Source organism: Humulus lupulus, chromosome 4 (assembly GCF_963169125.1).
Source record: "Humulus lupulus chromosome 4, drHumLupu1.1, whole genome shotgun sequence".
NCBI lineage: Eukaryota > Viridiplantae > Streptophyta > Magnoliopsida > Rosales > Cannabaceae > Humulus > Humulus lupulus.
This window is the reverse complement of record NC_084796.1, coordinates 5,062,724-5,206,902: the sequence shown is the minus strand read 5'-3', so window position 1 is coordinate 5,206,902 and position 144,179 is coordinate 5,062,724. Positions and strand designations below refer to the sequence as shown.

The 144,179-nt window shown below is 34.6% G+C and overlaps 12 protein-coding genes, 1 non-coding gene and 1 pseudogene across 17 annotated transcripts; 4 read left to right on the top strand and 10 right to left on the bottom strand.

The window, feature by feature from the left end:
* Nucleotides 1-1,872: 1,872 nt before the first annotated feature.
* On the bottom strand, nucleotides 1,873-5,509 carry LOC133829773 (protein PNS1). The gene is made up of 5 exons (XM_062259568.1): nucleotides 5,018-5,509; nucleotides 4,621-4,920; nucleotides 3,368-4,276; nucleotides 2,698-2,931; nucleotides 1,873-2,556 (listed from the first exon to the last, which is right to left on the bottom strand). The coding sequence occupies exons 1-5, from the start codon at nucleotides 5,033-5,035 to the stop codon at nucleotides 2,374-2,376; spliced, it is 1,644 nt and encodes a 547-aa protein (XP_062115552.1). The 5' UTR covers nucleotides 5,036-5,509; the 3' UTR covers nucleotides 1,873-2,373.
* Nucleotides 5,510-36,451: 30,942 nt separating this feature from the next.
* Nucleotides 36,452-39,553, bottom strand: LOC133829772 (seipin-2). Its single transcript, XM_062259567.1, has one exon. It carries the CDS (start codon nucleotides 39,457-39,459, stop codon nucleotides 37,762-37,764), a length of 1,698 nt encoding a protein of 565 aa, XP_062115551.1. The 5' UTR covers nucleotides 39,460-39,553; the 3' UTR covers nucleotides 36,452-37,761.
* Nucleotides 39,554-42,703: 3,150 nt separating this feature from the next.
* LOC133829771 (uncharacterized) lies at nucleotides 42,704-44,458 on the bottom strand. Its single transcript, XM_062259566.1, has 3 exons — nucleotides 44,303-44,458; nucleotides 44,151-44,203; nucleotides 42,704-43,038 (listed from the first exon to the last, which is right to left on the bottom strand). Exons 1-3 carry the CDS (start codon nucleotides 44,391-44,393, stop codon nucleotides 42,916-42,918), a joined length of 267 nt encoding a protein of 88 aa, XP_062115550.1. The 5' UTR covers nucleotides 44,394-44,458; the 3' UTR covers nucleotides 42,704-42,915.
* A 3,682-nt stretch (nucleotides 44,459-48,140) lies between these two features.
* On the bottom strand, nucleotides 48,141-54,348 carry LOC133829768 (putative disease resistance RPP13-like protein 1). 3 transcript variants are annotated; one of them, XM_062259560.1, is made up of 7 exons: nucleotides 54,206-54,348; nucleotides 50,596-53,718; nucleotides 50,141-50,335; nucleotides 49,715-49,841; nucleotides 49,328-49,407; nucleotides 49,045-49,184; nucleotides 48,141-48,951 (listed from the first exon to the last, which is right to left on the bottom strand). In XM_062259560.1, exons 1-2 carry the CDS (start codon nucleotides 54,346-54,348, stop codon nucleotides 50,625-50,627), a joined length of 3,237 nt encoding a protein of 1,078 aa, XP_062115544.1. In that variant the 3' UTR covers nucleotides 48,141-48,951; nucleotides 49,045-49,184; nucleotides 49,328-49,407; nucleotides 49,715-49,841; nucleotides 50,141-50,335; nucleotides 50,596-50,624. The 3 variants fall into 3 exon arrangements, with proteins under 3 accessions (XP_062115544.1, XP_062115546.1, XP_062115545.1); XM_062259562.1 differs by having other exon boundaries at nucleotides 49,737-49,841; XM_062259561.1 differs by lacking the exon at nucleotides 50,141-50,335.
* LOC133829770 (putative pentatricopeptide repeat-containing protein At1g26500) lies at nucleotides 54,295-56,391 on the bottom strand. 2 transcript variants are annotated; one of them, XM_062259563.1, is made up of 2 exons: nucleotides 56,116-56,391; nucleotides 54,295-56,029 (listed from the first exon to the last, which is right to left on the bottom strand). In XM_062259563.1, exon 2 carries the CDS (start codon nucleotides 55,928-55,930, stop codon nucleotides 54,419-54,421), a length of 1,512 nt encoding a protein of 503 aa, XP_062115547.1. In that variant the 5' UTR covers nucleotides 55,931-56,029; nucleotides 56,116-56,391; the 3' UTR covers nucleotides 54,295-54,418. The 2 variants fall into 2 exon arrangements, with proteins under 2 accessions (XP_062115547.1, XP_062115548.1); XM_062259564.1 differs by having other exon boundaries at nucleotides 54,295-55,964.
* A 1,861-nt stretch (nucleotides 56,392-58,252) lies between these two features.
* On the bottom strand, nucleotides 58,253-61,670 carry LOC133829767 (protein RETICULATA-RELATED 4, chloroplastic-like). Its single transcript, XM_062259559.1, has 8 exons — nucleotides 61,037-61,670; nucleotides 60,886-60,954; nucleotides 59,924-60,055; nucleotides 59,760-59,813; nucleotides 59,597-59,641; nucleotides 58,840-58,979; nucleotides 58,621-58,746; nucleotides 58,253-58,530 (listed from the first exon to the last, which is right to left on the bottom strand). The coding sequence occupies exons 1-8, from the start codon at nucleotides 61,568-61,570 to the stop codon at nucleotides 58,482-58,484; spliced, it is 1,149 nt and encodes a 382-aa protein (XP_062115543.1). The 5' UTR covers nucleotides 61,571-61,670; the 3' UTR covers nucleotides 58,253-58,481.
* A 4,126-nt stretch (nucleotides 61,671-65,796) lies between these two features.
* Nucleotides 65,797-69,532, top strand: LOC133829766 (large ribosomal subunit protein uL1c). The gene is made up of 7 exons (XM_062259558.1): nucleotides 65,797-66,326; nucleotides 66,917-67,096; nucleotides 67,207-67,261; nucleotides 68,185-68,312; nucleotides 68,470-68,553; nucleotides 68,838-68,963; nucleotides 69,054-69,532. Exons 1-7 carry the CDS (start codon nucleotides 65,946-65,948, stop codon nucleotides 69,189-69,191), a joined length of 1,092 nt encoding a protein of 363 aa, XP_062115542.1. The 5' UTR covers nucleotides 65,797-65,945; the 3' UTR covers nucleotides 69,192-69,532.
* Nucleotides 69,533-69,756: 224 nt separating this feature from the next.
* On the bottom strand, nucleotides 69,757-82,355 carry LOC133829765 (structural maintenance of chromosomes protein 5). 2 transcript variants are annotated; one of them, XM_062259556.1, is made up of 30 exons: nucleotides 82,161-82,355; nucleotides 81,532-81,709; nucleotides 81,298-81,451; nucleotides 80,886-80,959; nucleotides 79,991-80,140; nucleotides 79,800-79,904; nucleotides 79,571-79,716; nucleotides 79,021-79,132; nucleotides 78,703-78,858; nucleotides 78,318-78,439; nucleotides 78,072-78,216; nucleotides 77,915-77,980; nucleotides 77,054-77,182; nucleotides 76,866-76,967; nucleotides 76,436-76,601; nucleotides 76,174-76,319; nucleotides 75,935-75,998; nucleotides 75,724-75,848; nucleotides 75,494-75,571; nucleotides 74,369-74,441; nucleotides 73,421-73,524; nucleotides 72,241-72,357; nucleotides 72,088-72,165; nucleotides 71,620-71,719; nucleotides 71,478-71,532; nucleotides 71,184-71,232; nucleotides 71,013-71,100; nucleotides 70,854-70,926; nucleotides 70,194-70,297; nucleotides 69,757-70,096 (listed from the first exon to the last, which is right to left on the bottom strand). In XM_062259556.1, the coding sequence occupies exons 1-30, from the start codon at nucleotides 82,196-82,198 to the stop codon at nucleotides 70,047-70,049; spliced, it is 3,147 nt and encodes a 1,048-aa protein (XP_062115540.1). In that variant the 5' UTR covers nucleotides 82,199-82,355; the 3' UTR covers nucleotides 69,757-70,046. The 2 variants fall into 2 exon arrangements, with proteins under 2 accessions (XP_062115540.1, XP_062115541.1); XM_062259557.1 differs by having other exon boundaries at nucleotides 76,866-76,964.
* A 1,719-nt stretch (nucleotides 82,356-84,074) lies between these two features.
* Nucleotides 84,075-86,521, top strand: LOC133829763 (RNA polymerase sigma factor sigD, chloroplastic). The gene is made up of 5 exons (XM_062259554.1): nucleotides 84,075-84,548; nucleotides 84,659-84,889; nucleotides 84,968-85,108; nucleotides 85,838-86,038; nucleotides 86,132-86,521. The coding sequence occupies exons 1-5, from the start codon at nucleotides 84,138-84,140 to the stop codon at nucleotides 86,414-86,416; spliced, it is 1,269 nt and encodes a 422-aa protein (XP_062115538.1). The 5' UTR covers nucleotides 84,075-84,137; the 3' UTR covers nucleotides 86,417-86,521.
* Nucleotides 86,522-87,038: 517 nt separating this feature from the next.
* On the top strand, nucleotides 87,039-87,110 carry TRNAG-UCC (transfer RNA glycine (anticodon UCC)). Its single transcript has one exon. It is a non-coding gene; the product is annotated as a tRNA-Gly (tRNA).
* An 82-nt stretch (nucleotides 87,111-87,192) lies between these two features.
* Nucleotides 87,193-89,366, bottom strand: LOC133829764 (uncharacterized). Its single transcript, XM_062259555.1, has 5 exons — nucleotides 89,003-89,366; nucleotides 88,658-88,735; nucleotides 88,424-88,523; nucleotides 87,870-88,012; nucleotides 87,193-87,554 (listed from the first exon to the last, which is right to left on the bottom strand). Exons 1-5 carry the CDS (start codon nucleotides 89,330-89,332, stop codon nucleotides 87,339-87,341), a joined length of 867 nt encoding a protein of 288 aa, XP_062115539.1. The 5' UTR covers nucleotides 89,333-89,366; the 3' UTR covers nucleotides 87,193-87,338.
* A 25,161-nt stretch (nucleotides 89,367-114,527) lies between these two features.
* On the top strand, nucleotides 114,528-116,105 carry LOC133831794 (uncharacterized; annotated as a pseudogene).
* Nucleotides 116,106-119,922: 3,817 nt separating this feature from the next.
* On the bottom strand, nucleotides 119,923-121,231 carry LOC133828788 (disease resistance protein RLM3-like). Its single transcript, XM_062258889.1, has 2 exons — nucleotides 120,685-121,231; nucleotides 119,923-120,176 (listed from the first exon to the last, which is right to left on the bottom strand). Exons 1-2 carry the CDS (start codon nucleotides 121,200-121,202, stop codon nucleotides 119,927-119,929), a joined length of 768 nt encoding a protein of 255 aa, XP_062114873.1. The 5' UTR covers nucleotides 121,203-121,231; the 3' UTR covers nucleotides 119,923-119,926.
* A 4,714-nt stretch (nucleotides 121,232-125,945) lies between these two features.
* LOC133831792 (disease resistance protein RPV1-like) lies at nucleotides 125,946-126,752 on the bottom strand. Its single transcript, XM_062262207.1, has 2 exons — nucleotides 126,746-126,752; nucleotides 125,946-126,608 (listed from the first exon to the last, which is right to left on the bottom strand). Exons 1-2 carry the CDS (start codon nucleotides 126,750-126,752, stop codon nucleotides 126,007-126,009), a joined length of 609 nt encoding a protein of 202 aa, XP_062118191.1. The 3' UTR covers nucleotides 125,946-126,006.
* Nucleotides 126,753-144,179: the final 17,427 nt, after the last annotated feature.

The following is a 144,179-nucleotide window of genomic DNA, read 5'->3' as shown; positions in this document are numbered from 1 at the left end:
AAATTAATAACTCAATAACTATCTTTGGAATAATTAATAATTTGAAAGAAAAAAAAAACACACACATTTTTTTAAATACTAAGTGGGTGGCTGTCATAATCAACCTCATGGCTTATTCCCACTTTTGACATTGCAATCAATTGCAAGCATTGCAAGCAAAGCTTTTTTGTTCTCTTTAATCTATTATTGTTTTGATGTGAAAACTATCAATAAAGTTGTTCAAATTTTTTTTTCTTGTGAATTAACAATTGAAATGATAAAATAATTTAAGGATTAGACCCCAACAAGCAAACAAAAGCTCAACAACAAGTGAATCCTATGAAAGTGGATTTCAACCTTGAATTGGATAATCTATTACTAATTTGTAAAGTAGTGCACTCAGAAATTTCTTTGGGGTTTGTATTGGAATAAATTAGAGTTGGATTATCATATAAGTAACACTTGTAAAGTTATTATGAGGAGACTTTTGTTCCACATTGGGTAACCTTGAACATATCTTTGTGAAAAGTGCAGCAATAGCTTTTATTTATTTATTTATTATTAAATAAATAGATAACAAAAATCTATGTTTATTTTGGATAAATCAAACAATCAATTTTAAGTTTTTTAAAATTATTATTGAAATGATTCTTCATATGTTAATTTATAACAACTCTCCCTAAGTCAATATATTGTCAAAATTTATGTCTTGATTTTTTTACCATGCTTTGCATCAATCTACAAAGAAAAGATTGTTTTTTATTTTATTTTATTTTAAAAATTAATATTAGAAAGTGCAAGAAACAAAGAGAAGTTTTTTTTTTTTCAAAAGGCAAAGAGAAGATTTTTAAGTTGTCTTTATTTTTTTTTTTTTTTTTTTATTATTATATGATGGATTTTACAGGGCTCAGTGGAGTCATGTGGTGGCCATGAAACATCACCATCTTTGAAGGGTTGTCCAATTCAATTCAATTATTTTTTGGCTGCCTTAAAATTTGAAATAGACATGACTTGGAATAAAATGGGTCTTTCTTGAAACAAAGAAAAAGTTGGGTTTTTAAAAAAAATAGAAAGCAGGTTTTAAATGAACAAAACACATTGAAGATTTGTCTTATAATAGGATTGGTTAATCTTAAGAAGTACATAAAACTTACCCATAGATTAAAACATAATTACTTGTTGATCTTTCCATATGCTTCCAGAGAAATACCCTTCAACTACATCTCTCCAAATTTATAATTTTCATCCTAATTGTCAACATATAATAATGTATACTTAAAAAGCATAAAACTCACCAATATATTATATGTGCACTCAAACATCATACACAGTGACATGTCAATTTAGTCTGGCCAATCACATTTATTAAAACTAGATCCCACTGTTTTTCACTGTGTGTAATATTTGAGTAATATTTTAGATGCACATATCATTACACTGTATTAAAACATAATTACTTGTTGATCTTTCCATATGCTTCTAGAGGAATATTCTTCAACTACATCACTCCAAATTTAAATTTACATCAAAGTTGTCAACATATAATAATGTATACTTAGTCACCACAAAGTATAAATACCCAAGTTGAAATCTCTCCATCAAAGTGGATCTTTTATTTATTGAGGTTAAGAATATTGTAATTGTTATTGTTATTATTATTTTCACTTCCACCATGTCCAGGGAAAGAGAGTAATTTATATAATACTTTAGTTCAACAAATCAATGGTATCAGTACATTAAATAATTATTAACACCTAACCTCATATAGTAGTTTATTTAATTATTAATCATTTTTTTATTTCCACCAAACCTAACACAACTATGTTATGTGCATTATTTAACTCGAGGCATATACAATTATTTAAATATTTATAAAAATGAACAAAGAAAGTCTCAAACAAAACTGGTGGAGATTCTTACAAGATCACATAGAATTGAATAATTAAAGGTACATCAAAAATATTTGGTGAGGTGTTAATTTATTGAGCTAGAGAAACTAATAAATAGTTAAATTATTCAGGGACTTTTCTGCATGGAATATGCTAAAAATATGTGCAATTACAATAATGTACTAATGGGGTCATTAGTGCTAAGATACCCTTTTGTTTTTTGTTATTTGTTTTTCTTTTTCATAGCTTTGTCTAGTGGTATAACACTAGGCTTTCCATTCCCTTCTTATATTGGCTCTACTTTTTTTTTCACTTCAAAATTGCCATTGTCACCACCAACAAAGCTTCAAGCTTGGTCAATCCCAGGACCCCAATTGAGACTACTAGCCAAGATATGGAACAAGACATGATCTAAACAACCTAATGTATTTACAATCACAAGGACAAAAAAAAAAACAAGATCTTTCACTCTCTTGCTCATTACTTGGCTCTTACTTGTGTGTTCTTAAGTTGGATTATTATACCGGCGTGGATTTCGAGGTGTAGGCACGACCACATCGCGGCCCGTTTGAATCATTTGGAGACGATCCTTGATTGTTTTGTCGAATATCCTGTTGTCTGGATTCTCAGCATAGCAAACATAGTAACAGCCCACACAGGCATGAGGCACTGCCATGGCAATTCTGGTCTGAATATGGCATTAGAAAAAAGAATAATGCTGACTCAGTAATGATGTACTATGCAAGTTGAGCACGTGATTTGAGTGCAAAAAAGAGAGAAAAATAATGATAACTTTGTTAAAGACTGGTCCAAAGTGGGGGTTACCAACCATAAGGTATCCAATGAAGAAGACTAGAAGTGAAATGGTTGCTGTGAAACTTTGGTGAACTCTGGCTGTCCAAGCAGCTGCCACGATGACACAAATGGAGCCGCTGCATACTCCGGTGAGGAAGCAGATCGAGCTGGTCATGTCGGCGTCAACTACAGGCACGATCTCTTGCCTTTCGAAGAGTCCCCATGTGTCTTGAGATGCCCTCACAAAACCTTTTCCATATGCAGCTATCTGATGGTTAGGTTATGGTTCACAAGGGAAAAATTAGTTTGTTTAATGTCTTTTGGTGAAGATTAGGTAACACTAAAATGGAAATTAGACAAAAAGATTGCAATGCCAGTTGTGTAAAGTGAATGATAAGGACAGAAAGACATTAAAAAAATTTAAGAGAGAGACCAGATATACCTACCAACATAGTGGATTTGAATGGGAAAATAGTCAAATAGTATATGGTTAGTGACACATTCCAGAAACTTGACATCGTATTTTAGAATGACATGAATTTCACTCTTGAGACCATATGTAAAAAAAATAAGAAAAACTCCTGATAAGGAAGCTGCACCTAATACTACTTTTTAAAAAGAAACCTTTTTGACAAGAAGAAAACTTGTTTAGGTAAAAACCCTTTTCTTATTAGCAATGACTTTTATTTATCCAGATTGGGTACCTGTACATATGCCCAGCTATTGCCATATCTGAAGATGGATTGCATGACATTTAGGCAGCAATGAGCACAAGAGAACATGAATTCATCTTCGCCCTCGAGCAAATTTAGCGCCCGGGCAACTACTCTCAGTGCTTCGATTGTAGGCACAAAGAGAGATCCAAGACAAGCACTTCCAAGATTCTTGGTCAAGGCTCTTTGGAAGCAAAACTGAGTATTTGATTGCATTCCTCTGAGATAGTACAGAGCAATCACCCTACTTACTGTTATATTAGCCACATTCCTCATTACTTCCGCAGTCCAACACAAGCTTAGTACTAATAGAATTATAATCAATGGAGGAAAGTAGAAATTAAGAGCTCCAATCACTGCTAAAATCCACAAAGACATCCAAATAAACCCAGCTCCAAGCATCAAATAAATGGGATGGTTGATATCAGGGAATTTCGATACAGGCTCGAGCGCTTTGATCAAAACTCTGCTGCAAAATCCCATTCTCTGGGTTACCCAGCAAGCATATAAGCCATTGCCTATTGCAAAGGCAATGAAGCAGACTCCAATTCCATCAGTGGGAGGTTTTTGGAAGCAAATTAGGAGAATTCCAGCAGATATTGACAGCACAAATGAGCTCCACAATATGAAAGGAACCATGATTTTAGGCCATTCTCTTAATGCCTTTTGCCAAGCAAATGCAAGTGTAATGCTTAAAAATGATGCTGCTTCAACTTGTGGTAGGTAAAACTTAAGAACTTTCATCTCTTTTCTTTTCACATCTGATGCTTGTAAAATCCCTTGAACTCCCTTAAATATAAGAAACCCAACTAGCCCAATAGCAATAATCATATGCACAAGGAACAGAAACAAAGATATTTTGTTGGTGTATGATCTTGAGTTAAGTGTTGTTATAGATGGCTGGCACCCAAAAAAAGAAAAAAAATCATCAAATTGTTAAACTTTAACCATAAAATTCAGAAGAAATTTTGTACTACTCAAAACAGCAATTAATACAAACTAATTCCAAAATAAAAAATAAACCCCTTAGAAAGCATATTGAGGAAAGAAATTGTCCACCAAATGCCCAGAAAATAATTTTTTTTTCTTTTTCTGGGTACCCTCTGAAACACTTCAGCTCAGATTAATTTTTTTCCAGAAATAACTTTTGGGCAAGGAAAGATAAAAAAATTTACTTTTAAATTCACTCAGAAGAGGTTTGTTTAGCTAGCTCAGCTTCTGAGAATCAAAACAAAAAAACTTACTTGTGGGGTTGGAGTAAAACGAGGCTGAGTTGAATGCTGAGAAAACTGAGAAGGAGAAGGAGTAGTAACTCTGGTACTATTTTGAACCAAAACCCTTAAAGGGTTAGTTGGATTTAGCCTCTGCATCATTGACAACTGAAACTCTTCTCCATTATTTATATTGTCACGAACTACTTTTTCTTCCAAACCCACCTCACCTTTCTCCAAGTCCTTCACTCTCACCTCCTCTGCTTCTTCCTCCTCTTCCTCTCTCCTCTCATTTCTCTCTCTCACTTCTTCTTCTTCCTCTCTCTCCGCCACCTGAAACAACACCAAAGTTTCAAACTTTCACACTTGCAACACAACCCCACAAAAGAAAAAAAACCATAAAAATCAAAACTTTATAAACGTATATTACAGGCTCAGCTGCACCCATTCTGAGACAGTAAGTTGGCCGGAACTTTCTCCGGCGCCGGCGGTTTTTGTAACGTTATTAAAGGGTCTAAAAGAACGTTATATAAGAAAAGGTGGAGAAGGAGAAGAAGAAGATGATGATGTAAAGTTGCTAACGCTATATATCTTTTTGCACCTCCTCAGCTCGGAACTGTGCTAGAATATGCACGGGGCCCAGTTGAGAAAATCCACAGTCTGACAGGGAGAGTGGATGACACGTACCAATGGGAAGAGATCCCAGTTTATCGTTGTCAGACATGAGATAACGCACGTGGACAGAGAAGGAGAAGGAGTAGTGGTGGGTGGGTATGTGTTTGATTTTTCTGTCTCAAAATAAAAAATTGTGTTTTTAGTAAATAAATCACAACGGTTCTGTGTTTGAGGGGATTTTATTGAAGAAAATATTGGGGAGATTAGAGAAAGGGATTATTAAATATGGGAATGTGGTTATTGATCTCGTTTTGTCTAATCATGTTTGAAAAAGACAAGAGTACATGTGTAAAAACGAATCATCATAATCTAAAGACGATGCTAAAGATCTTGAGAAATTACAAGTGTTAATGATGTACTTTGTAGATTTCTTTACTATGCATACTTATAAATAAGGAAAAATACTAAATGGCATATGTGATGATGATAAATAATTTTATAGTGTGAGATTTGTAAGTGTTTTTACTCATAATAGAAGATCTAAACATGGATAGTTCTTCAAAATTTAGAGAAAGAAAAGAGATTTAAAAGGGTTTATACTTTTTTGGACCTTGTATCTTTTCTCATAATTTGTTTGGACCTTGTGTTTTGACAAATTATTTTTTGGACCCTATATTTTGTAAAATGGTTAAAATAGAACCCTGAACCTGATTTTAGTCAATATTTTTTCAACTAAAATCACAAATAATTTACTAAACTAACAATTCAGAACAAAAATAAAATCATTCTACTTAAAAACTATGTTGTTATATTCAATTTTTTCTTCATCAAAATTGAGTTTAGGGTTCTATTTTAACTATTTTATAAAACATAGCGTCCAAAAAGTAATTTGTCAAAACACAGGATCCAAACAAATAATGAGAAAAAATACAGGTTCAAAAAGGTATAAACTCGATTTAAAAATGTTCTTTAATAGATGCTCTATTTTCTAATTTTTTTTGTTTACCTCATGTGCTAGAATTTTCTATAATTTTAAAGATTATTTTTCATTATTGAAATGTTTTTTTTTAATTATATCTCTTCTTTCTTTTTCTATTTTCTCGTCTCTTGTTACTTTGAATAAATTTGTTCGTCTTGCTTGAACGACCCTCACAATTCATGAGCAATTGCATGCTGCCGACTAATTTGGCAATCTCAAATTGATTATGAGGCGACTTGTCCTCGTAATGAGCTGAATTATTTTATTATTTTATATTTAAAATAAATAAAAATTATTATTTAAATAATATAAAAATATATTAAAGCAAAGTGTAATGTAAAAATTATAATTAAAATAGAAAAAATAGTGTTTTAAGAATGTATTTCTAGAAATAAAATATAGAGAGAAAGAAAGTTTTTTAGCACTCTTTATTTATTTTGAATCTATATAAAAATTACATTTGTTAGGAATAATATTATTTTTAATGTGTAATGAGATTGATTTATGAAAAGACTTCATCCTATCTTAGTAAAACAATGAATGATATTTTTAGGAGATTGGTTTATTTGGTTGTTTAAAGAACATATTTTATTGATCAATTATGATATATATTTATGCAATGCATATTTTTTTTTTTTATTTATAGAATTTATTAATCATTTTTATTAAATTTATATTAATGTTATATAAATTTTAAATGAATATTCTATTTTAATTAAATAATTTATTTATTTTTATTTAAGTTTATGTTTGTTCCAATTTTTAAATTTGAAGGTGATGATAAGAGATTGTATATTATATATTTAATATAATATTAAATATTATACGTAGATTTTAAATTTAAGTTTCTTGCTAGTTTTTTTAAAAGTAATTTGTTGTTAATTGATAGTAGGTTACATTATATGTTTAATATAATATTATTCTAATAAGTGAGTTTAAGTTTAGTTAAATTTTGATTTAAGTTATAAAACGTATGATATTATTATTGTTAAATAATTATCATCGTAAAATATCTAAAAAAATAAAAATTGATTTGGGATATGCTCTGCTAGGGTTCGGGGACTCAGTTTTCACTGACGCCATGGCAGGTCGCGGAAGACCTCGCAAGGGGATATCTTGAAGCTCCGGTGATACAATTGCTCGATCGGCAATGAAAGGGAAGCGCAAGACGATTGTTCGCAAGAAGAAAGGACCAATGGCATCAGATGCAGTTGTCAAAACTAAGTCTATGGCAGAGGTCGTAGGGGTGGATGCTCTCTCTGTTTCAGAGGAAGGAAATGAGGACGATGAGTTGCCTTTACCTGGTGATTTGGATGTGCGAATTGAGGATACTGCTAAGGATCATTCTCTGCATTCATCACGTCTGAGAGATGGTGAAACGGACACACGAGCGGACTTCAGGACCTTCCTGGAGGCCTGTGCAACTCACGTGAAGGCTGGTAAGGACTCTGTTCCTCCAATTTTACACCCATCGCCAGCCTTAATTCAAAATTTGAATGGGCAATTCAAAGATTCAGTCAAGGGGTCGGTGGTCAAATTGGAAATGGAGGATATAGAAGAAGAGGTGTTGTATTGGAAGGCAGCGATGGTGTGCTATGTCCTTGGAGCAAACCCACCTTTGGGTATTTTTGAAGGCTTTGCTCGTAGGTTGTGGAAGGATAAGGGGATTGATAAGGTAGGAGTGCTGAAACCAGATGTTTTCATTGTGAGATTTCAAGCAATCAACACCAGAGATGAAATACTAGGTGGAGGGTACCTATTTTTTGACAAAAAACCTGTAATCATGAAGCCTTGGGATCCATATACTGATTTCCAAAAGGAAGATGTTTGCTCGGTACCGACATGGATACAGTTACATGGTTTGGAATTGAAATTCTGGGGAGAACGATCTCTTTTCAAAATAGTTGGGCAACTAGGTACTCCATTACAGGTGGATGCTATTACGAAGAACAAAGAGAGGCTAAATTTTCCAAGAATTTTAGTGGAAGTGCATATGTCACAAGAATTTCCAGAAACTATTTCTTTCACTGATGAGATTGATCATGTTCATAGTTTAGAAGTGAAATATGAATGGTTGCCGTTAGTTTGCTGTAATTGCAAAGGGATGTAAAAAGTGAAACAAGGAAAGTTTGGGTTCCTAAAGCTAAGGAGAAGAATCAGATAGAAGAGAAGCTAGAGAAGCATAAAGGCAAATCTATAGACCTTGATCATGAAGGTTTTCAGAAGGTGTCCAAAAGGGGTAGAGTGGCTAAAACAGTAGCTTCCTCGATGTCTGTGATTACCTCTAATAGTTTTCATATTTTGGATGGACCAGGGGACAGTTTGGAAAGTTTGACAGAAGATGTAGTTGAACAGCAAGACATTAACAGTGGAGGGGGAGGTCCTCCAATGCCCCATGGATAGAATTTTAAGCTGGAATGTTAGGGGCCTAAATAACCGAAGTAAACAAGTAGAAATCAAGCAGTTGATTTCTAAATTCAAGGTTGGGTTAGTTGGGCTCCTTGAGACAAGAGTGAAGGCGAAAAATATGGGGGAGGTCTATGTCCATATGTTTAGTGGCTGGTGTTTTTCAAATAACATACCTTGGCATAAAGGTGGAAGAATTTCAATAAGCTGGAATCCGGCAATGTTTACGATTAGTATATTACAATGCTCAAGCCAATTCATGCATCTACAAGTTTGGCCATCGGGGCACAGTGCTTCCTTTATGGTCACATTTGTTTATGCGTTCAATGATGAGGAAGGAAGGAAAATGCTTTGGCAGGAGTTAACAGATCTTGCTAAAGGAATTAGTGACCCCTGGCTGTTACTAGGTGACTTTAATGATATTCTAAAGCTGGAAGAAAGAGTAGGGAAATCAGTGAAAGTCCAGAACTCCACAGCTTTTCAAGAATGTGTAGAAGCTTGTCAAGTAGAGGATGTGAAGTTTTCTGGATCTTTTTACACATGGAACAATAAACAGGGGCCGGAGACTAGAATCCATTCCAAGATTGATAGAGTATTAGCAAACCAGAAATGGATTGAGAAATTTGAGCAAGCAGAAGTAGTGTTTCTCCCTGAAGGTCAATTTGATCATTGTCCAACCATCTTGACTGTATATCCGGATTTCAAGGCAGGGAAGAGGCCGTTTAAATATTTCCGAATGTGGCAACAATTTGAAGGATACAGTGACATAGTTCAGAAAGGATGGCGGAGGCAATTTACAGAGACACCGATGTATAGGTTGGTCTTGAAGCTAAAGGCGTTAAAGGAAGATTTTCGAAGCCTGAACAAAGACAAAGTGGGGGATATAAGAGCAGCTGAAATGCAAGCTTATAATGCAATGCTAGCATGTCAAGCTGACTTACAACAAAGACCACTGGATGTAGACAGATGCCAAAGGGAACAGGAGGCTCGGAAAACATATTCAAATATCCATAAAGCTTATCTCTCTTTTTTACACCAAAAAGCTAAGATTGCTTGGTTAAAAGAGGGAGATGAGAATACTTCTTTGTTCCATGCTAGTATTCGCCAAAGGAGAGCAAACAATAGAATTTATTCTATTAAAGATGAGGATGGAATCTGGGTAGATGATCCGAATAAAGTCAGAAATATCTTCCTTAAATATTATTCTGGTTTATTGGGTTCGAAATTACCACACAGGAAGTCAGTTAATAAAAAAATAATGAATCTTGGGCCGATTTTATCTGAGTCTAAGAGGGAGCTGTTATTGCAAGCTTACACTGAGGCGGAAGTGAAAGGTGCTCTTTTTGATATCTTAGGTAGTAAATCCCCTGGGCCGGATGGATACAGCAGCTACTTCTTTTAGGATAATTGGGAGTTGGTCAAAGCAGATGTTTGTACAACAGTGCTATCTTTTTTACATTCAGGTAACTTACTCAAGGAACTTAACTCAACTATACTTACTCTTATTCCCAAGAATAAGTGTCCTAATGGTGTGAGTGATTTTAGGCCTATTGCTTGCTACAATGTGATTTATAAGGTTGCAACTAAAATGATTTGCTCTAGGCTTAGACAGATTTTACCTGATTTGATAGCACAAAACCAAAGTGGCTTTATTCAAGGTAGGTTCATTGCCTATAACATTATGGTAGTACAAGACTTGGTGAGACATTATGGACGGAAAGGAACAAGACCAAATTGTATGATCAAGTTAGATCTTCGGAAAGCATATGACACATTAGAATGGGACTTCATTGAAGAAATGCTTTCGGCACTGTATTTTCCAGCAAGTTTTATCCGCCTAGTAATGGTATGTATCAAAACTCCTCGCTTTAGTCTATCTCTTAATGGTTCCATTCATGGTTTCTTTGAAGCAAAAAGGGGTTTGCGTCAAGGAGATCCCATGTCTCCTCTGATTTTTGTGCTCTGTATGGATTATCTTTCTAGAATTCTCTCTAAGGTGGGACAAAAGGAGGACTTTAAATACCATGATAGATGTTTGGGTTTGAAACTGAACCATCTCTGCTTTGCAGATGATGTTTTATTATTTTGTCATGGGGACTTTAAGTCCATTTATTATTTGCTTCAAGGGCTGAAACTATTTTCGATGACTTCTGGCTTGCAACCAAATGATTCTAAAACAGGGTTTTACTGTTGCGGTATGGCTGATACTGAGATTACGAGAGTACTGGAAGCCTCGGGGTTTTCTCGAAGTGAGTTGCCATTTAAATATTTGGGACTCCCAATATGTGCTAGAAGACTTTCAGCATCAGAATGTGAAGTATTGGTGGATAAAATGATCCAAAGAATTCGAATTTGGAGATCTCGGCATATCTCTTTTGCTGGTCAGGTTACCTTAATTAATTCTGTGCTCATATCCATTCACTCTTACTGGGCACAAATTATGGTACTACCAAAGAGAGTGCTCAACAAGATTAATGCCATCTGCAGGTCTTTTTTATGGCGAGGTAGTGCTGAATCCTACACTCCAGGGTATGTAGCTTGGGAGCAACTATGTAGATCCAAATCTGAAGGGGGTTTGGGGATTCGAAACTCACTGCTTTGGAACACTGCTGCAATTTCTAAATATGTTTGGGCTATAGCCTCAAAGCAAGACAATTTATGGGTGAGATGGATACATAGTATTTATCTGAAGGATGAGACTTGGTGGGACTATATTTCTCCTATTAATGGCAGTTGGTACTGGAAACAGATAGTAAGAGTCAAAGAAAAATTCAAACTTCTTCCTAATTGCCAGGCTATGATGATAGGGAAGTATAGTGTCAATATGGGTTACAAGATGCTTTGTGAGAAGCAAGAGAAGGTGACTTGGCATCGAGAGGTATGGAATCGATATAATGTTCCTAAACACAGCTTTATTACTTGGCTAGCAATTCAGAATCGTTTACAGACCAAAGACAGGTTGTTTTCTTTCCATATCAGCCAAGATTCAACTTGTCTTTTCTGTGGTGAAAATGCTGAGACAGTGACACATCTGTTCTTTGAGTGTGAATTCAGTGCTAGATGTTTTGTAGAGATCAAGAAGTGGTTAGATTGGAAAGTGAGGAATAGGCCTCTGTTAGAACTGTTGCGCTGTATCTCAAGGGCGAAATTTCATCGCTTCAAGAAGAAGGTGATATGGGCAGCGATTGCTAGTATGGTTTATCAAATTTGGATAAACAGGAATGATTGTTTATGGAACCAGAAAATGCAAACAGTTACAGCTTGTGTACAGGTGATTAAGTATAATGTAAAGCATAGAATTACTAGCATTAGAACAAAAAAATTTACACGGGAAGAGAAAGGTTGGTTTGATACATTATAAGCTCTAAATGTTGTATATAGTATATGCACAGGCCATTTATGGTGCTGAATAGGTGTAATGAAGGTTTGAAGCAATATAATTGATCTGATTCATCAAAAAAAAAAAAAAATTCTAAAAAAAATTCTATTTTAATTTGTTTAATTATTTATTTATTATTTTTAAATAATTATCATTGTAAAAAATATCATATTTTAATTTTTTTTAATTATTTAGTTTAAGAGTGATGTTTACAATCTACCGTCAAATATAAAAATATTCCGTTAAAGTTAATATTACAAAAATAAAAAACCGTTAAAACCAATAATTTTCATTATCTACACACTTTTTATATAGAAGAGATATTAGATTACGGTAATAGATTAACAAACCGACCCATTAATTTTAATGAAAATATTCTATTGTTTTTATTTATATATTGTTATATTGTAACCTTTTATTTATACATTATTATATTATAATTCTTTTTATTTAAAAGATAACTTATTTTATATTATTGGTTAGAATAAACTTCAAATAAAGTTTGGTTATGTGATTATTTACTTAACTATAACTATAAATATGTTTCAATCTACAATATATTGTAGTGGTATGCCTGAATCTGAGATTGACAGAGTGGTGGCTATCTCTGGTTTCACTCGCTGTTCACTGCCATTCAGGTACCTTGGCATCCCTATATGTTCTAAACGCATATCTACTGCTGAGTTTGGGGTCATTCTTGAAAAAATGGTAGCTAGGATTAAACAGTGGAGTTCTAGAAACTTATCATACATAGCTAGAGCCACATTGATTAATTTTGTTTTACTGTCAATCCACTCTTACTGGTCTCAAATAATGGTGCTGCCAAAACAGCTATTGAAGGATATAGAGGCCATTTACAGAGCATTTCTTTGGAAGGGAGTGGCAGAGTCTCAGGGTTCAGGCTTAGTTGCTTGGAGCTCTGTTTGCACTCCAAAAGCTGCGGGAGGTTTAGGTTTCAGGAAAATTTCAGAATAGAATGTTGCTGCATTAGGGAAATATGTATGGGCAATAGATTCCAAAAATGATAATTTGTGGGTCAGATGGATACATAGCATTTACTTGAAAAAGATGGACTGGTGGGCATACACAGTGCAACAAAATTGCAGCTGGTATTGGAAGAAATTTGTTGAAATTAAAGATCTCTTTAGAGCCAAATTAGATAAGTCAGTGTTTATGGCAGTGCAATATAGTATTCAATCCGGTTATGATATACTATATGACCAACATATCAAGGTACAATGGAGTAAATTTGTATGGGAGAGAAGTAGCATTCCGAAACACAGATTTATCCTTTGGTTAGTACTGCATCAAAAGTTGAGCACCAAAGATCATATTAGCAGGTACTTACATGGGATGGACACAATATGCCTACTGTGTGGTGATCACAAGGAAGATATTCCTCATCTATTTTTCCAATGTACTTACAATAAAATCTGTCTTTTGAGGATGAATGATTGGATTGGCTGCCAAGCACAAACAGAGCATTATCAAGCATTATTGAAATGGATATCCAAAGCAAAACACCTCAGTAAACTCAGGAAATGATTCTTTATAGCTGTGGTTACTGCACTAGTATACTATATATGGAGGGCCCGAAATGATGTTTTGTGGTCATCTAAACTTTGGCATGTAAATCATATTGTAGAGGTCATCAAAAAAGAACTAAAATTGAGATTTACTGTATCAATGTACAAGGGAAAAAGAAATAGGGATAAAGAATAGATTCAAAAATTGTAAATTTAGATACATGAATTGTAAGTAAAAAATAGAGGTAGAAGAAGACATGTAAGTGTACATGACTTGGTTTTGAGCAATACAATTATTCTTATTTACAAAAAAAAAAAATTAAAATATACAACTTTCAATTAAATATTAATTCAACTAATAAGATACTACAAAAATACAAAATTATGAAAATCTAAACCGACCAAATCGTCAAAAGGCGGTTTATTTTATTTGGTTTATAAATAAATTTTATTCCAAAGAAATAGAATATTACTGTAAGACATATAGTGTCAAATCAGTTTAGTTGTCATATTATAATTATAATTGGCTGGATTTAAAATTGAGTTCCATGTATTATAATTTTAAATATTATAACCATTCAATTTTACTACTCATAATATAATATTCAAGTGGTGTAACATATGATGCATATTCAAAGAAATAAAATTTACCTAATAAATGTAAATTGATGAAGCTCCCCAAAAAGTGTTAGAAACATCAATATTGCATACTTTATAACCTAATAAATGAAGGAAAAAATTAGAATTTTATCTTCCAAAGCAATAATTTAGATTATAAAAATTCATTAAAAATACTAAATTATTTCTATATTATGTTTGGCAAGAGAAAATCAAGACATTTTTAGAAGGATTGAGAGGGTATAAGATGGAGAAGGATGAGAATAGAATAAAAGTTTAATTTATTTATGAGAAAGAGAGATGAGAACTCTCTCTTAAAATCTTTCGAATTAAATATTTTTAATGATAGAATGAAGAAATATGAAGACAACAAAATTTAAGGGTAATTATCTATTTGGAACTCTGTACTTTATTAAAATACAAAATTAATATCTCGTGTTTTCAATAATGTTTATTTTGTGTCTTACCCTAGATCTAAATTTAAATAATAAAATTTTATCAATATAATCAAATAAACTTAATTATATGGATATCAAAATTAAATTTGATTACTTAATTACATATAATAAATGGTAGTTTGGTCATATTTAGTGTCGGAAGAATATTATTAAAAATATAAGATACCAAATCTGTATTCGAATATATCATAACCCAAATTTAAATAAATAATATAATTTTTTTGCAATCAAACTTTGTATGATTGACTCCTACTAATTTTTATACCAAACCAGTATAAAGTTATTATCCATTCCATTCATTGATTTAATTCTTTTTTTATATTCCTACCAAACAGAGCCTTAATCAAGTTTGACGGCTGAGATGGTTGTTTTAAAGGAGAAGCAAAGTTTTGACTTTGTATTATATAAAAATAAATATACATAGTTTTTAATAGCATAAAGAATGTGACAACATTTATTGAAGAAAAAAGTGACATCATAAGCCACCTTTGCCTTATCTTCTTTGAAATTTAGTATAGGCATATTATTATTATTATTTGGGTTTTCAGGTCTTGTGAGGAACTACAAAACTTGTCACATACGTACCAATTTCATTATTATATATTGTTATGTTACTCTACATTATATAACTGAAATAATAATAATAATAATAATGAAATCGTTATACAGGTTGCTTTGTAACCTTAAATTTGTTATAAGATTTTAGGGAAATTCTTAGTTATGGGTATTATTTTTGCCCATACCGTAAGGACGTTTTCTATTTTTAGTACTTGGAGAAATTATAATCCAAGTTTTTTTATACGATGACGTACAACATCAGACATCCCGCCAATTTTCAATAAATTCTAAATAATTTACGGTGCCGAAATCAGAGTTCAAACAGTTAATTATACGCGTGGAAAACAGGTTGTTTGAACTCTGATTTCTTCATTGTAAATTATTCAGTATTTTATAAAAAATTAGCAGAATGCCTACTATAATTATTATATATACTGTCATACAAAAAAAAAGTTATAATTTCTCAAAGTACCAAAAATAAAAAACACTCTTATACAAATGGATGTCTCTACCAAAGAAGCTCCCTAAGTTTTTATCCATGTTTCAATGAAAACCCATAATTAAAGGGATAAATTTATATAAATAAAAACATTTGGTTGGCAAGAAAGTTAGTTTACATGATAAAAAAAACTTGTACAAATTAAGAAAAACACTTTTTCCCTTTCTTTCCAAGTGAAAGTCCTTTTATTAGGAATGTGACTAAGATATGAGTGATATAGAGTGATTTGTTAATATATGAATTATTGTGACACTAACCCTTTGTTTGTTAAGGAAGAAAAGTGAGAGGATGGAAAGATTTTGAGGGAAAAGTGGGGAGAAGTAAAAAAATAGAGTAGTTTGGTAAGAGAGAATATAGAGTGGAAAGAAAAAAATGAGTGCGGCCATACCAGATTCGAAAGAAATGTGAAGAGAAAACGTGTTGTTTTTGTAGTTGATGATAATATGACTAAATTAACCTTCAAAAATTAAGTAATGTAAGGATAAAATTGTCAAAATGTATTTTTTCTTTTCTGAATTTCAGTTAAAATAATAACCAATTAAATAAATTAGTTTTTTCTGTTTTCTTTTCTCTTCTTTTACCAAACATAGGAAAGAAAATACATTTATTTTATTTCATTTAACTTTTATCCACTTTATCAAACATATGCTAAGTTACAAAAGTAGGTTAATAACACCCATACAAAATCCATATTCATTCATAGTTATTTTATAATGTATTTTAAAATGACTAAGAGTTACAATCATCCACCTCAATATATTTCATTATAAAATATTTTTTTATACTAATATTTGGAAAAACTCTTTTTATTTATTTTGTAAAACTAATAAGTTGTTGAATTATTTAGAATACATTGAAAAGACTATGAAATTAGTTTATATAACTAATTAATAAAAGACATTAAGTTGGCAAATTGATGTGGGACTATATATATATATTAAGCCTTTGAGATGGGTTAATATAATAATATGTCATCAGTCATATTTCAATAGTGACATGAATTTAAATATAGATCAACATTTTGATTCTACAATATTTAATTTAGTTTGATATAATATGAATTTTAAATAATCCCAAATATAAAATAAGCATATATAAATTTTGATTTAAAAAATGAGTGCAAATATTTTTCACTTAAATATTTTAACTTTCAAGTAATAGATATTAATGTATGCACGGGACATTTAGCTATTTATTGAGGTAGGGCTCATGCTCATATGAATCTACTCATCTCAATAAATGAAATTAAATACATTTCTCATTTTTTGGAAAAGAAAATTTTCAATTATTGACTCAATGAAATTGATAAAATTAATGTTCATTTTAACATTGACTGATTTTTTTTCTTCAATTGAGCATTAAAATATACAAATCATTTAAAAGAGATTTTTACATCTAGCATGGGTTTCGACATTTTATAACAATTAAAGTTTAATTACAAAAATATTAAATAACATAATATCCAATTTTAATATATTTATATTACATGAGCAACTTTTTTCTTCTTCATTTTTTTGTTTATTTTCGTAGTGTTTTTTGTCGCTCTTTCTTCTTTCTTTGTCTTCACGAACAACCACGATAATGCACAACCACCAACCACCGCATGCGCGCATTGGTCGACATGGAAGCCCACTACCTTATGAACTCATTGCCAAACAACATGTTGATTGCCTGCACACGCCAATCAACACATGATGCCATCGTGGGGTTTAAGCCTAATTTCTAGAGCTCCGATGATCTCAAGGCTGAAGGGTGGTACTATTGGAACGAACTCTCCAAGAGAAACAAAACTCGATTATCCATTTTACCTAAGCTGTCATTGTTCTTCGACAAGTTTGTGAGAATATATGCCATTTTAGAAGTATTTTTTGGCGACATCGATGATTGTGTGGACTTAAGGTATTACAAACGCAACTTATTCAACGAGAATTTCAAAGCTCTAAAATTTCTCTCCTTTTGCTTGCTGACTTCGCAGTGTTCATCTTTTGGAGAATTCATCCCACAAAATTAATTTCATTATAGGTATTGTAATTTTTTTAGTTTTTCCATTTTGGTTATTGAATATTCATTACTTTTCTAATTATTTTCGACACTATCATTTTTGTAATTATTTTATGAAAACTATACTGTTATATATATATATAAAAGAAAAACCTCCTTAAAAAATTCAAATCTATATTACTTTATTCTTTTTTTTTAATTAAAAAATATTCTTAAGATATTTTAGTTTTTTTCAATATGACTTTGGATATTTATTGAATGATGGAGTTTTGATGTCTAGTTTTCTCTAGAAGTATCATCAACTCATGTTAAATGTCATGCCATTTTGAATGGACGAAAAGCTTGTTTGCTTGATATAAATTTTCTTTTTTTATCCTTGAAGTAATACATTGTGATTTATTTCAATGATTTTTAATTTCACTGGCGAAAAAAAAAATGTCAGGTTAAAATTTAAAGGATGTGATTAATAATGTTCCCTCCTAAAATCAAACATTTTGTTTGAGGAGCCTGCCCTACCTTGTTACCAACCATTATCTTATGCATAGGAAAATCTTGAGCTCACCAATGTTTTTCTAGTTGGATTACCTAATCTGATTGTAAAATTGTAATTGTTAAAATAGTTTATATTTTTTTGGATCTTGCGTTTTATCTCATTATCTGTTTGAACTCTGTGTTTTTACAAATTATTTTTTGGACTCTATGTTTTGTAAAATAGTTCGAATTAAGTTTAGGAGTCTATTTGAACCATTTTACAAAATATAAGGTTCAAAAATAAATTTTTAAAACACAGAGTTCAAACAGATAATCTGAAAAAATACATGGTCTAAAAAAGTATAAACCATTGATAAATCGGTTTAAAAGACTAATGATATTTTCCTCTTAGGTGATGTTGTCAGAAGTGTTTGTAGTTTGCTGTCTTCTTTTCATAACCTTGTTATTAAGTAAATTGCCACTCAGCCTTTTGCTTTAACTGCGGATTGAGGAGCATACTTGATTTCTTACCAAATGGACGACCAACAGCCTCATAAATAGAATATTCCCGATTTGGTTGGGATTCAACGCGATCGTCATTCCTCTCAGGTCGATTGAATCGAGTCTCAACCCCCCGCAGGTATATTAAGCAAAAGGTTAAAGCCTCGTTCACCACGTAAGCTTCTGCGATTGAACCTTCCGGACGTGCACGATTTCTTACATACTGTTTATAAACTGCTATCGAACGTTCAATGGGATACATCCACCTAAAGTGCACGGGACCGCCAAGAATTGCCTCTTTCGGAATATGCAAAACCAAATACACCATAATGTCAAAAAATACTGGAGGAAATATCATTTCCAACTTGCATAAAATGGTGATAATGTCTGTCTCCATCTTCTCAAGGTCTTTCACATTCAAAGTCCGTGCACAAAGTTTTTTGAAAAACCCGCACAACTCAATAATTGGCTTCCGAACTTCAGGAACCAAAAACGACTTAATTGCGGCGGGCAACAACTGCTGAAACAACACGTGGCAATCGTATGATTTCAGCCCAGTTATCTTGCCATCATTGACATTGACATTCTTCGAAAGGTTTGCAGCAAAACCGTCCGGGAATTCAACTGACTTAAAAAATTCACAGAAAACTCGACGCTCCGAGACACTGAGGGTGTAACTGGCGTGCGGTTTCTTCCACTTGTTTCCCTCTTTGCGAAGGTGGAGTTTTTCCATAATTTTCATCTCTGCTAGATCAAGTCTTGCCTTGTCAGTGTCTTTAGATTTTCCCTCTAAGTTCAACAAAGTTCCCAAGACACTGTCGCAAACATTATTCTCAATGTGCATTACGTCCAAATTATGCCTCAACAATAACTCCTTCCAATAATCAAGCTCGAAAAATATGCTCTTCTTCGACCAATTAAGTTCAATCGGAGCCCTTTTGCGTTTCACACCACCAAATTCTTTGTGTTTCCCAGGATGTCTAATCAGCAAATTCTCTAATTGCTTCAACACATCATCACCGGAGTAATCTTTCGGTGGTGGCCTGAGTTCCTTGTTACCGTCGAATAGTGCTCATTTGCTCCTCCATTCATGATCCATATCAAGAAACCTCCTATGGCCAATGTATGCAATTTTACTTCTAATCCCTACAGAGGGAGTTTCTTCATTGCATGTGGGACACGCCTTGTACCATTTTGTGCTCCACCCAGACATCATAGCATAAGCTGGGTAGTCGTTAATGGTCTACAAGATTGCTGCACGCATATTGAACAAGGTACTATTGTATGCATCTTGTGTCTCGACACCATTCACCCATAACTCCTTCAACTCGTCAACCAAAGGTCTCATATAGACATCGATATCTTTTCTAGGTGAAGAAGGACCTGGAATTAGAATAGACAACATTAATGACTGTGGTTTCATGCACTTCCACGGCGGCAAGTTGTATGGGACAAGTATCACTGGCCACATGCTGTAAGAGTTGCTCATGTTCCCAAAAGGATTGAAACCATCTGTAGCCAACCCAAGCCTAACATTTCGAGGTTCGGCTGCGAAAGATGGGTACAACTCATCAAGGTGCTTCCACGCCTTATTGTCAGTGGGGTGCCTCATCACACCATCTTCCCTTGGCCTTTTAGAATAGTGCCATCTCATATCCTCTGCAGTATATCTGGAACTGTACAGGCTTTTCAATCTCGGCGTCAACGGAAAGTACCGCATAACCTTATGGGCCACTTTCTTCCCGTTCCCACGATTATCTTGCCTGCGACACTCACCACAAATCGGACAGAATTCCAAATTCGCATTCTCCTTCCAAAACAGTGCACAGTCATGCTTGCAAGCATCGATGGACTCATATCCCAATCCAATACTCCGCAACTTTGCCTTCGCCTCATAGTTAGACTTAGGTCAAATTGTTCCATCAGGCATAGCGTCGACTAACAATTCCAGCAAACCATCAAAGTAATGATTGCTGCACTTGTTAATAACTTTGAGATGCATCCGCTTCACCAAGAAGTTCAACGCGGAATACTTTCGGCAACCCGGGTACAGTTCACTTGACATCTCCTTAAATAAATTGTCATACTTGTCGCGATGTTGAGGATCATCTTGGGGAGGATCATTATAGTTTCCAGCGGGAACGTCATCTTCAGCGTAAACATCCTCCAGGATATCCGCTATCTCATCTCTATCATGATCTCGTACCGCAGCTGGTGGCGACGACAGCGCCTCTCCATGGTAATGCCACACTTTGTAGGAATGTACGATGCCATTGTTGAATAAATGCATCGAAATTGCTTTTATAGGCTGGAACTTAACATTCCCACATTTCTTGCACGGACAGCGAACCAAACCCCGATTGTTCAACTGATTTTTGGCGATATCGAAGAACTCCTTAACACCATTTCTATACTCCAGAGACCAATGATTCCTCGCACTCATCCAGCTCCTGTCGCTCGCCATCTTTAAGCGAAATAATTAAGAAAATATTAATAATTGTCTTAAAATGAGAGAAATGATAGTCAAAGTATTTCATGACTGTTTGTCTCCCTAATTATCACTAACTGATAATAATATCCTATCCCTGGCAAAAATAATTATTTATAGAGATATTTGCGGCTAAATTACTCAAACTTACAACTTACTAACACTTAAATGACACGTGGCACCACATGATTGGCACACATTATTATTATTATTTTAAATAATTTTTCATAAAAAAAATCATTTTATATTTTTTTTAAAAAATCCAATTTATTGTTTTCCAATTTAAAGGTAACAAAAAATAATTTTTTTTCTTCATTTTTTACAAAAAAAAAAATCAAATTTGTTGCTTTTAATCAATTATTTAGGATTAAGTAAAAAAAATATTTAATCTTAAATTATTGCTTAGATTTTAAACAAATTTACTTAATCTTTAATTGAAAAAAAAGTAGACAAAATGATAAATAGGAGGATTTTAATAATAATAATAATAAATTAAAAAATTTGAGGATATTACCAATATAAAATTAAATTTTAAAAAAAAAATGTATTTTTCATACTTAATCTTAAGTTGAAAAAATTTTTGAATTTTTTTTTTAAAAATGTAAATTTTATTTTTTGTTAAATTAAAAAATAAATTAAAAATTATTTTAAGAATAATAACAATATAGACCAATCATGTAGTGTCACGTGTCCATTGACTAGTCTACTTTAACATTTATTTATTTATTACTTTTAATTTAAAATTAATTTAATTATACATTAATTTCATTTTGTAATTTTTTATTAAATTCTTCAATTTGTATTGGATTATTTACTTAAACAATAACAATTTTATTATATTTATATTTTATTAAATCATTTATATTTTTAACTTTTTCAATTACAAAACATCTAATATTTATGTTAAAACTAATTATTAATTATTATGATTGGTAATTTTATTTTATTTAAATTATAGTTAAAAATTATTTTTTGATGAATTTTTAATTATACTTAAATTTTTATTTAATTAATTATTAAATTTTTATTAATTTTACTAACTCCAATAAAATTTGGACAGCATAACGACTATATTTCAAACTATCCCAAAAATTGAAAAACTTACAAATTAAACACATATATAACCAGAATATTCCCAGAGCAATATACAGGACATTCTCATAACATGCACAACATAAACCAAGATTAATAACATATATAAAATCTTTTTATATCATTTTATACCAGTAACATCAAAACAATTTATTTAGTAAATATTTATAAACAAATAATATTTAATATAAAAAATATAATATTTTTTTTTTTAATATACATAATCTAATCTATTTTTTAATATACATATTAAGCATTAAAATTAAAAAATATACATACTCAAATCAAATTTTTTTTAATAAATACTAAAATCATATTTTCTTTTTCATTATTAATCTCATTTTTCTAAAACTACACATATTTATTTATTTTTTTAACAGAAAAATATAATTATAATACCAAATATCACATACATACATTTATATTAATCAATTTTCTAAAATAATTTAACATTAAATAAACATATATACACACACATTTACACATATACATAAACATATATCCATAACCAAACATATATACATATATATAAAAGAAAAGACAAATTTAAATATGCATATATATATTCAGATATATAAATATATACATATATATAAACTGATATATATAAATATATATATATATATAAACTGATAAGTATAAATTAATATATATATATAATCAGATATATATAAATATATATAAACCGAAATATATATATAAACATATATAAATATATATATATATATATAAACTAACCTTTTTGGACTTGTTTCACCGAGAGGAGCTACAACACACCTGGGAGAGAATAACAAAAAAAATACAATTACAAAACAAAATATAGAGAAAAAAATCCAAAAATGTTAAAAAATTTCTCATTTTGATTTACTAACCTTGAGAGAGAAGCTTCACTAAATGAGTTGAGCCACTGTGAAATTATGGCTCACGGTGGTCGGAGCGATTATCACATAGGAGAGAGAGAGAAGCTTTATGTTTTCTGAGAAATATAACTGAAATGGGGAAGAAGGAGGCTCGCGGCTGAATAATATCGTTATGACTTTTGCCGGCGCGTTTCGTTGCGCCGGCAAAAGTCTAAAAATGCGCCGGCAAAAGTATTTAGTAAACCTTACTACAAAACGGTGTAGTTTTACTTATTACGACTTTTGCCGGCGCAACGAAACGCGCCGGCAAAAGTATATCCACCTACCTTATTTGAAACGTGTGAAAATTTAAAAAATACGTTGACTTTTGCCGGCGCGTTAGGTGAAATGCGCCGCCAAAAGTTTGTGGGTATTATTTTGAAAATCTTATATGACTTTTGCTGGCGCAATTCGGGGTTGCGCTGACAAAAGTGCTGCCATTTTTTAAAACCAATACCTTTACCGGCGCAACCCCTAACATTTGCCGGTGCAAGTGTCGGATGAATATTATTGAAAATATAAGATACCAAATCTGTATTCGAATATAACATAACCCAAATTTAAATAAATAATATAATTTTTTTGCAATCAAACTTTGTATGATTGACTCCTACTAATTTTTATACCAAACCAGTATAAAATTATTATCCATTCCATTCATTGATTTAATTATTTTTTCATATTCCTACCAAACAGAGCCTTAATCAAGTTTGACGGCTGAGATGGTTGTTTTAAAGGAGAAGCAAAGTTTTGACTTTGTATTATATAAAAATAAATATACATAGTTTTTAATAGCATAAAGAATGTGACAACATTTATTGAAGAAAAAAGTGACATCATAAGCCACCTTTGCCTTATCTTCTTTGAAACTTAGTATAGACATATTATTATTATTATTTGGGTTTTCAGGTCTTGTGAGGAACTACAAAACTTGTCACATACGTACCAATTTCATTATTATATATTGTTATGTTACTACATTATATAACTGAATAATAATAATAATAATAATGAAATCGTTATATAGGTTGCTTTGTAACCTGAAATTTGTTATAAGTTTTTAGGTTAATTATATCTCAATTTTTTTATATCATCGTGTCAAATATAGTTATATTAGACATCCCATCAATTTTTGAGAAATTCTAAATAATTTACGGTGTTGAAATAAGAGTTCAAACAATTAGTTGCACGTATGTCTAATTTTTTATATGAGTGGAGAACAAATTGTTTTAACTCTTATTTTAGCACTATAAATTATTTAGAATTTTTTAAAAAGTGGCTGGATGCCTACTATAACTATTATATACATTGTCATACAAAAAAAAATTATAATTTTTCTAAGTACCAAAAATAAAAAAACGCTCTTGCAGTAAAGACAAAATGGATGTCTCTACCGAAGAAGCTCCCTGAGTTTTTATCCATGTATTGCTCTTGTCCTTGAAAACCCATAATAAAGGGATAAATTTATATAAATAAAAACACTTGGTTGGCAAGAAAGTTAGTTTACATGATAAAAAAAAAAACTTGTACAAATTAAGAAAAACACTTTTTCCCTTTCTTTCCAAGTGAAAGTCCTTTTATTAGGAATGCGACTAAGATATGAGTGATATAGAGTGATTTGTTAATATATGAATTATTGTGACACTAACCCTTTGTTTGTTAAGGAAGAAAAGTTGGAGGGTGGAAAGATTTTGAGGGAAAAGTGAGCAGAAGTAAAAAAAATAGAGTAGTTTGGTAAGAGAGAATATAGAGTGGAAAGGAAAATTGGAAAGAAAAAAATGATTGCGGCCATACCAAATTGAAGAGAAATGTGAGGAGAAAACGTGTTGCTTTTGTAGTTGATGATAATATGACTAAATTAACCTTCAAAAGTTGAATGATGTAAGGGTAAAAATGTCAAAATATATATTTTTTTTTCTAAATTTCGATTAAAATAATAACTAATTAAATAAATTAGTTTTTTCTGTTTTCTTTTCTCTTCTTTATTTTATTTAATTTTTTTTCCACTTTATCAAACATAGGCTAAGTTACAAAAGTAGGTTAATAACACCCATACAAAATCCATATTCATTCATAGTTAATTTTTAATGTATTTAAAATGACTAAGAGTTACAATCATCTACCTCTATATATTTCATTATAAAATATTTTTTTATAGTAATATTTGGAAAAATTCTTTTTATTTATTTTGCAAAACTAATAAGTTGTTGAATTATTTAGAATACATTGAAAAGACTATGAAATTAGTTTATATAACTAATTAATAAAAGGCATTAAGTTGACAAATTGATGTGGGACTATATATTAAGCCTTTGAGATGGGTTAATATAATAATATGTCATCAGTCATATTTCAATAGTGACATGAATTTAAATATAGATCAACATTTTGATTCTACAATATTTAATTTAGTTTGATATAAGATGAATTTTAAATAATCCCAAATATAAAATAAGCATATATAAATTTTGATTTAAAAAATGAGTGCAAATATTTTTCACTTAAATATTTTAACTTTCAAGTAATAGATATTAATGTATGCACGGGACATTTAGCTATTTATTGAGGTAGGGCTCATGCTCATATGAATCTACTCATCTCAATAAATGAAATTAAATACATTTCTCATTTTTTGAAAAAGAAAATTTTCAATTATTGACTCAATGAAATTTATAAAATCAATGCTCATTTTAACAATGACTGATTTTTTTTCTTCAATTGAGCATTAAAATATTCAAATCATTTAAAAGATAAATTTTTAAATCTAGCATGGCTTTCGACATTTTATAACGATTAAAGTTTAATTACAAAAATATTGAATAACATAATATCCAATTTTGAAATTATTTATATTACATGAGCAACTTTTTTTCTTCAATTTTTCGTTTCTTTTCATAGTGTTCTCTATCGCTCTTTCTTCTTTCTCTGTCTTCTCGAACAACCACGATAATGCACAACCATCAACCACCGCATGCGCGCGTTGGTCGACACGGATGCCATCGTGGGATTTAAGCCTAATTTCTAGAACTCCGACTATCTCAAGACTGAAGGGTGATATCATTGGAACGAACTCTTCAAGAGGAACAAAACCCGATCATAAAAATTAAAGGATGTGATTAATAATGTTCATATTTTATTTTTGGACAAAAAATATTCACATGGTTTGATATAATTAATTTATTACTTAGACCATCTCCAATGCAATATGTAAATTTTGTGTTAAATTTGTCACAAAAAATGAGTTAATAACATATTTGACTCAATATTTGCAATTGTGCTTCAATACACGAGATGCAAATTAACTTAAAATAGTTAACAATTAATTTAATTTATATTGATAATATACAAAAATTAATCTTTTTTTCATTTAATATTGTAAAAAAGATGAATAAAAAAAGTAATATATAGTTAGTCATTAATTGTTAATTAATAAATTAGTGATAATATGGTAAATAAAAAATAGACATTTATTGTTATGTTAAATTTGACTCAAATTATATCTTATCCTAAATTTGGTATACTTTCTAAAATATCATTGAAGTGATAATTTTACTAAAATATACTAAATATAACAATGCACTACTTTTAAGACATTCCATTAAAAATACTCATAGACGAAAATAAAATAAGTATCTAAGTTGTTTTTTGAAATAGCATAACTTAATAATTTAAAAACAAAAGGGTAAACAGATTATAATTCATGGATAACTAATAAAATTAATATTTTAATGATTTATCGATTTATACTTCTTATATTAGATATCAGTAACGTGGCTTTATATTTAAAATATATAATAATTAACTTTTGCCTTAATCCCCACATGTTAGCCTTTGAATAGAAATTTAAATCTTATTTATCTAGTGTCTCAGTTGTATTATATTTATCATATTTTATTGTCCAATTATTAATAGTTTAATAATAATGTGAATTTACTTATTTGGTACTTTATGTTTTTGCAAAGTATTATTTTGGTACCATCTGTTTTCAATAATGCTCATATGATACCTTGTATTTTAAAATTTATACATATTTGACACTCTAGACTCAGATTTGATAGATAAAATTTTGTCAATATGATCAAGCTGTCATCAGTTATATGTAATTAAGTAATTAAATTTAAATTTGGAACTTACATAATTGATAGCAGTTTAATTAAATTGGTAAAATTTTATTAATTAAATTTGAGTTTAGGATACCAAATATGTACGATTTTAAAATACATGATACCATATGAGCATTATTGAAAACAGATGGTACCAAAATGATACTTTGCAAAAACACAGGGTACCAAATGATTACCTATCCAATAATAATAGATATTGAACCGTTTATGTCTCTTCTAAATTTCAATCGAGGAGATGATCATCCTTATGTTATTCTAAGTTTTTTTTTTAGATTAGGATTTTGTTTTCTAGTTCACTCTAATAACTAAGCTATATGCTTGCTAAGAGCATCTCTAATTGAGTATCAAATTTGTAATGCATTGTTAAAATATAACTAATTTTATAAAAAATTGCTCTAATTGTGTGTCAAAAGTTGTGTTAAATTTGACATATACTAAAAATTTGGCTAAATTTGACACGAAATATAACATAGAACATATTTTGTATCACCATAAATTCTATAATTTTTTATTTACTTTTATGTCTTTTTTTTTTATTCAATTCATATCAAATCATTTGCCCTTAGATATAAATTTTATTTTTTTCATCCTTAAAGTAATACATTGTGATTTATTTCAATGATTTTTTTTTTCACTATGGTGAAAAAAAAATGTCAGGTTAAAAATTAAAGGATGTGAATAATAATGTTCCCTCCTAAAATCAACCATTTTGTTTGAGGAGCCTGCCCTACCTTGTTACCAACCATTATCTCATGCATAGGAAAATCTTGAGCTCACCAATGTTTTTCTAGTGGGATTGCCCAATCTGATTGTAAAATTGTAATCAATAGAAGTATTTATGTTTTTTTGGACTTTGTATTTTATCTCATATCTGTTTGGATCCTGTATTTTGATAAATTATTTTTTGGACTTTATATTTATAAAATAATTTAATTTGAGTTTACGGGTCTATATGAATAATTTTACAAAATATAGAGTTCAAAAATAAAATTTTAAAAATACAAGGTCCAAACATAGATAATAAAAAAAAATACAGAGTCCAAAAAAATATTGTTAACCGAGATTTTCGGCAACTATATTAATGAATGATATGTATTAGTAATGATAATGAAAATGGAAGATCGACACGAGGTTTTTACGTGGTTGGGGCGTTAACTAGTCTTAGTCCACGAGTCCTTGTATTAGAGCTAGAAGAAGCTTTTACAATGGAGTTTTCTAACTATATCTGAACAGAGTTTCTGCCTTCTTTTTTTTTCTCTCCCCCCCTTTTCATGTTGTTCTACAGCTTATATTTATAAGCTGAGGGGAACATCGGGTCTGGGCCGGATCCGACCCAGGCCCATCAGAGGAATGTCTACAGGGGCCTTTCTAGTGGAGGCCCAATACAAAAAGATATACAATGCACAAAATTCAAACCAGCTAAGGCCCAATTAGTTGACCTGAGACACAAGCCTTCGCCCGACAAAACGGCACTTTGGCTTTGATCACTTCGAGTCACGAGGCTGATTCAGGAGACAAGACCGGTCAGGATGCTTGGCTGCGCAGTCCTGACACATCAGTGGACAATCCCAATGCGGCCTTTTCTGCAGGCGAAAAGTGGGGGAACAATGCCCACGCGAACTGAGGCAGTTTCAGGATCCTGGGCGCCTGGCCCTTCAACTGGGGAGGAGGCGATCCAAGTCCGTTTACCTATGGCTAGCTACATTCACCTCGGGCCCGGACCATTCCAGGCTCCGAGACATGGACGCGTAGGCCACGACGTTCCGGGCGCCCCGGATATCGCCAGGACAGTCCAAGCTGAAGATGAACCCGGAGGGACGTCCCGGATCCTTCCAAACGGGCCCGATCTGGAGTTCCTGGGCCAGGCCCAAATGCCGAGTCGGTCCCCTGACCGTGGGCCAGGGCGAAGGCCCAAAGCCCCTCCAGGAAATGGGGATAACAAATATAAACCCTAGATAAAACTGATTAAAGGACTAATGATCTTTTCCTCTTATAGCTGATGTTGTCAGAAGTGTTTGTAGTTTGCTATCTTCTTTTCATAACCTTGTTATTAAGTAAATTTCCAAAGTCTAAGGGTGTGATTGGTAAATGATTTAGATTTGATTTTATGTTTTCAAAAACTCAAAATGAGTGGACCCACTAAAATATATGATTGGTATGGTGTTTTTGAAAACTGTATCCTAATCAAAATTTTAATATTGTGTTATAATTTAGAAAACGAGAAAAACTTGTTTTCTCAGTTTTGTAAAATTATTTTCCAAAATCTCACATATTTTAGTTTCTGTTATATTTTTAAATTTAATACCAATCACAGATTTAATTTTTTAAAACTCAAAAACAGTTTACTGACATTGAACCAATCACATTTTCAAAAACATGTTTTTAGTCACTAAATTCAGATTTTCATTTCAGAATCCACTTTTCAAAAATACAGTATTCCAATCGCGAACCAATCAGACCCTAACTGATTGGCTCATACTTTAGCTAACCATACTTTAAGGCTTGAAAGTGAATTAGTATGGAATAGTAAGATTCCACTATCTCTAAATATGTAACTTCTTGTACTCATCCTCTTTTTCTAATGGAAGTTGTTATTTAAAAAATATATATTATAATAATGTATTTTTATTTTAAGTTTTTAATTAATTAAAATTGTTAAAATATTTTTCATTCATAAACCATATACATTTTAAATATAGTATATCTTTACAACTTTGTAAATTAACTGTGGTTCATATATCACATTTATACACCTTATACCAATTCCTTTTGTCCTATTTAATAAGATTTTGTGTTGAATTAAAACCCATTTAATAATTATTTTTATAAAATTGATAAATAAAACAAGTTAAGTTGCAAATTGATGTGGGACTATTGCGTTTATGATGTGTTAATTCATGATGTGTTAATTCATGAAGGTTTTGCATAAATATGACTTTTATGATATTGTTGTGAAAAAAAATACTAGGATTATATTTTTTTAATTTGTGTGGAAAAATATATTAAAGAAAAAACAAAGTACGAAAAATACAATTGCTAACTAACTAAATATGATAAATTTGATTAAAAGTAAAATTATGACATAAACTAATTTTTATACAAAATATAAGAAACTAAACTCGTAAAAGTGAAAATTCTTGAAAAAAATCATAGAATAAATTTTATTTTTTATTTTTTAAAAGTCATATTTTTGTAAACTTTATTAAAGAATCTATATAACATGTAATTTCCTCTTAATTCATGCCATGCCCACACAAAAGTAAAGAATTACATATAATCTTATTTATTTATTAATAGTGACATAAATAATTAATTTGGTTCAACATCTTGATTATTCTGCATAATTATTCTTATTGCTTATAAGATGAATTATAAATAATCCCAAATATAAATATTAAATATTGTCGGAAGCACTAGTAAATGGAGGAGCGGATCACAATAGTAGTAGACATTAAATGAGTGCAAAATTTCACTTTCATTTAGCCATTTATTGAGGTAGGGTTCATTCTCATAAAAATGATCTATTCATCTCAATAAATAAAATTAAATATGTCTTTAGTTTTTTGAACTTATTGAAATTGAGTTTTCATGAACATTATTAACTCAGGGATTGTTTGGTATCCATGAATTTGGAGACGAGAATGAGAATCTAAATACATTCTTATGTTTGGTACTGAGTTTGAATTTTTCTAACCTGGGAAATTATACTTTAGAGGTTTTAACTTTTCCTGATTTTGGGTTCAAGTGAAACTCATCCGACATGTGGTTTTAAGATACACAAGAATGTGAAACACATCAAAATTATTATTATTTTTTTTTAAAAAAAATCTTAAACCAATAATTTTTTAGTTAATGACTTATTTTATTTTTGAATCTTATAATATAAAAAATAAATAATCATATATCAAAATATAAAAATGATAAATAATATTTGTTTATTTAAATAAATTGATATGTAAAGTCTTTATATCATTACTTTAGTTTAAAATAACAAATGAAATATTATTAAAAATAAAATAAGGGTATTTTTGTTTTTTTAAAAATTATACTTGATTCTAGCATTTAATAACTATATTTTTTAATTATGATAAAAAAATATAACATGAGTAAAATTGTTTGTAAATTATTATGTAACGAAAAATTTGGTAATTTTTTAAAATGTCATTTGTTATTTATAATTATATTATTTTGATGAAATATATTATTATATGAAAATTTTCAGATTTTTATGCACAACTAAACAGAGAAAATGATATTTTGAGGAATCATAGATAAGATTTTAGTACATAACCAAATATAGTGATGTAAGTTTCCGGACTATCAGATTACCCTCTTCAACTTTCACAGTAATATGAAAACTGTAAATTCCTCATACTAAACGATCTCATAATCTCAACTTTTTTAATAATGGCAAAAAACAAAATCTCCAAAAATGTTCAATTTCACCCTAGGAAAAAAAGAAAAGAAAAGAGGGTACATAATTATTAACTTGGGTGTTTTAGCTTTAGACCACTAACTACTGGTTTGTTTGGCTACCAAATTTTGTAACTAATAAATAGAAAAGTGCTTATATATAAATGATAAACATTGATCTCTGAAGTTAATAAGAATTATTTCTCTATGTATGATTTCTTTGAATCCTAACATTTATTAATTTAATTTGTGTTTCAAAAATAAGTTCAAATGGAGCTAAATTAGATCAAACAGCATGACACGAAGATGGTAAGTGTTGAAGAAAGTTAGAAAGTTTTGGTAAGCTGTTTTGCAAAGCAATTTAGGCATTTATATATATATTCTCTCCACACGCCTTAAAACACACAGATTTTTAAAATTCTTTCACACACATTCTAAAAAAAATAATTTAGCATAATATTGTCATTTAATAAATGAATTAATTTTTATATATTCCACTTTTACAATTTACTTTCCAAAACTAAAAGATCTTTGTATTCTTAATAAAAAATAATAATCTTGTTAAAATTTAATCATAAATTAAATAATTTAAAATAATAAAAAAATGTCTCATTTGAATCAAACATCTTAATATTCAATTTTCATGTAAAAAAAGTTAAATAAATAATTGTATTTTAAAAAAATAAACTAATTAATAATAGGTGATATGTTAAATATTTTAGAAGTGTGTTTATGTAACGCCCTACTAATCCAGGACTGTTACACTATGTATTTTAAATAGTGTTTAACTCATTAAATGAGTAGTTAGGACTTAAACCGTATAATTAAAACTAACACAAGGATTAGGTATTAAAAAATTTGGTCAATAATAACCATTTCATTAAAAGGTTATTAGGTTCGTACACGGGATCCCAAAAGATTTTATAAACTGACACCTAAACAACATAAACACAAAAGCTAGCCTAGGTGGAAAAAATCAATGTTTAACCCTAGTACCAGCAATTAAAATCGACTGTGACAGTCAAGCAGGTTGCATATGTATACTCTGCCCCTGAAGCTCTCTAACTCAGAGATGGTCCAGCTATTCTTTGCTCTTACCTGCACCATAAAGCACCCGTAAGCCGAGACCCAACAAGAAAACCTCACAGGCATAACAATATCTAAATATTCAAAAGCAATAAACACATGCTTCACCATTATCCAATATATTTATTCCAACCATATAAATTTGTAAACATGTTCTACAGTTTACAAAGATGTTCGTTTTAATCATATAATAAACTACATGGCCTAGGAAAATAGTATTGCTGACTGGCCCAACTGAGCGAGATGCGTACTCAGGCACTCAACTTGCAGTTCTTACAGGGCAAGTAGGGACTGCACCCTCCAAACTAAACTCACCTTCTCGGCCTGCGTTCCACCTGCTTTGCTGATCAGCCCCACACTCAATGCGATGGTCGTCCGACCCCACGTTTAACACGTTGGCCGAATATCAGTTATATCATATATTCACCGATAGTTCAAGGCTAATAAGCATACTAATTCGATCTAAATAAGCGGCCATAAAGCCACACTAGGGCCCCTTGCCCTATTCCCTTTTTAACTAGCCTTAGAGCTAGCCAGGCGTACGCACGCTTTATATTTCAAGCGGCCACGGGACCGCATAAGCGTATATCACGCTTATGGGTTGGCCTAGCCACATCGACCTGCGTTCAGCACGCTATTTCCGCCCTCGACTTATAAGCCGAGCTTTTTCAATCAAATCTGGGTTGGCCTAGCCACATTGACCCGTGTTCAACACGCTATTGCTGCCCTCGACTTATAAGCTGAGATTTTCAATCAGATATGGATTGGCCTAGCCACATCGACCTGCATTTAGCATGCTATTGCCGCCCTCGACTTATAAGCCGAGCTTTTCAATCAAATATAACAGGTGAGCATACCTCACTTAACACAATTATGCACAACGCAATCAAACATGTTTAATAAAAATACTTTAAGCATGATTATACCCATGTTCGATAAATGGGGCTCAAGCCCCAACCATAGTTTAGGTGTAGTTTTCTTACCTCAGGTCCCGAGTGAATAGCATATGACGACTCGGAGTACGATCCTTTCCTCCCGAGCCTAACGGTTCACCCTTGTCACAACTATAACAAGGAATAATTATCAAGAAACGAACTAATAACAACTTTCAAACCGAGTCCCAGCCTCCGAGACCTTGAATTATGCTAACCTGGGTAGTAAAACCATTCCCGATCCCTTAGGTTTGGGTTCCCATAACCCAAAAGCCTAATTTTTAATTTTTCCTCAATTTGAGCTGCGACACTCAACTTGGCAGAGAGCCCCACACCTAAAATCCTTGCACATGCGTTGGGGCGCGGCCCGCCAAGTCGGTTCAAGGCACCTCCTACCTCGCTGAGTTCATGTGGGCCGCGACGCCCCAAGAACAACATCATGGTGCGACCCTGCGAACTCAAAATACTTGCAAAAATTGCAAGCCTTTAAAATCCATCCCAAACTCGATTTTTATCCCATTCCAACCACCATAATACACACCAGCACAACAGAAACACAATAACCTACATCCCCAAACCTCTAAAACACACTGAAACACCAAACCACAAAAAGTTAAAGACTTTAAGGTTGGAATTGACCTCTGAGAATCTGATTCCCTACTGGTTTTCCCCAAGCTTGACAGCCTCTAGACTCCAATAGCAAGTTCCAATCCCCATCAAGCTTGCTTCCTACTTAAGGTTCAAGAATTTTCTTCAAAAGCCAAGAGAGTTTCAACACAAGATAGAGGGAGAGAGAGAGAAAGTAACGAGGGAAAGAGAGAGAGTGAGTTTCTTTCCTTTTTCTGAGTTGATCACCTTAGCTTGGGCTTTCTAACCAAGGATCCAAAGACCAAAATGCCCCCACTTCTCAACTTTCCTCTCAAAGCCCCTAAGGGCAAAATGGTCATTAGACATTCTAATCCCACATTACATTTATAATTCTCAATTAATTCCGCTAGTCCTGGAATATCACTATTTTCCCGAAATACGACTCATACTCTAATGAGTCCTGGTAACTCACCGAATTATCAAATACCCATTGGCTCACCCCAAGCCGGGTATTAATCTCCGTTGTAACTAGACCGCTATCTTGCTCAAAAGGACCGACTCCTGCCGAATATCTCAAATATCCCCACATAACCATGCGGTCTCAACACATATAACAAATATAATTGCAAATATACTCACAACGGGTTAAAATTACAAAAATATCATTTTTAACAGAAACGAGTTTTTACGCACATTTAATGCACTTAAAAATGCATAATTAGTTATATTCGCCTTATGAGGGACCTTATTACGGGCTTCTTAGTTGCTTTGCTTATGCCAGCTAGCTTTTGTAGGCTTGGTTTAATATAACTCATGTAATTCACATACACATTCAATAATGTCACATATAATTCGACTTATATTTAGCTAACATCCTAATTAAGATCTTAAGTCTTTTTATGAATTTTGAAATATTACGGTGTACATATAGATTCTTATTTTTATTTTTTAATGTTTGATGAGTATAAATATATTAATTTATTAAAATAATATAATTCATAATAATTGATTAATTAAAAAAGAAAAAAAGAGACATTTCAAAAATAAAATAAAATTAAATACTCACCTTGTAAATAAAATAATATTTCGTTCTCACGTGCCTTGTACATATCTGCCTAATCGAATTTATTGTCCTCTTCCACAACACATGACAGGACCTGTCAACATGAGGTGGGCCTGGGCCGTCTGATTTGATGACTTGGATCCAACTCTACTTTCTCTCACACATCAATCTCATGGGCCATTCCTGATTTATCTTGTTCCTCTCACTCTTTTCCTTTTATGTTTTTTAGCTTTTGTTTTTTGTTTTTCTTCATTAAAAGCTTTTAAATAAAAGTTTTTTTTATTACAAATGCTCTTTGTTCTATTTACCTTTTTCATTATGGATTTGAAGACAAAAAAAAAAAAAAAAAAGGTAAACTTAAAAAAAAAAGAGTAATGAAGAGTTTCATAAACGAACGAACTATTCAAGTATATATCACATCATCAATCACCAAAACTTCACTTGTTCAAAACTACATACAAGATAATGTAGGGTACAATAGGTAATCATTTGGTAACTGTGTTTAGAAATAATGCTTATGTGGTATTCTGTATTTTAAAATTATACCTATTTAGTACCTGTATTTTTAAATTGTACATATTTGGTATCCCAAACTCAAATTTAATTAATAAAATTTTACCAATTTAATCAAATTACTCTCAATCATACGAGCTACAAATTATATATAACTGCTGACAGTTTGATCACATTGACAAAATTTTATCAATTTAGATACCAAATATCTATGTTTTTGAAATATGAAATACCATATGAACATTATTGAAAATAAAAAGTACCAGAATAATACTTTACAAAAACAAATGGTACCAAATGAGTAAATTCCCTACAATCAAACAGAAAAAGCTAAGCAAAATATGGTTAATTTTTCTTGAATGAGAGAAGTATTAACAACTTTTGATCAGATTTCTCTATCTCCATATGTTGATATATATGGTTGTTGTCCCCAACTATTTATGAACTTTGTCAACTCTTGATTCCATCAAGTCAAAGTTAAGAAAATGTACATTTATAAGCTTATTTTTCATGGTTTTGTAATGCTTATACCATTAAGCTGAAATAAGAAAAGAGAGATTATGAGTTACTGAATGATAACAGCTCAACAACATGTATGTCCCTTTAGTTGTATTGATAGTAAAAGGCCTAGCTAAAAAAAATAAAAAATAAGAAATAAAAAACTCCCCTTCCCTGCACTAATCTAAGAAAATGGTGGTACAAAACAATGGTGTCACTGTCAGCCTCTTCTACAAAGTTCTCACTTCCCTGTACAATGAAACCCCAGAGCTCACAACACTCTAGTATTCACACACCACACTCAAAGTTTTCTTGGAGCTTTTCATGCTCTTGATTACAATAATCATCGGTAAGTAATTAAATTAAGAGATGTGACACTTTTTTATACACAAGTTAAAAAGACTAAGTAACAGAAATAACAGATAAAACTGTTTATTTGGTAACTGACTTCCACAGCCCTCAAGTTGTAAGTGAATTTTCCAAAGTAAGCTTGTGACAGAGAAACTGAAACCTTGCAAATCAAAGAGGTAGGGTTTAGACCTTCTTGATTATCACACCAGAGAGTTGGTGAAGTTTGATGTACTTTGATTCTAAATTCTGTCAACAAGGAATGTGTAACCGTACTAATTCAGTACAAATTGAGGCAAGTGCTCGATATCCCGACTGTGCACACGATCAAACTAATGCTTCTTGCCTTCTTGAACACCAATTAGTCAGATTTCCACCAAGAAACATACAAATACCACTAGATGATTTTCTATCATCCAACTTTGTAGCCCAGTCTGCATCTGAGAACGTTTCCAAGGTTAATAAAGAAGCCGGTCTGAAATGCAAACTAAGTGCAGGAGTGCCTTTGACAGATCTGAGAAATCTTTTACAAGCATTTCAATGATTAATGGTTGGAGTCTGCAAGAGCAGAGTAAGCATGTTTACATATCTGACAAACCATATTCATTCACTTTGAAGCTATTTGAAAGGCCTTAAGAAGTAGAGATCAACCTTCAGATCAAATGGTGAAAGTAAGCATAGGGTATGCAGTGTGTCCTGCTATGGACACCACCTTTCTTGCTGCACTTATCTTCTGTTTTCAGCTCAGAAAATTCCTTAATGCTCAAAATAAGAACCAGAGCAGTACAGAGTACACGTTCACTATTGATGTAGATATTCCACTGCTAGTCAACTCGGTCAAACTTTTTTTGTTTTTAGAAACAGCTCGTTAAAATGTCTTTAATTCCCATAATTTAACTTTCAACAAAAGACAACTAGATTTTTTCAAATATTTACAGTCAAACGTGTCATTTTCAAATATTATTCCCATGATTTTTTCACTCCTGAAGTTCTTCAACGAAACAATACAAACCAAGAAAGCCAGCATAAGTGGGTGACAGCAGGAGGAGAATCACTTTCTTTCCAACTTATCATTTATCATAATATTTTCGTAGGTATGTACATAATAACTGAACAAGATTATACGAGTGTTGGAAATGTAAATAAAAGAAAAGAAAGAGTTGGGATGACATGCCTATATTGATCTGTTGCGGCATCAACAGCATCCAATGGTGCAGATCTGTACAACCCGCCACGGCCACTTCTTGTAGAAGGGTTGTTTTGAGTAGCACCGCTGCTAATAGAACTATCCCTTGGTCTCGGTCCTGGTCTAGGCATAATGATACGATTACAACAGACTAGAGCACACAACAACTCCATAAAAAACAATGTCATAGTGATCCATATGAATATGGATATCTTCCAACGCCACAATAATCTTTTCAACAGGGGAAGTTCAGACTCAAGGACAAGGGAAGCATCATAAATTTCAGGAATACCAGCACCAGCCCGGTATTCTGCTCGTTGTTCAATTGTCACCCTTAAGCATCCAGTAGGAACATTTCCTTCGGTAAAACCTTTATACTTAACATTAAGAGTTTGAGATTCTGATACATAACCAGCAACTAGAGGGACAGCCTTGAGGAACGTCCATAAAAAGCGAATAGGTTCGCTTTTGAATTGTAACATGCAAGGATGGCTGGAACTTGAAAGAGTTTCACCTTTGACAGAGAGGAACTCTAGCCTCACCTGAAAGATGCCAAGATTTCTGTTGTACTCTGACTCGGGCAATGTCATTGAAACACTAGCCTGCAATTTGTGACCAACGGGGATAACCCGAAAACCCATTTTCTTCCGAGCTTCGATCTGTTCTTCACAGTCCATACCACAACCGGCATTGACACAAGATACAATGGGCATGAAAGCAACCGGACGATGCTTAGTGAAATCAAAGTTCAAGACTTCCTTCATATGAACGGGTTTCTCAACGAAATACCTCATTATCAACCCACTGAACAAACTTGACAAAAACAGAAGACAGCATAGAATGAAACAAACATAAATTGCCCAAAGAGAACCCCAAAACCAACGCGATGCCACCTTCTCAATCGACTTGTTATCTTTCAACCAATCCAATACATATGGACTTGCGAACCCAAGTACCAAGTCCCACAATTTCACCACTTTTCCAATAAAATACTCTCTACCACGCCTCATTGTGTAAAAGGGGTCAATAACAAACATGTAAGCGGTATACAAAACGCAAATGGGAAAACTTACAAATTTAATAAATAAATGAAATTGAAATCCAATAGCCTTAATCACAAACCCAGCTACAAAAATAAGCAAGTTAGAGGAAGAACCATCGAGTTCTGCATCCGAATTGATCGAATCAACAACCGGGAATTCACTCGCCGCGGATACAGTCGAAAGCCCGTTACTTTGATCACTCAACAAGCTGAAAGGTTCCTTATTCAAATCCAACTTTTCGCCATTCTCCTTCAAATTCCCGCCAATTTCACACACTTTTCCCTTGGAGCTCCACTTCGTACTACCCTCAATTGAATCGATTTCCGATATCGAGGACTTATCCAAACTCGAATCGTTATGGGAGATTCTTCGAGAAGACGAGCGGCGTCGCCGGATAGTGACGGCCGGAGAAGAAGCCTCCAATGGGGATTTGGGAACAGGGGTATAGAGTACGGAAGATGACGAGGACTCTGATTGGTCGGAGAAGGAATCGGGGCAATCGTAGAAGGGTACGTGGAAGTCGTCGAGTGCTTCGAAGAAGACTTCGCCATTGTCATTGTCGTTGTCGTTGGTTGTAGGAAGCTCCATTGGGGTGAGAAATTAGGGTTTGGTCAGACCAAAAAAGAAAGGAATAAATCTCACTGAAGCAATGACATTCATTAACCATAATATCTTCCTACATTCAAATATAATAAATAAAACTTTATGGATACGATGAGTTATATATATATATATTATATATATATATACTTAAGTAATTAAATTTGAATTTAAAATTTATATAATTATGAAAAATTTGACTTAGTAAAATTTTATTAGAGTATTAAATATGTACGAATTTAAAATATAAAGGACTGAATATATATAATTTCAAAATACAGAGTAACAAATGAGTATTAATACATGTATAAAATATCAAAAAGATACTTTACAAAAAATACAGAGTACCAAATAATTATCTACTTTATTATTAATTTTGTTTTGGGTTATATCATTTTACAACCAATTTTGATATACACAAAATTAAATATAACAACACATAAACATTATGTGTTTATACACAAAATTAAACATAACAACACATAAAAACATTATGTTTTTATTCTAAGTTTCTAGTTAGGTAAATTATTTGTGATTTTAGTTCAATTTTTTTTTTATCAAAATCGAGTTTAAGAGTTTCAATTATTTTATAAAATATAGAGTTTAAAAATTAATTTATCAAAATATAAGATCCAAACAAACAATTAGACAAAACATAAAGTTACCAGAGTTCGCTTAACTTTTAGATTTGAAATCATTGCTTATATATCTGGTCTTAGCTATAATTTACAAGAACATTTTGTAGTCTTAGTAAGAGGGGGAAGGGTTAAGGATTTACCCGGTGTGAGATATTACATTGTTCGAGGATCCCTAGATGATGCTGTCAGAGTATAAGATCGTCAACAAGGCGTTCTAGTGCTTTGTAGATTTTTATCAAGACTTGTAATATTTGATGATGCCATGTGAATCGCTAGAAACATGTGAAGTGTATGGCTAACCCAATAACAAAAGTTTTCTAAAGGAATCGGAGCAGGCCATCATCCACAGTGTACAAAATAGTATGATTTTTTTTGGTCTTATTTTATAAGTAAAGAATTACATCTTATTGATAAGATGCATGTTTAAATAATATCAAATATAAATAAAGAGCATATAGAAATATCAAATATTGTCTGAAAACATCAGTAAATGGAGGAGCTGATCACAAGAATAGATTCAAAATAAGTGCAAAATTTCACTTTCATTTACCCATTTATTGAGGAATATATCTTTAATTATTTTGAACTTATTGAAATTGAGTTTTCTGTGAACATTATTGAATTAGTCTCAACTTTTTTAATAATTAAAAAAAAAAATCAAATCTCCAAAAATGTTCAATTTCACCCTAGGAAAAAGAAAAGAAAAAGTGTATACATAATCATTATTATCATTAACTCTTGAGACCACTAACTATTAAAGAGAATTTGGTTTGTTTGGCTACCAAATTTTGTAACTAATAAATAGAACTGTCCTTATATATAAATGATAAACATTGATTTCTTAAGTACATAAGTATTATATTTTTCTATATTTATATGACGATTTCTTTGAATCATAACATTTATTAATTTAATTTGTGTTTCTTGGGAGGTCTAAGATATTATGGGTGAAAATAAATTCAAATAAAGCTAACTGAGATCAAACAACACCAAACATGAAGATGGTAAATGTTGAAGAAGGTAAGAAAGTTTTTATAAGATGTTTTGCAAGGCAGTTTAAGCATTTAAGGTGTGATTGGTTCGCGATTAGAAAACTGTATTTTTGAAAAAATGAGATTCTGAAATAAAAATATGAATTTAGTGACTAAAAACAAATTTCTGAAAATGTGATGGGTTCAATGTCTGTAAACTGTTATTAAGTTTTAAAAAATTGAATCTGTGAAAATGGAGAAAATATGATTTTATTGGTTTTTACTTTCCTTCATAAAATTTAAATTTTGTTTTGGATTTAATTTTCAAATACAATCTACCAATTATGTATTTTAAAATTTTAAAATCTAAAATCATAAAATTGTATCCAAATTAATACCAATCACACTCTTAAATCTTTAATTTTTTTTTCTCACCACACTTCTTTCCAAATAATTTTTTTTTTTTAAATTTCTTTTTACACACATTCTAAAAAAAATGTGTATAGAATTGCCCATTAATAAAATTTTTTCACCTCTTTAAATTATCATTCAAAAAATGAAGGTATCTTTGCAGTCTTAAATAAAAATGATAATCTTGTTAATCACAATTTTTTTTATATTAGTTTCTAACTCAAAATAATTATAATATAAACATAAATAATTTAAAATAAAAAGTATCTCATTCTATTAAAATCGTTGGTCTAATTACGATGCTTAATTTTCATGCTTGTAAAAATTAAAGTATATAATTTTTTTATTAAAAATAATAATCTAATTAATAATAAGTGATATATTAAATATTTTGGAGGTGTGTTGAAATCTAGATTTTTATTATTTTTTAATATTTAATGATTACATTTATATTAATTTATTAACATATTATATTAAATAATAATTTATTAATTTAAAAAGATTGAGATAGAGTATTTAATTAAAGGAATAATTGATTAATCAAAATATTCACATCCTAAATAAAATATTATTTTGTGCTAAGTCACGTGCCTAATATCTACCAAATCTAATTTATTGTCCTTCTCCGCACCCTGTCAACATGGAGGTGGGCCTGGGCCGTCTGATTTCATGATTGTGAAAATTATTTTTTATATGAGTTTTTCAATAAAATTTTAAAAAATATGACTTTTTTTTTATAAGTATTATTTTATGACTTTTTAAAACTTGTATTCTCCTTTATAAAAAAAATTTCCCATATTTTTGTAAAAGAGTCATTATTATACTACATTTCTGTTAAAAATTGTTAGTATGTCATTTTTTTTTTCTCATAATCTGAATTTTTTTAATTAATTTTATCCATATAAATAAAAAAAAAAATGTAATTACCATATTTTTGTATATTAATGGCTAAAAGGCCATATTTTTAAAAAAATCTCTTGATGATTTGGATCCAACTCAACTTTCTCACACATGTCATTCTCATGGGCCAGGCCCAATATTATCTGTTTCCTCTCTCTCTTTTCTTTTATGTTTTTTTTAGCCATTGTTTTTGTTTTTCTTCATTAAAAAGTTACAAATGCTTTTTTTTTTCTTCTTATTTGTTTCATTAAAGGGTTTGAAGAAAAACAAACATACTTAAAAAATGAGTAATGAAGAGTTTCATAAACGAACTAGTTAAAGTATTTATCACATCCTCATTCATCAAAACTTCTCACTTGGATCAAAACTGCATACAAGCTATGAAGCTAATATATGGTACACAATCAATCACACAGAAAAATCTATGCAAAATAAGTGTTAATTTTTCTTGGATGAGAAGTAACTTAACAACTTTTGTTCAGGTTTTCTCTATCTCCATATGTTGATATGGTTGTTGCCCCCAACTATTTCTTGGCCTCAGGTTCAGTCCCAGCTGGTGTTTTGACTATGCATAATTGGCCACCTTCCTTGTTTGCAGCAGTGGCAGCCTTCACTTCATTGCACTTGTTTATGAACTTTGTCAACTCCTGATTCCATCAAGTCAAAAGTTAAGAGAAGGTGCTTTTATATATTAGCTTAATTTTCATGGTTTTGTAAGGAAGAAGTATGACACAAACAAATATCAGAGACTATATAATCGATAAACTTAGACACACCGACTTTCAATAAACATTCCAGTCACCTGGGAAATCAAAGATTATCAATTTGCTAAGTTGAGAGTAGAACAAAATGATTATTCAATCATGATGGCTATCAAAGTACTTTCGAATTCTAAACAAATCTAGTAAGGTAGTAGTGCATTCATGCCACACCAGGATTTTAAGAGAAGTTCTCAGGCAAAAGAGAGAGAACAAGAGTTTCAAATCAACCGAACCAGGAAGATCGCGTAAAACTTTGTTCCCACAGACAAACTTAAGAGCAAATACTATTGTATGAAAATGAATTCAACAAGCCTAAAAAATCCCAACTTCAGTATAGAGAGTTCCAATGTTGTAGATAAAAACCCAAACTTGTTCTTAACATGACTCCCATCTCAGCATAATCATAGTTTTTTCCTGCTACCATAAACTACATGAGACTTGCCCAAAAAACCATATTTAAATAATATTCCAAAGAACGATCAAATCTGATTCATTGACTTAAAATTTCATATAAAAAAGCTGGGGAACTTAAAAACAAATCTAGTACAGTAGCAGTAGTAGTAGTAGTAGCAGCATCCAACTGCATCAAAATTTTGAAAACACAAAGCTGCTCACTCAAGAGAGAACAAAAGCATCAAATCCCTTAAGCCACAGAAATAACTAGATAAAAAACTTAATTCCCAAAATCAAAATTGAATATCAATACAACAAGCCATAATGATTATGTTGTGACAAAGAAAAACCCAATTTTTTTTCCAACCCATTACTCCAATCTCAGGATAACCAATATTGCCCTCTAATCCAAACGATAGGAGACTATCCCAGAAAGCCAAATTTAATCACTACTCCAAAGCAAGGTGAATAAAATTGAAGGGTCCTAAAGTTTCAACTCATTCTCTAATTCATCAACTAACAAGTTTAATACCCAAAAAACAAAATTGGTGTGACTTCAGTAGCAATGTATAAAAATGAGAAAGAGAAGAGAAATATAGACATACCCGATCTGTATCCATTGCGCTCGTAAAATTTGAGGGCTTTACATATCTCTTCCCTGGAAATCAACAAGAAAAAGAACATCAGAGACTCAAAATTAGGATTATTTATGGCTCAATTTAATAGCAAAGCGAGAGAGAAAGCAAGATAATAATACCTTTACGAGTTGTTGGTGCCTTTCCATGGCGGTTGAGAGGAACGGTTTTCCTCTTCTTTTGGCCTTTGAATAACCCACTTTTCTGCGTCATCTTCTCTCTTACAGGTTCTGGGGTTTTCAGATGCAGTCTCGCTAGGGTTTTGGGCTTCTTTTATCAGCTTCCAATTTCTGTGACTGAGCCCTAAAAACGACAAGTCGTTTTATAATAAAATAGGCAAGATGAACGACATGTCGTTTTATGATGAAATTTACAGTATAAACGACAAGTCGTTTTATGATAAGATAGACCAGAATAAACTTTCAGGAAAATCTTTGTTCATGTAAATATTTGTGGAAAAGTTTTTGCAAATTGCCAAATGATAACTCTACAGAATAGAGTTATTTTACTATTTTTTATGTGCTAATTGTTGCTTAATTCTTGAGTTTTTAATTGATTTATTAAGTTTTTAAGTAATTTTGAATTTATTAGGTTTATTTTAATTTTATAGATTTTTGTGTATTTTTATAGTTATATTATTGTAAAATGTTATAGTTTAATTATTTAAAATTAATATTGTTAAGTTAGGAGTAAAAAGATGTAATTTTGAGCTTAAATGTTTAAGTAAATTAAATTTTAATTAATATTTTTATGGAATTTATGTTGTATATTTTATTATTGAAAATATTTAATTTTAATTTAATTTATGATTTTTTTATATAGGAATTATGTTGTATTTTTTTGCTATTGAAAAGTAGGGGTGAGCACGGTATGGTTTGGGCGGTTTGAACACTTTCTAATACACCACGCCACAAGTGCGGTTTAGTAACTAGAACACACCATGCGGTGTGATTTGGTTGCACCAAACCGACCAAACCAAACCATTTTTTGCGGTGTGGTTTGGGCAGTTTTCCACGGTTTGTGTAAAAAAATATGTCATAACAAAATTTAAATTTTTAAAAAAATACTAAATCCTTAGTTCATAACAAATCCTTAATAAGTTCTAAACAACATCACAAGTTATCAATTAAGTTCAGTGAAACACAAAAAAAAAATACAAGTCTCTCATATTGGGTAACTATAAAAAATGGTATATATGTAAAGTTTATTTTTTAATATATTTGTAAGTATGCAGTGCGGTGCGGTGCAAACCAAAATTTCACACCGCAAACCGCGCACCGCACCGCACCGCGCGGTTTAGCAAAAATACAAACCATACCGAACCATTACACTTTTGACACCGCGGTTTGCGGTGTAGTATGGTGCGGTGCAGTCGGTCACCGCGGTTTGTCGGTTTAGATGCTCACCCCTATTGAAAAGCATGAAAAAGAAGAAAAAAAGTAGGGTAAAACTGAAAATTGGCCCAAGCTTTCAGCAGCTCCTTCGGCCCAATCAATCCAGCCCAAGTCGCTGGCCCAATTCAACCATGCAAGCCACTAGCTGCATCACCAAGGAGCTCCCTCCAGCAGCTCCACGTATCAGCCTCACCACACCATAAGCAGTCTGGCACCAGACCCATAAGCCGCCTGCCACACAACATTTGCCCAACTACTTAATTTTGCAATGAGCCCATAAATTACCCATTGTCTCATTTGTCACTCTTGTCTAAAAATATCACATTTTTACCTAATTTTCTACACATTTTACCCCAAAACATCATTATTACACCCTGTAATTTACCCATATTTGTCATATTATAATTAATTAAATTAATTTAATCAATTTAATTAATTTAAATTGATTATTTTAATTCCTATTTTTTGGCTATAAATAAGGGAGTTTAGGGTCCATGTTTGAGAGGAAGTTACTATACTATAATTTTTACACATTCAAAACCTCTCAATTCTCTTCATCTTTTTCTTCATTTTGGTTATTTGCTATGTATTTTTAGAGGAAAAATTTGGGGGTTTCTCCTCCAAATTTTCCTATTTATGTTTGTAATTCTTAGTTTGTATTTGTTATTCTAGTTATGTGTTTCTAATCTTTTTAAGATTATTAAGGTGATGATGAAACAATTTGTAACTAGATAGTATTTATTTTGTATGTTGATTTCCCATTTTGTGCAACAAAGTTTATGGAATTTTCTTATTCAAATATCTTCTTTCATCTTAAATATCATGTATTTTGGATTGTTAGCACATATTTACACTTTGTTCTTCATTAGTGCTAGAACATAATATTCTTTGTGTAAGATGTGTCATTAAATTGTACACATCCATGCTTATAACAAAAATATTATGTTTTGCCTTATAAATAATGTTCATTGATTTATTTGTTATTTCATTAGATTGATTTACACTAAATGCTTTGAAATTATAACTTTGAAAAGTGAAAAAAAAATCCTATCTTTTTAGAAGTAATTTGTGCTTAAAATTATAAATCTATTTAGAAAATGATAGTTTAAATTATTTTAACTATCACTAAAACTTGGGAATCAATATATTAATAAATATTATTAAACTTACATTTTGTGGATTCTAGTATCTTAATAATATTTTCTTTTAACACTTATTTTCAACTCATTATTGCTTTATTTTTATTCTCTTAAATAACTTTATTTTTCAATCTTTTATTTTATGTTCATAATATTAAAACTCATCAATCTTTGGAGCTAGGTTAGAATTTATTACTTTTGATTTAAAATAGTTTTATCTTTTCGATTTTAGACAACTCCTTTGGGTTCGATCTCGTGCTTACACGAACACTATATTCCATATACGATTTGTGCGCTTGCGAGTTATAAATATTTAAAACATACCCGTTTTGGGTCCATCACCCAAATCAAGCAAAAAAAACAACAAAAAATACAACTTGAATAACTTGACAAAAGTTCAAACTACCTAATAAGTTAACTGTCCAATTATTATATTAGGTTGTTCAGAAATTATACAAACCTACCTAATATAAGTCGAATAAACCGACTAAGAGTTTTTTTTAATTTATAGAGTGGATACCATCTTAAATAAATTTGATTGTTTAAATAAAACTATCACGTCAGTTGTTGTAATATTTTGGTGCACATATCATTAATCTTCTATATAAATGTTTTTAACAATTTAATAGTTTTTAAAAAATGGATAAAGTGTGAATTTTAATAATTTACTGATTTTTTTTTTTTCTTTTTCATTTGAGCATTAAAATATGCATGTTAGATGATTTTTTGAGTTTGGAGTGCCATCAATTCACATTAGATGTTTGACTAATAAGAATGTTCATAGATTAGTTGATGGAGAAATTTTCTTCTTTTCTCCCTAATGTAATACTTACTGATTATCTTTTAAAAAAAATTACTGCCACAAACTAAAAGAAAAAAAAGTGAGGTTAAACATTGAAAGATATGATAAAAATTTGTTCTTGTTGTAATTTTTAGGATTTATGTTTTTTTAGACCATGTGTTTTGCCCAATTACTTGTTTGGACCCTGTGTGTTTAAAAAATTACTTTTTGGACCCTGTGTTATCTAAAATAGTTCAAATAGACCCCTAGACCCGACTTTGATAAAAAAATTTGAACTAAAATCACAAATAATTCATCAAACTAACAATTCAGAACAAAAATGCAGTCATTCTGCCTAAGAAATGTGTTGTAATATTCAATTTTTTATTCTTCAAAATTAAGTTTAGGGGCCTATTTGAACTATTTTACAAAACACAGGGACCAAATAATTTATCAAAATACAGAGTCCATACAGATAATGAGACAAAACACAGGGTCTAAAAAAGTATAAATTCTAATTTTTATTAAAGATACCAAAAATAGAAGGGCAGACTCAAACTTGTATGCAACAATTGTATATGTTTATGCCACATTAACCTGTAAAAAAAAAAGAGAGATTGTGAGTTTCTCAATGGTAAGAGCTCAATAACAGAAAGATAATAACTTCACTGCACTAATCTGAAAATGATAGTACAAAACAATGGTGTCATGTCAGCCTCTTCTACAAAGTTCTCACTTCCCTGTGTAAGTTCAAACTTCACTTCTAATCACCCAAGTATTCACACACCACACTCAAAGTTTTCTTGGAGCTTTTCTTGCCCTTGATTACAATAATCACCAGTAAGTAAACTAAGAGAGGTGACACCCTTTTATACACAACTTAACAAGACTGAGTCAACTAACATAAATGGTTACAAATGTTTATTTGGTAACTGACTTCCACACCCCACAAGTTGTAAATGAAAGCTTGTGACAAAGAAACTGAATCCTTGCAAATGAAAGAGCTTTAGTGCATATGTCTGCTGCAGGATTTGGACCTTCTTGATTATCACACCAAAGAGTTGTTTTGCATTCTAATCTCTGCCGACAAGGAATGTGTAAAAGTACTAATTCAGAAACAGTTGAGGCAAGTGCTCGATTTCCCATCCATGCATTCGATCGAACAACTTCTTCTTGCCTTCTTGAACACTGATTAGTCAGATTTCCATCAAGAAAGGTACACATACCACTAGTTGATATGTCGATTATCTGAATATGTATCTTCTTGTTTAAGTTTTCTTGCTAAGCCTTGGCTAACGGGTGCTATATGGTGTAGGTAAGGGCAAGTTGTGTGTCATCAGCCATGTTAGAATGTGGAATATGAGTTCAAAACTAATAATGGGACCTTATGCTTCTTACCATACACTTCATTCTGCTTCTAGACCACTTTCCACGTTATAACAATTTATGGTTGGAGCCTGCAAAAGCAAAGTAAGCTTGTTTACATATCTGGAAAGCTATATTCATTCACTTTGAAGTTATTTGAAAGGCCTTAACAAGTGGAGATCAACCTTCAGAACAAAGAGTATAACAGAACAGAACAGAAGAGAAGCTCATGCTATGAACATTTTCTTTCCTGTTTCGCCCACTCATCCCAGGAGCTTTTCCAAGCTAGTTAACCCTTAGTTAAGGACTATCTTGATGATCACAACTGCCAATGATGAGAAACACAGATTTAAGGAAAGGAAGGTGCCTGAGATTTGATTATGAAATCATATGAACTGGAAAGAAAAGTCTGACAAATGTAATAGTAGTTGAAAGTATGTGAATGAGCAGCTGTAAATGCTGACCAACCTTCTTTCAGCACCGCCAACGACATGTCTGACTAGTATCACAGTCTCTTCCATTAGCTTCATGAACTTCAAATGCATCATCTATAACATCATATAACACATAAGCAGAATCTAGAAAATTCATTCAAGTTATTCTTCAAAATAAACAAGGATACTCCGAATAAAAAGCTTTAAGTTGGTTTACATTAAAAACAAAAACAAATTAGCAATTGGATTTTAAGCATGTTAATAAGAACACAAATTAATAGTGTCAAACAAGAATGGTGGAAACATGGATCAATATTCCATTGAGAATCTTCAGACCATGGAATGGGCCTCATTAATCAGGTCACAGCCTTAGAAATTGTTTAGCAAAATATGAGTAAATAATTACAAGAGAACAACTTACAGAGACAAGGATCTAAATCCACCTTTAACAGATGGCCAAACTTAGGCTCAGTTTTGAAGAATTGAAGCAAATTCTCAAACATTTTGCTTTTTCAGTTAAGATATACAAGTGGTTTGCCATCTCGCATCTACAGAAAAAAAGAGCCATATAAACTTTGTCATGTTAGTAAATTTCAGCTCAAAATATATATATATATATATATATATATATTTCAGTTCAAATCTATACATACACTCAAGTTTGACATCCTACAGTCAGATGAGAATAAAATATCAAAATATTGTAGAAGTGCCACTCTAAGCTATTCTAAACGGATGGAAAAAGTTAGCAAACAAACAAATTTAGATTGTTTTCTTCTTGCACACTATACTTATTCTCTCCAAAAGTATAAGCTTGTTAACATGTCTGTCACACACGCCTACTCACCTTTGATTTCTCACAGAAAACAGGATATGAAGCTCTCATGTCTCCTCAACTAGCACATCTGGTGTCACTGGTTCTCCAGTGCAAATAATTGTAGTAATGGAAGACATGAAAACTAATTTCTTCAAAGGCAGGATTTTTGAGCATGACCTTGGAACATTAAGTATTTTCTTCAATGTATGGAACGATCAGTTTTATCTGATATAAAGATAAACTACTTAAGTTTCCAAAGAAAAACTATAAACTACGACATTGAAACACACGAGAAACAGATTAAAAGATTGACAAAGATATTAAATCATTACATGGAAGTTAAAGATATGAAAAGAATATATATTATTAATGTGAGGTCACTATGCCAAAGAGGTAGAAAATGACTTTGGTCACGAGAACAGATGCTTTGACAGTATATATAACCAAGTTGTGATAAACAAGTATGAAAGAAGAAAGAGTAATACCAGTCATTGTTGTGGAAAATTACAAGGAGTCAGACTTTCTTGCGATCGATAGTTACATTGGGAATGTGAGCAATAATCGACCAGTCCTCCCCTGTGTCCCTCTGGAGTCGTGGTGTTAGCAATTCACAAGAGATGATGCTTAGATCAGAAAGAGAAGTGGGTAGTTCTCTAGGCAAGTGTATGAGGTTTCTGCAGTCTTCAATATGCAACTTCTCAAGGGAAGTGAGGCGCTGAAATGTCTCCTGCTCGTCTAAGCTTTTCAGGTCTTTACATCTTATAATTCTAATGTTCTTCAAACTCAAAGGCAGTCCCCCTTCTAGAAGTACTTCCACCCCATCACATCCATCTATAGTCAAAATCTCAAGACATGGAAATAGGGGGTGCGTGTACTGAGCTCTTGGGAGTAAAGGCATCACTTGCTCACAATATTTTATCCGAAGCATTCTCAATGAAGGAAAATAGTCTGGTAACAATGACACTTTGAGTTTTCGACAAAAGTCCAAACAAAGATTCCTAAGACGAGGAAAGACTCCACCTTCGATCAACGACCATTCTTGTAGCTGTTTCATACGATCAAGCTTCAAGCTCTCCAAAGATCTAAAGAATGGCTTTGCTTGTACTGCAGCAGAATAATAAAACTCTGAACCTATTCTCACTACACCTTCCAAACCATCAATGTCAATGTCTTTGAGAGAAGGCAGTTGTCCCAACAACGGCAAGAAGCTACAATTAGGACAATCTTTCAGTGTCACCCTCACCAAAGACAAGTGATGATCTCGAATCCAACTTGGGAAATAGATGCCTTTGTAGCCATCAATAGTGAGTTCCTTAAGGTTTGGAGAAGGTTCAAGGGCACTCAGTATCTCTCTTTCTTTATCCAAGTCACCAGGTTCATGGCCATCATCATAATCCCATTCCAAATATAGCTCACTAAGAGACTTCTTATTCTTTAGTACCTCCGAAGCTTCTTCAACGCTAGTAACATTTTCTAGTCCCGAAATGAATAGGCTCCCATGTAGATCTTGTAAATCTTTCAACAACTTAATGCTAGAACCTTTATTCTTTCCCATGATAAATCTATTAAGTGTTTGAAGATTTTTTAACTTGTCAAATTGTAGTGGCATCTCGTTGAATGAGTCCGGAACACGAAGATGTCGCAAGTTGATTAAGTTTCCAACGCTAGTTGCTAGTCGAGTAACAAAATTACATCTGTCGAATAATAGTATCTCCAAATTGTACAAATTACAAATTGTACCAGGTATCTCTTCTAGATCAGAACAATCCAACTTCAAATATCTTAAGTACTTCAAATTGCCAATTGAGTCAGGAAACTTGGTGATCAAATCATTTTTTATGGATAATACTCTTAAGCGTGGGAATGATTTGTGTGCTTGCTCTAACTTAGGCAACCATGCACGATCAAATACTGATTTTTGAGGCGACAATATTAAGGTACGCAAGTACTTTGCTTTAGATGAGTTTTCGAATTGTGTAAAGTCATAAACTACTTCCCAATCTTGCATGTTCGACATGTGGCGAACTTTGTCAGAACACTTACTTACATTCATCGTCAAACAAAACTCGCCACAGATAAACATTGCTAAATCATGTATAAGATTGTGCATGATATAAGTCGGCTCGTCATCTTCTTCCTCGCCTGATGGTTGGAAAAATGACTTTGAAATTAGATCTTGAAAATACTCATCTCCAATGTCTTCAACTCTCTTTTTATTTTTAGTAGAATGTAAAAGACATTCGGCCATCCATAACAAGACCATCTCTCGTTTGACAAAATGGTGATCTTTCGGAAATAGAGAGCAGTAAGCAAAACATTGCTTTAGTTCTGAAGGTAGGTAAAAGTAACTCAACCACAACGCCGGAAGAACACTAACTTGGTTATTTTCGTACAACTCCCATATATCATTTATAAGAATGTTGTCCCATTCCTCCTTGTTTTGCTTCCCTCGTAAGAGGTCACCAAGCGACTTTATTGCTAAAGGAAGACCCTTACACTTGTCCACAATTCTTTTTCCGGTTTCTTCGAGATCTGAGTACTCATTCGAGTTTGCATTAATCGAAGCATGTTTAGCAAATAACAACCAACCATCAACCTCATTTATTCCTTTTAGTTGATAAGTTGACCACGTTTTCATAATTGATGCAACCGTTGTACTACGTGTTGTGACAATAATCTTGCTTCCATCCAATCCTGATTTGAAACAATTTTCTAAGACATCCCACTTGGTAGGATCCTCATCCCAAACATCATCGACAACAAAGAAAAACCTCTTTACACTCAGAGCCTTCTTTACTTCTTCTTGAAGGTCATACACTTCCTCAATTTCACATTTCTCACAAGTGACCTTCTCTGCAATTAGTTTCATCACTTTCAAGCAATCAACTTTGTCATCTCCCACTGTAATCCATACTTTGGTATCAAACATGTTGTTGACTCTCTCATCCTTGTACACAAGTTGAGCAAGAGTAGTCTTTCCAATACCTCCCATCCCTACTATGGGAATCACAGATAATTTGTCACCACCGGCCATGTCGTTCGATAGGAGCAACTTAACAATCTCTTCTTTCTCATCACTCCTTCCATAAATATCAGATTCTTCTAACGAAGGAGCACATACCCTCTCTGGAAACTTCTGCTTTTTCAAACGTTCCAAGCCAAGATCTTTATTCTCTAAAAGAAGTTTCACTTTCCCAAGTGTCTGTTGTATCTCAGATTTCATTGCCTTATCAAAAGCAGTAAAAGGAGTTGGGATAAGTTTCATGAGTACCTTATTACTACAAGTGCAGCCAGTTTGAGATTCACCTTCCAATTCGTTTCTCAATGCTTCAGTGTTGATCATGTGAACCAAGTCGTCTGCATGATAGATGGCGTCCTTGAGATCATCAAGCCAGTTCCTCACCTTGTGGTCTTTGATCAGCTTCTCCTCAGCATCAATGAGCAGAAGATCAGCCATGGACAGCAAAGTTTTCAAGTCCTTCACTAGCTTCAGAATGACATCTTTTCCTTTGAAGAAGTCCTTCACCTCCTTAGCTAACTTTTCGACCAACGGATCAAGGAAAGCAGAGAGCAGTGCTCCTCCAACCAACTCAGCCATGATCTTCGAACTCCGAAAGGGTTAAAGGAAATTAAGATTGCAAAGAGAGAAATATTTGTGTACCAAACAGAGTGGTCAGAGCAGCAATAATAGTAATCATAAAAAGAAAACCACTTTCTCTTAAAAAAATAATTAAAAGTATCATTAGTCTTTTATTAAGAGATAATTGGATTCAGTGATGGCCGGCCATATATATAAATATATAAAATTTAATGGAGTGGTTGCTATTCTTTTTGAGTGGTAGCTGAAGAAATATCAGTGTAAGTTCATACATAGGTGGAAGGTTGGAGTTGTTATATAACAAATATGATTAGATACTATTAGGCTATATTAATTAATATTAAAAGTGAAAAGCAATGTGGTACATTAGGTGCTTCTTAAGCTGGTGTGCACTCAAAATTAAAAATTGCATTTTTTTTAATGCATAATGATTTTTAGTCGTTGAACAATTCAAATCAAGTATCAAATATTTAATTTAATATTAAAAAAAATCTTACCTAAAATCACGTATGGCCAATGAACCAGAATAAAAATGTGCATCTTGGTTCACATAGTAAGTAACCTCAAGAGAATAAGCTACATGTCGTTTTTGCCACAAGTCCAAACAAATGATCTTATTCATGTCTTTCCTTAAAAACATTACAAGAATCAAACTTTACAGATTCTACACATCAACTCATCAAAGTCATAAAATGACCTCTCATCTCATGTCATGAATCAACAGCTCTGTTTCTTCTTGTTCTTCTTCTATCCCTAGTAGCCATTTTCTCCCCATATCTCTGAAAAATATCAGCCAAATCAACCAAACCAACCTCCCTCAACTTTTTTCCCACCTCCTCAAACATAATAACCCCTTCCTCATTCGAGTAGTACTGCAAAAACTTATTATAATCGAATCTGGGTACCTCTAATCCTCTCTTCATTGTTCTCTCAACATACTTTGTAGCTTCCAATAACTTTCCGGCCTTAACCAAACCACCAACAAAAATTGTATCAAAATTCACAAGAGGATCTGATCCTTTCCTCCCTCTCTTTCCCAAATGTCCCTGCAACAACATTATATATGTATGCATAATAGGCTCACAACCTGTGTTTATCATTAATCTGAATACTTGAGTGGCTTCACTTGCTCTTCTTAATCTCAAAAGCCCCTTAATCAAACCATGGTACACACTAATATCCGGTTTCTCAATTCCTTCCACAACCTTGTAAGCCATACTCACTCTACCTCTAGCTAAAAGCCCATACACTAGTGACCCCAAAGTCGAGTTATCGGCTTGAATCCCTCTTTGGCGCATTTCTTCGAACACCACATAGGCTTGAGAAACCTTGTCCCGTTTGCACATCCAATATATCACAAGCCTATAAGTTGAGAGTCCCAAATCTTCCATCCTCTTAGACCTCATTGCCTGGAAAAGCTTCAGCGCTTCGTCCAATTGATTCGACTTGAAAAAGGTCTCCATCATTTTCTCGACGGCATCAATCTCAGGCTTGAATCCTTCATCCACCATCAAATTCCACATCTTTGAAGCCTCAATCAAATTACCCACATCGCAAAAACCCTCTATCAAACACTTGTAGGTATCACCATCAGGCTTAATCCAATCATTCAACTTGGAAACCAAGAATTTAGCTTCATCAACGAGCTTACCCCCACAAAGAGTCTCAACCACTTTGTTCAAAGTCCCCAGACTATACTCAAACCCGTAACCATTCGTGGCGTGGAAAAACTCGACGCACTTCTTCAACTCCCTCGCCCCGGCCAAGGTCTTCAGTGCAATCCTAAAAGTCTTGTCGTTCACCAAACGACGACGTCCCATATCGTGAAGAACTTCCCAAAAGAGATCGATGTTCCGGGACTGACCAATCACGTCGAGCATCTTGTTGAAGGAGACCGAGGAGTGTTTGAAAAGTGGGTCAGTTTGGGTGAACTCGAAGAACCGGTAAACGGGTCGCCATGAGTAAGGGAACTTGTTGCAGACCTGAAGGAAGAACTCGTGGGTGAGTTGGAACTCGGAGGCGGATAGGTTCGAGTGGAGCCGTGACTCGGGCGAGTCTTGTTGTTGGTAGAGGATGGTGCAGACGCGAAGGAGGTGAGCTGGGTTAACTGGGGACGGACCAGGCTTCGAGAATGATGGTGGGTGAGTTGACTCGGTCGTTGAGAGGCGAAGGAAGTTGAGGAGGAGGGATTTCGGGAAGGCTTTTCGTTGTGTGATCATCATCGATGTTGGTCTAGGCGGTACCAATTCCAAAAGCCTAAAAAATTCAAACTTTAATGTCCATTTCGCTGGTAAAATTTAAGGGCTTCACATATCTCTTCCCTTCAAATCAACAAAAAAAAAGGACTCAAATTTAGGACTGTGGTTGAATTTAATTGCAATGCGAGAGAAAAAGCAAGATAATATACCTTTACAAATTATCGGTGATTTTCCATGGCGGTTTAAGGGAACTGTCTGCCTCTTCTTTTGGGCTTTGAATAACTCTGCTTCATCTTCTTCCTTCCTTCTGAGTTACTGGTAGTGGTTCTTGGGTTTTCAGTTCACAGATCAGCTGAGAATTTCTGTGACTGAAAGCCCTATAAACTACAAGTCGTTGTTGTAACAAACTTTCATGAGAAAAACGAAATGTCGTTTTTTCATGCAACGAACGACGTGAACTTAACATATTCCATCACTTTCTAAATAATTGGTTATAAATATAGTCCGTTTTATCACATCACATTTCTCAATTCGAATCTCTCTTTCTCAATAATAATAATAATAACAACCCTTGCAAAATAATAATTAAATCATTGTATATCATTTGATTAATTTTTTAGCTCAATTATTTATTGAGATATTAAAAGTTGGAAAGATGTTATTAAAGAATCATTTAAGTCTTATTTTAGTTTCTCAATTTGTCATATTTTGTTATCCGAAATTATGTGTTTTATTAATAATTTTGATCCTCCATTTATTAATGAATTAATAAAGGTTGAAGTTTGATATGTATATATTTACATAAATATTTCAAGAAAAATTGCAAAAATGTTACATTTAAAAATGAGTGAACCAAATCGAGCCGAACTTAATTTTTCTATCAGCAAGGTGTGTGATTTCTTCCTCTCGGCTGGAGCTCCGTCTTTGGGCGAGTGGATGGTTGATTAGTCCATTTTCTTTTTCTGGCGTGTTTAGGCAGGAGGTGATAAGGGTTGTGGGGGCGGATAGATCTCGGTGGGCTGTGGGTTTTAGTGAGATCTTGCAGAGTACTTCTCTTCTCTTCTCTGGTGGCTTGAGGTCGGTGTAGTGAATTGGATCTGTTATGGGTCCATCTCTCGTAATGGTGGGAGAAAGATGATCAAAACCAAGGCCTGCTTCTATGTTTGGATTTGTTATTTTTTGTTTTTCTATTGTTTTTGTTTTGCGTGTTTTGATTTTGTTATTCTATCGTCAAGAATCTTATTGATGAGATTTTGTAGCTTCTTCTTTCCTGTTTGAGGTCAAGTTTTATCTATATTGGAATGAATATTGGAATGAATAGGGTATTGGTCCATGAGTTCGTGACTGATCGTTGTTTTATATCAATATGAATAGATCTAGTGGATCGTTATTTATTTTCCAATAATAAATCATTTAATCTTTTGATTGATTTTTGGTGTTATTTCATAACTCGAGTTGAATTGGAGAAGAAAGTTTTGTCTACTTCACACTCGTTGGATGCTCAATTTGGTGCTTATTGGACTTGGTTAAAATTTCTGTATAAGTTTTATTTCCTTTGAAAATTGTACTTGTAATGAGTTTATGACATATTGATTTTATTAATGAAAACTACTTATTTTACTTAAAAAAAAAAAAAAAAGAGTGAAGGTAATTTTTTTTAATAACTATAAAGAATTTAGGTTGTACGGCCAATATAAGATTAACACTCCACTGTATGGCAATAAATCACAATAATCAAGAATTAAAAGGTGACATGTTGGTTTACATCGTAAGAATAATAAACTACATGTCATTTTTATTAAACGACAACAAACAAACACATTCACTTTAGAACGAAACACATGGGGAAAAGTAAAACAACATATTTTAGACTTTCTCCATAAGTGTGTCCAAGTATGGAAAAGAATCCAAATCAAGTAAGAAAAAACCTCAAAACCTTGACCTATCAAGGTTTTGAGTGTAGTCATTACATTACATTACAAATTGTTTTTCTTTTGGGGCCAAAAAAAAAAAAAAAAACATAGTTGATTAGGCCAGCCACAATGCAGTTGCCTTCAAAGTGGCTTGTTGACTATTTTCTGACAACACATTACTTTATGCGTTGGAGGAGTTGAAAACTTGAACAAAATTAAGGCACCGTTGCCACTATGAGGCAACGGTGCTTTCTTTTTTTTTTATTTTAATTATATATATATAAATAAAACATTTTACAGATATATATATATTTGTTACCATTTTTTTTAATTATATATATAAATAATAATATGTGGCGTCATAATTGACAACTCTTAGGGTGGCTTAGCATTGGAGCATTTTTATAAAAAAAGTTGCCAAAAGTGATGTGGATGAGAGAGAAAATAAAAAATTATATTTTTGGATGATTTGGACATGTTAAACCATTTGCTCAAGAATATACAGTCACAACTTTCCGCTCTCTCTAAAAACACAAAACATACAAATATAGATATTAATACCAAAATTCTCAGGTATTCCAAAACTAGATATCTTTTCAACATTTTCAGCCCTTGATATGAAGATGATGATGATGAAGATGATGTTTTCATGATAAGATTCTTTAGTCTCGTATCTTCTGAATCCCAACCCAACGTGCATAATCCACCCACCTACAAATACCAAACACATACACTAAAATCATAACAAAAAACAAAAGTAAAACAAATCAACTAAAAGAAAAAACATGTGCAGAGTCTTACATTAGGGAGCCCAAAAAAGTGTTGCCAGTTCGAACAGCAAAGCAAATTGCACTAAGTACAAGCTTGTGCTGGTGTAACAAAGGTTCTAAGAATCTTTGTTCGATGATTCCAGCTAGTACTTGGTACCTATATTGATCAATCAAATTAACTAGTAACTAACTAAGTAACTAACCATATACTATTTGTATGGAGAAGTTAATTAGGTCAAAAATGAGGTACCTTAGGTTACTTGAAACGGCCATGTAGACACCATAGGCAACACTGGTTGATATTATGGGCACATCCTCAGCTTCACCAGCAAAAGATTTGTCTACTGCTTTTCTTACATTGATCAATGCGTTTGTTACTCCTGTTCCAACCTGAATTATATGATAGTTTCATCAGTCTTATGAAAACAAAAATGTAATGCACTCGATTTTGAGAAATTGTAGGCTGTGAAAAGAAGCCTAGATTCTAAGTTGTTCGAGAATAGTGGCATTAAGTTTTTCGACCCTTTGCCTTGGGATTAGTCGGTTCTATTCCTCGATGGGGGAAAAGGGGATAAATATAAGGAACCTCTAATACAGATAATTTTTTTATTTTGGTATATTTAAAAGTGTGTGTAAATTGTGCTATTTTTCAAAGTTTTAAGATAAAAGGTTGGCCCTGTTTGTAATGCATTTTGGCCTTAGTTGAGTTCATTGTTGACATTTTTGGTGTTGTAATTAGGGCATTGGAATAAGGATCAAAAGTTTTGGTAAATTTTCTTTTTTTTTCTATTTTTTGGAGAGATTAAAGTGGGAGATTATGTTCTTGTTTTGAATGTAGAATCACATTGATTTGAACCAAGTATACTCTGACTCTGTTATTTTTGCTGACTTTTCTTGGTGTTTTTCTCTACAAAAACTATACATGTAGTAAAGTTTAAATCTATGAAAGAAAGACTAAAACAACTATTCAAATGTGTTGTGAGAGAGTAAGAAGTTCAAGAAGTTACCAGAGATGCACCGGTTCCAACAGCAAATAATTTGGCTCCATTTCTCTGCAAAAGTAGATTAATTAAGATGTTTTTGAATCACAATTATTCTGTTTATGAATAATTATCTGCTAATTATAACTTGTTTAGATACCAAAAAATAAATCAAATTAAGTACACATACCACAATTGCTCCTATTCTTTGTAAGAATGAAAAAGAAGTTCCAGCCAAAGCTACCTACATATACATGTATGTATATATATATATATATATATATACAAAATTTAGTATGGATTACCACATTTTAGTGAAGCAAATTCAATAGAAAAAGAAGAGGAGTCAATTACCTGAAAAGCATTTTCAGGGCAGCCATGGAAGAACTTGGCAAGAGTTCCTGCACTGACTGCAAGTGGTGACCTAAGAGAAACAGTTGGAGCTGGAAGCCATACCAGCATGAAATCTGCTATAATGGCCATCACCTAATAATAAAAACAGTACTCATTTTTAAGTGATTAGAGACTACTAATCATAATTTGTCATGAACAACAGCACAAAATTAATGAACTTCTAATAGTCAATGCTAAAAATCACTATATATAATACCAAATTGAATGTGTAAAATAACTTTTTATTTGTAAAATAATCTTCATTGCCACCATAAAATTGTATTGAGTGACTCATAAATGACTTTGAGAGTTGTTCAAACAATTCTTTATTTATATTGATTTAGAGTTGCTTAGTGTAAAATCAATAAATTATTTTACATATTAAGTATTGTGATACAAGATAATGTCATTTGGAAAATGGTACATTGGCAAAATAACCTATTTTTTAAAGTTACTTTTCACTCTGGTTTTATTTTGATAATTTTTTTGCAAATTAATCTCTGACACTCCAGACAGATGATCAAAAAATTCAGACAACTGGTCGAAAGTTTTAGAAAACTAATCAAAATTTTAAACAGATATCATTTTGCAAAAAATTATCAAAACTAGATCAGCAAAATGACTTAAAAAAAGAGTCAATTTTCACCTAATACTCTTTGGAAGATTGACATTAATGAAAACATTTATAAGCAATTTTTTTTTCAAAAAAATATTTGCAAAATAACCATCACAGTAGTTCAAGCTATCTTAAAATTAAAAACTATACTAAATGATTTGAAAACAGTAGATCAAACCATCCTAAAATACCATTATTTTTGCTAATTTCAAATCAACTTTCATATTGTCATCTTAGCAAAATTACCTATTCTAATAACAAGACATACATATATATAAATGTATAATATATGTATATATATATATACCACATCAGCAAACACAAAATCAAGCTCTTTGGTGAAATTTTCTCTCCTCTTTTCCAACTCTGCAGCAGTCTGCAACATGAACAAACATATACAAACACTTATATATATATATAATCATATACACATAACAATTCTATATAAGTGTATAAACCTTAGTGAATATGCCAACACCACACTCAATGCCAACTTTAGTCAAGAACAGATCATCAGCAAGCAACCGCTCCTTAAACCCACCAAAACCAAGCAACCACCGGAACACCGCCGACTTCTCCAGCTCAAAATACCTCTTCACAATCGACCCCGGTAGCTTTCCGGCCTCGATCGCCGCCGCCAAGTCCTTCGGTATGCTCTCCAACGACTGCTTCGCCTCCGCCATAGCCATGATTGCCTCCGCCCTGTTTCTCTTCCTGTTGCCGTCCTCATCTCCACCTCCTCCTTCTCCTCCGCCACCGCCACTATCTCCTCCTCCTCCTCCTCCGCCGGCTGCGGCGGCGGATAAAGAGAGTGTGGTTGTACGGAGTGTGGTGATGATGAGAGGTGGAGTAGTACGAGTGAAAGAGGTTGAATTGGGGGTGAGACGAGGAAAGGAGTAGGAGGAGTTGTGGTGGTTTGGGGAGAGTAGAGAGAGAGTGTGGCGGTGAGAGGAGGCGGAGGAGAAGGTTGGGAAGGTGGAAACAACCGCCATAGCTATGGCGGCTGATCTTGCTCTCTCTCTCTCTCTCTTTTTCTCTAAGCTTGAGAAATTGGAGTTCTGGATTTTTTTTTTTTTTGGTTTAATGGAAGTTACTATGGCTGGTCAACTATATTAACGGTTCAACCTTATTATTATTATAAATAATTAAATATAATAGCTTCATTTGATAATAATAATAATAATAATAATAATAATAATAATAAGAAGAAGGTATATTTGTATTGAAATTACTCAAATTATTATGTATATAGTACTTAATTATTTAAGTTATTTTTTTACTAACAAAAGTACATTATGTTTATATTTTGTTTCACTGTTATTTTGTCGTTAAGTTCACTATGTGATGTCAAATTTGTTTATAACTTGAGTATTTTTGCCGCAAATATTTTATAACTTAGGTACTTTTGTCACACATATTTATTAAATTATGTATTTTTACTTTATATATTCATTTAATTTGGTCATTTCACCAATATATCACAAATATATTTAACGATTGAAATTGACAGCTGAAACAAAATATGGACAAAAAATTAATAACGTGAATACTTGAGTACTACGACCATAAAAATTTAGTTAATTTTAATGCAAATATCCCTAATAATAATAATGATACTAACAATGATTAATACAGATGTATAAGTGGTTAGTTGGTGTTAATTAAGCCATATTATGCACATTTTTACATATGAGAAAAATTTATAATTAATTTTGCCGTTGTTTCGTGTTTTTTACTTCCAATAATTGAATGGTAATTTTTTTTCCTAACATTTGTTTGATTTTGACCAAACAAGAGGATGAGAGCAAATGGGTATTTTTGAAAGAAAAAATATGAGCCATACATTCTTTATATATTCATAAATTCAATGAGTGAAAATCATTTAATGCTCTCTTTTATTTTATTTTAGCAATATTTGAGACCTTATATTATATTGTATATTTGTATTTTAGACAATAAATAAATAAATAAATTATTAAGGGCCACATATAATAAAAGTGTAGTGTTCTATAAGAGGACCCCACTGCCTTTGGAATCCTTGACTATTTTTAAGAACACGTGTCAACAGGACAGAGAGAGGAGATTGGATCAACCAAAATTAGTGGGCAATGATGGCACGTGCATCACACGTGATGTTGAAATACAAGGATGATTTTGATTGATTTGGAGCACTAAATAAGATTTACGGTCCAAAATCTCCATGAAAAATCCTAATGCATACGTTTACATACAACAAATCAAGATATCAATATCACTAACTAATTTAGATAACTTTTCGCATATGAATAATGACGTGTGCACTAAAATATTATCTAACTAACATGACAATGTAAAACAGTGAATTTCGTCTTAAATAAATTTAATTGTTTAAATGAAACTGTTACGTTGTAATATTTTGATCTATAATTTGGATACTTTCTTGTATATATAAATACTTTTTTTTTTCATTTGACAATTTTTTTTAAATAATACATTAAAGAGATATATCAAAATAATATTGGTTTTAACTTAAATGGGATGTATCTCAATTTTTTCTTTTAAAAAAGAATTACATAATTTGTTTTTTTTTTGGAGGGTGGTAAGGGGCCAAAACCAAACCAAATATAATTACAATAATAGTTCATATCATACAAATAACAAATCTCAAACAAAATATAATTACACTAACATAGTGTCTAACATTTAATTTAGACATGTCTTAGTAGTAAGAGTTTAAATTTTCACAAGTGTATTATGTCTTCTCAAAACATTACTATTATAAAAATTCAATTTTTTTAATAAAATAATATGAAAAGGCATTGCCTAGCAAAGAAATAAGCATCTACAAGGCAATATATATATATATATATTTATAGGTTATAAAACTCTATGGAATTAATAAACAAAATAATGAGATCATTCATTTGGTCATAGATTCTATTTACAAACCTAATTGTCCATCTAACATAGCTACAAGAAAAAAGACAAGGCTTTAAGCATTCCTCCAATAAAAAGTTTTACCTAATTAGATAATAGTCTTTGGTTAGGTTTTTGCTAGATCATCTATGAAGTTAGTAATGATATATGCACTAAAATTATATACCAAAACATTACACCAATAACATGGCAGTTTTATTTAACCAATCTAATTTATTTCAAACGAGACTTATTATTTTAAAAAATAGTATCACATTAGTTGGTATAATGTTTTGTTGTATAATTTTTGTGCATATATCATTATTCATAAAGTTATTGATTAAATAAATGTTTGTTATCTTATTAATTTATCCAAATTTATAATTATCATTCAACAAGCAATAATCAATACAATATTGGGTTTATACTTTTTTAGACCTTGTGTTTTGTCTTATTATTTATTTGGACCCTATATTTTGACAAATTATTTTTTGGACCCTGTGTTTTGTAAAATGGTTCAAATAGGCCCATAAACCTGATTTTGATGAACAAAAAATTGAATATTACAATACAGTTCTTAGGCAGAATGACTGTATTTTTGTTCTGAGTTGTTAGTTTGATGAATTATTTGTGATTTTAGTTCAAAAAACTTTGATCAAAGTCGGGTTTAGGGGTTTATTTGAACTATTTTAGAAAATATAGGGTCCAAAAAGTAATTTTTTAAAACACATAATTCAAACAGGTAATGAACCAAAACACATGGTCTAAAAAAACATAAACCCTAAAATATTCTATTTTTATTTCATTACATAAAAAAGAGATATCTAAACAACTCAGCTTTGTTAAGCCATAGTTGCCATGCATGTGAGGCAATCTTCCACAAAATAGAATAATATCACATATGATATGGGTTTAGCAATCATTTTCAAATAATTGAGTACTATTAATTATATACATCACCCTTGTTTACAATTTTTATTTTTAAATAAACATTCCCTACTTTGTAATAATAATAACAAGATTCCATGATGTTTTGCATTTTATTAATATAGATCCAATCACCTTGCTTCTTCTTTTTTTCTAAAAAAAAAAAAATTTCTTCATAGATTTTAATTAACAAAAATTCCTTTCTATAATTTTATTTAAATATTTTGATAATTCCACCACATAAACTCTTACATAATAATTTTAAATTTAGACATATAAATAATAATATCTCTTTTTATAAAAAAAAAAATTTCCCTCATATTTTTCTTCTATATATATATCCAACCTAATTTTTATTATCATTACAAACAAATTGAAGAAAAAAAAACTCAAAATTTTCACCAATTATTTATTTTATTTGAAGATTTTTTAAAACTATTATTTATCTTGAATATTCAACAATAGACCATACACATAAACTCTTAACTAGTAATATCAAATTTTAGACATATAAATAATAATAAGTTATATCTCTTCTATATAAAAAGTGTGTAGATAACGAAAATTCTTGGTTTTAACGTTTTTATTTTTTTAATGTTAACTTTAACAGATATTCTTATATTTAACAAAATATTATTATATTTAAGGGTAGTTTGTAAATATCACTTAAACTTAAATAAAATAAAATAAATAATTAAACAAATTAAAATATGATATTTTTGAGTTATTTTACCATAATAATTATTTAAAAATAATAAATAATTAAACAAATTAAAATATGATATTTTTTTAGATATTTTACAATGATAATTATTTAAAAATAATAAAATCATACGTTTTATAACTTAAATAAAATTTAATTAAATTTAAACTCACTTATTAGAATAATATCATATTAAACATATAATATAATCTACTGTGAATTAGCAACAAATATTTTTTTTTTAAATTGGTAAGAAACTTAAATTTAAAATCCACGTATAATATTTAATATTACATTAAATATATAATATATAATTTATTGTTGTCCCTACCAAATTTAAAAATTAGAACAAATATAAACTTAAACAAAAATAAATAAATTATTTAATTAAAATAAGATATTTATTTAAAATTTATATGATATTAATATAAATCTAATAAAAATAATTAATAAATTCTATAAATAAAATTAAGCAAACAAGTAGTTTGTATTTAGTAAATAAATATATATAAATAATTTCTCCTCAAGCATGCTTATTATTATTAAAACTTGAAAAAAAAATTAACACTCTTTTATTTTATTTGAACCTTTTTTTTTGTTGTTAAAAATGACATGTTGGGCTTAATAAAAAAAAAAGACCATAAATAGTGAAGTGTTGTGCTATAGACAAGCAAAGGCCTCTTCTTATCTCCAATTTTTTTTGGATAGATAACATTACAACGAATCTTCATCTCCATTCTTCACTTTCAGAACACTAACTCACACAACAAACACTCCCTCCCAGAGAGAGAGAGAGAACAAGAGAGGGAGAGAGAGAGAGTTCTTTCTTCAAGCTCTTAACAATGGCGACCTGTACTACAGCCACCACAACAACACCTTCTTCCCTCATGCTATCATACGCCACCTCTTCCGTACACCCAAAAGATATCAACACCCCTACTCTTCTCTCCTTCAAGCCCAAACCCCTCTTCAGAACTTTCTCTCTCTACCCACTTGTTTTGAGGCGCAGAGAGAGAAAACCATGTAAATTGGTTGATGGGTATTTGCGGAGAGAGTCCACCTCTGGGCAGTACCCTCTTGTGGCTGTTTCCGCCGTGGCTGCTGAGGCCGAGCTGGCTGAGGCGGTGGAAGAGAAGGGAGAAGGAGCTGTTGGGTCGGCTACTGTTACTGCTCCCAAGAAGCCCAAAAAGGGCAAAGCTGCTTTGCTTTTGAAGAGGGACAGAGTATGTGAAAACAAGTTTGGATTTTTATTCTTAATTATCTTTCATTGTATTGATGTTTTTGGAGAATTCTGTGTCTGGTTTTGTTTGTTTGAGTGATTTTTCTTGTTTTTGTTTTAGTATAAGAGGATTTGGCTTGTTTTGATTGACAATTTTATGCATAATTAAAACAATTTTGCTGTGAAAAAAACCTTCTTTTCTTTAAGTCATTATTGTATTTTGTCTTCTTGATATGTTTTTGTGAGAAAGTAGGGGGCTTGTTGGTTGGGTTGATACTGGGTTTATCAGAACCAGAATTATAGTCTTGGAAAAAGTTAGGGATCGTTAGTTGATCATGGAAAGGATATAACAGTTTCTATAGCTTTTGTTATGGAGTGTGTTCCTGGAATTTTTTGATGTATTGTTAAGACTAAAAAGTTTGCCTAACTACAATCTATTATTTTGTAATCATTATCACTCTTTACGTTTTCTACCTGAAGACTAACTCTTAGGGAGGTAAAAGTAGCATTCATATTTCATTTCAAAGGCTGTGTTTTGTTTGAAGATTAGTTCTAAGGATCAAGCACTCAATTTTGTCATGTTTCAACTGACAGACAAGGTCTAAGAGATTCTTGGAAATTCAAAAGTTGAGGGAAATTAAACAAGAGTACGATTTGAAGACAGCAATTTCTTTGATGAAGCAAATGGCAAGTTCAAAATTCACGGAAACAGCTGAAGCACATTTCCGCCTTAACATTGACCCGAAATATAATGATCAACAGCTAAGGGCAACTGTGAGTTTAGCGATCCTTGATTAGTGATTGACAATTGTAGTTTAGCCACTGTATGTGTTTGTTTCTCTACTTTTTGTTCTTCATTTGATCTGGGAACTTTTCTTTGATAGGTAAATCTTCCCAAGGGAACTGGACAGACTGTCAAAGTGGCCGTTCTTACTCAAGGTTGTTGCTATTCTTTATTTTGACATATATATATACATATTTCTTTTTATGTTTATGTTTATATACTTGTGTTTCTATTTTGAAACTTGTTTAGTATACAAGTTAATGGTTTTCTCTTGGGAGTAAGTATGAGTAGAGGAAAGAACCAATTAGACCTCTTACACGATCTTCAGTGGATGTAAGTTTAAGTACAGTTTCAACGATATATATTTTTCATGTTTTGTTGGCCCTTCCCCTTTGTCAATATCCACAAACCGAAAACAAGGTAACTCCTTACCGAATGAATTTGATTTGATTGAAGTGCCATTTTTCATATATTTGGTGGATAATAGACAGGCTATGCACTTGTGCTAGTAGTAATCTTGATGATTGGCCAATAATTGCATTCTTTTTAGAATGTGCATGCCCTTTTCGCCTACTAATTGCACTGCATTTGGTCTGTGTAAAATTTTGGGGATTTGCCAAAAATTGTAGTTTTCCCCCCTTGGGGTGTGTTAGCCCATCCTGCCTACTTATTGCACCACATTTGGTCTTTCGCAAATCACCAGGATTTGCCAAAAATGACATTATTTTTCCTCTTCTGGGATGTACATGCCTTTCCTGCCTACTTATTGCACCACATTTGATCTGGGGTAAATCTTTGTGATTTGCCAAAAATTTGCATTTTTTTGGGGGGGTGCACATCCTCTTCCTACCTACTTACTGCACTACATTTGGTCTTTGGAAAAGTTCTCTTTCTGCTACCACTGAGTGCTTATTTTCTGCAAAATGTTTTTACCTGATTATTTGTGTCAGTGAATATTATTTGGAAGGTTCATGGACTCTTTCTACTATGATTGAGTTTTCCTTTTATATTTTATAATGTGTACGAATCTTTTATTCTCTTCCATATGCTTGTATTGACGAAGTATTTATAACTACAGGAGAAAGATTCGATGAAGCAAAGAATGCAGGAGCTGATTTGGTTGGTGGAGAAGATTTGATAGAGCAGATTAAGGGTGGGTTTATGGAGTTTGACAAGTTGATTGCTTCACCAGATATGATGCCTAAGGTGTTGCTCTGAAGATCTCGTTTTGACTAAAATATATGAACTGCTTTTTTTTCAAAGACAACCAATGGATTTTTCTTTGAGGAAAAAAAGAGAACCACTATTTTCGGTGAATAATAAGACATGTTAATGATTTCCATGTTCATCCTGATTGTCTTAGGTGGCTAGCCTAGGAAAAATTCTGGGACCAAGAGGGCTCATGCCAAATCCCAAAGCTGGCACAGTGACCCCTAATATCCCTCAGGTATGATCTGAAGATTCTCTCTTTCTTTTTTGCAACTTGCTAGTCACTTGAAGTGGGGCTTTGAGTCTTTCCTAGGCCTTTACGAATTTCATCAACGTACTTATCCCAGGTTACATGCATTTCTGTCTAAAATACGAATCTTGTTAGGGAAAATGGAGTAGTTGAAATACCTGAGTTGGAGAATGTTTATGTGTTGTCAAGCAAAGTCATAAACTACGCGATTGCGCTGCTACAACTAGTTTTGGTTTTGACTGAGTTCAGTTTGCTTTTACCTTTTTCTCCAGGCTATTGCAGAATTCAAGCAGGGAAAAGTTGAATTCAGAGCGGACAAAACTGGGATAGTTCATTTGCCTTTTGGAAAAATTGACTTTTCTGAAGAAGATCTCATCACAAACTTGCTTGCTGCAATAGTATGTTCTCCCTCTACTCATTGTATGAAATGCACCCACTTTCCACAAACAAACAAAAAAACTAACTTTTTTGACACTTAAATATGACAGAAATCTGTAGAAGCAAATAAACCATCAGGGGCTAAAGGTGTTTACTGGAAAAGTGCACATGTATGCTCATCCATGGGGCCTTCGATTCGGTTAAACATAAGGGATATGTTGGATTACAAGCCTCCATCAGATGCTTGAAGAGAACAAGACCTGTAAATGTTGCCTTGAAATTGAATATTCAGCCTCATAGGTGCACTCGTCGCGTCAGAGATCATGCCGACATTAGTAGACAAGAAAAAAAAACATGGTGGAAGGGTAACTAGGATGACAGAAGAAAGGAAGAGCTTAAATTTTGTATTTTGGTTGAAGACTTTACAGAGAAGGGTCTTCCACAGAATGAAAAATGCCCCTGTATTTCTTTTTTATTATCAATCCATATTACTTTTATTATTTCTGTCAGTCGGTTTTTTCTGTTATAGGCTTGTCAAAACCTCATGGTGGGTGTGTAATGGAACTTCTAACCATATTTTTTCCCTTTATTTTTTGAGTTTAAAAAGCGTTTATCCAAGTATGTTTTAATTGATTGGATCAAGCTGATGTGAATAATGTTGATTTGGATTTTTTCTGTTACTGGCTTATAGTAGTGGGTGTATATATATAATTTGAAAAATGCTTGTATACCTACAAGAGAATGCACTTATAGTGATAATTAAGAGAAAATAGTGGTGTAAATAGTGATATAATTTGATAAAATGGTGACATGTTTAGTTTAAATTTTACGATAAAATAACATAAGCTCACAGTTGAAGTCTGTACAAACAATGATAAAGTTGGACGATTTACAAAAAAGGCCCAGAAATGATTTAACATATTGAACCACAAATCAGTTCTGAGACAATAACGTTAACTTTTCAGCATGAGAGATTTACAAAAAAGGGCCAAGATATGATTCAACATTTTGTACCAAAAATTAGTTCTGATACAATAACGTTAACTTCCCAGTAGAGAAGCCCAAGCCAGTTAGTTAGTGATTTTGATATAAACATTCTTCTACTATGCCAGAACGCGTGCCACATTTCTCCAGCATTCTCCACCACTCCAAGCTGAGCATATAAACATATATAGAGTTATTGAACTGATTTATATAAATATATATATATATATGTGTATATATATATATAATATGTGAGACATTTCTACCTTCAGACGGCTGCTCAATCCAGGGACCATTCATTATATTTAGAATGCTGCATGCTTCGCTGTACTCTAGTTCCGGTAGCAACTTGGGGGTAAGCAAGAAACACCTGAATAATCACGACAGAAGTTCAACTCAAAAATATGTCCAACAGCATAAATTTATGAGAATATACCATTTTAGTACTTTATTATTTGTCTTGGAACCAATCTAAACACATACTTATATGTTTTTTACCAAATAAATAATTACCAAAATTGGTGGAAAGGTACAATTTTGAATTGATTTATCAGTGTTGATTATGCAAAAAGGTACGTTGGTTCCAAAACAAACAACATGGTTCCAAAATAGTATATACCCTAAACTTATTCTATTTATTGATATTGTATTTTGTTTAGTTGACATTATCCAAAACAACCCTGAAGTGTTCAGCTCAACTCGGGTGTTGAACAAATCATGTTACACTGAAGAACTCTTTGCTTATTCGAGTTTATCTTTAGTGCCAAATACAGATATTTCTCTATACTTCACAATTATAAGTTACTATTGAGATAATTAGAAGTCCCTCGTTGCCAAGCACCCAGAATCCTCGAAAGAGGCATTGTTTTTTAATAGGTTAGGAATAGTGGGAAAAATAATCCATGAAGAAAGAAATTGGTGCTTACTGTGGCGTATTTGGCTGGCTTGCAGCCCTAACTAGCTGCTGAAACATTTTTCTTTCATTTATGGGATCCATCCCTGAGAAAAAAGTAAATCTTAACATTATATGTGGATTTGTGCATAAGAAAGTGTGACAATACTACTCATTATATGCGCGAACTAACCTTGATTTATCTCATCAACCACCCTAAACGGGCAATGTGTAAGGTCTTGGAGAGAAACAAGATAAAGTATAGTTGACACTGAACGCTCCTGCAAAATGACAATTTGAGTTGCAGTGAGATTAAGCTATAATCATTGCATTAATAAACCCCAACATTTGGTCATAACAATACCCCTCCGGACTGATGGTGTGCGCTAAGAACTTTAAGCTCTCCCGCTTGTCTGTAGTCATATAAAACCAAATGGATAAGCCAATCAATGTGATCATTTAAAAATCAAGAGTTTGAAGATGACCAATAGAAGAAAGAACAAGAAAGACACAAATATTAGCTGTAAAGTAATGAGATTATAATGACAAAACTTAAAACGGTTTACCAACAATTGAAATTATAATGAGATCTTTAATTTTATACCCATGAACACATATATGCTAAGAAACATACAAGAACTTCAAATTTGCAGGCTACCTGAACTTTACTTTTATCAGTATACCAAACTGTTCAAAGTCCATGTCATGCTCCTCTGTAAAGAAGAAAAAATTAAATAAAGAGATAAGTGAGAGAAAGAAACTCAATTAGCAAATATCCTATAACGAACTAAACAAAGTACCTAAAGAAACTTCGCCTGCAACAGCCATCTCTTGGAAGTTACGACTGAACGTCTCATTTATCTGAGCAACAAGGTTTCTCAATGTAGGAAGCCAACTCTCCTGCAAGTCCATTTAGAAACACCACATTTTTTCAAACCTATTTTAAGATGGCCAAACATGAAAGGCATTGGGAAAGACATTTTTTTCCTAATCCATACAGATTTCACTTTCAGTTGCTGTGTTTGCTTAACATGCATATGGTAATCATCTTGTTGGTTTTGAACTAGAATTTTGCAAAGAAAATTTCCGGCTCAATATTTTTGGAAAAAGTTGTATTAAACACCGCACTACATGCCTTAAATGTTTTTAAGACTTATTGCCAGAAGGTCACGTACTAGATATGGATAGATCAAATTATCATGAACGATAGCAGAATTTTGTTGTTCTTTAAAAAAAAAAAGGAAAGGAAAAATCTAAGCTTCACTTACCTTCAACTCCTCTATTTCATCTTTTTGCATCTGTAGCTTCAATCTGTCTGCTTCTAATTTTGTTGAAACAGCTGCAATCTGTTATTTAATGGAAATTAATAAGGCATAAATAATTTTAATAAGTAAAAGTTGAAGATAATGAAAGAAGATAACCTGACGTTGGCGGTGTTCGTACTCCTCCAGTACATTGCGGTTCAAGGAAAAAATAGCATTGGCTTGAGAAATATTATCTTGAATAGCAGCTTCCAATTCCTCAATTGTCGTTGGCATCTAAAAGCAAGCATAAAAGATAGTTGTTTTTAAGACATTCACGAGCTAGGGCAACAGAAAATGATGCAGGACCGGAAATAATACTGGTGACAAAAAAAGAATGCAACTAACATTGAAAGCAAATACATATAGGGTCTCTAGGGGGTGAAATGTTAGTAACTGCCAAAAATAAAGTTCAAGTATGGCAAATCTTAGTTGTGTATGCAATCTGAAGATAATAAAAAAAATATAAAATACAGATGAACAACATTCAGGATATCAATACTGTAATTTGTGGAATGAAAAAAAAAGAGGGAAGGAGGGGAGAGACTTGCCCATTTGAGAGTCTAAAATATGCAACCAAGATTGAGATATACATTAAGTAAAATTTGAATTTGGAAACAATATCCAATTCCAATATATGCTATCACTTGATGATAAGCTACCCTCTAGCAGCAAACAGGAAAAACAAAACAGAGCAAGCAACACAGCCACAAAACCACTGATTTGGCAGAATTGTAGAGAGCTTTATATTGTAACAGTTTGTTTATATACATGAACAACTACTCAGTGAACCAAGAATGCTTGCTACCTGAAACTAATGTTACACATTATATCATCAACACCAGTCTCAATAGCAATTTGACACAGACATGCAAATTCAAACCAGTGGTTAACAAACGTTTCGTGATGCATGAATTCCACAGCACAAAGGACGCGACTACATATCTCTCCAAGAAACCCAAAGTTGGTGCTCATATAATATATATGAAAAAATCCATTATTAAACAATTTTTTTTTAGAGAAGAGACAAAGGTCACATGTCCATTAGTGACCTCCTCCCAAATTTATTGAGAGCCCTATAACTTCCTAGAACACCCATAACTTCATTCTACTAATTTTGATTTGTTAGAATTCATTATTTATAGTGGTCTATTTCCTAGAACCAGAAACTTATGACTTACAGGTCCATCCCAGTAAATCAAACCACACATGAGAAACGTCTAGGTTGAGACATACGTAACATGGAACTAATACTGATAATCATTTTCATGCTTCAAATTTGAGTCCTAATACAACAAACCTCAAGAAATTCCTTTCCAAGCTCAGGAGTAAGCACAGCAACCGACTCTGCATGCCTCTTGGCAGCTGAAAGTTTCTCTTGACAATCACGAACTGCATTTTTACCTTGACAAGAAGCAAAATGGTATAATGTCAGCATTTCATATGGAATATTTATCACTTAAAACATATTGTTTTCAATAATATTATCCGATGGTTCCTGTGATATATTACATTTTAAAGAAAATTATATGCTTTGATTGGCAAGTAAAATTAAGACTAGCTTCTTCTATAGACATACTGAATAATAAGACATCATGAGAAGATATAAGAATAAGCCAAATGACAAAATCCAGTTTCAAATAAAGTGAATTTACTAAAGCCCTTTGTTTTTGTGTTTCTTATTAGTTAGCACTTAAATATGAAATCACAAAAGTATCAAAGCTTCTTTTAGATAAGAATAGGTCCCCAAGTAAATACCAAAACAGCAAGAACTAAACAGATTCATTGCCCTTCAAAATAAATAAATAAGCAAGCAATAATATGATTAGTTTCCCTTAATTCTCAAGCAGACCTCACATGCTCACACCAACTATGCATGAAACATAACTTTTTTCATTAAACAGTTTGATTAAGATCCTATACAAAAAATTCATGATCAAAATTACAAAAATAATATTAATGATAAGCAGAACTTGTATATTTATTTTTTTAAAAAAAACCAGGCACACCGCCTAACCTACACCATTTGGGGACAGCAAAACTATAGCGATTGCAAAATAGGTGTCCTGGAGAGGCTCGAACCTCAAACTTTGTGAGACCAAACTACGTGATTTGAGCTACCCTCTTGGAGGCAAAACTTGTATTTATAAACAAGGAATACAATAAAATAACATATAGACAATAAGCCAACGCACATACAAAAAAATTCAAACAGAATCTCAATATTTTAGGGAAAATGATTACTCACAATCTTCATAATGCATTGTTGCTTGAAGAGAAGATTTTTCATTTAGCTTGAAATTGACCTCCAATTCTCTAATCTAGAAACATATTAAACTCGTAAATATCAGATCAAGCTAATCAGAAGTAGAAACATAGCAAAAAGAAACCAGGTATGCAGTTATATTTACAAGAAAACATTAATCGCACGATGACAGTTTACAACAACTGTCTACCAACACAAGAAGACTGAATTATTTGTCACCAAATTGGTGTGTTTTCTGTAAAAACAAGGGTGAGTCAGTTAGTCATCTTTTTCTAGAGTGCTCTTTCTCCCGGGCTTTTTGGGGTAAAGTGTTAAACGAGTTCAGGGTATCTTGGTGTATGCCTTCCTCTTGTTCACAATTGTTCCTGTGTCAACTAGAGGGAGAGAAGAAAATGGCTCGTCTTTGGCAGAGTACCGTGTTGGCCACTTTCTAGGTTATTTGGTTGGAGAGAAATAGTAGGATCTTTGAAGAGTCCCCTTGTCCTGTGGATTCTGTTTGGGATAAAATTAGATTCTGGGTGGCTATGTGGGTGTATAGGTCGAAAGGATTTGAGGGTGTTTTCTTTTTGGATCTGTGTAGGGAATGGGTGTATTTGTGGTCGTAATCTTTCTAGATCCAGTTTTTTCCCAGGCTTTGTATCTTTCTTATTTTTTGTTTCCACTGTATTCCTCCGCCAAAAGTGAGGGTTCTCAATGTTATTGAAAGGAGGTCTTTTTTGACCTCTGTCTCTTTTTTAAAAAAAAATCCAGAGTGAACCAACGAGTATTAGGCAACCTTGAAATTAAGCCAGGCCAGTTTTTTGTTAAGAAGACCATGTTAGTTTAAAGTTGGAAAAATCTAACAGCGATGAGGGATCAGAAAACACAATAGACTGATAAAAGAGTTTTAGTTAAAAATAAGGTGACTTAGCCTGGTATCTATACAGCTATAGATGATAAAGGCCATTTACAGTGAAAAGTCTTATAAAGATCATTTGCATATCCTATCCAGGAAACAAAGTTCAAAAAAATAAAAAAAAGTAAATCATAAACTCATGGATCAGAAAATCAGGTGGTATTAATCTTAAAAACACCATGTTACCGCAGTAAGACTTAATCAGAAAATACCTTTGCATCAAATTCAACGACGGCCATACGATTTATAGCAAGAGTCTGTCTGAGCATAACGGATTCAACAACTAGATCCTGTGGAATGGAAAACAACTTATTTGAATGAACGCATTAAAAAACAAAAGAAAAAAAACATATTTTCAAGAAAGAGAGAACTTTTCCACAAATCTTATGAAAATAAGATACGCAAAACATAACAATGAAAGTTATCCTGAAGGCAACTGCACCTTAAATTTCATAACACATTTGAAGCGACTCTCATTATATTTTGCACACTGGTCAATTAGTCCGGCCATACGAGTGTCCAAGTCGTCTTCCTTCTCCAGTGATTTTAATTTCTGTTTCTTTTGATCTAGAACAGCAGAACATGTTCAGTTTCTTTAAAATATCATTAAGTCTAAAATATGGCAAAGGGCTAAACAGTTTCTTTCTACTAACCAATACGGTTTTGCATTTCACGCCGCTTTCTTGATTCATGTTGTGCAATTTTTATGATCTCCTCCTACAGGGTATATTCAGAATTTAATTTCCACTCCGATGTGGTGGATAGTATGTCTAATGTGTCAATAAATAAAACTACTACCAAAGGCTTATGAGCATAGGTGAATATGCTCAAATAGAACCATTAAGGTAAAAAACGTAATCAAATATAAGATTAAAGTATTTTTCAGGCATACCCGTTCTTTTTCAAGTCTAGCAGCTTCATCATCTATGTGCCTTTGCTCAGACTGAAGTGATCGAACACTTCCTTCTAAGGATGTCATATCTTCTTCTAGCTCCATTATCTTGGCATTGAGCCTCTCTATTTCCTTAACATCTAAACCTGCAACATAGAAGATAAACAATTATGAGAATTAGTACCTCTATACAAATGACAGTTAATACAAATTGTAATCATTGGGATCACACCAATACAGAAAAGGATATGTCGAATCATACTACATAAAAAAAGTCGTGATGGAACCACCGTATCTACAGTTGCAGCAACATGACCCCCATATCTAGATCTAGACCACCGGTAGTGATTCTCTGGAGTCCAGCAATCAAAAATTCCAAGCTTTGAGACCTCATCAGCCTTGAGATCAGTTTCCTTTGACCCAATATACTGAGAAAAGTAGAGCCAATAAACAAAAGTGATGACATTGAAACAAAAGACAGAAACAAGAAAAAGTCTAAGCTAACTGTAACACTAGATATCAGTATTTCTCAAGAAACGTCGTCATTTTCAAATGCGAAATGCCAACTACATATCTTTGATCCCAATAGACTACTCAAAAATTCTAAACAAGACTGTGCAGTCCTATTATCTTTGTTTTAAACTATTCATGAAATATCTAGCAGAATCAAGGCCAAAGCATAAGAATCATACTGATTTATCCAATCGGCATTGGGAAGTCAAAACCTCCCTGACGGCAAAAGGAGCATCAAATACTTGGTCTAGTCGTGAACATATCCCAAGTTCACGCATCTGCTATGTACCAAATGTTGAAAATTAATAAATGAATACAGACAAACAAACTCAGAAATACTCAGAGCTTCAAGACTAAGGAGAAATACCTGCTCAGAAATCTGATATGGATCAGCGGAAAAATGTTTGCCTGCCACATAATTTAATGTGGGAACACCAAATGACTTTAAGTTTTTGACTAAAAGATCTCGGTCGTGAGGATCTTGAGTTATGAAAGACTACAAAACAGGAAAATAATATATCAACACAAGAATTTACAAGATTACTATTGAATAGGTATCAAAGTCAATCCTAGATACAAATTAAGCAGTGTAGTGCCAAAGCAGTGTAAAAGAATATGAGCCCACAAAACAAGAGATTTTTTTATGGTGGAAAAGGGGGTGGGGGATAGAATATTTGTTAAAAAAAATTGCACAATCACCCAGATATTAATAACAAATTAACTAATAAGTCTGTGAAGATGCAACGTAATCCAAGGGAAAGCTACACCTCGAGTGGCTTCACATATTTCAAAACTACTATCTATATTCCTAGATAAAGAAGAAGCCTGTGAAAAACAGATTCAGGGTGAACTATCCAGATTCAAAAACAAATTATAGGTAGGAAATAAGTTGACGAATTCCTGTTTTCTCAATAGTATAATGTTTTCCTGTTACTTCACATAAATATAATGATACCTAACTGCATTACAAAAACAAGCAATGTTCTGACATGATATATTAGTTAAAAGTAAACTAAACATTGAGCACCTCCCCAAGAAAATTATTAAATAAAAGAATAACTTCATTCAAGATAAATCCCAAGAAAATTATAAAAGAAGATTTCGCAGGAAATTTTTTTGAAGAGGAGAAAAAATATGAAAGGAACTGTCGACAAAAACCTTGATTTTGACATCAAAGAAAAAAGAAATATGGAGTACACAAAAAACATTAATATTTACATGAAACTACCTTCCAGATGTAGCTAGGAACATGACCTTCTAAGTAGTTGGTGTGAATTTGCTCTGGTACATTAACCTGAGTTTGTGCTCAGAGAGACTTCAATGAAGTTAATTGTGAAAAAAGCAGTAATCAGTAAACTAAACAATCAAGACTTTCGTGTGTGTACCTCCAACAGCACAGGACCATAAACTTCCTTTTTAAAATCTTCGCGATGACTTTGCACCCAATCATAAGCTTCAAATATTTTGTGACTTCCAGAACTTTTCAATGCTTGCAGAAGTTTCATATTTTTTCCCTGAATTTGTTTTAACCTGCAAAGAGTAAGGGTTAATTAACTAAACAGTAGAAAGATGTGTCAAGTTAAATGAAATCCTGGAATTGCACATGGATAACATGATCCTGCTAAATTAACCTGTGCTGGTACTCTTTAAGAGCTTGATTTTTTTGAAACAAAAGTTTTTCCTTCTCTTGTTTACGACGCCTTTTTTCAGCCGCAGAAACGTGTAGGTCAGATATTTGACTGCGCAATGTTTCCTGATAAGAGAAAAAATGAATAACAAGAGCAAATGTGTTTAACCAAGCCAAATAACTGAGAAACTAACTAGTAACTTTTCATAAGAAAAAAAAGCATAATAATAAAAGATTGAAATATACACAAATAAGTGTTGAATGGGCAAATGTTGTTTCATATATTAGATACTTGGACAGAATTTTAATGAAGATCAAATAAGTTCATTTCTGTAATAAGGAAGGAGCTAGTATAATATAGTTTTACCCATTACACACTACTTACTTACAATTTCATCCTTAGGAGGTTCGTAAGGAGGCATATTTTCAAGTTCCAATTCAGCAGCAGCAAGCTCTTCCTTGGCTTTTAAGATTCTTTGTTGGCGAGATTCTTCATCTCTCTTCAAGTTTTCCATTGCTTCGTAACTCCCTTGCACTTTCACACCCTATAAACATTTTAATGATTATTGGAGAATATAGAATACTAAAGAGTAAACACACACACACACCTCTCAACTTATCCTTCACATGTATATTAGAGAATAAACACATAAACAAGTCCTTGCAAAAAAATTACAGAAAGATGAAATATAAGCCATTAAACCTACCCAGGATTCTGCCTCCCCGAGAGTAGTGATACGCTTTTGGGCATTAACATCAATGCGACCAGCCATCTTTTCAACTTTGGCATTAAGATTACCTTTCTCTTTCTTTTTTCTCCTGCAACAGTGTGTTAAGAATCAGAGCAAAACCAAAACAAGCAATTTGATTTTAGAAATAAGAAGCAACAAACACACATGACATCTGACATATTGGCAAGATTGTTATGCCATGTCTATAATTTTTTGAAACTAATCGTACAACTCAACAAAGGTAATATACAAGATAATTTATATGCTAGGATCTCATAAAATATTTAACACCAGAGCAGCTTTACGCATGCGACTTATGAAGACCATGAAATGAACAACCTTTCTCTACAATTTGTGTTATCTTTGTTTTAATTACTCAAAACCTTACATACACCTGAAACAGCTCTTCCTGACTCTCAGAATAACCTGATTGACTAATACTACATGAAAGATTTGATTTTATCACTTAATAATTACTTTTTCATACAAGACACACAAAATATCTAGTCAGACCAATAGATCATACACAATAGGTTCTTCAAGATTCTTCAGTAATTTTGCAGCTTCATCCAGCTTTTTCTTTGCATCTTTCTCCTTTTCCTTGGCTTCCAAATATTCTGCCTTCATCATGTCATACTTTAGCCATGGCACTTTCTTTTTCATGGTCTCAGCCTACAAATAATTGCAAACAAGGCATTTCAAGCATGAATGGGCCTAGCAACAATGAGAACAAAAAGTTAAACCCACAAACAAACCTTGACTAGAAGTTGTTCTCTTTGACGAACTCGCTCAACCTCTCTTTGTTGTTCAGCAATATATGCCTTATGCTGATCCAAAGTTTTTTCATTTGTCTCAATAGCCTAAACGAGGATTTTCAATGTGATAAGGAGGAAGTTTCAGGAATTTTAAACTCCGTTCAGAAAATATATATTATCTGGAAACTTACTCGCTCTAAATTCTTCACTTCCTTACTTTTTTCTATTAGTGCACGATGCCGAATTGGAAGTTGAGGATCGCCAACAGCCTTCTCAGTCTCTTCAAGAAGTTCTACAGGAGATAACTTGGCAAATTCGCAGACTCTGTCTTGCGGCAGAAACTATTTCCACAACCCCCCACCAATGAAAAAGGAAAATAAGTATTGTAGCTTAATTAATGTCAAAGAAAGTCTCTGATTAATAATCATAGCTATGAAATAATTATTAAACCATATTTATACAAAATATAAAAGAAGATTCATTTATTGAGGAAAAAAAAATGATAGCAACGTAAAGAAACCGAGGGATATAGCAAAAAGAATTTTAAGCTTTACACGTTGAATTTAGCTCTCAAATAAAATGATATTGCCTTCAATCAAAAGTGTTTTTTTGGGTTAAGAGAGAGAGAGAGGCCATCCAATTATAAACCTTTCCATCCACCATAGGAAGGACTTAGTTGCCCAATTGAGCATAGTAGGTCATTTCATATAAATTTGGTCTGTAAGAAATTAACCCGCTCAGAAAAATTAAACTAACTCACTTGGGTTGGCTTCACTCCTTGCTAAGGAAAAAAAAACTCTCACAAAAGGTAGTTCAACAGACAGATTCGTGAAGACTAATATAAACTTATGTATATGGGACAAGTTTAATTAACAAATATCTTTACACAAGTTTTTACACCGTTATATCAGGTTGATCTAATAGCTCAGATTAAAACACATGTTTAAAATAAATAAAAACTTGTTCCCTATATGATTTTTAACATGTGCTTTAATTTCAGGTTTCACAGTGAAAAAAAGATGTGTTCATTGAACTTGTCACTTGTACTAATTCATATTTTAATCAGTGAGTGATAAAGAAACTCGCCTGAGTCAAATTGCTGACTTGGATGTTGAACCTTTTAGTTATATCAGCAATATCCTTCTTAGGCACCACTTTTCCTAAAACAAACAGATGAGAAAATTCAATGCAAGTGTTCCTCGCTGTCCACAATAGTGATAGGTGAATTTTGCTTGTTAATATTATAATACTGCATTTCCCTTAATAATATAGCACAAACCAGAAAGAAGATACATTTCACAAAAGGTGGCATATAATTTATATATTACTATGAACCAAAAAGTGAGCCTAATTTAACAGGAAGAGCAAGATCCCATATAATAGTATAATATAAAAAAAATCATTATTTTGCATTAGAGCTTACATATATCCACTATTTGTCCAAGCTCCAAAACTCAAAAACTGTTAAATTATTTTTTGATGAAAACTTAAACATTACCATTTAACAACCACTCAGACTTGTTACGTGCATCCATTTTTCGCATAATGGTAATACGTTCCTCTTTAGTGGCCCCTCGCAAGGTAATCTTAGTATATCCAGATTCCTCTCCACGCTTCACATATGCACCAACACTTGTTGCCCTCCCAAGCAGCTAATAGAACAAAGATTTCCCATCTTTATAAACTCTGATTAAAATCTCTTAAACAATTAAGTTATCGGGTAATAACTTACCGAAGGCTCACCAACAAGTCCAAGTGCAATGGCACATACAAGGGAGCTTTTTCCAGATCCATTTGGTCCAATTACAAGGTTCAGTCGAGGTCCGGGTTTGCATGTCAAATGACTGAATGTCATAAAATTATGAAGCTCTATCTCAATTATGTTTCCAGGCATATAGTCATCATCTCCTCTGAAAAAGAGTAAGACCCACCATTTTAATAGAATCAATAGAATATGACCTCATACATATGTTAACATCAAATTACTCTTTTAAGTTTTTAATACTAACAAAAGTCTACAACTTCATTTTTTTTTCTTTTTAGGGAGCAATCCCCAAATTGATTGCCCAAAACAAAAAACAAAAAACCCAAAAGGAACAAAGCACCAGAGAGGAAAACAGTAATAGATATACAACCCCCACTATGGATTCAGCTAAAGGATCACAAAAATATCACTTTCGATTTTCGAAAGCTTGAAACAGCTTTAAAAAAAAAAGCTATTTAAGCTTCTTCTAAAGTTCACTTCGTTTTCTGAAAGCCTAGTAAAGGGTTAAAACACCGAAATCCATTGATTAAACCCTAAATTTATTGAAACTAAAGACAATGGCGAATACTGATCAATAACAGAGAATGTGTACAGACCTAACGATCCTGGGGCGCTTAGAGGGAGGCTCCTTCATCGTCGAAGACTGCTTTGCCTGTATTGTTACCGTACGAGCATCACGATTCCAGCAACGGTGATTGATTTTGGGAGTGAGAAGTGAAAACTAGGGTTTCAAAAATTAGAAAGGGGAATGTCGGAGTGAGACAGTGCCAAACCCCAAAGTCAGAGTCAGCTTGAATTGGCGCCAAAATGAGTGTGGTTGGTCTTAGTTGATTATAATCTGTATTGCAGTACACTGTACCACTCGCCTGTACCCAACCAAAATATGCCACGTGGAAATATTTTATTGATTTAAAAAAAAAAATCCTGATTTTGTTTTTTTATTATTATTAATTTTAAATTAAGAATGTTATTGTTATTTAATGAGGTAAAGTCAAGTCAACTAGGATTTTGTAGTTTAATAGTATGTTATAGAAATCGTTTAATAGATTAAGTTATTATCACTGATTAAACTTACTAGGTTGAATTAGCTTATTTAATTATATTAAGTAGAAGCAACGCGCAATATACGCTTGTTTAGTTTTAAAGTTATAAATATTGTCTATAATTTTAATAAAAACCAGTTCATTGTTTTAAAATATATATATAATAGAATGAATTATAATTTTATAGTATATATAAATATTTATATCAATAATCTATGTATATATATGATATCTAAAATATATGATATCTAAACACAACGTTTTACATGGCTACATGACATATATCTATATAAAATACAATAATATTTAAAAATAAATTAACAATATAAATAAAATAATAATAGAAAAAGTCACAGTGTAGAAAGTTGTATACATGCATCGCTTATTTTTTAGTTTCTAATGTATCTCACAATGTCCTTTGGTGAATTTGATGAAGAAAAAGAGCTCAAATCACTTGATAAAAAATAAATTATCACACAAATTTATAAGATAAAAAAATGATATGTATGTCTTTATTATTTTTTAATAAATATGATTTAATTAATTAAATTATCATCAAATATTTTTAAAATATCCTATTTTAATTAATTAATTTTTTAAAAAGTTTATGTTTTTTCTAGTTTTTGAATTTGGCAATGACAACAAAAGATTATATATTATATATTTAATATAATATTAAGTTTAAGTTTAATTAAATTTTATTTAAGTTATAAAATATATGGTTTTTTTATTTTTAAATAATTATCATTGTAAAATATCTTTAAAATATCCTATAATTTGTTTATTTATTTATTTATTTTTATTTAAGTTTAAATAATGTTTACAATCTACCGTTAAATATAATAATATTTTGTTAAATATAAGAATATTCAGTTAAAGTTAACGAAAAAAAATAAAAAACTGTTCAAACAAAAAATTTCCATTTTCTACACACTTTTTATATAGAAGATAATGACCATAACACATCCATATTATTTAGGTAATTTTAGAGTAATAAGAGTGAATTATAATAATTACTTGATAACTCCTCTATTGTCAAAAAATTACAATTACATTTGACTACTCTCTTGATAAAATAAATAAATAAATAAATAATTAAGTGGGTGAAAATTAATTACCATTTCCTAGGAATGCTACTAGAAACATATTGGTCCATGCAATGTTTTTGCCCAATATAAAAAAAAATCTATATATTCTACCTCCCTAAAGCAAATCACATTACATAAATAAAGTGACAAAAATACATAGAAAAGTCCATTGTACATAAAATAAGCTATAAATAATAAAGACTATGAAATAAAATAATAGTATATAGGTGAGTTAAATTTCATCCACAAAAAGCTCAAACTCTTTCTATCCTCACTCTCCATATCAAAAACACTTTACCAAGAACGGTTTTGTGTCCCACATATCAAAGTCTATAACAAAATATCTAAAAAGCTATATATAACAATCTCCAACTTCGTTGGATTAAAATAAAGCTACAATCTTTTATACCTCACTCACCTTCACTTAACACTTTTTTTTTGCATGGCCATAAACACAAGTTTGTGCTCTTCACCAAACCACTCTCCAAACCTTCCAACACTCTCACTCTCCACTATTCCTCCTTCCAAATTTGGCCTCAATTTAGTCTCAAATGAGGCATTGGTAGTAGCAGCCGCCGCCGAGGCCGTGACGCTGGCTCGAGCGGCGGCTAAGGCGGCTAGAGAGGCTGTGGATGAGGTGGGTGGTGGTGGTGGCGGCGATATGGTTTGGAGTTGGAGAGGGGATGAGAATGAGAGTAGTAATGAGTTGGTTATGTGGAGAAAGAGGAATATTAGAGGTAAAAGGTTGAAATTTTTGGATGATGTGAAAGAGGAAAAGAGTGTTGGAAATTTGAAAATCTCAACTGGGTTTTTGAGTTCAAGAGAAGAGGCAGACTATTGTTTCATCCTCAAGGTACTTTTTTTTTTCCTCTTCTTTTTAATTGTTCTCATTTTTTAATGCATTTATGGTATTATAAGGTTTTGATCTTTCAAGTTTGGCCCAAATGTTAATTATTGTAAAAGGAGGGAGCAAAGCTAGAAGTAGCTAGACAAAGACTGAAAAATGGTAAAGAACATGAACCAACCTCAAAAGAGTTGGCCAAGGCTATGAAGATGGAGATGAGGAGCATAGATAAGGTATTATGCAAAGAAAGAGAGTCACAAGAGAAGATCACAAGGAGTTACAAGAGACTAGTTTCTTCAATTGCTTCTGGTTACCAAGACAAAGGATTAACCTTTCAAGACCTTGTTCAGGTTCTCATCTCATACATAATTTGATTTTAATTATTGGCTTTAATTTGCCTCAATAATGAAATCATTCTAATTTGGCAGGAGGGTAGCATTGGACTTCTTAGAGGAGCATATAAATTTGATCCACATAGAGGGTACAAGTTATCAACTTATGTCTACTGGTGGATTAGACAAGCTATCATTAAAGCCATAGAAAAAAAATCTAGAATGGTCAAATTACCGGTGAGTCATTGTCTCATTTAGACTTTTCTATGTAACCCTTTTGATTTCTGGCTTATATTACTCTTTAGTTACCATACCAAAATCAAATTTGTTCCACAAAGTCTGATGTTTTTGGTCATAGATACACATAGAAATTTAAATAGATAATAGTTTCTAGCTCTAGTATGTGTTTATCTTTTGGAAAATGGATATTTGCGGGGAGAATACTTAAATTATTATGTTTGTAGCGAAAGTACTTTTTGTTCATGTTTTGGTGCATTTTAGGACAAGTGTCTGTTTTATCATTAAGTCTGTCTATTTGGTGTGAAATTCGCTTATAACTTGGGTACTTTCACTACAAACATCTTTTAAAGTGGGTATTTTAGTCGCAAATATCCCTTTAATTGAGTATTTTTACCTACGTTTTACAAACGAACTTAATGGTGAGTATTAACAGTTGTACTAAACTGCGCCAAAACATGGACGGAAGGTACTTTCGCAGCCAAAAAAATAACTTAGGAACTTAAGTGCTACAAACATAATAATTTGAGTACTTTTGCCGCAAATAACCCTTTGGAAAATAATATATTTTTATATAATAAAGTTTCAAATTTTAGAAAAATATCATTTTGTATGTAATAATTGAAAAATGTTACATGTTGTATTGGACCTCACTTACCACAAGACTGAGGTTGGTCTTTACTCAAATAGTGGTAACTGGTGAATGTATGGATAGCTTTTGCTATGCAGGGCAACAAGTGTGCTATGATAGCAAAAATCACAGAAGCCAACAATGTCTTAAACAGAAGACTATTGCGTTTACCAACTTATGAAGAAGTTGCTGAAGAACTCAAAGAAAATGTCTCAACAGTGAGGCTAGTTTCACAAAGAAACCGCCCTCCGATTTCATTGGATTGCGCGGTGACAGACCGAGGTTGTATGACATTGCAGGTTAGTTGCCTTGAAAACACTACTCATGACATGAATGAAATCACTCAAACATAGTCAAAACAAAGCTCATTTGTGATTTGAAATCTGATGTAGGAGATCATACCAGGACCAGACGAAACAATGCCTGAAAAGATGCTGAAGAGGGAGCTTTTGAAGCAAGAAATGGAGAAGCTTTTGAGGACAGTGTTGAGTGAGAGAGAAGCTCATGTGGTGAGGCTGCATTTTGGGCTGAATGGTGAGTATCCCAAGTCATTTGGGGAGATTGGGAGAGTGTTGAAACTTTCGAGAGAAAGAGCTCGGCAGATCAATGGCATTGCCTTTACTAAATTACGAAAATCAAGCCTTGTTGACAACCTGAGATTGTATGTTAATATTTGAACAATTGGTTAGAAAAAAATAAAAGGAAAAAGAGTACATAGAAAATTTGTAAACAAAAGAAAGGAAACTGTTTTTGAATAATAATTGTTTTCAGATTCAATTCAATCATTTTGCTGTTATGTTTTCAGATTAGTAATACTCATCACAGTTAGAAATTTAGTTTTACAAAACTCAGATAATAAATAGGGATAATTGCGGCATAAGTAACTAATGTTTGGGTTTTGTACGCGCATAAACCCAATGTTTATTTTTAGTGGCAATAGTAACCAAAGTCAGTAAAAGTGTAATTTCGTCAGTCTCCTCTGTTAGGTCTGTTAATGAGCTGATTAAGCAAACACGTGTTACGTTTTTATTGGTCCAAATCATAATTATTTTTAAAATATTATTGAGCTGGACCAATCACGAAGTGACACGTGTTGGTCCAGTCATCATGAAACGGAGACCTAATGGAGGAGTCTGACGGAATTACACTTTTACTGATTTTGGTAACTATTGCCACTAAAAATAAATATTGGATCTAAAAACTCAAATATTGGGTGCTTATGTTGCAAATATCCCTAATAAATATAATGCAAACTACATATATTTATATATAGTATAGTTTATTGATTTCTTCCAAACAGCGTTTGTAGTCCAACGGTTAGGATAATTGCCTTCCAAGCAATAGACCCGGGTTCGACTCCCGGCAGACGCAACTCTACTTTTTTTTTATTCAGTTATTCATTGCTTTTTGGAAACTTTCTCATTCATACTCAACTCAATCTACTACTTCACAATTCACATGAAAAATGTTTCTATAAATTTGACTGTTAAATCCATATACTTCCATTTCTCTTTTTGTTGCTGTATATACACACACGTACATATGTATATATATATATATATACATACATACAAACATGAATAAAAGTTCCTATTCCTCTTAGTCCAACTCTCCCTTGTGAAGATTATGGAGAATGTACAAAGAAGCAGATGACAAAAATATACAAACAGAATAGCTGAGAAGATCCAATCCAGTTGTTATTTGCACCATCTTACTCCTCTCAAACATCTTCACTAGCAGAATCATCACAATAACATGTCCCACTTTGGTTTTCAGCTCATCCAATGAGCTTATCTTCATCCATTTTGGCCTCTCCTGAAACCATTAAAATCAAAACAGTAGAATGAGAAACTAAACAAGTTTCCAGATGATGCTTGTTCATTAGTTGTGTCTTTCAAGCCATAACTGATATATAACTTGAGAAGTTTTTCAAAAATGACTGCGTTTTATGTTGTTATAACTTTTTGACAGTTCCCAATTCCCAAACATATATGTAATTTTTCCTTATGACTAATGGTGTGTGAACTAGACAGTCAGTTGGTTTTAGTTCCATTTTTGCTCAAAAACAAGACTTTGAAATCTATGGCAAGGGTGTTATGTGTTACAAAAGAATGGAAGTTATTACAGTACCTTTAATGCAAACATTCCAAAGAGGGAAGAACCCTTAAGCGCTCGATCAACATCGGAAGGCACATCAGGAGGCACATTGCTGATAAACAATCCGTATAAGCCCATGCCAAAGATCAACATGACAGTCCCAGCAAGATAAACATCTGTGTCATTAGATTACATTATTAGCAAAAGAAGCTCATAATGAGAAAAAGCTAAGACCAGACCAGAAAGCAAGAGAAGGAGACAGTTTTCTGTTCAAATATCAGTCCTCAAATAAACCATTTGGATCAATAGAGTGGCACTGTAATAATAGTGAGAAAGAGTGAAAGAAGAGAAGTCAGGGCTGAGAGGGTGTTTTCTCAAAAGGGCTTCCAAAGGATACTCTTCTCAGTGTGTTTCTCAAGCTTGTATTGATTGAAGTTGTAACTGTGTAATTGATAGTGGAGAAGGAAACAAACATCTTTGCATTTTTTTTTCTCTGTTATTTAGTTTCTTGTTCATTTGCTTGTGTGTGTGTTTTAGTACATAATTGCATACACATTGAGAGAAGGAAAGAACTGTTGAAAAGTTACCAATTGCTTCGACTAGCCGCAGAACCATTTGTCCAGTGTGAATCCCTTTAACACAGCTATTCCAGTAAACTTTATATGCATCAACAATGTAAATGCAACCCTGCAATGATTGAATCTAGTCTGAGTATTCATGTACTATATATATATATATAGTACCAAATACACTTATATATGTTCATCACTATAACTTATACTTAAATATACTAAAATGAAATGAACAAATGGAGAAATTACATTGAGAAAGCACAAGAGGGAACCAGCCAATGAACCTGCAACTGCGAAAAGTGCCAAAAATCGGAAGTCGAAAATCACCTGCCCAACAGCAAATGAGTCAGAAATTCTTTTCATTTTCAACATGGTTGATAACCCATTTGAGTATACTATTTTCTAGTGTTATTTCCAAAGGTCGAAGCTTTAATTAACATAACAATCAACTAAAATTTAAACAACTTCAAAATTGCCAAACCCAAATCTCAGAATTTCATATAGTTTCTTCCACATGTGGCAGTGACCCTTCACTACAAAACCCCCAAAGAACTTAACTTTATACACAGTGATTAAAGTTTTGAGCTAGCTAACCCTTTCAATGTTGGATTCAGTGGATCGGAAAAATCGAAGAAGAGGGCTGCCGCTGGAGTTGGCGAAAGCGTAATTGAAGCTGGAATTGGGCTGTTTGGGAGAGGAGGAGTGTGAAGAAGCAGAGGAGACATGAATGGGGTCAACAATTGGGGTTGAGTTTGTGTTTGAGGTTGATTTTGATTCAGGGGAAGAAGAAGGGCTGAGAGAAGCAGTAATGGGTGAAAAGGTATGGGAGAAGCGTTTGGGGTTCTTGAAAGGTCCACCATGGATGATGGGTACGGCGATGGTGAGTGGTCTGGTGATGGTGGAGATGGATGTGAAGAGAGCCATTGGAAAAAGTAAAGATGGGATTTTTTAAGAAGAAGTATAGATATTTTTTTAGGACTTATTATTAGGTGTTGTTTTGCTACTCAATGACCGGTATTACCGGTAATTTTCAAAGAACAAGACAAGGCTTATTCACACGTGCACATGGAATAACTATTCATTTCGCACGTGCTACCAACGATCTGGGTTTGCAGTGGGTATAGGTGTGAGGGTTGCAATGGTTCCAAAGGCAGTGGTCAAACTCGAAATTTTTGAGTATTTTTGGATAAATTTTCAGAGTTGATATTCATATTTCTTGATTTTTGTTATGGCTTTATATCTTTTTCTATTTTATGTTTTTTCCGATTACTTGTTTGGACCATCTATTTTAAAAAATTCATTTTTGGATCTTATATTTTGTAAAATAATTCAAATAGACTATTAAACTCAATTGTGATGAAGAAAAAATTAAATATAACAATACTGTTTTTAAGTATAATGATTTTATTTTTGTTCTGAATTGTTAGTTTGGTAAATTATTTGTGATTTCAGTTGAGAAAATTTTGATCAAAATCGAACTTAGGGTTCTATTTGAACAATTTTACAAAACATAAGGTCCAAAAAATAATTTGTCAAAACACATGATCTAAACAAATAATGAGACAAAATACAAGATCCATAAAAGTATTAACATTTTTTTATCTTGGTGTTCTTGAGGAGATGGATCTGACAATGAGTGTGAGACTTGAGTGACTTTTCTAGTATTGAAAAATGAAATGAATGTTGGGTTTGAGAGTGATGACGGATGAGTTTTTTTTAATGAAAATATAGACATTGAATCAAAATGCAGTGTTTGATGATTGATGTTTAGAAGAAGTTTTTTTTTAATTTATAAGGTTAATTTTATTTATTTGTTCTTAATTTTAGATTTTGATTTTTTTAATGGAGAAAATGAAGAAGAAGAAGAAAAAGAAAAAGTTTTATTTTTAATTGATTTAAATATTTATTTATTTTTATTTTAAAATTTTAGATGTATTTTATTTAAAGTTTTTTTAAAAAAAAAAGTTATAAATGGACAATTATAGAGGGCCACGGGTACACACTTAGTCATCATCTGTTAAGGAGGGTACCGACGAATACCAACAGAAATTGACATTATGTACTTTTGTCACAAAAAAAAATTAGGTAGGAATTGACAAATTTTGTTAAAAATTTGGTACTTTAGCTCTAATTCCTCAAATTTTAATAGTTTATCTGGGATATAAATAGCAACTTTTTGTTTTGCAAGGTTTATTTTTGGTTTTGGCATGTAATCATTGATGACAATGTCTTAATTCTAATTAATAGAGATGACAATTTCAACCTTTTGTTATTTATTTCTTTCTCTAATCTCATATTTGATCTAAAAGTTGGCTTTCTTTTAGTAAATCAAATTTGATAGTTTGAGGTAAAAAAAAATAATTGTTTCTTTGTTGAGTCATATGTAAAATTTTTGGGTTTTCTACATAAATAAATCTCACATTCCATGGCTGCAAAAAAAAAAAAAACATCTATTGTTTTAATTTTCCAATAAATACCCTTGGTTTTCTATATGTGATGCATTTGGCGTTGAAAGTAACAGCGTAGACCGAAGCACTAACAGCTGCAGCTGTTTGATGACCATAAGGATTTAAATGCCAAAATATAGAGGTTAGGGACCTAAATGCAAAGACAAAAGAGGTTGGAGAATTTTGTTGCAAATAAGCCATTTTGAGTTAATCAAATCGGTACACCTTTCTTTCTCTCTCTCTCAAATTTTCCCATGTCATGAATTTTCTAGGAAACTTTTGGCTTGGAATAATGTAGTTGGGTTGAGCTAATCTCATTGGTAGATCTAGGATAATTGGCTGAGATTTTAAATTAAAAAATCTAATTTTTTTTTAATAGAAACTTTTAGGTGATAACTACTTCAAGGGATGAGATAATACATTATTAATATTGGCATCATTCAATGAGAGCTTTATTTGCTTTAATTTTTTGTTTATGTCGTAGAAAAGAAATGAGAGTTTTGCTTTATTTGATTTTTTAATACCAAACTACGCAGTTCCTTGAAAGTCTAGAGCCCGGCCCTAGGTATAGGCAAGCTAGGCCTATGCGAGCTTAACTCCAAAAGGCCTTAGCCCAAAATTTACTTAAATATCTTAAAAATATAAATTTATTCTAAAAATACTTTAGCTTGGTACACTAGATTTTGAAAAAAAATTGAGAAATTGTTCTTGGGTTTTAAACTTTCACGCAAGAATACATTTCGTAACAAGTAGTATATTAAAATCGATCTCACATAGGCTAATCTTTAAATGTTAAATACTAATTACTATTTTTCTTTCAATCCAAGTTAGATACAATTAAAAGAAACTAGAAAAATAAAATAAAACTTTAAGGAATATAACACAATTAGAAATCAAGAATTAGGAATTATAGGTCTTTAATTTCCCCCTATGTTCTTCCATAAGCATCTTTCATCATCTTAATTTTAATGTTCTAATTGCTAGTCTAGGGTTCCTAAGTATTCACAAGGTTTTCCCAAATCACAAGTGAGTGTAATTAATAGAATAAGTCCAATATTCCTATATAAAGAATTTAAATCTATCAATAGCATTAAGTTTAGCCCTAATTTGACTACCTAGGGTGATTAGGTATATTTCTATCCTAAACACAAATCAACAATAAATATCAATCATAGGTTATATTGATTAGGTCTAATTTATGTTTTCTCTTCCAAGTTCCACCTAAATTACTAAATCAATTCCCAAGTTGATCACTCTTTAAAAAGTATTAAGCACAAACCAATATAAACAATTAATATGAACATCATAATAAGAGTTAAAAAGAAAATTTATTTAAAAACATAGGGTTCCATTAAAGCCCTAGAAAAAGGAAATTAGTTCGTCATCATAAACCAAAATACCAAACAAAAACAATAATCTATGGATTCCAATACAAAAGGGAAAAGCAAAAAGAGAAGCAGAAAAGAACTAGAAGATATGAGTTGTTGAGCCGCTTCAATACTTCAAGATTCACTTTTCCTTCTTATTTTCGTTCAGAATTGATCTCATAAGAATCCCCAAAGTAAAGTAATTAAAAATCCCCAAATTCTGGTTTAAAAATCACTTTTGTAGGTTATAATCGCGACTCCTCGATCTCACGTCGAAAATCCCCCTGCGATCAGCAAAAACGAACAAAACTATGTCCTTACGCCAGTCTTTGCCGTGCCCACATCACATACTGCTGATCTCACGACAACTCCTTAAGATCTCACAGTAAGACTTCTGTAACTTATGATTGAGATTTTAGTTTTTCTGATCATACGTTATTCAGTAAAATACACATAACTTTTTCATCTGAACTCCAAATGCAATGATTCAACATGATTTAGAAATCTGAGAAAGATATCTACAACTTCTATATATTGATCTTTGCCCAAAAAATGACGATATCATGGTCAACATCAGAGTTGAAGTTCCAACTTTATTTTTCTTACGAAGTTTTTCTACAAAATAAACACACTCATTACTAAACTAAACAAAATGAATTAAACTAACAAAAACATAAGGAAATAAACCTAAAACACACTAAACTAAACAAATCCTAAAGATTAACGATGAAAAATAACTCTATTTTATAGAGTTAACAGATGTCCCACTTCCTAAATTTTTTTTGTTTTTTTTTTGTTCTAAAAAGTTACCGTTTGATTACTTACGATATCGATAAGATACCAATTGCTCACTTTTTTATATATAATATGTTTTATTTTTAGATCATATTATTTCAGATACATTTTAGTTACTTCCAAAACTTATTTGTAGACATCTTAATATACTAATTAATTATTTTTAGGTTATATTATGATATCTTATTATTTAAAATATATTTTGGTAATCTTCAAGCTTATTTCAGAAACTAATGAGTTATCATATATGATAATAAGTTACCATATAGTTTATTAATAAAAATTAATTTACTATACTACACAGTTGCTTTTAAATGAAAACTTTTAATAGACTTTTTTAGTCACTCATGTAATTTACATGTCTTATTATTTAAGATATTTTTACGCTACCTTCAAGTCTATTTTAAGAACTAATTAATTAGTTATCATATAGTATAAAAAGTTAATCCAATAATTCCAAGTTATCATGAATAACTTATTAGAAAATGATATTATTTAGTATACTACATGGTTACTTTTAAAAGCAACATTTTCATGGCTTTTAAAATCATTTAAGATACATTTTCATATATGACTAAATTTTGGGTATGCCACAAATTTAAAGTAACCAACGAACTTAGTGAGTTACCGATAATAATCTTCTTATGTTGCCAAACAAAATCCTAAAGAATATTTTAAAAACTTACTTGAAATGTTTCTAAAATAGTGTTAAAGTTGTTTATAATATCATATGATATCTTTTAAATGTAAAATATGAATACATTGTTTGTATATTAAATTTTGCTTAAGTTTAAAATTTAGTTACTTTTAGGTCACAAAATATAAAAAGAAACTAAAATGTTGTTTTTTTATTCTAGACATATTCTCCAGTGACGGTAAAAAAATATATGTCGTTCCACATATCAAAATGATCATTGTACGCCCTAAATATCCACGGGTTATGGGCGAGCTGAGAAAGGGCATGATTATATCAGCCACGTGGAAGACACCTACCTAGAGCTGATGTTACAAGGTCCTACCTCTTTCAGCTCGAGGTAACCAAAGGTTTATTGCGATTGTCAAGGCATCAGGTCAGCAGAGTGGACACCACGGGCTGTGACTACATCAAGCTTGGGGCACGAGCTTGAGTTGGCACTTCTGACCTTTTATAAAGTCAACCACGCAATGTAAACGTGCATATATCAGACATCACGTGTCTGCTCCATTCCTGAATTCTCGGACACGCAGCATAAACGTGCGTGTTTAGGCGTCCCCCGACTAGTCTGGGCCATGCGACCCATTATCCCCCTTACCTATTGATTAGACCACACTTCGGTGTCAGGTTTTAGGAATTAATCATGAATGTCACAGAAGTGACATGATGGGTAAGATGGTCACGAGATGACCTCCCTTGCCAACTGATGCGTGTCGTATTGCGTACCAAATTTAACAAATATTTTATTTACTCTAAAACCAATTATTTAGTATAACGGCAAATAGAGGTTGAACCCAAGGGAACTATATTCAGTTTATTATTCACAAAAGCTTAACAAAGTTAAATTGGAAAGGGGTTTTTTTTGAAAAGTAAAAGTAAAAGCAAGAATTAAGAAAACAATTGATAGCAAGAAGAGATTAACAACGATTTTAAAGACAGTTAAGAATCATTCTCCACCTCAGACAGTCATGCTTGAATATCAATAATGAATATTATTCCGATTCCCAATTAAACTATTAACCCTGCAGATAACGCTTAAGCAGTCAATTATCCCAATCTCCCTATCACAATCAATTACGGCTAAGCGCTCAATAATTAATTCTTTTTATCAAATAACAAACCTATTAAGCATACGATTCATTCAATTTAGTAAAAGCATTAACAACAGTGGAGATAGGTTAATCTAGGCAATAAATCAATGAAGCATTTAATTCATTTAACCTAGGTTCTATTCTTCATCACAATCAACAACGCTTTTGACTACATCATCAATTGCAATTTATCACAAACACTTAGAATCCTAAACTATTAGGTGAATAGAAATTCTAAGATGACAGTAAAATAATGCAAGCCCTAATTAGTTGTACACCCTAACAAGGAATCACAATATTTCATACAATAGGCATAGAAGAATAGAAGCAATTTAACATTATGGAAATCAAGAACAATATTCACATCTCAAATCAAACATTCATGTCTGGGTTTTGAATAACCCTTAACCTAAAAGAAACTTAGCCAACAATCATGATGAAACACATAACCAAAATCAAAGAATAGAAGAGTTTAGAGAAGAAGAAAACTATTGAAAAAGTTGAATGCGATCGTCCTTCTTCTCCTCCGCTCTCTCTGTGTTTCTCTCTCTAAAATCGTGTATCTAAAACTCTTTTACGAATATGACCTAATCCCCCTTTTATTTCCCGTCCAAAAATTAAGAAAAATCGAGTTTAAATTTGAATTCAAACGCGTGCCGCGGCAGCCATATATCCTTGCCGCGGCACGAGGCTTCAGATATGCGATATAAGCTTTGCGTGTCGCGGTATGCAACTTTCCATTGCCGCGGCACGTGACTCTCTGATTCTCTTGTAGCGGCAGGGACTTTTCCCTGTAGCGGCAAGCTCTCAGATTTCTCGTACTTTTGTTCTTTTCTCGATTTTTCTTCCCTTTCACACTTTACTCCAATGGTTAGAATCCTACAAAATCATCATTCAACCAAAAATCATCAAAAATATACAATTATCCTTAAAAATAATAATTTAGATTAAATGAAACAAATTAACAAAACGATTCTAACTATCCCCAAACACACTACTTATGAACACAAAATCTGATAAGTAGAAAGGTAAACTTTATACAAAAATATACTTATCAAATTCCCCCACACTTGAACTTTACTAGTCCCTTAGCAAACCCACTAGACTCTAAACAAAACTAAAAACTAACACAAAGGCGGTCTCACTGAATACGATGATTGTCTCAGAGAATTACACTAAAATATTATGCTATAGTGACTTTGAATTTCATAACCATCAGATTTTCAACTCCTAAATTGATGAACCACTTGAAATTTGTCTTAAACCACGAGTTATAACAGTCATACTTACCAGCTCACTTGAATCAAGATGAATTTATACATGTCGTTTTATTCATATTTTTTTTTTTTTTTAGCAAACTAGCCCCTCATCAGAAAATGAGTATATATATGTAAAGGACAACCACTCCATAGACAATAACCAATTACTCTCCACTAATATAAACACACAGAATCAAGAATCAAAAGGTCTTTATCAGCTTATAATGTATGGCTAGGGTACAGGGTAGATGAGAAGGATACATTTTAGGCTCATATTGCACCATAGCATACCTTATATATACTTTTTCTATTTCTACTTTGGATCTTCTTCAACAATTCCCTCATAAATTTCATATATTGTTGATCTCTCTATTTTCCCCCACACTTATTTTCATGCAAGAAAACAAATTTCTTTTCTTTTTCTCTTTTTTCTTTTAACATATTTCTTGGGGATAAATAGGAGATCTTTACACTTATAACCACATCATATACAGAAACTCTTACTATACTTCTCTTTTTTCTTTCTTTCTTCTCTTTTTTTTTTTTTTTCATATAACCTCTCATCCCATAGTAGAAATTTAACTAGCTAAGCCATGGTGCAATGGGTTATCAACACAGATAAAGAAAAAGAAAGAAGCTTAGGGTTAAGTAATGAGTTTTCATCGAAAAAAAATATATATATGGTCAATAAGGCTCAAAAACAGGGAACTAAGGATACATTATTAATAAGGTAGGCTTGAAAGGCTCAAACGATCCAAAGAAATTGCCTTTATCATTTTCCTAATTCTGTGCACTTATGATTTCGCCTCAAGCAATTAACTAGTGTGTTCTAGAGTGGCGGGGGCTAAGTTGTATATATCTATATTTCTTATTTTTTTTTTCAACATGCATAAACTATTCCTAAAACAAGTAAGTAGCAAATCTAACTATAATAAATCGCTATTTAAATCACAAATTCAAGTAGTCATCAAAACAGGAGTCAATCACACGAATCATAATCTATCCATCATCATCTAGCATTCAAGTTTAGTGTCACTCATAAACTCATCATCGACCATTGCATTCAATAAGACCAGCCCAAGACACAAGACAAAACAACACACACACAAACACTTATAAACAAAGACAATTAACCAGACAAACAATTTGTTACCCGTCCCCCACACTTAAATTGAACATTGTCCTCAATGGAGATAAGTACAAATTGAGACAAGAACAGTAAATAAAAGAAAAATAAGAAAAGAAAATTAAAGAAAATAAAAGAAAAATAAGAAAATAAGAAAAAAGAAAACTCCCTCATCAGTTGCGACTAAAAGTGTCATCCTCATCATAGTTGAACTCCTCTGTGCCACCTGTTTCATCAACATCTCCATATTCCTGAGTGTGACTCGGCTGCACTGGAACAGCAGGAGGATACGGTGGCAGCCACATTGGGGCCGGTGGGAATGCAGACATATCCGCCCCAAGATGGGTTTGTTGCATCCTGAAGCATAGGTCTTGATAAGCAGCAAACTCCATCATCCGTTTGTTGTGGGCCACCATTTCATCATGATATGCTTGCATGTCAATGCGAGCTCGGTAAAGTTCCGTCTCCATGGCGGCAACCCGATCACCGAGTGACCTGGACCGGCCTATTTGAGGATGCACAGGTACATTGGGAACATTGTCGGGTTGCGCGGATGATGTGGCGGTGGGCTTGTCAAATCTCTGAATAGTATTTCTGTCAATAATGTGCATTGGGTTTAAGACCTCTTCATTATCATTCCAGCGCACACCGGCTTGCCTGCATAAGTCGGTGATGAGGGAAGGATGGTAGAACCCGTACTGTGTGCTAGCCATACTCTTCAGAATAGAGGCGTGAATGATCTTGCCAACATCGATAGACTTGTTGGTGACAATGGCGTACAACAAGTTCCCATACGCCACGTCCACTGTCCCAAAGTGTTTTGTGTGGAACAATTTTGCCCCAACAAAACGGTGCCACGCCTTGAGTTCATAGTCCATATATTTGGACTCCAATTTGTGTGACAAGGCATTCTCTGTCGTCCTCCACCGTGCTTCTCGAATGCCAATAGCCTGAATAATGGCATCAGGATCCAAGTTATGTTCAGAGGCATTGAAATCATCATCTGGAATGTCCGGCAAACCGTAGTAACAGTTTATAGCAGAAGCTGAATAAGCAACAGGAACACCCCGAACCACCACCTGTAAGTTCTTTCGATTAATGGCATTGGCATAAAACTCACGAACTACGGATACTACTGCAGGCTGTGGTTGAGCACATAGTTTTTGCCAGCCCCTCTGTTCAATTATACTCATCAACCGCGGATAAGGGTGATGCATGTCTAGATCGAAGCCCCTCTCAGCCACCCAAGCTTTCTTCTTATCAATTGCCTCTTTATAACTTTCGAAAGCTTCTTTGGAGGTGAATTTCTTGGTATCATATTTGACTTTGGCTGTGTTCGACGGCCCTGCTTCGGTTCGTGATCGCTTGCTTGACATTATAGCACATGCAAAATTGGAGGATGAAGGTCTTTAAGGTGATAAAAATCAACAATGAATGACACAGCACAGAGCAGACAATGTATAATCTTCAAATGTGACTATGCAACTCACTGATGCATTTCGTCGAACAGGTGGTGTGCACACTTTAAAACTCCAAGGATCACAAAATTATAGCTTGAACAATTACCCCCAATATGCAGATTGAATCAGAATAGAAGCACAATCACCACAGAAATCATTATCACAAACGAGATCCAACAAAACCCGTCCACTCTAATGATCAACACCCATTCTCAATCAAAGAGCAAAATAGAGGAAAATACCTTCAAATGATGAATCCAATCTAGACACTGTAAAATCGTGCGTGAGTTGCCCTTGATATTGCTTTTAGCCCGTGCAAACACTGCTTAAAGGGTAGGAATTGGTAATGGGTGTTGTGGGTGGCCAAGGATGATGAACTTGAGGAATAGGAATGGATGATGGGTATGGTGGGGTTAGGCAATGATGTTGGTTTAATGAGGGTGAGGAGGTTTGAGGAGGATGAGGATTAGAGTGATTTTGTGATGGAGATGGGAGTGATGTTTAGGGCTGAGGAGAAGAAGAAGAAGGGGATTGTAGGATAGGTTTTTTGTTTTGAGAGATGGGTGAGTGAATGGGAAAAATGAAAGAAAAAGGGGTTTTAGGGATTTCTGGGCACGTGCCGCGGCACGCATGTTTATGTGCCGCGGCAGGGAAGGCTCGGATTTGGGGGTCTTCACGTACCGCGGCAGGGATTTTTCTGTGCCGCGGCACACTCCTCTCGGCTTGTGGGTGTGCATCGCGTGTCGCGGCAGGAAATTTTATGTGCCGCGGCAGACATGTTTCTGGATTCGGGCCTTCTTCTCGTGCCGCGGCAGGGCTTTTATGTGCCGCGACATGGTGCCTTTTTCTGCATTTTCTTACTTATTTATTTATTTTTTATTTTTTTATTTTTTTCACGTTTTTCACGGTTTAAAGAGAGAATCAGAGTACATAAAATTGAAATACTAAATGTTCAACTTAAAAATAAAAATAAAAAATAACTAAAACAATAAAGATGGCTACGTTTAACGTCGCTAGCTCGACTCAGAACTTCAATCTTCATCAACATAAACTGGGTCTTCAAGGTACATCACATGAACTTGCTCCTCCTCGGCCATTGACTCATAATAAGGCTTCAGTCTCTGGCCATTCACCTTGAAAGACTTCCCCGTGCTTGGGCTAACAATCTCCACTGCTCCATGTGAATAAGTTTTCGTAACAATGAACGGTCCCAGCCATTTAGACTTCAGCTTGCCTGGAAAGAGCTTCAAACGGGAATGATATAATAACACTTTCTGCCCCTCCGTGAAACTCTTCCGAAGAATGTTTTTATCATGAAAAGCTTTAGTCTTGTCTTTGTAAACTCGAGCATTCTCATAAGCTTCATTACGAATTTCTTCTAACTCTTGTACCTGAAGCATTCTTTGTTGCCCAGCTGCATCCATGTTCATGTTACATTGCTTGACAGCCCACCAAGCCTTATGCTCTAACTCCACTGGTAGATGACACGGTTTCCCATATACCAACCGATAGGGTGACATACCGATAGATGTCTTGTATGCAGTTCGATAGGCCCACAAGGCATCATCAAGCCTTAAACTCCAATCCTTCCGACTCGGGGTTACTGTTTTCTCAAGAATCAGTTTGACTTCTCGATTAGATACCTCGGCTTGCCCATTGGCCTGTGGATGATAAGCAACTGTGACTTTATGTGTGACACCATAACGCCGAAATAGAGCTTCAATGCTCCTATTGCAGAAGTGAGTACCGCGATCACTGATAATCGTTCTTGGGGTGCCAAATCTCACAAAGATATGAGTTCGAATAAACTCAGCCACAGTTTTTGAATCATCTGCTCGTGTTGCCTTTGCCTCTACCCACTTGGAAACATAATCAACTGCTAACAAGATATACTCATGACCAAAAGATGATGGGAATGGTCCCATGAAATCTATACCCCACACATTAAAGATCTCAATAATCAGAATAGGGCTTTGGGGCATTTGGTCCTTAGCAGCTATATTGCCAACCCGTTGACATCGATCACATGACTTACAAAATAAATAAGAATCTCTGAATATTGTAGGCCAATAGAATCCACTATCAAGTACCTTACGGGCTGTTCTTCTCGGTCCAAAATGACCGCCACAAGCATAGGCATGGGAGAAAGCAAGGATAGAGTTGAATTCAGACTCGGGAACACACCGTCGAATAACTTGGTCGGCATAGTGCTTCCAAAGATAGGGTTCATCCCATATATAATACCGAGCATCATGTTTAATCTTGTTCTTCTGCGCTTGAGTAATATCCCTTGGTAATTCTTTAGTAGCAAGGTAGTTAACAATATCTGCATACCAAGGAATAATTTCTTGCACAGCCAATAGATGCTCATCAGGAAACCGCTCATGCAATGGTAAGAACTCCTCCTCCCGAATCAACCGACTCAAGTGATCAGCCACTAGATTTTCCGAGCCTCTTTTATCTTTTATCTCCAAGTCAAACTCTTGTAACAATAAAATCCACCGAATAAGTCTTGGTTTTTCCTCCTTCTTTGCTAGCAAATATTTAAGAGCAGCATGGTCGGTGTATATGATTACTTTCGTCCCAATCAAATAAGAACGAAACTTCTCCAAAGCAAAGATAACCGCCAATAGTTCCTTCTCAGTGGTAGAGTAATTTAACTGTGCATCATTTAGAGTTCTAGAAGCATAGTAAATCACATGAGGAAGCTTACCAACCCGCTGCCCTAGGACTGCACCCATTGCATAATCACTAGCGTCACACATAAGCTCAAAAGGCAACTCCCAATTCGGTGGCTGGATAATAGGAGTTGTAGTCAAAGATTCTTTCAATATGTTAAAGGCCAGTAGACACTTCTCATCAAACGCGAACTTAACATCTTTTTGGAGGAGCTTGCACAGTGGTGTAGAGATTTTAGAGAAGTCCTTTATAAATCTTCGATAGAAACCCGCATGACCAAGAAACGACCGTATTTCCTTGACACTAGATGGAGGTGGTAAAGACCGAATGAGATCAACTTTGGCCTTGTCCACTTCAATTCCTTTTTCCGAGATAACATGTCCCAAAACAATCCCCTGCTGTACCATAAAATGGCATTTCTCCCAATTCAAAACTAGATTGGTCTCAATGCAGCGTTTGAGAACCAAAGTAAGATTATGCAGGCATTTATCAAATGAATCGCCATATACACTGAAATCATCCATGAACACCTCAATAATGCTCTCAATGTAATCTGAAAAGATACTAACCATACATCTCTGAAATGTAGCAGGAGCGTTGCATAAACCGAATGGCATTCTCCGAAAAGCAAATGTGCCAAAGGGACATGTGAAGGTCGTCTTCTCCTGGTCTTCTGGGGCTATGAAAATCTGATTATACCCAGAATAACCATCTAAGAAACAGTAATAGGAGTGGCCAGCCAATCTCTCGAGCATCTGATCAATGAATGGTAGGGGGAAGTGATCCTTCCGAGTTGTCGAATTTAGCTTGCGGTAATCAATACACACCCGCCACCCTGTTTGAACTCGAGTTGGAACCAGCTCATTCTCATTATTCTTCACCACAGTAATGCCAGACTTCTTGGGTACCACTTGAACTGGACTCACCCATTTACTGTCAGAGATTGGGTAAATCATACCCACACTAAGGAGCTTCAGAATCTCCTTCTTCACAACTTCCATCATTGGTGGGTTTAATCTTCGTTGGGCTTCTCTGGTTGGCTTTGACCCCTCCTCCAATAAGATACGATGCATACACATAGTGGGACTGATTCCTTTTATGTCAGCAATAGTCCACCCAATAGCAGTTTTATACTCCCTAAGCACCCTAAGTAGTCGTTCTTCTTGGACTTGATCAAGAGATGTTGTGATAATTACAGGCAGTGTCTCATTCTCTCCCAAGTAAACATATTTAAGATGCTCAGGTAGGGGTTTCAATTCCAAAGTTGGTGGTCTGACAATAGATGGTTGCATCTTCTCAGTAGACAAAGGTAGTTCCAGGTAGGAAACCTGATTATGAAATTTCTCAATAAAACTGTCCAAGGCAGCCACCACATCTTCAATCTCCTCAGGAAACCAGTTTGCGTCAAGGTGAATATCCTCCCTTAAAGCCACATCCAACTTGTCATCCCCATGTAGATCAAGAACCCGCTGAGATAGGGAATCAATTACATCAATAGAACAAATAGACTACACATCACTTGGGTACCTCATAGCTTCAAAGATGTTGAACCGAATCAACTCCCCATCAAACTCCATTGTCAAAGTACCCTCATGAACATCAATCTTCGTACGGGCTGTCTTCAAAAATGGTCTCCCCAACAGAACAGGTGTAGAGCATGGAACAGATTCATCCTCCATATCAAGAATATAAAAGTCGGCAGGAAAAACCAACTCATTTACCTTAACCAGGACATCCTCCACAACACCCCGAGGATAGGCATTGGATCGATCCGCCAACTGAATAATCACCCCCGTTTCTTCAAGTGGACCAAGATTCAAGGAAGCATAAATAAAGAATGGCATGACATTAATTGAGGCACCCAAATCCAGCATACACTGTTCAATCCTCTTATTCCCAATAGTGCACGGTATGGTAAAAGTACCAGGATCCTTACATTTTGGGGGAAGCTTTTTCTAAATCACCGCCGACACATTCTCCCCCACACTTACTTTTTCATCACCTTTCAATTTCCTCTTATTTGTACACAACTCCTTTAAAAACTTTGCATACCGCGGTACTTGCTTGATTGCATCAAGCAAAGGAATGTTCACCTCAACCTTTCTGAATGTTTCTAGAATTTCCTTTTCACTTTCCTCTTTCTTGGATTTTCGCAATCTACTAGGGAATGGTGGAGGGGTGATATGTGAGGTCACGGTGGGTTTAGGTAAAGGGGCTGTGATAGGTGAGTCATTGTCATTTGTGGGTGGTGGTGGTGTGTTTGGTACAGGAGGTGGTGATGGCACTTTAGGTGGGTCATAAGAGGTGCCACTTCTCAAGGTTACTGCACTAGCATTCTCTCTAGGGTTCTTTTCAGCCTGAGAAGGGAGTTTGCCAGTGTTCTGCGTCTCACCCCTGCTCAAGGATGTTGCAATCTACCCCATGGTGTTCTCTAAATTCTTCAATGAAGCCTGGGTCTGCTGCTGGAACTGTAAAGTATTACTTGCAAGAGCCTTGATCAAATCTTCAATAGAGGACCCTTGACTCTGAGTAGGAGCAGGTGGTGGTGGTCGAGGAGCATAATTCTGTGGAGGTCTCGGTTGATAGGTAAACCCTGGTGGCATATTGGGTCCTGGTTGCGCAGCTTGTTGATTACCATAACGAAGGTTAGGATGATCACGCCACCCTTCATTATAAGTGTTTGAATATGGGTTGTACCTCGGTCTAGGTTGACCTGGAAATCCTCCAACGGCATTGGCTTCTTCAGTTGACACTTCAAAAAGGGTAGGACAAGCATCAGTTGAATGCCCTACTAACTGACAAATTCCACATGGCCGCACCTGTTGGCCTAGAGCTAGTTGTTGTACCACTGCAGTTAATTGAGCCAATTGTTGACCCAGCTGATTAACATTAGAGGTGCTCACTTCATTAGCTGATTTAGGCGGTGGAACAGGATCTTGACGAATGCCAAACTGTTGTGAGTTAGCAGCCATATTAGAAATCAAGCTCCTGGCTGCAGCAGGAGTCTTATCAACTAGTGCACCCCCACTGGCTGCATCAATCATACTCCTGTCCAACGGCAGTAATACCTCATAAAAATATTGAATCAATAGTTGCTCACTGATCTGATGGTGAGGACAACTAGCACACAACCGCTTAAAGCGCTCCCAGTAATCATAGAGTGATTCTCCCACAGCCTGCCTGATGCCACAAATTTCTTTCCTTATACTCCCCACTTTAGACGCTGGAAAATACCGCTCCAAAAACAAGGTCTTCATAGTGTTCCAGGTCTCCACAGTACCGGGGGGAGATAATACAGCCACTCCTTTGCTGAATCCTTTAGAGAGAAAGGAAAAGCTCGGAGTTTTATTTGTTCTTCTGTCACTGAGGCTAGCTTCATACTGGAGCATACAATATGGAACTCCTTGAGATGATTATTCGGATCCTCACCAGGCAGCCCATGGAACGATGGCAATAGATGAATGAGGCCCGACTTAAGCTCAAAATTCACATCAAGAGGTGCATATTGAATGCATAGCGGTTGTTGATCAATATCTGGCGCAGCCAACTCTTTCAACATCCTATTTTGTGCCATATCTCTGTAAGATGTAATAGAATCGTCTGAATCTGAGTCGTGAGACAATAAGGGCACTTTCACAGGATCCACTTGATGAGTAAGACGTTGAAAGAGTGGATTATCAGTAATAGTCCGCGAAGTCCGAGAAGAAGATGAAGTAGCAAGATACTGTTTGATTGCCTCCAACCTGTTCTGAGTGTCTTCGCCAGACATATAACTCTGAGATGCCAAGAGAAATCAAGTTAGTAAGCGTAAACCAATATGAATAATAAAAAGAATTAAATAGTTCCCCGGCAACGGCACCAAAAATTTGATGCGTGTCGTATTGCGTACCAAATTTAACAAATATTTTATTTACTCTAAAACCAATTATTTAGTATAACGACAAATAGAGGTCGAACCCAAGGGAACTATATTCAGTTTATTATTCACAAAAGCTTAACAAAGTTAAATTGGAAAGGGGGGTTTTTTGAAAAGTAAAAGTAAAAGCAAGAATTAAGAAAACAATTGATAGCAAGAAGAGATTAACAACGATTTTAAAGACAGTTAAGAATCATTCTCCACCTCAGACAGTCATGCTTGAATATCAATAATGAATATTATTCCGATTCCCAATTAAACTATTAACCCTGCAGATAACGCTTAAGCAGTCAATTATCCCAATCTCCCTATCACAATCAATTACGGCTAAGTGCTCAATAATTAATTCTTTTTATCAAATAACAAACCTATTAAGCATACGATTCATTCAATTTAGTAAAAGCATTAACAACAGTGGAGATAGGTTAATCTAGGCAATAAATCAATGAAGCATTTAATTCATTTAACCTAGGTTCTATTCTTCATCACAATCAACAACGCTTTTGACTACATCATCAATTGCAATTTATCACAAACACTTAGAATCCTAAACTATTAGGTGAATAGAAATTCTATGATGACAGTAAAATAATGCAAGCCCTAATTAGTTGTACACCCTAACAAGGAATCACAATATTTCATACAATAGGCATAGAAGAATAGAAGCAATTTAACATTATGGAAATCAAGAACAATATTCACATCTCAAATCAAACATTCATGTCTGGGTTTTGAATAACCCTTAACCTAAAAGAAACTTAGCCAACAATCATGATGAAACACATAACCAAAATCAAAGAATAGAAGAGTTTAGAGAAGAAGAAAACTATTGAAAAAGTTGAATGCGATCGTCCTTCTTCTCCTCCGCTCTCTCTGTGTTTCTCTCTCTAAAATCGTGTATCTAAAACTCTTTTACGAATATGACCTAATCCCCCCTTTATTTCCCGTCCAAAAATTAAGAGAAATCGAGTTTAAATTTGAATTCAAACGAGTGCTGCGGCAGCCATATATCCTTGCCGCGGCACGAGGCTTCAGATATGCGATATAAGCTTTGCGTGCCGCGGTATGCAACTTTCCATTGCCGCGGCATGTGACTCTCTGATTCTCTTGTAGCGGCAGGGACTTTTCCCTGTAGCGGCAAGCTCTCAGATTTCTCGTACTTTTGTTCTTTTCTCGATTTTTCTTCCCTTTAACACTTTACTCCAATGGTTAGAATCCTACAAAATCATCATTCAACCAAAAATCATCAAAAATATACAATTATCCTTAAAAATAATAATTTAGATTAAATGAAACAAATTAACAAAACGATTCTAACTATCCCCAAACACACTACTTATGAACACAAAATCTGATAAGTAGAATGGTAAACTTTATACAAAAATATACTTATCACCAACACCTAGGTGCCCTCTCCCTATAAATATGGAGACCCTGGGAGTTGCAAGGGATTGGCCTATAATTTGTATATAAACTGTAACACCCTCACTTATTTTAGTTAAAACCATATTTGAGGTGTTACGTTTTAATACTATATCATAATTTATTACTGCGGAAGTCTGGACATTTTTTTTTTAAACTTGAAAACTTATTTCACATTATTTACATTAAACATAAAGTGTGTCTCAAACATATTATACATAAGTATTAAATAACCCAATTTGTTTTCAAAATATAACTTCACACTTTATTACAAACATCACACTGATAACTGAAATAACCCACAAAAAGGTCGATGTGTTCATATGTACAAATCAGGGTCAGGACCATGCTTCAGTTCTCCTCATGTCATTCACACATTTCTTTCTCTACCTGCAACACAAGACAACTGTGAGCCTAAAGCTCAGTAAGCAAAGTAATGCATGTAATGCTAATGATTACCCAATATCAATGGACATACACAACTTCTTTTTAAATTTTCGACCCCTTAATATTGTGCACACTGTTTGAATTGGTCAATGCCTGCAGGGCTTGTTACACATATAATATAAAATCCCATGGGTTCTCCTCCAGCTAGCCATCACCACAGTAGGGCACATTAAAAACCTTATTCCATCGTTGCCCCGTCGGGCTCAAGAGTTAAGGCGGCCACACACTGTGGTGTCAATACATATAACAATAACTCATATGGAGGAGAAATAAAAACGGAAACATGGCAAATAATATAATTGGTTCACTAAAACCTAGCCCAAATTATTGGGCAGCCATTATAAGCCTACTATAGGCCTCCGTTTACACTTATTAACACTTTCATTTGCCTTTTCAAAACAGTGGCACTGAACTTAAACTTCTTATTACAACTTTCTTTTATGTTGCACAAAACTTGCAAAGGCATCATATAATTAATCATCATAATATCATGCATGGCCTTATATCATATAATAATTTACCATATCACTATTATGCCATGCATACAAATTTATGATAAAGTGTCAATGTATGTTAATACCACTTACTCACAAAATATTCATATATTGCATACTTTCACATAACATGTAATTCTTGTGTTGCAGTTGAGTACTTTACTTACCTTCTGTTCAAAATATAATTCACCGTGTAACAAGTGGTGTCTTAGGTATTGATGTGCTTATCCTAACAATGACATGAATTTCTCATCATAATGATGGCAGTAATACATTGAACTCTCATTTAAAAATACCCATAAAACATCATATCAACTTTCATATCCAATTCATGCCTTAAACCACCTAGATCGAGCGTTAGATTTATCTTAGACATTTGGAGAAATTTTGACAGAGTTTCCCCTTAATTTTAGCTATCCTCAAATATCAAAATCAACCAATAATCAACATCAAATAACCTGCCATAACCATATATCCCAAATACCAACATGATTCATCATAAAGTTATCATATACCAATTTTGATAAAATTCTAATTTCCAAGATCATCACCCAAATTAAATGAGTCTCCACATCTATTCAAACATTTATAAACATATATACTCTCTTATAAACTCAATCAAATAACCAAAAATCAGTTTGTACTCCAAGAACCCCAAAAACCTCATAAAACACAAAATTTCACTTACCGAGCAACTTTTCGGCGAAAACAATCTCTTCTAGCTTTTCTAAACCTCAAACCACTTGGAAACCACCAAGAAATATCTTAACAAGAGATAAAACACCATAGATAAGCTCTCATCAAAATTCAATAACATAGTTTAACTTCCAAGTACAAGAACTTACCATAAAAAGGCTAGAACTAAGCTTAATCCACTTATTTGGCTTTGATTTCACTTGGATCTCCTTAGAATTTCTTCAAACCAGCCAAGAAATGGTTTTTGGTTTTCTTTTCTCTCTGTTTTTCAGAGTAATGGTCGTGCAAAGTGATAAGGTTGATGAAAATTCTTTATTTTCAATGATTTGGCCTTATTGTATCAAAATTTGACACCTTTCACCTCATCATTTCACCTTTTGACTTATGAAAACCTTATCACTTCAATAATTTCGACTTAATCATCTGCTAGGCCTATTATCCTTATGTGTAAAACACTCACACCAAACCTTAGGTCCATATGAGTTCATACCCAATAGTTATGCTTACCCGATCGAGCGTAGCGCACTTATGCTAAGCTTGTTTTCACTTTGCATCAATACCACTGATTATGTATACCTCCCATCAAGAATTGATCTCATGGTTCTAAAACCATTTTTACTTCATCAATGAGACATTAATCATACCTCAATTATATTTGGTAAATCCACTAATACTCAATTTTACCCCGAAATACTAGTAATCGACATTGTACTATTTTTTACCACTTAACATCTTTTGCCTTCTATATCTTACTTTCCTCACTTAATTCCATGCCTTGTCCATATTTTTCATACTTTCTTATATCTTGAGCACATCAAACACCCATAAAAGACAACTCAAATGCCACAAGGTTAATAATATTGAGCATACATATAGACATCACATACACAACTTTTATACTTATACATGAAAACACTTATAAGAATATGCATATGCTCAAATTATACATATTGTATGATATGTAATGCAATGCAATGAAATCATGTGATTATTGGCTATATTATCTCAAAATAATGTGGGTGCTACATAAACATCTTGTAAAGAATATCAGAGAGATATCAATAATATTGACTGGTGGACTAGAATGATTTTAACCTTTGAACCACCTAAAAAAAGTATTCGTGTTACAATTTTCCTTTGAGATCATTCATCTATTACGATTCATTATTTAGCACTAATCCCTCTCCTTATTCGTATAATTATCTGTTGTCGAAGAACCGCGTCAACAGTTTGGTGCTTTCATTGAGAGCTGTTAGATTGGTGCTATCGCAAATACCCAACCATGGTAGTTACTCTCTCGAGACATGGTAACGAGGCAGACCAACGTGATGGGCAGGAGGCCCATCATGCCGCCATGACCGATGATCAGAACCTTGAGGTTCAACAGCGGCCGGGCAAGCAGCCAATAGGCCAAGATGACACTGGAAGTTCGGCTCCCCGGCCGCCCAATCCGAACCCGGATTTCTACACGGCGGTAGAAATGGAGAATGCAAAGTTGATGAGTCAACTGGTGAAAGTGAACCAATAGATTCAAGAGGTTTTGGCCTGATTACCATCTCTGACAACCGACGCAAACATCGGAAAGAGGCATGGCAAGACTCATAAGTCCCGCCGGGGGAGCCGGTCCAGGCCCAGTCGGTCGACCAGACCCCCATAATCAAATTCTACTCCCACGTCGCACCACCAGGAAACCGCATTTGAGGATATCCCTAAGGCCGAGTAGCAATTCAGTCGGTCGGTCCGGACCTCAACTCCCAGCTCACTTCCGCCCTCGAGCACACCCAGAAGGGCTCGAGGAAGCTCGCGGAGAAGATCCGGGGAGGGCTTGCGACGACAGCCCGCCCCGGCCAGCCGTCCTGCGCCCCGCTCAGACCGTCGAGCACAGGACGCGGAGGATGATAGAGCGAAGCGGCCGCGACCTAACTTGATCCGCCCTGACGGAACTAGGATCGCATCCCCAGTCAGACATCCTCCTTCACCAATAAGATATCCGTCTCCTCCTCGGCCAGTGACATTCTGGCTCACGGGAGCAGCAGGAGAAATCCTCCTTTCGCCGGACATTCCCCTCGTAGCCGGGCACCCAGAGAAGCCCCGGATCCTCATCCCCAGCGGCAGGCTCCGAGCTTCTCGAATGGAAGCTACTGGACCGGGAGTCATCGAAGTGACATCTCCGGCGGAGACCTACGCCAATGCTTGAGCTCAGCGCAAAGTCCTCAGGCCGCCCCGAGGGGCGACCTCCGAGATCGCCTAAACTCTCAGAGAAGAGACCCAGTTGGCAACGGCAGCCGTGCTCGCCAAGGGGAAGACATGTCCGAAGTACGTGACAGCGGGAACGTCCCATATAACCTATCTCAAGATAGGAGGGACAATAACCCGCCTAACGTGTACAATGGATCCGGAGCTGTTAAACAGCCCTGGAACAACCAAGGAAGTCAGGACAAAACCCTTGAGCATCTGGCTCAGATGGAGAAGCTGATGAGGAAGCTCTTGTCAGAAAAAGAAAAAAGATGAGTATGATTCAGGGGACAAACTCGAGCTCTTCGCCCCCAGCATAGCAGCGACGGTGTATCCACCTGGTTTCCGTATGCCCCACTTGTCCAAGTTCAACGGAGACGGAGACCCTTCAGATCATCTGGGTATGTTCAACACCCTGATGATGGCCCACAACATCGGTCCCGAGCTGAGATGTTTAATTTTTCCTTCCACCTTGACTGGGCCGACCAGACAATGGTTCAAGCAGAATAAAAAACAATCCATCAGCTCGTGGAAAACCTTCTCTACCGACTTCAAAAGGGCCTTCCGGGCTTCTTAGGCTGCTCACGTCAAAGCCGACACCCTAGCAAATGTAAAACAACAGCCCAACGAGCCTTTAAAAACTTACCTGAGCAGATTCACAAACGTCGCTGCTCGGGCCAAAGACGCAGATGACAGTTCCAAGCTCATGGCTTTGAAGACTGGGATCCTCGTTGGAGGCGGACTCTGGGAGGAAATACAGAGAAAAGGTGTCAGCACCGTGAATGAATTCTTAAATATGGCCCAGGGATGGATAAACCTGGAGGAGGTGCGAGCATCGGCAGCGGGAACCAGCCAAGCCCCTGATCAACCCGCTCGAGTGGGAACGGACGCCGTAATAACGGCCCAAACCGTTGCACAGAATAACCAGTGGGGTGGAGGCAAGAGAAAAGGGAGCAGCGAAGGCGGCCAGCACGGCCCAAAGAAGAATAAGTCCCTGGAAAAATTTAAACCAGTCTACGCAACTTATACCGAGCTCACGCACACTAGGGAAAATATTTTCCTAGCAAATTCTGCTCGCCTTCCCTGGAAGAAGCCGGAACCACTGAAGCATGAGAAGGGTAAGCGAGACCCCTCCAAGTTTTGTCGATTCCATAACGACATTGACCACAACACTGATGATTGTAGGCACCTGAAGGATGAGATCGAGACTCTCATCAGAGCCGGACCCTTGGCTTAGTACGCGTGAAATAGGGTTCCCACCGGCCAACCAGCTCCGGAAGTTCCGACAAGTCAGTCCGGGTCTCGGATAGATCAGGACGTCCCTCCTCCCGCGATAGGAGGAGAGATCTCCACGATCTTCGGAGGCCCCCATCTGGCTGGTACAAGCAGAGGTGCCCAGAAGAGGTATGTCAACGAACTCAAGGCTCATAATGGAGTGGAGTTCGTCACTGAGCAGCATCTACCCAAGCAGCAACGATTGGAGAGGCAACCAATCATATTCACCGAGGAGGATGCCAATCACATCCAGTTCCCTCATAACGACCCTCTGGTCGTAGCCGCTCAGCTCGCTAACCAGAGAGTTAGAAGAATACTGGTCGATAATGGGAGCTCGGTGAACCTGTTGTTCCGGTCTACGCTAGAAAAGATGGATTTGTTTGTCACCAAGTTGAAAGCCACCTCCATGATGCTGTATGGATTCTCCGGAGAAGGGTCGGCAGCGATAGGGACAATCGAGTTGGTGATCACCCTGGGAGAGGGACCCCAGACTGTCTCAAAACTCCTCGAGTTTGTGGTCATCGATTACCCCGCTGTGTACAATGCTATTTTAGGCCGACCTACATTGATAACATTCGAAGCCATAACCTCCATCCGCCACCTCGCGCTAAAATTCCCCTCTTCCTCTGGGATATGCACGATCCGAGGTGATCAGCTCGCTGTCAGGGAATGCTACTACATTTCTATGAAGGGAAGATCAAAACCCAGGCAGCTGATGATGACCATCCAGGGTGGGAATGAGGAATCTCAGGAACTTGTGCCTAGTCCCGAGATTGAAAAACCTCAGAGCGCTGGAGGGGAGGATATCATCTTAAATAATGATATCGACCCCAGAATAGGAGAAGATAGGTCTGAACTTTAAGCCATCGAAGAACTTGAGGAGGTAAACATCGACCTACAAGACCCCACGAAGGTGGTGAAGCTCAGGAAAAACCTTTGTAGCGAAAGGAAGGCGGAGTTGATTAAGTTTCTGCAGGAGAATCTAGACGTGTTCGCCTGGTCTCATGAAGACATGGTAGGGATCAGCCCGAGCATCATCATGCACACTCTCCATTTGGATAAAAGTGTACCTGCAAGATCCCAGAAGCAAAGATGCCTAGGTATAACCCGAGCTGAGGCCATAGAAGAAGAAGTAGCTCGGCTCTTGAAGTGCGGCTTTATCCGCGAAGCAAAGTTCCCGATCTGGGTCGCCAATCTTGTGTTGGTCCCGAAGCCCAATGGGAAATGGCGGACCTGCATCGACTTCTCTAATCTGAACAAAGCCTGCCCCAAAGACTGCTTCCTTTTGAACCACCTAAAAAAAGTATTCATGTTACAATTTTCCTTTGAGATCATTCATCTATTACGGTTCATTATTTAGCACTAATCCCTCTCCTTATTTGTATAATTATTATTGACGCGGTTCTTCGCCAACAGGTAATTAATAGAATGAGATAATGGGATTAGTGCTAAGTAATGAATCGAAACAAATGGGTGATCTTAAAATAAAATGGTGATACGAATACTTTTTTAGGTGGTTCAAAGGTTAAAATCCTTCTACTCCACCAGCCAATATTATTGCTAGTTTTCTGGTATTCTTTACAGGGTATTTCTTTTCACAATAGAATCCAACCCCTTGCAACTCCCAGGGTCTCCATATTTATAGGAGAGGGCACCTGGGGGTTGGAAAGGGGGGGTCATCCCGTGACCTCCTTACCCATCATGTCACCTCTGTGACATTCATGATTAATTCCTAAAACCTGACAAATGAAGTGTGGTCTAATCAATAGGTAAGGGGGATAATGGACCGCACGGCCCAACCCAGTCGTGGGAGCCTGAACACGCACGTTTATGCTGCGTGTCCGAGAATTCAGGGATATATCAGACATGTGATGTCTGATATATGCACGTTTACATTGCGTGGTTGACTTTATAAGGGGGCACAGACGCCAACTCAGGCTCGTACCTCGAGCTGGATGTCTTCTTAGTCCGCGGTGTCCATACTTCTGACCCGACTCCTTAGTAACCTCAGTGAACCTTTGGTTACCTCGAGCTAAAGAGGTGGGACCTGGGGGCAGCAGCTCCAGGTACATGGCATCCACGTGGCTGATACACAATTATGCCATGCTTCAGCTCGATAATAGCCCGTGGAGAATTAGGGCGTACAATTATCTGTTGCCGAAGAACTGCGTCAACAATCATCTTAAAAAAAAGGTAGTGATAGTATAATTATTGAGTCCAACCGACTAACGGTGTGACCAGAAAATATTTTTAAAGTTAATGAGAAGAGAGAGAAATTGATAAACATGAAAGAGAAAAGAAAAAAAAAGCAGCCAAAACCTAAAAAAAGTAGGAAACAAAAAGTGGTATTTGTGTAAATTAAGGGCCCGTTCGGTAACGCTTAAAAAAATGATTTTTTTTTATTTTTTTAATTAAAAATATGAAAATATGGTTAGGAAACACGTTCGGTAATACAATTTTGTTTTTATTTTTTTAATTTAAAATCAAAATTAATTAAATTTTGAGCTTTTAAAAAAAATTAAAACGTATTTCGGCTCTCTCGTCTTCCGCACCTTCGTCAAGTAATGGCTTCTTCTTCACCTTCCTCAATCAACTGAGCCCAGTAATGGCTTCTTCTTCACATTCCTCAATCAACAGAGCCCAGTAATGGCGATTTCTATTATTAAGGTATGATTTTCTGTCATTTTCAATTTTTGGTCTGTGCCATTGAAAAGTAATGTGTTCGTCGAACTAGAACCGGACCATGGAGGCTCACGCCCTCCTCAAGAGGCAAGGCTTCGACGTCTGCTCTTACGGCACCAGTGCCCATGTCAAGCTTCCCGGTCCTTCTCTCCGAGAACCCAATGTCTACGATTTCGGAACTCCCTACAAGTAGATGTACAACGATCTTCGCCGCAAAGATCCCGATCTGTAAAGTCTCTTTCTTTGTTCTTAATTTCTTTAAATTTTAGGGCTTTTTTTGTTTATGAATTATTTTTTCTTGAACTTCTATTAAGCTATAAGCGTAATGGGATTTTGCCTATGCTTAAGAGAAACTTAGCTGTCAAAACGACACCGCAGTGGTGGCAGAATAACACTGCTGATGGCTGCTTTGATATCGTTTTCTCGTTTGAGGAAAAAGTTTTTGATATGGTCGTTGAAGGTGAGTGGGTTTATAGTATATGATGTTTGTTTGAGAATTTTAATACTTCTATTACTTGGGATATTGTTGATTTTCAATTGCCATTGTTATGATTCCAAATTTCTATGTTGAGTTACTTTGAGGATAATGTAGAGCTTTAGTTTAGAGTTTAGACAATCTAAAATAACTTAGGGGGTTCTATGGGGTTAGCCCTTTTCAATCAAGAAGATTATTAACTTTGATTCATAACCTCTTGGTGTGGTTTATAACTTAAAAATCTATGGTGTTGGAGTTTCAACAAGCATAGCAAGTATGCAAAATTTTCTATGTTGAAATTAAGTTCTGTGAACAGACTTGTAACTTACTGTTCTCCCCAAGAAAGAAGAAGAGTGGTATGGTATGAAAGTAAAGTCTTTTATAAGCATATGAACTTTCAGAAAGGATAAAGGGTTTTGTAAATTGAGATTACAGCTGGGAACTTAGCATATTTGGACTGGAAAAAAGAGAGAATATCAATGAGGAGCCGAATGGATATCAGTGTAATACTTTGTAGGATCCCTATGATGGGTACCATCAAGGGTTGCAAGTGAGAACTGGAAAGTGCAAAGTGTAAATGGGTATCCTTGTATTTGTAGTCTTTTTGCTGACTACCCTTTTGATTTGAATTGTTAAACACTTTTGTCTGTAAGAAACTTGTGTGGGGATTTTCAAATTCAAAAAGAGCTTATTGTTGGAAGGTAGTTGTCTGGTGGTGCATACATGTTTACTCCAAAGGTTTCTATAGAATCTGTCATTGTCGTTCCTTATGATTGTTGTCACTTTTTCTTTAACTTGGAATGTTATCTTTGTTCACAATCTGATCATTGTGCAGATCTTCACACTCGAGAACATGTTCTAATGAAAAGTGTGTTGGTAATCAACTTGGAGGTCAAAGACAACCATGAGGAGGCAGCCATAGGAGCTAGGCTTGCTATGGAGCTATGTCAACAGGTATTTATACTGCTATGCTATGTTTTATAGCATGGTTATTATAAAGTGTTCGTCTACATTAGTGATTAATACCCCTTGATTGAATTTTATACATAGATCGAAGCACATGAAATGTGGGAAGATTCTATTGATGGTTTGGTGGTTGCTTTTGAGAAACAGCATCGGCGTAAATTGTTATTGTAACGCCCTGGCTACCCCAGAACAGTTACGGTGATCGGTGAACCGGAAATTTGACCCGTTAGCCGAGTCCTTTGGTTAAAAACGTGATCTAGGTGTCATTAACAGGTTAAGGTGTAAAACCAGTAAAAAGGAAAGGGCACTTTTCATTAAGTAAATAAACTGCTCATGAGCCTTTTAAAATGTTTACAAGTAGTTCAAGTTACAAAAGAGTTACTACAGTTCCACATATACAATCCCCGTCGGCCTAAGCGGCAAAAATAGGGTAAACCCCTAGTTCCTCTGAGAACTCCCTGACCGTGGCGGTCAAGCGGCCCTGTATGTACATCACATCGCCCAAGCTCTCCACTCAAGGCTGGTCAAGCTTTTCCTTCCCTTTACCTGCACCACATAGCACCCATGAGCCGAGGCCCAGCAAGAAAACATAACAAAATATGATATAATATCAACAACGATCATAATAACCACACAGGACTATCGGTCCAACAAATAGGTGACAATAGCTAAAAGTCACAGTAACGAGCATCGCTCCCTTTTGCCATGTGACGATAGGGTCACCAGGGCTTAACTGAATAGTGATTCATTTATAAGTTCGTTTAGGACAGGTGCATGGTGATTAGTCACCAACATAACCTTCCTCACGACTCTGGAGTCGAAACTATGGACAACGTCCCTTAGCCATGTGACAAACAGTCACCGGGGTCTCATACCTTGGCTATATTCATCTGGTTGTAAGCCAGGCAAGCGCTTATAAGTTTCTCGACCCTAGGGTCGGTCTGGCATTAATGCTATAGAGCCATTCAATGCATGATTCTCGACTTTAGAGTCGGTCCCTGACTAGTCAGTGTCTCAACAGGTAAACAACGTTCAACAGCATTTAATATGCAATCCATGTCCACATATGTCAACCAACATGCCTTAATATCAAACCATGCATGTCATATACCTATACAGGGTGCAACTGTATCCATACACTGTTTTCTTACCTCTGGTTCGAGTGAGTATTATAATATGAACGACCCCTGAGAACGATCAATCTTTAAATTCCTTGACGGTCACCTTGTCATAACCAAAATATAGGATTCATCAATAAAAATGATAACTGAGGGTTCCCAAACCAAATCCCAGCCCCCGAGACCTCAAATACTACCCAACCGAGTACTAGGTCCAACCCCGAAGCCTATGGTTTGAATCCTTAAGCTAAAAACCACTTTCTGGCAAATTTGGCCTCTTGGGCCGTGGCCCCCAAAAGCCGTGCCGCGGCACGCCCCAAGCCTCCTCTGCCAGACGCACCTGGGCCGCGGCACGCATAAGCCGTGCCGCGGCACCGAGCCCAGAAAAGCAAGAATGCCCAACACGAACCAGTTTTCAACCCTGCGTTTTCCCTCTCAAACCAGACCTTCAAACCATCATAGAACCTCCTCCAAACATGTAATTAAACCCACAAACCTTACCTACAACACCTCCTCACCAAAACCCAATCAACTAACACCAAAAACCTCCTTTGATTCTCACTTCCCACATCAAAACTCATGATTCAAAAGCTAGAACAAAAACAGAGCTTAACTTGAATTCAATGGTCAAAGCTTACCTTAGAACCTGTTTTGAACTTCCCACACAAGCAGAACCAAGTCTCCAACCCAGCCCTAAGTTCCTTTAGCTTGAATCCACAACTAGAGCTCAAAAACACCAAAGAAGGAAATGGAGGAATTTGTACGGGAAGAGAAAAGAAACTAACCCCTGTTTTACTCTGTTTTAATCTACAGCCTTCTAAATTATTTAGTCACATATATCCTTCCAAAAAGACCAAAATACCCCTTATGTCATCTTAAGCCTCCAAAGCCACCCTAAGGGCAAAATTGGTACTTTACGCTAAACCCGTTAATTATAATTAACGCTTCCCATTTCCCGCTAATCTCAATATCCTCAAACTCCAATATTTCATAACCCGTTACCCTAAAATCCCCGGTAACGCTATAACCTTTAATATCACCCCGAGACTCACCCTGAGCCCCGAGCTCAAACCTGTTATGACCCAACCGGTAATCACGTTTAACGATCGTCTCATGTCGGAATACTCGAACCAATCCACATTATAATGTGGTCTCACAATATATCATTATCAGACAAACAAGTATTCAATTATACCCTCAACGGGCCAAATTACCATAATACCCCTGTAAACAAATGTGGACTCACAAGCATGCATTTAACATCATATGATAAGATAATTCTCATAAACATGCATAAACACATTTAATGGCATAATTAAGCAGTTATGGCCCTCCCGGCCTACTAATCCTGCCATTAACCATAATAGGGAATCCGGGGCATTACAGTTATATACCATCTCCTTCTATTAAAGATTGAAAAATGAGTAAATATTAGTGACTCTCAAAATTTACACACATTATGATAACATCATTTTCAACCATATAATGTGAAATGTTGTGCTCCCATTTTGAAATAAGAGTAGTGAAAGTTGAGATCTCCAGAAAGTGTGTAATTTTATAGTAACTTTTGAGTGTTACTATCATTACATGTTTTCAATGTACTTACCACAATATATATCTCTTCTTTAGAATAGACTTTTAGATTAAGTTATCTTCCATTTCTTAATTTGCTTCATCTTTGATTTTCATTATAATGTGACCTTTTGATGGGATAAAAACTCCATTTATCATGATAAACTCTTTTTTCTTCTGAAATGTTAATATCCCTCTTTTTTATTCTTGGTTTTTAATGTGTTATTCAATTGTCATATATATATATATATATATAATCTTTGAAGTTGGTCCCAGTTGAGTTCCCTGGTTTTATATTATTAAAAAAGAGAGTAGCAAGACACAAGTTGTGACCATTAGCATGCTTAATGCCCTAATGCATGTGCATCTCCCTCTTTCTCTCAATTTATGCCAACATCAGTCATGTTTTTGACTTGATTTTCCCCCTTCCAAAGAGACATAAAGGACCCTATTGGGCTTATGAATCTTGCAGTCCAAAAAAAAAAAGTTTACTAAATATCCTTTTTATTTTTTACTTTCTAAATAAAAAATAAAAATAAAAGTTACCAAACATATTTTTATTTTTATTTAAAAAAATCAGAAAACAAAAATAGTTACCAAACACATTTTTATTTTATAAAAGTAAAAAAACATAAAACAAAAATATATTTTTATTTTTGAGTTAAAAAAATTTTAAAACAAAAATTTTACCAAACGCAACCCAAATGAGCCAAACATTTTTATAAATAAGATACAAAATATATACATATTTATATATAGAATTTCTCATATAGGGGCTTCAGTTTAAGCCCTACTAGTGGGACCCTCAGTATTCTCGACTTTTGAACAATTTTTGGTGCGATTTTTTTATGACCGTGTATATTGTAGCTATTTAAAGCATCTGCAAATTTTCAAAAAATTCCGAATAGTTTACATTAGGTTCAAACATGTTGTTGCATGCATCACTAATTTTTTTTTATGCGCGTGGAAAACAACATGTTTGAACCTAGTTTTCGGTACTGTAAACTATTTAGAATTTTTTAAAAATTTGTAGGATACTCTAAACAACTACAATATACACGGTCATAAAAAAATCGCGCTGAAAACTGTTCACGAGTCAAGAACACTAAAGAGCCCCACCAATAAGACTTAAAGTAAAGCGGTATCAAAAAATTCTCCTACATATATAAATGAGAATTAGTTAATGTGGCTTTTCAAATTCCTTGAAAATATCCTAAACACTGCAACTACTCCCATATTTTCTCGTCGTTTTACCACCTATCGTCATATCACAATAGTTATTTGATTGAGACCCTGGATGATTCAAAATCGGCCACGATATATTTTTCCAAGTAAAGGAAATACAACTCCGGTTGTAAAGGAAACTATAAGAGGAATTACAACAAGAAAGAAGAAAAGAATGCCAGCAATGACAGCAATAGTGCGACCAACGCAAAGAACAATCCATGGAAGTTGAAAAGTCTCTACATCTTTATCTTTATTAAGCTCCACCAATTTACATAGTTGAGATGATATATCTTCAACTATATCCTTTATAAAACTTGCTTCATCCCTTTAAATCCAACACACATAAATTAATAATAATAATAATAATAATCTAAAACTACATACAATAAAATTAACAAACAACAATAATAATAATACTAATAATAATAATAATAAATAAGTAGAAAACGACTACAAGACATTTATTAAAATAAAGATACATTCTTTTTATATAATCTTAAAAAAAATTATATGACGATCTATATTATAGATATTTAGAATATGTATAAATTTTCAAGAAGAACTCTCAAATTTTATACGCTTACACAAAAAATAGACATGCGTGTACCAGATAATTTAGTCAGAATTTCTTAAAAATTTATAAGATGTTTTAGAGTATAAGGTTATATTTTTTTTTTTGGTGATCGAAAATAGAAAGAATACACCAGTGTTAAAAAAAATTAAGATGATTTGCAGTCGCTCACTAAATAAATAATAATCATTCTAAAACTAACCTATATCATCTTAATAAAATTTCAAAGGAAAACTAATTCATTAATGAATTATATATGTACCTGTAGTTTTGTATATCCAAACCAGCAAGAGCAGTAACTTCCTTCAACGCAGTCCTCCACCGATCAATCCTTTCCATCTCCTCATCCTTAAGATTCTGTTCGTGTACAGAAAGTGACTCGCCGAAACTTCCCGTCTGTTTGCGTATTTCCGATGGATCGACGTTGTAGAATATGGGTATCACGATTTGACCTCTTGTTTTCATACAGTCCATGATTTTGACGAGTTCGTCCAAACACCATGTGGACGAAGCATAGTTTGGTGAGAAAATCACGATCGAACACCTTGAATCTTCTATGGCTTGGATTAGTTGTGTGGATATGTATCGACCTCTTTCAATTTGATCATCGTCTATGAAGCTTTTTATTCCTTTGGCCGACAGAGAAGCTCTCAAGTGACCCATGAAGTTTTTTCGAGTGTCCTCACCTCTAAAACTCAAGAACACATCATACTTTGCTGAAACCGAAACCGAAATCAACTCCAACTCCGACTGCGACTCCGACTCCGGCCCCGACCCCATTTCTTTCTAATTAATATGTTCTTTTTGTTGATGAAATCAATTGTTTTTCTTTCTTATAATCAATAGTTTTCTATATATATATATATATATAGAGAGTATTTCTTCTGCGAGTGTTTATTTATTTATTTTTTAAGCCTGACACATTGTCCATATATCTGAAATTTCTGGGTAATTTATATATTTATGAATATATACTAACAAACAAATATTATGGATTGTGTGCCTATCTGCAGGCGAATACAAAGCGACAGCAGAATATATATATTAAAATGAATAATAGACTATATGCAATTAAAAAAAATGAATATTTGACTTGTAATTTTAAAAGTTGAAATGCAAATATGTGATGATAAGATGATTAGATTACACACAACTTTGCATTTCAACTTTTAAAATTACAAGTCAAATATTCATTTTAATATATATATATATTATGCTATCCCTTTATCTTCGCCTGCAGATAGGCACACAATCCATATTGTTTGTTAGTATATCGACATAAATATATAAATTACCGAGAAAATTTCACATATATGGACAGTGTGTCAGGCTTTTAAAAAACAAGGCGTACCGTACGCCCGTACAAAATAAGTACATATATTGATAATTCTTTAATATGGTTCTATGGCAAGAATATTTGTTTTGGTTGTGTATATTATAGCTATTTAGAGTATTTGTAAATTTTTAGAAAATTTTAAATAGTTTACAGTACTGAAAACTGATTCAAATATATTATTTTTTATAGACATGAAAAAAAATTAATCACACGTACAACAATATATTTAAATCTAATTTTTAGTATTAAAATTTATTTTTAATTTTCTAAAAATTTACATAATATCCTAAACAACTACAATATATACTATCTTATAAAAACACTATTCATAAGTCGCTCCACCGACAGATTCAAAGTGAATTAAAAATTCCCATTTATATATATAAATAAAAGATGAATATTGCGGACAAGAGGACATGAATGAATGTTTAATTAAAATCATTTTCAAATATTGAAAACATTACTACATACAGTATTCAGTCCCATCAGTGACGAAATTACGTAAAAATAGCAGGGTTGACCCAATAATAGTAAAGACCTTTCTGAAAAAAAAAAAATTATTAATTAATCATAAATACATTTTTTAAAAATATTTATGCTCAATACGTATTTTTTTTATAAAAAGATTAGATATTTTTGTTTTTTCCATTAATTATTAATTTATAATCATATATTAAAAAAAGAATAAAAGAATGAGGCATTGCGTTTTTTTTAATTTTATTCTTATAAATTAGATGGACATATTTGTTTTTTTTTATTTATTAATGAATAATCACAAATTTCAAAGAGACGAATAAAAAAAATGCTAATTAATAATTATAAATTTTATAAAAAAGAATATAAAAAAAATGCTCATTACATTTTTTAAAAAATAAGATAGATATTGTTTATCAAAAAATAGCTTTTAATGACGTGAAATGATTGACCTACACGTGGCAGACACATGACAACTTTAAGAAGATAAATCCTATTTGACCATCGACCAGAAAGTTATTGATTTATCAAGTACATAGTTAAGTGCTACCAGTCTAATCGTATACTTTCATTTACTTCCTTTTAGATATACAATCTTGTAACATTTGCATTAATTGTATTTTCTTTTATTACCTTGATACGCAAGTTTTAATTGTAATTAAGGCTCATGAGCTCATGTAATCTTCTTGAGCCTATAAATAAGAATGAAATAGCTCAAGGAATGGACTTTTGAACTTTGGATCTTGATATTCGGAGAGAAAAATATAATGTGATTATTCACCGAAGCTATAATCTTCCCAAGGCCTGTGAAACTCGTGAACCCTAGTTCATTGATCATAGTGTAGGGATTCAACATCAATAAGAACACTAAGTGGATGTAGGTCATTACCATCCAATTAGGGCTGAACCACTCTAAAGTGTTTGTCATTTATTTTACCATTTGAATTTATTCTTGTTATCATCTCATTTTATATCGTTTATTTGACTCTGTGTCGTTGACTAATTTGAGGGTCAACATTTTGGTGCTTTCATTGAGAGACAAACTCAAGACTTCAAGAAGATAAAATGGCTAAGACATCCAAGAAGACGAGGCAGATTGCTGGCGCTGCATCCACCCAGCCTCCACCAAATGTGGCTGAAGATGAACCACAGTAAGACTTTGAAGATGAAGAAATGCATTCTGAAACCCTGAGGACAACACTGAGTGTGTTGCAAGAGGAATTGGCCAATCTGAGGGCCAATCAAGAGAATGCGGCTGAGACGTTGGCATTGCAATAGAGGGAAATCGAACGTCAGCATCAAGAACTGAATGAGCGGCAAGTGAACATGGACCGCCGGCAGAAAGATGCCACTGCCGCCCTAGAAGTAGCCATTCAGTTGGCCCGGGGCAAGCTGTGCCAATTTCTCAACCGGATTAGCCACCAAGTGCACCATTGCAACGAGCCCCAAACCCGAGTCCTCCGCTTCAGCCGGCGAGCCCTCAAAGGCCGGAGCAACCACCTGTTACTCAATAGGATATCCCAATTCAGGATCCTAAGCAGTAGGCACCTTCTCGCGCTGGTCAAGATAATCCCCAGCGTCAAAGGCAGAGTAGGGCCGGGCAGACTCCTCGAAGCCCTAGACGCCCAATTAGTGATGAGCGAAATCCACCGAGTAGGGGGCAACATCCTTCTGCAAACAGAAGGCACGCTGAGTCAAGCTCTGCGATCAGAGAACCCCCACGACATAATAATGCCCGGGGACCTACCGACCAACGCAGGCCTCCCCCTAACGCTCGAGAGGTGCCAACTAGAGGGGGAGCAGTGAGACCAGCCGATCGCGCCATAGTCGGTCGCAGTTTAGGGACGAATATGACTATAATGAAGCTGACTCCGGTAGAAGGAATGTTGGTCGAGGGCAAGAAGAAAGAGGTGGAGAAAGGAATCCCCCACCATGAGAAAATAGGCCTGCGATCCAGAACCCTGGGGGGCAGCCTAGGCTACCTAACGTCTTTGATCAGTTGGGCGCTAGCGAGCAAAGGCGCAGAGATGATGACTTAAGAGACGTACTCAACGACAGGCGTGAAAGGCACGATGATTACGCCCCTCTAGCACCAGTCACCCCAACAATCCCAGACGCTATACAGGTCCAGATCGATGCATTAAACCAGGTTGTCCAGCAGCTGGTAGGGAGCCGGACATCACACATCGAGTATGATCGGAGAAGAGGTACTCCGTTTATACAGAGAATAGCTCTGGCGGAAACCCCCAGCAAATTCAAGATGCCAGTACTACCCAATTTCGATGGATATGGGGACCCATTATCTCACATGAACAAGTTTGAGATACAGATGGATATCTAGAAGGTGTCGGATAATGCTCGCTGCAGGATCTTTCCGGCCACCCTATCTGACACCGCTCAGGAGTGGTTTTTTAAAATCCCTCCTGCTAGCATAATGTCATGGGAAATGTTCGTGAGAGAATTCTACGGGCAATTCTACACTGATCGTGTGCACCCAACTGAAGCCAACCAGCTGGTCGAGATATGCCAGAAAGAGGGAGAATCCTTGAAGGAGTACGTCCAGCGTTTCATGCGAGCAGCAGCTGGGGCTAAAACAGTTGGCGATGAAGGGAAAATGATGACCCTTACTGCTAGAGTAAGACGCCATTCTCCCCTCTAGAACATCTTAAGAAAGAATGGGGTGAAGAGTGTTAGAGAGGGAAATGCTGTAAAAGAAAGAAATTAGAGAGAAACGAAACAAAGGTTAATTTGATAGAGGTTGTAATGCCCCAAAATTTCCTAATAAGGTTTAAAACCTTGATTAGAAGGCCGGGAGGGCCATAATTGATTTATTATGTTATTAAATGATTATATGCATGCTTATGTGAATTATATTATAAAATGATGATAAATGCATGCATATGGGTCCACATTTCATGGTAAGGGCATTTTGGTAATTTGGCCCATTCAAGGCGTAATTGTGTATTTTGGTGCATGTTTGTGATTAATGGTTAAGGCCACATCATAATATGGATTTGTTCGAGCCATTCGGCATGAGACGGTCTTGAGTGCAAATTAGTGGTTTAGTCATAACAGGATTAATTTCGGGGCTCGGGGTGAGTCTCGGGGTGATTTTAATGATTAGAGCATTGTCGGGAATTAAAGGGTAACGGGATATAAACTATTGGTGTTTGAGAATATTGAGAATAATGGGAATTTGAGGGTGTTAATTATGATTAACGAGATAGGTGCGAAAGGATGATTTTGCCCTTGGGAGTCTTTAGAAAACCTTAAATGACCTAGGGGCATTAAGGTCATTTCACCTTATGATTTATATCAGCCATTAGATGGCTGTGGAAGGAACCAAAAACAGAGTCCCATTTCCTCTTCTCTCCCGATAGTTTTCTCCTCCATTTCTCCTTGAATTTTCAAGCTTTTTTTTTTTATATATAATCTCAAAAAAATTTATATGACCGTTTATATTATAGATATTTAAAATTTTTGTAAATTTTTAATAAATTCTAAATAGTTTACAAAATCGAAAACATGATTAAACTCTCAAATTTTATAGGCTTACACAAAAAAACAAACAATTGTGTATCGGACAATTTAGTCAGAATTTTTTAAAAATGTATAAGATATTTTAAATAACTATACATCATTATATATAAAAAAATTTTATGATCGAAAATAGAAAAAATACACTAATGTTACAAACAAATAAGATGTGTTACGGTGGTTCCCAAAATAAATAATAATCATCCTAAAACTAACCTAAATTATCTTAATAAAATTTCAAAGGAAAACAAATTCATTAATGAAGTATATATATATATATATATATATGTACCTGTAGTTTTGTATATCCAAACCAGCAAGAGCAGTAACTTCCTTCAACGCAGTCCTCCACCGATCAATCCTTTCCATCTCCTCATCCTTAAGATTCTGTTCGTGTACAGAAAGTGACTCGCCGAAACTTCCCGTCTGTTTGCGTATTTCCGATGGATCGACGTTGTAGAATATGGGTATCACGATTTGACCTCTTGTTTTCATACAGTCCATGATTTTGACGAGTTCATCTAAACACCATGTGGACGAAGCATAGTTTGGCGAGAAAATCACGATCGAACACCTTGAATCTTCTATGGCTTGGATTAGTTGTGTAGATATGTATCGACCTCTTTCAATTTGATCATCGTCTATGAAGCTTTTTATTCCTTTGGCCGACAGAGAAGCTCTCAAGTGACCCATGAAGTTTTTTCGAGTGTCCTCACCTCTAAAACTCAAGAACACATCAACTTTGCTGAAACCGAAACCGAAACCGAAATCAACTCCGACTCCAACTCCGACTGCGACTCCAACTCCAACTCCGACTCCGACCCCGACCCCATTTCTTTCTAATTAATATGTTCTTTTTGTTGATGAAATCAATAGTTTTTCTTTCTTATAGTCATCTTTCTTGTTTTATATATATAGGGTATTTTGTCTGTGCATGCGGTTTATTTATTTATTTATTTTTTTAAGCATGACACACTGTCCATATATCTGAAATTTCTGGGTAATTTATATATTTAAAAGTTTAAATGCAAATCTGTGATGATAAGATGATTACACACAACTTTGCATTTCAACTTTTAAAATTACAAGTCAAATATTCATTTTTTTAATTGCAGATAGTCTAATATTCATTTTAATACATATATTATGCTGTCCTTTGTCTTCGCCTGCAGATAGGCACACAATCCATAATATTTGTTTGTTAGTATATATACATAAATATATAAATTACCCAGAAATTTCAGATATATGGACAGTGTGTGTGAGGCTAAAAAAATAAATAAATACGGAACCGAAGAAATATCCTCTATATATATATATATATATATATATTGATAATCCAGGGTTCACTTTAAGTCATTTATGACACAAATATTTGTTAGGATAGTAAATATTGTAACTATTTAGAGTATTTATAAGTTTTTAAAAAAATTTGAATAATTTATTGTACTGGTTTAAACATATTATTTTCTATATGTATGAAAAAAAAATTAGTTACGCATACAATAATATATTTAAATTTAATTTTTTGTATTATAAATTATTTTTAAGATTTTGAAAATTTACATAATATTTTAAACAACTACTACGATCTTAAAAAAAAATACTATTCATGAGTCGCTCCACCACCGACAGATTCAAAGTGAAGCAAAAATTCCCATTTATATATATAAATAAAAGATGAATATTGTGGACAAGAGGACATGACAGGGCTGACCCAATAATAGTAAAGACCTTTCTGGAAAAAATTAATTATTAATTAATCATAAATACATTTTTTTTTAAAAATATTTTTGCTCAATACGTATTTTTTTTTATAAAAAGATTAGATATTTTTGTTTTTTCCATTAATTATTAATTTATAATCATATATTAAAAAAAGAATAAAAGAATGAGGCATTGCGTTTTTTTTTTATTTTTTTTTATAAATTAGATGGACATATTTGTTTTTTCTTTATTTATTAATGAATAATCACAAATTTCAAAGAGACCAATAAAAAAAATGCTAATTAATAATTATAAATTTTATAAAAAAGAATATAAAAAAATGCTCATTACATTTTTTAAAAATTAAGATAGATATTGTTTATCAAAAAATAACTCTTGATGACGTGAAATGATTGACCTACACGTGGTAGGCACATGACAATTTTAAAAAGATAAATCTTATTCGACCATCGACCAAAAAATTATTGATTTATCAAGTACATAGTTAGGTGCGACCAGTAGTCGTATACTTTAAGAGGAAATTAACATATGTACGGTAAATTTAAGGATGTTTGATTTATCAAGTACATAGTTAGGTGCCTTCTGCTTGTCTCAATTGTGTGCAACAAAAGGCCCCTATCATGGGCTCCGAAGAACGTAGCTTTTCGGCAAACAGTGAATGCATGCCATTATATACGAAATCGACAGCTACTGCCAAAAACCAAGATTTTGATGTGATTTAAAAACAATTAAATCATGTACTCTAATATTAGATGGAAGATAAACTGTTAAGTAAAATTATATATTATGATTATCATAATACGCGAGTGCCTCATTATTAAACATATAAATATGTTATTGATAAAATAATGTTTTCAGTTGGAAAGGACAGCAACAAAAAGCAAAATATTATGATATTATAATAAACTCACAAATGGTAACAAGTAACAACGTGCCTTAAATGTCCTTCTACCTCAAATGAGGTCAAACATAAGTACTATTTTTTAAAGTTTTATCTTGAATTGACCAATATTTCATGTGCACACAAATCTTAGCATCTTCCTAATTAATAAATGTGTTAAAACTTTGAAAACGAGAGAGAGAGAGAGAGAGAGGAAGAGAAGGCACGCTGAGTCAAGCTCTGTGATCAGAGAACCCCCACGGCATAATAATGCCCGGGGACCTACCGACCAACGCAGGCCTCCCCCTAACGCTCGAGAGGTGCCAGCTAGAAGGGGGAGCAGTGCGACCAGCTGGTCGCGCCATAGTCGGTCGCAGTTCAGGGACGACTATGACTATAATGAAGCTGACTCCGGTAGAAGGAATGTTGGTCGAGGGCAAGAAGAAAGAGGTGGAGAAAGGAATCCCCCACCAAGAGAAAATAGGTCTGCGAGCCAGAACGAAGGGGGGCAGTCTAGGCAGCCTAACGTCTTTGATCTGTTGGGCGCTAGCGAGCAAAGGCACAGAGATGATGACTTAAGAGACATACTCAATGACATGTGTGAAAGGCACGATGATTACGCCCCTCCAGCACCAGGCGCCCCAATAATCCCAGACGCTGTACTGGTCCAGATCGATGCATTAAACCAGGTTGTCCAGTAGCTGGTAGGGAGCCGGACATCACACATCTAGTATGATCGGAGAAGAGGTACTCCGTTTATACAGAGAATAGTTGTGGCGGAAACCCCCAGCAAATTCAAGATGCCAGTACTACCCAATTTCGATGGATATGGGGACCCATTATTTCACATGAACAAGTTTGAGATATAGATGGATATCCAGAAGGTGTCGGATAATGCTCGTTGTAGGATCTTTACGGCCACCCTATCTGACACCGCTTAGGAGTGGTTTTTTAAAATCCCTCCTACTAGCATAGTGTCATGGGAAATGTTCATGAGGGAATTCTACGGGCAATTCTACACTGGTCGTGTGCACCCAACTGAAGCCAACCAACTGGTCGAGATACGCCAAAAAGAGGGAGAATCCTTGAAGGAGTACGTCTAGCGTTTCATGCGAGCAGCAGCTGGGGCTAAAACAGTTGGCGATGAAGGGAAAATGATGACCCTTACTGCTGGAGTAAGGCGGCTGTAACGACCCAAATTCGTTAATAGGGCTTAAGGGCCTTGATTAGTGTGCCTGGAGGGCATAATGGGAATTATGTGTGACTTTAATGAGTAAAATGCATGATTATGATTTAAAGCATGTTATATGACTATTTGAATATTTGAGATGCATGACTATGTGTATTAGTATGCATGTAGGCCCTGATTAGGTTAGAAGGGCATAATCGTAATTTTGGCCATTATGGGCATAACTGTATACATATATATGATAATTGTTGAGACCACATTATTATGTGGATATATCTGTGATCTGTGACTCGAGACGATCTTAGTGAGCAGATTAGCGAAAAAGTCATGGCGGTGATTTATACCCGGCTCGGGGTGAGCCTGGGGGTATAAATGGGAATTTAGTGAGTATATTGGAGTCTATTTTAACATCGATGAATATTATTGGTGATTAATTAGGTATTGGGAAGTAAGCGGGAAAATATTAGAGACACTCGAGGAATTAGCGGGAATTGGGTAAAATGACTAAAATGCCCTAAGTGGATTAAAGGGTTTAGAATTAATAGGGAGGGCATTTTGGTCAATTGGCTTATCAGATATAAGTAAGTTAAGGCTTTATACTTAGTGGGAATTGTAGAATAATATAGAAGTCTGAAGAAAGAAAGAAAAGAAGGAAAAGAAAGAAAAAGAAAGGAAGGAAAAACAGAGTAGTTTTCCTAGGGTCGGTTTGTGGTTCTCTCACCATTTCCCTTCATTCTTCTTGGAGAAAAATTCAGAGGAGAGCTAGGTCAACTAAGCCATAAGGTTTCTGAGCTAAGCTTGAAGATTTGGCAAGGGTTTAGCAAGGATAGGCCATTTACTTGAGGTAAGACCTTGAAGTTTCTTCAGTTTTGGTTTTGGTTTTTAACTAGGGTATATACGTTGTGTTGGTGGGGAAATTCTAGGGAATTTGGAGCCAAGGATTGAGGAAGAGCAAGCTAAGGAGGCCTAGAGGCAACTTGAGGTGGAATTTCCACCAAAGGTATAAACTCTGAGCTTTTAACTTTGATGTTTTGACTGGTTTCTGCTGAGTTTTGAAGTCTAGAAGTGGCTATGGTGGATTTTGAGATTAGGGATGCATGTGCTTGGGTTTTGAGTATTTGGGGTGCTTGGGGTGAGTGGAATGTGTTAATAAGCTTGTTTTTGAGTTTGGTGAAGGTTTGGAGAAGCTTTGGTTCAGTTTGGTTCGAGGAAATCACATGAAGGAAAATTGGGAGGTTGGCTGTCTGTGACTAGCGCTACAGCGCTAGCCTTTGGACGTTGTAGCGCTAGGCCATGCTTTCTGAGGGATTTTGCTTCTGCTTGTAGCGATGTAGCACCCTCCTAAGAGCGCTGTAGCGCTACCCTATTTCCAGAAAGGGATTTTAGGGTTGTTTTCAAGGGTTTTTGACCAAGGGTTTAGGGTTTGACTTCACCACTTTGTTTGGTGGAACTAGAACTTCTCGGGGGCTCGGGATTGGTCCCAAGGCTAGGTTTTGGACTTGAGGTTTGGTGATGACTTTGACCTATGGTTGTGTTTAGGTGAGCGCTAGAGCTCGAGAGGGATCGCGCTCAAGGAGTCAAGTGATCAAAGCTAGCGAATCAAAATGTAAGAAAACTGCACCCGGTTATATGTTTGTGATGGGACTAAGTGCTCCCGATACTTGTATTGTGTCAATGATGGTATTACGCCATGGGACATGTGATAGCGGCCTAAGGGTGCCGTACACAATATTTGCGCACAGGGCGCAGCTTGGCCACTGATAGCCGAGGATAGCTTAATATTCACTGAGTCGGTTTAAGTGGGTCGGAGTCAGTGGGATAACGGAGGGTGCGGCCTAAGGGCGCTAACCCTAGTTATCGTATGTGATTTGGTGTGAAATGATATGTTTAGTATGCTGAATACTTGACTATTCTGAATATTGATATGATTAAGAATATGTGATGCAATATGAGATACTGAATTATCTGTTGATTGCTTATGCTCTGTTGTTGTGTTTTCTTGCTGGGCCTTGGCTCACGAGTGCTACGTGGTGCAGGTAAAGGCAAAGGCAAGTTGAACCAATCCTGAGATGGAGGGCTGCGGGGTGGAATGTACATAGCCAGCTGTTCGGTCACCATGGCCGAGGAGTGGATCAGGACAGAGATTGCCTAATTGTCTGTTTTGCCTTAATATGGCTAGTACTGTATTTAGTCCTTGAATCTTTTGTAAACAGTTTCAAACTTAACGTTTTTGGGATCCCGTGTAAACAGGAAATGTTTCTTTATGAAAATGTGACTTTTGAGACCAAAACATTTTAACCCTAGTTTCTTTGTGGCGTCAATAACACGTTTTTAATTAAACGACTTGATTAGCAAGTCTAGCACTTTATAAACGCACAGTGTAGCAGTCTTGGCTATCCAGGGCGTTACAGCGCCATTCTCCCCTCTAGAACATCTTAAGAAAGAATGGGGTGAAGAGTGTTAGAGAGGGAAATACTGTAAAAGAAAGAAATTAGAGAGAAATGAAGCAAAGGTTAATTTGATAGAGGTTGTAATGCCCCAAAATTTCCTAATAAGGTTTAGAACCTTGATTAGGAGGCCGGGAGGGCCATAATTGATTTATTATGTTATTAAATGGTTATATGCATGCTTATGTGAATTATATTATAAAATGATGATAAATGCATGCATGTTTGTGATTAATGGTTAAGGCCACATCATAATGTGGATTTGTTCGAGCCATTCGGCATGAGACGATCTTGAGTGCAAATTAGTGGTTTAGTCATAACATGATTAATTTCGGGGATCGGGGTGAGTCTCGAGGTGATTTTAATGATTAGAGTGTTGCTGGAAATTAAAGGGTAACAGGATATAAACTATTGGTGTTTGAGAATATTGAGAATAACGGTAATTTGAGGGTGTTAATTATGATTAACGAGATAGGTGCGAAAGGATGATTTTGCCCTTGGGAGTCTTTAGGAAGCATTAAATGACCTAGGGGCATTAATGTCATTTCACCTTATGATTTATATCAGCCATTAGATGGTTGTGGAAGGAACCAAAAACAGAGTCCCATTTCCTCTTCTCTCCCGATAGTTTTCTCCTTGAATTTTCAAGCTATTTTTTTTTTTGGAATCAAGCCAAGGAGCCAAGCTGGAATAACCTAGGGTTATGCTCAACCATTGAAGAGGGTGTGTTGCTGAGATTGAGGTGAGTTTTTAGCCATTAGAACTCTTGTTTTTGCTCTGTTTTCTTAGTTAAGTTTCAGCTGGTTTTTGAGTAGGAAAGTTGGGAATTGATGGGAGTTTTGGCTAGGGTTGTGATCCCTAGGACATGTGAGGATGGTTTTTGGGTTCATTTGGCATCAAAAATGGGGTTTGGAAGCATTGGAATCGAGTTAGAAATGAAGGAGTTGAAGGAAGAGGTTTCAAGGGAGGATTTGTCTGTGGGTAGCGCTACAACGCCCATCAGAGGGCGCTATAGCGCTACACATGATTTGTTTGGGGCGGTTTGGCTCTGTGAAGAGCGCTGGGGCGCTAGGAGGGTAGCTCTGTAGCGCTACCCTGTTTCTTCAGAACCCCGTTTTGAGTGTTTTTAAGGGTTTTTGGCTCGGGGTTTCAATCCTTAAGGCCCGAGATTGAATCTACTCACCGTGTGGGTACGTTTCGAGGTCCTGAGAGTGGGGTTCAGATCAAGACCCTATTATTGTTGATTTTCATTAATCAGAGATCGTATTCGGTTATGACTAGGTGACCACTAAAGGATTAAGGATCGATCGTTCTCAAGGGTCATTCATTTGATATTTCTCGCTCGAACCAGAGGTAAGAAAACTGCACCCCATATGTGACATGCATGGTTATTCATAAGGCATGTTGAATGATTAAATGTGGACATTGATTGCATATTAAATGCTTAGCAAATCTTGCTTTCTTGTGCATGGCACTGACTCATTAGTTAGGGATTGTCAATGGTGTCAGTATTAACTGTGAAGCTGTGACTCATTAGTCAAGTTCGGCAGTAGTACTGAGCACTGGTCACATGGCATTAACTCATAAGTCAAGAATGGTTTTAGCATGTTTAATGCAAGCATACAAAGATTAGATCTAATCGACATCTGCATTAAATGACTCAGAAGAGCATTAATGCCGGACCGACCTCAAGTTTGATGAAAACTAAAAGCGCTTGTCTAGCCAAAGGCTAGTTATTTAGAGCTCGGGCCAGCGAGCCCAGTGACTGTCTCGTCACATGGCAATGGGTGCCGAGCCCGTGTGACTTACCCATCAGTCACTCATTTGATTGGGGCCATTGCAGGAAAGCTAGGTAACAGTTTTGTTACACAGCTATGGGCACTGAGCCCCATAGTGACTTGTTTGTCAGTCACTCATTATGGTTTAATAGAACCTCAAAGTGATATTCACTCATCTGTTCAGAGCTATATGCTCTGTATGATCATTTTGATCATCATTTGCATGGCTTTGGGTGCTGAGCCCCGTGGTGACTTGCTTGTCAATCACTCAGTATGGTTTACCAGAACCTCAAGTGTTAAATCACTCATCTGATCAGAATGGATTTGATAGTTATCCAATCAGGAGGGCATGATTTCTTATCCTCGATTCCCCAACATCATCTGAATTTATTTGCATGCTTGATAGAGCTATATTTGCTAGGCATGCCAGATATGATTTGATATCATGATATGATTGTTCACGAGCATATTGAGTTTTCTTGATGGGCTTCGGCTCACGGGTGCTATGTGGTGCAGGTAAAGGCAAAAGAAAGCTGGATCGTTCTTGAGTTGGAGAGTTTAGGTGACAACGTGTACATATGCGGGTGCTCGACCGCCACGGCCGAGGGTTTGAAGAGGAACTAGGGTTAAACCCTATTTTTCCACTTAGATCGGCCTGTTGTAAATATTTTCTTGTAATAGACCTTTAAAATTATATTTTTGGGATCCCAATGTATTCAGTAAACGTTCTAATGAAACGTTATATCTTAACCAAAATTTTTAATCCCTAAACCGCTAATCATACTTAGATACACGATTTTGGCCAAATGACTCGATTAGCGAGTGTAGCACTGTTTGCTATGTGCATTGTCACGGTCCCTGAAGTTAGGGCGTTACAGAGGTTTACTAGTCAATCCTCTGAGGCGAGCTCAACGAGGATGTAACCCCATTTTTGGTAGTGGTGAACCTCGATAATGTTGTGATTGTTCTTCTTCCTTACGCTCATTCTGTCTCTTGATTGAAATGGTTTGGTTCTTGTGTTTGCCCTAAGTTCCTTATTTCTTTGTTTGTTGAATACTCCAAAGATAGTTCTATTCTGCAGTAAAGAAAATAGGGTTAGATACATGTTAAGGCATAAACATTAAAGGTAGTCGTGTCATTGTCTTGTCTCAGCAGTAATTTTTGTTGAGTGAAAGGTCAACTTTGACCTCTTGGTGTTTAAAGTGTTATTGAGTTGGTGTAGGGGATATTAAAGTAAAATCATACATATAATCCAAAAACAAATGTACAACGTGATTGTCTCAAGATAAATATTACAAAAACAAAGATTCTCCATTATTAATTATACCAATAAAATAAAGGGAATTTACCCCACGGTAATTTCCCATTTTTTTCTATATTTACGTGATTTTTTATTATGTTTCATTTTTATATATGATGTTTTTTCAATTTTACGTTAATCTAAAGCTTCTTATTCCAATAATACGATATATACACAAACTTCTATCTCAGGTTCCCTCCACACATATTACTGTACCAAATTTTAATAAAAAAAAAAACTATTGTTATAATTACTATGTGACCACAACAATAAACGCATAAGTGAAAGTTAAAGATGTTGTTTTTATGTACTATAAGACTATTGCTCATTTTATTTTGGTTGTTTAAGGTACAAAATAAATTCATATTTATAGTTCCTAAAAAGAAATAACAAAATAAATAAATAAAATATTTTTTGTTTAAAAAAAACACTAATCATTGCATCCAAATTGGGATGTTATGGTTTATGTGCATCCATATCCTTAATGGTTCCATAAGAACTAGATTTGAGTTCACAAAAATGAAAATTTCGTTATGATCACAAAAATCAAAAGCTTCACAAAAATTCTTCTCTTCGTTTCTGAGCATCCGTTCTCTCTCTCTCTCCCATTGGAATTCCATGCAACTCAAGGCAACCAAATGAAACCTCATTTAACCCATGGTAACATAAAATTGAGACCTTTTCAGTTTTCAGATTGGAATTTACACAGATTGGAATTTCCACTTTTGAAAACACTTATGCAAAGCAGATAATGAGTCCATAGACCATAGATGAATTTTTATTTATTTGCAGGTTCCAGTTCAACAAGTGAAGTTTCATGATTTTGTTGTCAATACGCTTCATGTTTCTTTTCCATTGATCTCTGTACTCATGTTTTCCATCTATTTATTAACATTAATGTTAAATCAACAATCAACATACTTTTTTTAAGAAAATTAAAATAAATAAATGTTGGCATGAGATGAGAGGATGAAGAAACAAAATTCCTGCAACTTGGGATTTTTATGCCAAAGGCAAAGGCCCAAATTTATATTAGGCGAATAGTACTCTGTGTCAATATTTTTTCATATAATTAAATAAAGGCCAATGAAACTCAAATATAAGCCCACTGCAACCCACTGCAACTCACTGCAACTCCTAATGTGAGTTATCCATATGAATTAAGAATGCAACCACATGCAACCTAAAGCAACACATGACTAGTCCAAATGCAACCCACTGCAACTCCTAATGTGAGTTATCCATATAAATTACGAAGGCAACCACATGCGACCTACAGCAACACATGGCTAGTCCAAGTGCAACCCACTGCAACTCCTAATGTGAGTTATCCAAATGAATTACGAATGCAACCACATGCAACCTAAAGCAACACATGGCTAGTCCAACAACTAAAAGAAACTCATAGAAATTTTAAGCAACGTAATATAAAACTAACACAATATAAAAAAGCTTATTTGCAACTAAAGCAACATAAAATAATATTAGCTAATGTTTATTATTTTATGGTTTTATATTTTTAATATGTTAGCTAACTAGATGAAATAATATTCAAGATATACTAAATTACAATAAAATGATGTTTGTATAAATTTAAGTATATTTGAATGCTAATTGTAAAATCCTTTATTGGCATATTTGACAATATTGACAACATTAATTAAATGAGTATTTTCGAAATGGGTAGTTTCCTGTTTTGTAATATTGAGTGGTAAATTTCGAAAATGGATAGTTTCCTGTTTTGTTGAAATGTGTCTTTTTATAATCAGATAATTATATATATGTTAATAAAATAAATATATAATTTCCTATAAAAGAATATCTATTCTTGAAATAGAAATTATTGGTATTTATTTTTATCCTTTGATCTGATTTATTTGTCCAGAAATCGTGTACAGCTTGCAGTGATAATGTAGATATTGTTTCCTTATTTATTTAAGGAAACTGGGTTGAAAACTGTCCAGGTTCAATGAATCTGTTTGAACGTATTTCCAGTCTGTTTGAACAGATTCTGACTTTCCTGTTTTGGAAGATTTTCCATTTATTGGCTGTTTGATTTCTGATTTTTTTTCCATGACCTAAAGAGATTCTAAAAAGTATATAATCATCCTTAGGTCACTGGTTTTTGATTATCTCTCTTGGTGTATTATTTTCCAAATATTTTTCAAGTTTTAGAGAGACCTTTTATTATGTGAAGAACTTGAGTCCAGCAAGTTCTTAGTGGTTTATTACAGTGTACTTCTGTATTGTTTTCCTTGTGTTAATTGTGCAGGTTGAACACACTTGGACATTGGTCATCAAGCTTCGGGAGAAGTCTTGTTCGTGAGTCACTTTTCGGGAGGAAAAGTGCAAGTGTTATGATTTGAAGGGAGTTCAAGATCTTAGCACTTCAGAAATTTGATTAGGAGTTTAGATTACAATAGTTGTGACAAATTCAAGAGGGAGTCTTTATTTGTATAAGTCAATTTGGTTTTGTAATCATTTAGATATTCTTCTAATAAGTTTCATTCTCTGGGCGTGGCCTCGTGGACTAGTAGTAATCTGCAAAGATTGCTGATACCACGTAAAAATTCGTGTGTTCTTTACTTTATGTTCGTTTTTATCTTCTGGTCACAAACTGTTTAAACATATCTAGTTTCTGTTCAAACAGTCTTTGTGTCTGTTTAAACATTTCTGTAACAGTTCAACAATTAATTATTTTATTTGAATAATTAAGTTGGTAATCTTATAAAAACGGAATTTCACTAATGTCAAATAAATTTGGAATGATTCACGTAGTTGTAGCACACAGTACCAAAAACTATATGTGAATCATATAAATATATATTATATATGTATATACATGATGATAAGATCTGATATGTATGTCATGAAGTTTCTTAATGGAGAGAAAAAGAGAGTATTTACATGTATATTATTTAATGAATGGTGAGAGACTAATGAGATTCTTTGTGGCTTGATATTGTAGTTTTCTCTAATGAATTGTCTGGTGCAAACCGTAATTTTAGATTTTTTTTTTTAAGTTATATATTTATAAACTAAATCTTAAATTATGAAATAAAATTATTTGATAAAGGTATTAATGAAAGTATCCCTAAAATAAAAGGTGTTGAATCTTTAATATAAATATATATATAAATAAAAAGTATTGAGTGGTGGAAAATCTTACCACTCAACATTATTGTGATAAATAATTGACGAAGACACTATATCACAATAATGTTGAGTGGTCCCGTGATCCGCTGTATTCCAATCATACATTTTATCAATGAATTGTTAGTCTCAGCACTGTTTGTGTCCGCTACATCAATATTTCTTTAGTTCTTATCTGTTTGCAATTTATTTGTGTTGACCAATAATCGTTCCTTGATCATGGCTGAGTTGGTTGGAGGAGCTTCTCTATGCTTTCGGAGGTGAAGGACTTCTTCAAAGGAAAAGACGCCATTCTCAGGCTGCTGAAGGAGCTGAAGACTTTGCTGTCCACGGCTGATCTACTGCTCGCTGATGCCGAGGAGAAGCTGATCAAAGACCAAGCTGTGAGGAAGTGGCTCGACGATCTCAAGGACACCGTTTACGATGCAGACGACTTAGTTTACAAGATCGACACTGAAGCATGGCAAAACAAGCTGGAAGGTCATGAATCTCGAACTCGAAGCAGCTATGGTTGCTGTAATAAGGTACTCATCACATTCAACCCAACACCCTTTACTGCTTTCCATAAGGGAATAAAGCTAGAGATAGAGGGGACACTCAACAGGTTGAAACATCTTCTGCTTTCGGAGTGGAATAACTTATTAGAAAATGATATTATTTAGTATATTACATTTATCCTTTTAAAAGTAATATTTTCATTGCTGGGTATGCCACAAATTTAAAGTAACTAACGTGAGTTACAGAAAAAAAAATCTTTCTTATATTGCCAAATAAAATCTTAAAGAATATTTTAAAAAGTTACTTGAAATGTTTCTAAAATAGTGTTAAAGTTGTTTATAATATCATATGGCATCTCTTACATGTAAAATATGAATACATTGTTTGGTATATTAAATTTTGCTTAAGTTTAAAAATTAGTTACTTTTTGGTCATCAAAATATAAAAAGAAACTAAAATGTTTTTTTTTTGGGCATATTCTCCAGCGACGGTAAAAAAACATATGCTTTTCCTCATATTAAAATGACCATCTTAAAAAAAAATCATGATGGTACCACTGTTGAGTCCAACCGACTAGTAGTGTGGCTGGAAAATATTTTTGAAGTTAATGAGAATAGAGAGAAATTGAGAAATCGATAAACATGAAGTAGAAAAATAAGCAGCCAAAACCTAAAAAAAAAAACAGGAAACAAAAAGTGATATTTGTGTAAATTAAATGAGCCAAACATTTTTGTAAATAAGATACAAAATATGGTGTTGTGTGTAAATTTTATCATATTTTATTAACAATTTTACATATAAATTGTCTAGTTTTATTTTTCTTACACAACATTGAGAGCTCCATCGGTAGGGCTTAAAGTGAAGCCCCTATATGAGAATTCCCCTATATTTATATATGTTAGAGGGGCCCAAAATTTTAAATTTGACTTTGGCTCAGTTTATGTACGAACGCTCGACCATACATTTTAAGAGCACTCCCAATAGAGTAGCTATATTTACTATATAGCTAAATTATAACTAAGGTGTACTTAAAAAGCCATACAATAGAAGCTTTATCCTTTAAATTTTTTTACCTTTGTCTACAGTGTTTAGCTAGATTTATGTTACACTATTCATTATGTAAATATATTATATTATTATCTCTCTCTTTATATATATATATGTTATCCAGTAAAAAAGCATTTGTGACGTGGCGAAGTATTTCTTGACACGTGGCTAATGCCTGGAAGCATCTGCTAGAGTATCGAGCAGGAGACACACCAGATGTAAGACAAGCCTGTCTTACCCGCGACAGTCTGGTCGATGGTTCCATAACAAAGCAATATTTATGGGAAGATCTTTATGAATCCCGAATTTATCTCATGCAATCTTCTGAATATCCCACTATTCCGGGGATAATATTTGTAACAATCTTTTGTAACCTACCTTAGGCCTATAAATAAGAAGAGATGGCTTAAGGAAAAGGACTTTTGAATTCTGAATCATTAAACATTGTAGAATTGCCCCAGGAAAAACTGGTATTGTTTTGTGAGAAGTGCTGAAACTCATTGAACCCCCAGTTCTATGATCACACTTCTGATTTCATATTAATGTTATTCTAAGTGGATGTAGGTCATTACCAAACCTTGGGACCGAACCACTATAAATTACGGTGTTTTCTTTACTTTTGTCATTACATTATTCTCTTTAAATTTGTCCATATCATTTATATATTGACTCTGTGTCAGTTGGCTAAATCGTGGGTCAACATTCTGGTGCTTTCATTGAGAGGACGATTCATCGTTGTTGATAAAACTAATGGCGAAAGCAGGAAAGAAAGTTGGTCAGACCGCCGCCGCTGCACTGTCGAATCCGCCACCTCTTCCTCCCCCTGCAAGCATGGCGGAAGATGAGTCGCAACTAGATTTTGAAGAGGAGGAAATGGACGATGTGACTTTGAGGAGCACCTTGGGCACGTTGCAGAAAGAGTTGGCTAGTTTGAGAGCCAATCAAGAGACTGCCGCAGAAGCTATGGCAAGGCAGCAGCAGGAACTTGATCGTCAGCGGGCGGAGTTGAGCGAGAGACAAGCAGAGGTGGATCGCCGCCAGACCGAGGCCATGGCAGCCCTTGAAGCGGCCTTGCTGTTGGCCAGAAATCAGGCCGCGCCTGCCTCGCAGCCTAACCAACCTGAAAATGGGCCACCCCAGGGAGGTCCCAATCCTAGCCCACCGATCCATCCTTCAAGTCCGCAAAGGCAAGAACAGCCCCAGATGCTCCATGACGACGTCCCACTGGACCCCGAGGCAAATCCACCATCCCAAGCTGCTCGAGGGAATCCCCCGCAGCAAAGGCAGAATAGGGCCGAGCGACAGCCTCGTAGTCCTAGACGCCGCGAGAATGATGGGCCACCCCAAGCGAACAGAGGTCACTACCCTCCTGGTAACATGAGGGACTCGGAGTTAGGCTCTGCGGTCCATGGACCCCCACGGCATGATAATGCAAGGGGACATCGCGACCAGCGCAGGCCACCCTCTAACGCTCGAGGTGTTTCTGCCAGAGACGGGAATAGAGGGAACAGCCAATCTTACCACAGCCAATCAAAGTTCAAAGATGGCCACGACTACAACGAGGCTGACTCAGGCAAGGGCAATGCTGATGGGAGGAACGGAAATAGAGGTAAAAGCAGGAGCCAAATACCTCAAGATGACCAACCAAATAGACAAGATGCTGGGGGGCAACCCAGGCAAAATAATGTCTTCAACCGGCTCGGAGGTAGCGAGCAACGGAGAAGAGAGGAAGATCTAAGAGACATACTCAATGATCGTCGGGAGAAGCATGGTGAGAACATCCCCCCAGCAGCAGAGACCGTAGCTATTCCTACTGCGTTGCAAGCCCAGATAGACGCACTAAATCAGGCTGTGCAACATCTGGTCGGAGGAAGGACCTCTTACATCGACCACGATAGAAGAAAAGGCACTCCATTTATCCAAAGAATAGCCAACGCAGAGACTCCCAGCAAGTTCAAGATGCCTACGCTCCCGAACTTTGATGGATACGGGGATCCCGTCTCGCATGTGAATAAATTTGAAATCCAGATGGACATTCAGAAAGTGTCCGAAGACGCTCGGTGCAGGATCTTTCCTGCAACACTTTCTGAAGCCACGCAGGAATGGTTCTTTAAGTTCCCACCTGCAAGCATAGTTTCCTGGGAAATGTTCGTAAGGGAGTTCTACGGACAGTTCTACGCAGGTCGTGTCCACCCGACCGAAGCAAACCAACTGGTCGAGATCCGCCAGCAGGATGGGGAATCACTAAAGGATTACATCCAACGCTTTATGCGAGCGGCAGCCGGAGCAAAGACAGTCGGAGACGAAGGAAAAATGATGGCTATAACCGCGGGAGTGAGGCGCCGTTCGCCCCTGTGGAAAAGTCTTCGTAAGGACGGAGTTAAAACAACCCAAGAGTTCTTGGACCGAGCCGATCGTTACATAAAGCTCGAGGAAGCCATTGCTGACAATGGGAAACCCTCGAACAAGGGTAAAAAGGCCGCCGAACCTTCCAAAGCCGCCAATGGGTCCAAACCTAATGGCAACGACAAATGCCATAAAAACGGCAACGGTAATGGCAAAAATGGTGGGAAACGGCCATATAACGAGCCCTCCACCTCCAACAATAAACGTGCCAAGGGTAATCGTTATGAACCTAGGTTCACTAACTACACTGCCCTCATTGAGTCTCGAGGAGAGGTTTACCAGGCCACGAGCTCTAGTGTGCCTTACAAGAAACCTGGGCCCATTCGAAAAGACATTTCGAAAAGAGACACCACCAAGTTATGTCGTTACCATAACGACTACGGACATGACACTAATGAATGCAACCAGTTAAAAGATGAAATCGAGTTCCTTATAAGACAAGGACACTTGAGAAGGTACGTACGGGCCTCAGGAACTTCCCAACGAGAAGCTCAAGGTGGCAACGAGCAGACGTCTGCACGCTAGCGCTCGCCACCATTACAGCCTGCCCCCGTAGCCGGAACGCTCTTAACCATCTGTGGAGGTCCGCACCTCGCGGGAAATAGCGGAAAGGCCAGAGAACGATATGCTCGAACTCTACGCCACGACCAGGACATCGAGATGATGACTGTGGAGGACCGCGCGCCGAAAAAGGCTCGCTCAGAGGAGTACGGGATAACCTTCTCTGAGGACGATGCCCAGCACGTCCGGTTCCCACATTCCGATCCGCTGGTCGTGGATATCCAGATGGCCAATATGATGGTAAAAAGAATACTGGTCGATACAGGAAGTTCAGTGAACATCCTGTATAAATCAACGCTGGAATTCATGAAATTGTCCGTAAAGGACTTGGAGCCCTGCAATCAAACCATATATGGCTTCTCTGGAGAAGGACTCGCACCAGCCGGAATGATCAAACTCCCAGTAACAACGGGTACAGCGCCTGCCTCAAGGACATTACTCACCACTTTTGTAGTGGTCGATTGTCCTTCAGCGTATAACGCCGTTATTGGGAGGCCCGTACTGGTCGATCTGAGGGCCATCGTCTCCATATGGCATCTAACCATGAAGTTCCCAACTGACGCAGGGATAGGATGCGTCATAGGAAACCAAAGGGAAGCCAGGGAGTGCTATAACGCCTCGATCACAAAGGCAAAAAGTGGAGCAGCGAGGAGCACTACCCCAGACCGATTGCAGATGACAGAAGACAGACAAGCCCAATCAAGTGGTAACGTCACCAAATAGGGCGTTGCCCAAAGTGAGGATATAGATTTAGATCCTCGCTTTGGGGATTTTGAAGAAAATGTTGGACCCGTCGAGGACTTGGAGGAGGTCCAGCTCGATGAAAAAGACCCGACCCGAATCGTGAGGGTTGGGAAGAATTTAGAACCTACCGCAAAGCAGGCGCTGGTGGAATTCTTGCAAGAGAACCAGGAAGTTTTTTCCTGGTCGCATAAAGACATGGTCGGGATAGATCCTGCTGTGATCAGCCATGTCCTAAACATAAACAAAGTCTTTCCACCGGTGCAACAAAAAAGAAGGCTACTCAATAAAGACAGATCAAGAGCCTTGAAAGAAGAAGTCGAAAGACTTAAAGAAAATGGGTTCATCAGAGTGGCGTTTTATCCATCGTGGGTCTCCAATCCGGTGCTGGTCCCCAAGCCTAACGGCAAGTGGCGGACCTGTGTGGATTTTACAGACCTCAATAAAGCCTGCCCAAAAGACTGCTTCCCACTCCCGAGGATCGACCAGCTAGTCGATGCAACCGCTGGACATGAGATCCTCTCGTTCATGGATGCGTATTCAGGCTACAATCAGATCAGCATGCATCCCCCTGATGAGGATCATACCAGCTTTCGGACCGATACGAGCTTATATTGTTACAAGGTAATGCCCTTCGGACTGAAAAACGCAGGTGCAACTTACCAACGACTGGTCAACCACA

Bases quoted from the DNA above. Each gene is read 5' to 3' on its own strand.
- LOC133829773 (XM_062259568.1), bottom strand. The intron at 4,277-4,620 runs GTAAGTTTTTTT...TTTGGGTGCCAG, and splicing joins GTTTTACTCCAACCCCACAA to CCATCTATAACAACACTTAA. The intron at 2,557-2,697 runs GTTGGTAACCCC...TGCCATATTCAG, and splicing joins TCTTCATTGGATACCTTATG to ACCAGAATTGCCATGGCAGT.
- LOC133829772 (XM_062259567.1), bottom strand. From the start codon at position 39,459: ATGGAGCTTCCTACAACCAACGACAACGACAATGACAATGGCGAAGTC.
- LOC133829771 (XM_062259566.1), bottom strand. From the start codon at position 44,393: ATGACGCAGAAAAGTGGGTTATTCAAAGGCCAAAAGAAGAGGAAAACC. The intron at 44,204-44,302 runs GTATTATTATCT...GTTGATTTCCAG, and splicing joins GGCACCAACAACTCGTAAAG to GGAAGAGATATGTAAAGCCC. The intron at 43,039-44,150 runs GTATGTCTATAT...TGATGGAATCAG, and splicing joins GCGCAATGGATACAGATCGG to GAGTTGACAAAGTTCATAAA.
- LOC133829768 (XM_062259560.1), bottom strand. From the start codon at position 54,348: ATGTTTTTAAGGAAAGACATGAATAAGATCATTTGTTTGGACTTGTGG. The intron at 53,719-54,205 runs GTAAGATTTTTT...ACCCTTTCGGAG, and splicing joins TTGGCCATACGTGATTTTAG to TTCGAAGATCATGGCTGAGT.
- LOC133829770 (XM_062259563.1), bottom strand. From the start codon at position 55,930: ATGATGATCACACAACGAAAAGCCTTCCCGAAATCCCTCCTCCTCAAC.
- LOC133829767 (XM_062259559.1), bottom strand. From the start codon at position 61,570: ATGGCGGTTGTTTCCACCTTCCCAACCTTCTCCTCCGCCTCCTCTCAC. The intron at 59,642-59,759 runs GTATGTGTACTT...CTACTTTTGCAG, and splicing joins AAAGAATAGGAGCAATTGTG to AGAAATGGAGCCAAATTATT. The intron at 58,747-58,839 runs GTACCTCATTTT...TGATCAATATAG, and splicing joins GCCGTTTCAAGTAACCTAAG to GTACCAAGTACTAGCTGGAA.
- LOC133829766 (XM_062259558.1), top strand. From the start codon at position 65,946: ATGGCGACCTGTACTACAGCCACCACAACAACACCTTCTTCCCTCATG. The intron at 68,554-68,837 runs GTATGATCTGAA...CTTTTTCTCCAG, and splicing joins TGACCCCTAATATCCCTCAG to GCTATTGCAGAATTCAAGCA. The intron at 68,964-69,053 runs GTATGTTCTCCC...TAAATATGACAG, and splicing joins CAAACTTGCTTGCTGCAATA to AAATCTGTAGAAGCAAATAA.
- LOC133829765 (XM_062259556.1), bottom strand. From the start codon at position 82,198: ATGAAGGAGCCTCCCTCTAAGCGCCCCAGGATCGTTAG. The intron at 80,141-80,885 runs GCGAGTTTCTTT...TTGTGGAAATAG, and splicing joins AAGTCAGCAATTTGACTCAG to TTTCTGCCGCAAGACAGAGT. The intron at 74,442-75,493 runs GTATTTTCTGAT...ATATGTTTCTAG, and splicing joins TCGTTGAATTTGATGCAAAG to ATTAGAGAATTGGAGGTCAA.
- LOC133829763 (XM_062259554.1), top strand. From the start codon at position 84,138: ATGGCCATAAACACAAGTTTGTGCTCTTCACCAAACCACTCTCCAAAC. The intron at 84,890-84,967 runs GTTCTCATCTCA...CTAATTTGGCAG, and splicing joins CCTTTCAAGACCTTGTTCAG to GAGGGTAGCATTGGACTTCT. The intron at 86,039-86,131 runs GTTAGTTGCCTT...AATCTGATGTAG, and splicing joins GAGGTTGTATGACATTGCAG to GAGATCATACCAGGACCAGA.
- LOC133829764 (XM_062259555.1), bottom strand. From the start codon at position 89,332: ATGGCTCTCTTCACATCCATCTCCACCATCACCAGACCACTCACCATC. The intron at 88,524-88,657 runs GTAATTTCTCCA...CAATCATTGCAG, and splicing joins CCCTCTTGTGCTTTCTCAAT to GGTTGCATTTACATTGTTGA. The intron at 88,013-88,423 runs GTAACTTTTCAA...CTAATGACACAG, and splicing joins GCGGCTAGTCGAAGCAATTG to ATGTTTATCTTGCTGGGACT.
- LOC133828788 (XM_062258889.1), bottom strand. From the start codon at position 121,202: ATGGGGTCGGGGCCGGAGTCGGAGTCGCAGTCGGAGTTGGAGTTGATT. The intron at 120,177-120,684 runs GTACATATATAA...TTGGATTTAAAG, and splicing joins TTGGATATACAAAACTACAG to GGATGAAGCAAGTTTTATAA.